This window comes from Haemaphysalis longicornis, unplaced genomic scaffold (genome assembly GCF_048455015.1).
Source record: "Haemaphysalis longicornis isolate Haplotype H1 unplaced genomic scaffold, Haemaphysalis longicornis Haplotype H1 scaffold_1, whole genome shotgun sequence".
NCBI lineage: Eukaryota > Metazoa > Arthropoda > Arachnida > Ixodida > Ixodidae > Haemaphysalis > Haemaphysalis longicornis.
In genome coordinates, this window is record NW_027526203.1 from 96,938,365 (window position 1) to 97,082,543 (window position 144,179).

Consider the following 144,179-nt stretch of genomic DNA (forward strand, 5'->3'; position numbering starts at 1 on the left):
GCCTTGATTTTTCCAATAGTGCGGGCTGTGCCAAGATGTCCAGAAGACGGGTCGTCGTGGCACGCTTCCAAAATTTCGTCACGAAGGTCCGCGGGGATGACGAGAAGGTAATTCGCTCTTGTTCCGGGGCTGAAATTCTTCTTCACGAGGACGGAGTTTCTCAGGCTGAATGCTGGTAAGCTGCGTTTGAAGGTCCTAGGAACGGCAACGTTGCATCCCTCGAGGTACTCGATTATGACGCGTAAGTCGGGGTCGGCACGCTGCTGGGCGGCTAGGTCGCTCTCCGTCACGATCCCGAAGAACGCGCTGTCTTCATCAGCGTCTTGTGGTGGTGGGTCGACGGGGGCGCGGGACAGGCAGTCGGCGTCGGAGTGTTTCCTGCCGGATTTATAAACGACTGTAACGTCGAACTCCTGCAGGCGCAAGCTCCACCGCCCAAGACGGCCGGAGGGGTCCTTCAAATTAGCGAGCCAACACAGCGCATGGTGGTCTGTTACAACCTTGAATGGCCTTCCATACACGTATGGGCGAAATTTTGAAATCGCCCATATAATAGCCAGGCACTCTTTCTCAGAGGCAGAATAGTTTTTCTCCTCCTTCGACAGACCACGGCTGGCATAGGCGATTACCCTTTCGCAGCCGCTTTGCTTTTGGACAAGGACGGCACCCAAGCCTATATCACTGGCGTCCGTGTGCATTTCCGTTTCGGCATTTCCGTTGAAATGAGCGAGCAGGGGCGGACTTTGCAGGCGTTTTTGCAGCTCGCAGAATGCTTTTTCTTGGTCGTTTTCCCAGCTGAAAGGGGTGCTATCTTTCGTCAAGCGCGTGAGTGGCTCTGCAATGCGTGCAAAGTTTGCGACGAAGCGCCGGTAGTATGCGCACAGCCCGAGAAATCTTCGCACGCCCTTCTTGTCTTTCGGCCTTGGGAAGTTCGCAATGGCTGAAGTTTTTGCCGGGTCAGGTAGGACTCCCGCGGCGTTGACGACGTGGCCCAAGAACTTAAGTTCCCCGTATGCGAAACGGCACTTTTCAGGTTTCAGCGTCAACCCCGATGTGCGAATGGCCTCGAGTACAGACTCCAACCTTGCAAGGTGTTCGTCGAAAGTCCGGGCGAATACCACTACGTCGTCGAGGTATACGAGGCAGGTGTGCCACTTAAGGCCAGCTAGCACAGTGTCAATGACTCTTTGAAACGTCGCTGGTGCTGTGCACAGCCCAAACGGCATCACCTTGAACTCGTATAGGCCGTCTGGGGTTATAAATGCAGTCTTCTCTCGGTCTCTCTCGTCCACTTCAATTTGCCAGTAGCCGGTCTTCAGGTCCATCGATGAGAAGTACTTCGCGTGGCAGAGGTGGTCGAGGGCGTCGTCGATTCGGGGGAGGGATTACACATCCTTTTTCGTGATTTTGTTCAGCCGCCAGTAGTCAACGCAAAACCTTAATGTGCCGTCTTTTTTCTTGACGAGTACGACGGGCGCAGCCCAGGGGCTTTTCGATGGCTGTATAATGTCGTCGCTGAGCATGTCGTCGACTTGAGTCCGGATGGCTTCCCGTTCGTGTGAAGAGACGCGGTACGGTGACTGTCGGGTAGGTCGGGCTCCATCTTCGGTTATTATTCGGTGCTTCGCTAGAGGGGTCTGACGTAGTTTTGCGCTGGACGAAAAACATTCGCTATAGCGACGCAGCAAAGCCAATAATCTGTTCCGTTGTTCTTGCGGTAGCGCCGGATTCACGTCGAAGGGCTGCGGGAGCTTGAAGGTTTCTACGGGTGTGCGTTCAAAGTCGGCGACCGCGATCACGTCACTTGCTTCTTGCGCTTCTTCGAGGAATGCAATTGCCGCGCCCTTGTTTAAATGCTGGTACTCCTCGGTGAAATTAGTAACCAGAATGTGGGATTGGTGTTCCTTGAAGCGCGCAATGCCTCTTGCGACCGACACACCACGGTCGAGAAGCACCCTTTGATCAGTGCCTACGATAGCGTCGACGTCAGGAGCAGCATATTCACAGTAGACTGCGACCATCAAGCTTGCGCGGGGTGGCAGGGTGACATGATCATCGGCAATCCTTACAGTCGGGGGCTTTCTCTGGTTGGACTGGCTTGGCGGCTTCGAGATGTCGTAGAGGGCATAAAGGCTTAGTACCCAGCACCTCCACCAGATGTCGCGAAGCCAAGGACGACGCAGTTGTCTTGCAGGAGAAACAAGTTTATTGGAGCGAACTTGTGCTCCCCTAACAACTCAAAAGAATACAGAGGCGGCGAAGCAGCGGTCAACAAAGTAACTTGCGTCAGCGAGCGTCGCAGAATCGAATGCCCCGGCGTCTGCTCTGCAGGCTTTTTATATTTCGGCGCGCGTGGTTCTGGAACCGTCGATTCGCATCGAGAACATTGTACATGCAAGAAGATTATTCCGGGATGTTCACGTTAGATCGGAATGCTCTCCCTATCAGAACAGATAACACATGCGGCACAGAAAGAAAGAATGAAACACGCGCTTCCCTTGGCGCAGAGATAACACAGACCGGCGCAGACGGGCGGTAAAAGCAAAACACAAATAAACAAACCCAATGTATGGTTCGCGGCAATATGGTCGCTCCCCATGGTTTCGTCGAGGCGTTTCTAGATAAGGTGGGGGATGTTGCGTGAGAAGGTGAAGTTAGGGTTTGTATCACGGCTGACGCTGTTGCCAATTCGAATGGGAGTGGTCAAGTAATTCCACAGAGATAGTTGGTGGTGATTCGCGGTTGTGAGCAAATCCTGGCTGTCCCAAAAGTATCCCCATGCGGTGTGGGTGGCGTTGAAGTCCCCCAAAAGTAGGAAAGGGTGCCTCTGAGAGTGACAGGGCGCACGTTGGACGAGGTGGTCGAGCGAAGCGAGTGATTCTCGTGGGGGGCAGTACACGATCAGCACGAATATACTAGGCGTGGTAGGTGAAGTAGGAAGAATTTCGATAAATGTATGGCAAATTTGTGAGTGAATGTCGATAATCTGCGCGTTGAGATGGCGTGCCACCAGGATTGCCGTGCGAGGAGAGGCTGGCGAGACGTATGTTTCGTAGTCTCGTAGTGTGACAGGGGCAGTATGAACTTCTTGGAGGGCAATCACATCTGGATTTTTGTTCTGACTAAGATGTAAAAGGGAGATTCGTTTGCTTTGAAATGAACGACAGCTCCATCGACAAAAGGTTAAGGGACGTTGTATGGCTTGCGGATTATTATTCATGTTGGAGTGCACCAAGAGCTGCTGCAATTTCCGCGTCTCGTTGAGGGTAGGTCTTCTGTTTCTTTGCGTATGGTGCGTGTTTTCGATTTGCGAGTTCCGAGACTAGTTTAGTGAGTTTCACGAGCGCTGAGTTCATTGCCGTGAACTCAGCGCTCGAAATTTGTTGTTCAATTGCATTTCTCGGTCTGGGGAGGGCGTCCTCTATTCGGAGGATGAGGTTGGTCGTGGTGTTTGGGCTTCTGTGATTCGATCCATGAGGGCGGTTGTTTCCGCGGGCGATTGGAAGACTTGGCGTGAGCTGATTTTTTCTATTAGTAGCGCATTCTGAGTTTCTATCGAATTAGGCGTTCGGGTGTTTGACGTTAAAGCTTGTCAACTCGTTCCTTCAAGAGATTGTGTTGTCGTTGAAATTCAGCTTGTGCTTGAGAGAGTGTCAGTTCAGATGGGGAAGAGGGGGGGGGGAAAAAGGAGTGTTGACAGGAGTAGGCAGTAGGGGGAATTCGGTATGCTGAGCAGTGGGAACAGGCACTTGCGACCATCTTACCTGGGTGACGTGGTGTGAAGGCTTGGCTGGTGGAGTGTTGAACTTGTGTGTGGCGAGGCCGGCGGAAGTCTTGGGTTTCGATGTTGCTCGGGGAAGAAAACGCTTGGGACAGTCTTTACCCGCTGTGATGTGTGGAATGGAACACAGCTTGCAGCTGGGTTGCCAGTTGTGGTCGGAGGAGGGGGTCCGGGTGCCGCAAGCGATACACTTCGGCTCGTCCGGCCGCGGGCAATTGTCCTGTCTGTGGCCCAAGTCGCCGAAAATGCGGCAAAGCTGCTCTGCTCGTCGCTAGGGGCGGCACATGGTCAGCAGACAGCCCATCTTGACGTAAAAGTGCACGTGGGGTCCCTGGAACGTCAGAAGGGCGGATGATGTTTGTCCCAGTAGTCTGGCGTGTAGTAGGCTGCGTCCATTGGTTGCCAGGAGGTCGTTTAGGTCTTCGTTGGAAATGCCTCCATCGAGGCCGTGTATTACGCCGCGAACAGTGCCCGGGGGGGGGGGGGGTTCTGGTAGGGCGACAGTTCTATAATGCCGGTCGTGAGGGAAAGTTGATCGCTCAGCATAAGGGCATGGTCTTCATTTGCAGTTGAGGCCACCAGCAGATTTGGTGCGGGTTGTATTTGCAGTGTTATGGACGCGTAGAGCTGTTCTGGAGGAAGCTTGCTTGCTGCAGCGAGTGCGGTCACAATGTCTTTGGTTGAGCAGCGCCCGACAGTGCCTGCGGCGCGGGGACTGTAGACGATGACGTACTCAGATTCTGGGAGGCTTGGGGTGGCGGGCTTGCGAACGCGGGGCTGGCGGAGTGCGGTGTTGGGAATGACTATCCCACCGCTGCCACCACTGTTGGGAATGACCTTCCCAGCGCTGTCTGCAGGGTTGTGACTCGCATCCAGCTCGTCACCGATGTTGGGAATCAGCCATCCCGACGCTGCCTCCGCTGTAGGGACTGGGCCCTGTCACCGCAGCCTCCACTGTTGCGACTGGCCATCCGAGCGCAGTCACGACGTTGCCTTGCTCCGTCCGCTATCCACGCAGTGCAGAGCACAGCGATGAAGTTCTCGGCCCGACGAAAAGTTGAAGTAATAACATTTATATACGGTATGTACAAGGTAAGCAAACGTTACATGACTCGCACAAAGGCGACAGAACCCTTTCACTTTGTGCCTCCGAAAAGTGCCGCCGGAGAGAAGCCGCCGAGGAATGCCGACGATGAGAGCCTCCGGGCTTCTTTTATACCCCGGGAAGTTCGTTGTGGCCCCGAGAAGTTCGAACAGCTCCAATCAGGGCTCTCGCTGCCTGAAGTTTGAATTCCGTCGAATGGTAGCGAAGCGGCGAGTCACCTGCGCCGCCAATGGGGAGAGGGAGGGCGATACCCCCGCCGTCTCCGTGACCTCACCTCCAGGCGTAGCGACATGCCCTTATTTGGTCGTTCTGAGATGCGGGATGCGGCCGCGCCGCAGCGACGAAAGGGAGAGGCGTGACTCAGCCTCGCTGTCGGTGCGTCGCCTGGTGCAACGCATTTGGGCCAGGCGTTCTGGCACAACAGCGGGCGAGATGCCGGCAGCTGCCGCGCACCGGACAGAGGCGACTAGGGTGGCGGCAGGGGTTGTTGGAGAAGCGGCGTTCGGCGCCGTGGGTGGTGGATAGATGAAACAAAGAAAGCTGTGGAAGTGTGGATCTGTGTTTGACAGCAGAAATTCAGGTTTGTCGTAATGGATTACAATGGCGAGCCTCAACCACAAACTCTAATTCCCGGCATTGAACTTCACGAAAACTCACATTGAAAGCTCCTGCTGTCGATATCAAGACCATGAGAGATAGCCGCGTCAGGAGCCACAAACATTGGCTCCTCTCGGCGACCATATTCATTCTCACATTTTGCATTGTTTCGCGCGTCTCACTCTCTGTCTCTAAGTGACGCCATTATGGCGTTAGGTGCTTGCTAAGAGGCAGGCACGTAGCCTGTGGCTAGTTTCGTCATAGCGTGTCTCGAGGAACGGCAGCGGCGATAAAAGAAGGACGTCCGCTCCCCAACATTACAAAAGCGCCTGTGGGGTACACAGTATGCGCGTAGGCCTGTGACCCACACGGTATTTCTTTTCAACGAAGTTTGTAACGAAGCGTGCAAGAAAGAGGACGGATTTTTACATTTCAGGGAACATGAACACCAAACCTATTTTGTTTTATATGATATTCTGAACCAGGCTTCCGATTTTCACGTTGGGCTTGTACGAATAATTTGCCAAAATGCACTTTGCTCCCTACATTCTGCAATGGCAAATCACACAAAGCATTGGTTGCAAATTAAAAAAGTAAAAGCATTGGTTGCAATGCTCAGAAGAGTCACTGTAGGGTGAGTAAGTGTTACAAATCAAGAAGAACAATTAAGGATGTAAACAGAAAAAGATAAATTATGTGCTAAAGATTTGTGACCTATTGAATTGGTTGTTCAGCTTCGCCTTCTATAGCGAGGAAAAAAACATCCTCGAATAACAGTACTCGTGCTTAAAAGTGCACGGAATTGTAGAATCTCTGAAAAACATCTTCAAGTTGGGATTTCACCTATTAAACGTAACTTCTCCAGCTACTGATGTCTATGAAGCTGCTACGGCCAGGCAGATGAATTTCTCCTCGTGATGCATTCGTGAACATCAACAAAGCAAGGTCTGAGCTACCGTACGAGGGATAATTATCTTTTAAAGGATACATATGGTCTTCGGGACTTTTGTCTGCTAGTTTACATGGCTTAAACCGCTACGTGAAACGTCGCATTCGGAGACAATTCAGTGAAACGAAACATACTTGGCGGGAAGTCAGCATTTTCTCAATTCCGTCTACAGGCATATCCAAAGGACATGGCTTCATCATTCAAACATACCATCACCAGAAACCTAAACTCTTGATATGGAGGAGGCTTCTCGATACCCGCCGCGGTGGCTCAGTGGCTAAGGCGTTGCGCTGCTGAGCACGAGGTCGCGGGTTAGATTCCCAGCCACGGCGGCCACTTTTCTGATGGAGGCGAACAGCAAAAATGCCCTTGTGTAAGAGATTTCGGTGCACGTTAAAAATCCCCGGGTGGTCAAAATTAATCCGGAGCCCTCCACTACAGCGCGCCTCATCGCCTGCTTTGCGTCGGCGCCTTAAACCCTACAATCAATCAGGAGGCTTTTCGATGTGGAGGAGGTTGGTGTAATGTTCTATCCTAAGGGGCGTAGACTGATGTTAGAGAAGTGGTGAGGCATTAGTTATTTTTAAATGTATAGTGAGTTAATAAAAATGGTTGATTTTATTCGGAGCAAAACAGCCCAAAAACGGGAACAGAGCCTGTGTTGTGTCTTTTTCTCGCTGCCCGTGTTCGCACTGTTTTTTCTTTCACACGAAAGTGTTTTATGCCAGGGTACACCAAGATCTTACTCACTTAATATCCGTCACGGAAGTGACGTCGCTAGAATAAGTGTCATTGGCGCTACGGCGCCCGGATTCGACCCCATGCCCTCTCGCCGCAATGGGAAGTACGTGGCACCCTACCGACTGCGCTATGAGCACCGACGTGAGCAGCTCTACGAGAACGCCTAATGTCCTTCCTTATGACTCATTCAGATGTTGCTGCCCTCTAGGATGGGCGAAGCGAATTAGCGCATCGTAACGCTAATGAGCGCCAACAGATGGCGTCTCGATGCCAGCGCCTTTAAACAGCGAGAACAGCGAGGGGAGAACAGCGAGGGGAGAACAGCGAGGGGAGAAAAAAAACGGGGGTGGGGGTGATGAGTTTCTAAACAGAAAAGAGAGGGAGATGGGAGGGAGGATGCAAATCTATTAGGTTGGCTGGGAGTAGGGCGACTAGGCGTAATAAAACTGGCAAGTCGGTTGCTGACAACCGACGCCCCGATTCAAAGGGAACGCCACTAATCATCATCATCATCATCATCATCTTTGTGAACGGGGGACGCGCGTGAATTGAGGAACCTTCCGCAATTGTTCCCATGACTGTTATAGGTTTCAAGCTGCTGTTTCTGTGCATGTAATTTTTGGTTTTGCTCTTTCGGAATAAATCGATTATTTTTTTTTCTTGCGTGTCGGCGTCACTTCGTCTGGCGGGGTCAGGCTCGCGAACCCTTCGCACAAGCAGGAGGTTCTTTTGGCATTCAACTGCTCCTGTGAAGGCCCCTTTCACTTTCATGTTTTACCGATTCCTGTGAAAGAGGGATCAACCACATTTTCTAAAGCAGTGGTTAGCCCAAACTCTTACGCTAGCGCGAAACAACACATCCTTGGAAATTTCCTGGAATGAGGCGGATGTGCAGAGTCGTTACACTACATTATGGTTTAGGTGTAAGGGAAGAGAGTTGAATTGGTCGCCTATGGGAGTTTCGTGCCCTCTCAAAATGCAAAAAAGCGTGTGGTCGTGCTGGGCTTTATTTAACAATGGAAATATATTACATAGCTTTTATAGTTGTTTTTTGTCTTTAACGGAAAATGCACCCTCGATGCGCCCTTATCTTAGTTGGTTTTCATTTTTCAAACATTACACTTTTTCAAATTTTCAAATTTTCAAACATTTTAAGGGCTGATGGAAATGTGGCGGTGGTGAAAATGCATCAAAAGCCAGTGCGTATTGAAAATTCTGAACTCAAGGTGGTCAAGGGCTACGCACACACATCCATCCACGATGACCAGGTAGTGGAACGCTTCTATTAAGATGTGGAATCGGCAATGGCTCAAGTAAAAACACAGAATACCGTAGTTATGGGAAACTTCAATGGCAAGGATCAGGCAACAATCAGGCTGGAGACAAGGCAAAGGGGAAATATGGTCTGGGCCCTAGAAATAGCAGGGGGGACCTACTAGTCGAGTTCGCTGAACGGAATAACCTGCGTATTATCAATACCTACTACTGCAGACGGGAGAGCCGGAAGTGGACGTGGAGGAGCCCGAATGGGGAGCATAAGAATGAAATAGACCTCGTGTTATGCGATAACCCTGGCGTCGTGCAGGATGTGGAAGTGCTTGAAAGGGTAAGGTGTAGTGACCACCGTATGGTAAGATCTCGAATTAGGATAGATTTCAGGAGTGACCGTAACAAGCTAGTCCAAAAGAAGCCTATCAATGAGCTAACAGCAAGACGTAAAGTTGAAGAATTCAGGATCGCGCTGCAGAACCGATATTCAGCTCTCACCAACGAAGCAGAGTTTACGGCACAGGAAGCTAGCGAAAATCTTACACGCATTATCACGAAGTGTGCAGTAGAAAAAGGGGGCACGGTGGCTAGACAGGATACTGGTAAACTTTCCCAGGATACGAAAGAGCTAATTAGGAAACGGCAAACCATGGCAATCTCAACCCCAGCTGACAGAATAGAAATAGCGGAGCTTTCGAAGTTAATGAATAAGCGTAAGACAGCTGACATACGGAAGTATAATATGGGGAGGATCGAATGCGCTGTAAAGAACGGAGTATGCTGAAAGCAGTGAAGAGGCGTCTTGGCGTGGGGAAAAATGACATGTATGCACTTAAAAAATTACACCATCTTCCTGTGGGGAACCCTGATGAGGATGCGAAGCATCGTGGCGGTTCCGTGTGGTTCCATTGTGTTGCCGTTATGTTGAGTGATCTGGTTTTTACTAGCGCCAGAGGGAATTCCGCGTCCGGGTCCACACCGGTGGCAAAGGCACGCAAGTGCTGTTGTAATACGGTGAGTATGCGGTGGTTCTCGAGGCGCCGAAACTCGTGCATCATGTTCTTGTCGATGTTTTGTCTGTGGTAGAATCGGTAGTCTCCGTGAGCTTTGGTGAGGTAAAGGTTGTTGACATTGGTGCACCGGCTACGAGCAATGTACACGCCCTCCTCTTCGCAGCTTTGTCTTCTCGTTCTTCTTCTTCTTCGGCGGTTCCCTTACGGGAAGATGACGACGGTGGTTGAACGCGAACCTATCTCGTGATGGATTCTTTGGTTGGCCAATCCCTAGGGGCATCCTGCCACAATCAGCATCAGAGGCGCTGCGGACGGGGCTGGTTGAGCTGCAAGGTGCGTGGCGCTTCCCGCCACAGCTTCCCCACGGGAAATTCAGCATCCCCCTCTAAAGTTTTCAGTTCGTCGTTTCCGTTGACGTTCAGCTTCGCGTGCCTTCGTTGTATCAGTAGCTTCTTGACGTAGTTTGAATGAGTCAAGGACATAAGGCGCGTTCGTAGCACTTGCTCCTGTCCCGGATATGTAGAGTAGTGGTAAGAGCACCGCGTACCACCCGTTGCGGCCAGAGAGTCGTGGGATCGAAACCGGGCGCCGCTAACTATTTCTTTTTTTTATAGTGTAGTATCGCGGAGCTGTGGGTGTAAGGAGGAGAGTTGCGCATGCGCAGTGATCGTGTGGACGGCGCCGCCATCAACGACGGAGGACCAGGCGAGCCTAAGAAATGCTCCGCATTTAAAACAAGCAAGGCGATGTCATCAGAAATAGGGATAAAATAGTCACAGTAGCCGAGGAGTTGTATAGGCAGCTGTACAGTAGCCGGGATATCCAGGATAAATCCGAACGAGAATGTAGCTCAGAGGAGATAGGCATCCCACGAGTAACGGCAGAAGTAAGGAAGGCTTTGAAAGAAATGAAAGTGGGCAAAGCACCTGGTGAGGATCAGAAACAGCGGACCTCTTGAAGGATGGCGTAGAACTTGTACTTGAAAAACTGGGAAACCTGTATACGGAATGCCTAATGACAGCAAGTGTACCGGAATTGTCGGAGAACATGAACATCATCCTAATCCATAAGAAAGGTTACATGAAGGACTTGAAAAGTTACAGGCCGATCAGCTTACTGTCAGTCGTCTACAAGGTACTTACCAAGGTAATCGCTAACAGAATTTCTGCAACATTAGATTTTAGTCAACCTAAAGAACAAGCAGGGTTCCGTAAAGGTAATTCAACAATGGACCATATCACACGATCAATCAAGTGATAGAGAAGTGCGCTGAGTATACTGAACCCCTATATATAGCCTTCATAGATTATGAGAAAGCTTTTGACTCGGTCGAAACCCTAGCAGTCATTCAGGCATTACGGAACCAGGGGGTAGATGAGCATTATGTAACAATACTAGAGGATATCTACAATGGGTCCACAGCTACCATCATCCTCTATAAGGAGAGCAGTAAAATACCTATAAAGAAGGGCGTCAGACGAGGAGACACTATCTCCCCAATGTTATTCACAGCATGTTTACAAGAAGTATTTAGAACATTGAATTTCGAACAGGTAGGAGTAAGGCTTAATGGAGGATACCTCAGTAAACTCAAATTTGCTGATGATGTTGCCTTGTTAAGTAACTCAGGGGAGGAATTGCAAAGCATGCTTACCGCACTGGACAGAGTAGATCCGAGGGCCTGAAAATTAATATGCAGATCAATGATCAATAACCTCGGTACACCACAGCGGTTTGACATAGGTGGCGAGGCTTCTGGAAGTAGTAAGCGAATATATCTTCTTAGGCCAAGTTGTGACCCCGGATCCCACCTTGAGGCAGAGATAATTCGAAGGTTAAGAATGGGGTGGAGTGCATTCGGCAGGCATTCTCAGATAATGAATGGCAGCCTACCATTTTCCCTTAAGAAGAAAGTGTAAGACAGCTCCATCTTACCGGTACACACCTACGGGGCAGAAACTTGGAGGCTCACTAAGAGGGTTCAAGTTAAAATAAGAACGATTCAGCGGGCAATGGAGCGGAACATGATAGGTGTAACATTAAGGGACAAGAAGATTGCGGAGTGGGTCAGGGAACAAACGCGTGTTACGGACATATTAGTAGAATATAAGAACACGAAATGGACGTGGGCAGGGCATGTAATGCGAAGGCAAGATAACCTTTAGTCATTGAGGGTAACAGAGTGGACCCGTAGAGAAGACAAGCGTTGCAGGGGGCGGCAGAAAGTTAGATGGGCAGATGAGATCAAGAAGTTTGCGGGGATTAATTGGTCGCAGTTAGCACAGGACCGGGGTAATTGGAGAATAATGGGAGAAGCCTTTGCCCTGCAGTGGGCGTAGATAGGGTGGTAATGATGATGATGATGATGATGATGATTGAAAATTAAAGAGCCAATAAATCCTCGGGAGTTCCGGTGAATATTTATTTCGTTTCCTGGGTGTTTGTCGCGGGCAGGCTTTTGCGCGGGAACGACAACCATTTTGCGTTTCATGGAGCAGCCGTTCTTTGTGCAGGTTGAGCGTTCTAGCAGCAGGGAGCGCAGCTCGTCCCGGAAAGCCGTGCGCTTCTGCTCGGGAATCTAGGCACCGAATTTGAAGCTGGGCACGTTGTAATCTGTGAGCTGAACCAAACGTTTCGGCATTTTTGTTTTTGTATCCCGTGCTGTATTACAAACTACAGGATCGCCGCCTCCATATCCCTATTAATTTGGGTAAGTGCCTTTTGGGTAGGTCTTTATACTTTTCCCCATCTCTCTCCCTTCACTCTCTCTCTCTCAGCACTACTTGGGGTGAAGTGCACCCACAACCCCACATATACATATATATATATATATATATATATATATATATATATATATATATATATATATATATATATATATATATATATATATATATATATATATATATATATATATATATATATATATATTGTAACGGTCAACCAATTCTACAACATTGGCTTGGCCAAGTGGATTGGATTAGCTGAAGAGGACAAAGAGGATGCGGGAGCTGGGCTCTCTTGACTAGAGGAAGAAGAAGCCGGACCGCTGCTCGCGTCGTGCTCAACGGTGCTCGACTGTCCCCTGCCTTCGGAGCCTGCGCTCTTGCCTTAATAAATCCCTCCCGGACGTAACAGTTTGGTGGAGGTGCTGGGTACGTAGCGACGACGGAACTCCCAGACTTGCGCCGAAGCCGACGCGTTGCGGGCCTACCACCAGCGCCAGATACCATGCCACCGGCTGCGGACAGCCGTCTTCCCAACTCTCCGCCAATGGCCAGCTGGTATCCGCCACGAGAACCACGAAAATTCTGTGGGTACGCCGAGGAAGACGTTGAGGAATGGCTCACCCATTACAGGCGGGTGAGCCGATACAATCGCTGGGATACACCTGCTCAGCTCGCTAACGTCGTGTTTTCCCTGGATGAAACAGCGCTCACTTGGTTCGAGAACAACGAAAGCAAGTTCACAACTTGGGACCGCTTCGTCGAAGAAATCACCGGACGCTTCGGCGACCCCGCCGCAAAAAAGAAAAAGGCCGAACAGACGCTGCTTCAGCGGGCACAAATTCCTGGAGAGACTTGTACCACCTACATCGAGGAAATATTGAAGCTCTGCCGAGTGGTCAACCCGCAAATGTCGGAGGAAGACAAGGTAGGCCACCTCTTGAAAGGAATCGCAGAAGACGTCTATCATTTTCTGATCGGAAGAGAGAAACTGGAGTCAGCAGCGGACGTCATTCAGCAATGCCGCACATTCGAGGCATTGAAGCTGCGTCGCATTACGCCAAAATTTGGTCGCTTAACTAACGTGACTACCGTCGCCAGTGTTGACGACTGCCCACCGTCTGACTTGGCCGACACCATTCGCCACATCATGCGCGAAGAACTGTTGCGACATCAAGAATATCGGGAAAGTTCCGACCGCGGCCGTAAGCGCGAAGACTCGTTGGCAGAACAGGTGCAAACGAACGCTCTTCAGCCCTACAGCGCTGTTCTCAACGACCAAAACTTTGCCTCCCGGATTGATAGTCCTAGGCGGGGTGGTAGCCGCGAGTCCGCGGGATGTAGTCCTCCGGAGAACTTCCTTCGCCGTTCCCAACGCCACCATTATGACCCACGTTTCTGCGGCACAAATGATGAATACCTCACTGACCGCATCCGCGAGGGTCCCGTTTGCTACTTCTGTGGCATTACCGGCCACATCTCCCGCTACTGCCGCCGCCGACGCCAGGCGACAAGGTACGAACCACCACGCACGTTCTACCGCTCGGAGGCTGACGATTCACACTACAATGGTCACTGGCCGAGAGGTTCTATTCCTAGAGGACAGCCGCCCGCACGTCGTCATTCGCCCGCTTCGGACCGGAGTGTTACACCTCCCACATTCCGCCAGCGACGTTCGCCTTCGCCTCGGCGCAGGTCACCGCCGCCGGAAAACTAGATGGCGCGACCAATGGAGGTGAGGTCGCTAAGGAAACTGCGTCTAACATTCCTCTCGCCGGACTGCCTTCAACGGATTTACCTTCGCCTGTCCTCATGCTAAAAAACAAAGTTGAAATTGTGGTTGATAATGTTCGAACAATGGCCTTAGTAGATACGGGAGCAACAGTGTCTGTGATGAGCGTTGATTTCAAAAACAGGCTTGGACGTAAGGTGATGTTTACGTGGGACAAGGTGGTTACATTTCGTGGTGTGGGTGGTGAGTGGCTGCACCCTCTTGGAGTATGTTCAGTGAATATCTCCTTCGGCGGCCACTTATTCAGAGCAGAGTTTACTGTGCTCCCGCGGACTACACATGATGTCATCTTGGGGATCGACTTTTTGAAGCAGTGTGGTGCTACGGTTGACTGTAGAAGTGGAGAAATTTTTATAGACGGCACTGCCTTATCTGCGCTTGTTGAAAACCCTGCTGGCCACAAGACCGCTGCGTTGGACACATTTTGCGTGTTGGAGGACACCATCATGCCAGCACGATGTGCCCTATTTGTCCCAGTATGGTCCTCCGGAGCCCCAAATCGTGAAATTGACGCTTTAGTGGAGCCCACTTCCGAGAATTGTGCCAAGAAAAACATCGTCGTTCCTCGCGCGGTTGTTACCGTTGTCCATGGTCACTCTACGTTGTGGACTGTCAACTACTCCAGTGAGTCCGTCGTGTTGCCAAGAGGTCTCAAACTTGCCCACGAGATTCCGTATGCGCCCCCTTTAATAGCAGTTCTGAAAGACGAGTTGAACGCATCCGTTAATACTTGCCCAGTGGACCCCTCCAAGTTCCTACACATGATTAGCGAGTCACTTCAACCAGATGAACGCCGTTCTCTAGCCGATCTTCTGTCCAAGCATGCAAGTGTTTTCGACTTCTGTCACAACCAACGGCATTTTCCAATTCCGCCAAATCGCACTCAGCATTCAATCCATACTGGGGGAGCAAGACCGATTCGTCAGAAGCCTTACCGTGTTTCCGCGCCAGAGCGACGCCTAATCAACGACCAAGTCCAGGAAATGCTAAGGAATGGCGTAATTCGAGAATCATGCAGTCCTTGGGCAGCACCTGTCATTCTCGTCAAGAAGAAGGACGGCTCATGGAGATTTTGCGTCGACTATCGACACCTCAATGCTGTAACTAAGAAAGATGTCTACCCGTTACCCCGAATCGACGACGCCATTGATTGCCTTCATTCAGCTTCCTATTTTTCCTCCGTTGACTTGAGATCAGGATATTGGCAAATTCCCATGGACCCCAGTGATAAGGAAAAAACTGCTTTCGTAACGCCTGACGGATTGTTTCAATTCAATGTAATGCCCTTTGGACTTTGCAATGCTCCGGCCACCTTCGAGCGTTTTATGGACAGCGTTTTGCGCGGCCTCAAGTGGGAAATCTGCATGTGCTACCTCGACGATGTTGTAATTTTTGGTCGAACGTTCAGTGAGCACAACAGTCGCTTGGTTACTGTCTTGGACTGCTTGGAAAAGGCTGGTTTAGTCCTAAATTCGAAGAAGTGCCGATTTGGAGATCGCCAAACGCTTGTGCTGGGCCTCTTGGTCGATAAGGACGGTGTCAGACCAGACCCACGCAAAATCCAAGCAGTCAGTGATTTCAAAGAGCCGCATTCTGTCAAGGAGCTACGAAGTTTTCTTGGCCTGTGCTCCTATTTTCGCCGGTTCATACCTCGATTTGCAGACACAGCCTATCCCTTGACATCACTCCTGTAGAAAAATGTTCCATTCACGTGGACTTCTGAATGTGACGCCGCGTTTCGCCAGCTCAAGCTCCTTTTGACGTCGGGGCCCATACTTCAACACTTTGACCCCTCGGCTCCTACAGAGGTTCATACCGACGCCAGCGGTATAGGAATAGGGGCCGTGCTAATTCAACGCCATGGTCCTAATGAACATGTTATTGCCTACGCCAGTCGGGCACTGAGTAAGTCAGAAAGGAACTACACGGTTACAGAACAGGAGTGTCTCGCTGTCGTCTTCGCCACACAGAGATTCCGCTCCTACCTCTATGGACACCCGTTTACCGTCGTAACTGATCACCATTCGCTATGCTGGCTCGTCAACCTTAGGGATCCTTGCGGCCGCCTTGCACGCTGGGCCCTGCGTCTGCAAGAGTATACCTTCACGGTGTCGTACAAGAGCGGCCGCAAGCATGCGGACGCGGACTGCCTTTCTCGCCTGCCACTGGAAACCACGAGCTGTGATGACGGTTTCGACGACTGTCTTGCTTCTTTGTCAACACCATTCCCCGATATCTCCACTTTCAAGATAGAACAGCGCCGGGACAAGAGTCTGCAGCCCTTCTTCAATTGCGCCCGTGCCGACAAGCGTGGTACCCGCTTCTGCGTTCGCGACGGCCTACTATACAAAAAGAACTACTCTGCAATTGGTTCCAGCCTTTTGCTTGTGGTACCGCAAAGCCTGCGCAACAGCATTCTAAATTTCATGCACGACAATCTTACATCTGGACATATGGGATTCGCCCGTACACTTCACCGCGCCAAACAACGTTTTTACTGGCCAAATATGCGCAAAACCACAGAAAAGTATGTTGCCACTTGTATACAATGCCAGCGGCACAAGCTACCTACTGCCGCTCCGGCAGGAAGGCTTCACCCTCTGAATCCACCCACTGCCCCTTTCGAAAAGGTCGGCATCGATTTACTGGGCCCATTTCCGCGATCATCGAAGGGTAATCGTTGGATTATCGTGTGTGTGGACTACCTTTCACGTTACTCTGAGACCGCCGCGCTACCATCTGCTACTGCTGCGGAAGTGTCTCTGTTCCTGCTCCGCAATATACTTCTTCGTCATGGACCTCCCCGCGTCATCATAAGTGACCGTGGCCGTCAGTTTACAGCGGACGTCGTTGAAGAGCTCCTTCGCGTCTCTCAAGTTGAGTTCCGGCACTCTACCCCATACCATCCTCAAACGAATGGTCTCACCGAGCGAACGAATCGAACACTGTCCAATATGCTAGCAATGTACGTAGCCTCATACCACAAAAACTGGGACGACATCTTGCCTTTTCTTACGTATGCCTACAACACCGCCAAGCATGAAACCACCGGATACAGCCCTTTCTTTCTTCTCTATTCACGCCAGCCTCGCTGCTGCCTGGACACCATCTTCCCTTTTGCTGAACACGACGAGCCTTCAGTGGCTAAGACGCTTTCCCTTGCCGAAGAGGCCCGTAGGCTTGCGCGCCTACGCACGTTAGCCTCCCAAGACCGCTATAAACAGCGATATGACCGTCGTCACAGGGACCTCTCTTACGCCCCAGGTGATCTAGTCTGGCTCTGGACCCCACAGCGCCGACGCGGCCTCTGCGAAAAACTTCTCGCCCATTACACTGGTCCCTTTCTTGTTGTGAAACGTATTGGCGAAGTTAATTACGTGCTGTCACGCCTAACCACCACTGGTCGACCGTCGAAGACGACCCAAGTTGTACATGTGGCGCGTCTTAAACGCTACAACTCCCGTTCCACACTGTGACTCGCCCGAAGGGCTTCGTCTGCGACGGGGGAAGTGTAACGGTCAACCAATTCTACAACATTGGCTTGGCCAAGTGGATTGGATTAGCTGAAGAGGACAAAGAGGATGCGGGAGCTGGGCTCTCTTGACTAGAGGAAGAAGAAGCCGGACCGCTGCTCGCGTCGTGCTCAACGGTGCTCGACTGTCCCCTGCCTTCGGAGCCTGCGCTCTTGCCTTAATAAATCCCTCCCGGACGTAACAATATATATATATATATATATATATATATATATATATATATATATATATAGTATAAGTAAAGAGTCGGATACACAGCAAGAACAATAACAAACAATGTTTACTTACGTAGCGGCAACGGGACTTGCCTTCATCAGAGTAAAGTTACATGATTATTCTGTCGCAAACATTTTGAACACATTTCTTATATAGGTTTGCATAAAACTGTGAGAAAGAGCGGAAAATGTTTCTGAATATATATATATATATATATATATATATATATATATATATATATATATATATATATATATATATATATGTGGCGGCCGCTGGGAAAGAAGACGTTCTACGTCTCCCGCGGTAGTCGAGGGGCGGCGCTAGTTGACCGGCCTCAGAGCTCTTATAAAATATAAACCCCCGCTTTAAAGTCGAGAGAGAAGCCGCTGTGGGGATAGCGTAATGGCGAACGCACCGCACCGGTTATGCGGAGATGTGGGTTCGAGTCCCGCTCCCGGAAAAACGGCGGATTTTTTCTCGACTTATATTTTCGCTTATTTATCAATGAATCAAAGAAACGTGACAAGCACACGTCATTCGGCCCTATTAAATATTTCGAAAAAAGCCGAATAGCACTTGCAATGACGACTGCAACCTTGATATGTGTATATATATATATATATATATATATATATATATATATAATATATATATATATATATATATATATATATATATATATATATATATATATATATATATATACAGGGTGTCCCAGCTATCATGCACCAAGATTTAAAAAAAGAGTAATGGTGTAACTCGAACAAAACCTAGTGCATAATGTTTGCAGTACTGTGGAGAAGCGGGCAGCATTCTTTTTGTTAATGAGACTTAACTAATTAATTGTAATTAATTATCTAACTCGAGAAGTACTGCCTTAATCACGAAAGTGTCAATGAGGCACTTGTAGGTACCCACGAGGGCCATGGAACTGCGGTATTTTCAGCCACGAACTAATTGCGTACTCATTTATTCTGACTGATAAAGAAAACCCGCGAAATATGAAAAATACCACGTGACGGCGCCTTCGCGCGCTTTAGCGCGCCTCGTAAAGCAATGCCCTCAAACAGGCTGCCTCTGAATTAGTCAGAATGAAATAAACAAAAGAAAGAAAGAAGAAATCGCGACCGAGTTTCTGCCTTATCTGCACAGGCACCCCGCGAATCTTGCTGTTGCTGCTCCTTCCATGTATGCCTTTATCAAGATGATGCGCTGTCTCTTGGGGCGGGTGACAGGCGAAGCAGTTGCTTTTAATCAGCTTATTTGGGGGCGCTGCTTTATAATACGCGCGGAAGCGCCGTCGCGTGGTATTTTTCATATTTCGCGGGTTTTCTTTATCAGTCAGAATAAAAAAGTACGCAATTAGTTCGACGCTGAAAATACCGCAGATAGATTCCCTTCGTGGGTACCTACAAGTGCCTCATTGACACTTCAGTGATTAGGACTGTAATTCTCGAGTTAGATAATTAATTACAATTAATTAGTCACATATCATTAACGAAAAAATTACTGTCCGCTTCTCCACAGTACTGCAAACATTGCGCACTAGGTTTTCTTCGAGTAACGCCATTGCTCTTTTTTAAAATCTTGGTGCATGATAGCTGGGACACCCTGTATATATATATATGTATATAAAATCTGGAAAGATAAAAGCACGAGGTCGCGGGTTCGATTCCCGGCCCCGCCGGCCGCTTTTCGGATGGAGGCGAAAAGCAAAAACGCCCGTGTGTACGAGATTTCGGCGCACGATAAACATCCCCAGGTGGTCAAAATTAATCCGGAGCCCTCCATTACGGCGCGCCTCATCGCCTGCGTTGCGTCGGCGCGTTAAACCCCAGAATCAATCAATGGAAAGATAAAAACTCACACAGAGCGCGAAAACATAAGGTTAGTAGAGACAGAGACACACGAGAAAGACGTAGAAAATAGAAATAAGTTTACTGACGTTTCAGGAAGACGACTTCCTTTCTTCAGAGTACAGAATAAGTTCGTTTCAGAGTTATATATATACAGAAAATGTAGCAAGGGTGAGGGCAAGGTAAGAGAAGGGAGAGTTTGTACAATTGGATCATGGTTGGGGGGTAGCAAAAGAATGAAGAGAGAGCGGAAAGAAAAATTATAAAAGTATAATAAGAACACACAGTCACGCGGTACGCACATGGGAAAGAAAGAGAGAAGAACCAAACAGAAAAAATTAACAAGGTAATTCCCCCCTCCCCCGTGGCAACAGGGGTGAAAGAGGGGTCAAAACAAGATGTGCGCATGCACGTGTTTGACAAGGGCAAAAAAATTAGTAACGCGAAACGAAGAAGGTCCAAAGAAGATATGCCCATGCACACAAAGGGCGAACATCTGCCCATAAACACCCGTTCTAAGAATCAGGGTAAGGTCATTGAAACATGAGACACTTGGCTTTTGCTGGTGGGAGGCAAGGGTCGCGCCCAAAAGCAGTAGGACAGGCAGTTTCGACAGGAAATGAGTGTACATTTGTATACAAAGAGCGGGACAAAAAAGAAAAAAAAAGGACAAGGTCAAACAAGTCATGAAAAGAAAGAAAACAGGCAGGTGCACGCGTATGACGCGGCAGCAGGTAGTATGCATCTCGCCGGCGCATGATACCAGTTCAGGGAATGCCGAGGCGGTCAGCAACGAATATTAGAAAACCACAATACAAAGAAAGTGGACTGGAAAGCAATCACACACCCTCGCGTACACAAATTGATTACAAGGTGAGAATATCAAAGCTAACAATGGTACTGCAGCCTTCTACCCAGGTCACTATTGCCAGACGTGTTTGTAAGATTTCGTTTAGTGAAGCCATTGCGCTAAAAAACGCGGTGCTAGCACGAAACTATACCCATCTACGGGAGCTCGCCAACTGATAGGAGAATATCATAGAGGGAAAAAAATGAACAGGCGTAACACTCGCCTGAGAAATGCAGCTGAAATTTTAATCGGAGGAAAGACACGTTAATTTCCCATAACTTTCATTGATGCCAAACGACGCTGACTTAAACTTATAGATGAGGTAGGACTCGCAAACCTCGCGATCGTGATGCGTTTTAAAACTAGATTCAAGAATTGTGGCCTTCAGTTGTTCAAAAGAATGACCAGGAGTGTTAACATGCTTTGATAGAGGCAATGAAGGGCAGGTTTTTGCATGAGAACGGTGATTGTTAAACCTCAAACGAAAGGGTGTTTCAGTCTGGCCAATGTATTGTTTGCCGCAGAGGGTGCATTCCAGCAGGTATACGACGTTGGCGGAATCACAGTTAAAGTTCCCTTTTACATTAACATAATAGTTTGAAGCTGTGCTGGCGGCGCGCTGTGTGGTGGTCATTTGTGGGCATACCTTACACCATGGTTTGTTACACGGCATGCAACCAGTAGTCTGTGGTCGGCTGATGCTGGATTTAGTGAGAACGTCGCCCAAATGTTTGCTGCGTCTATAAACAACGCGTGGCGGCTCGGGAAATATTATCTTTAGGCGTTCACTTTGAGCAAGGATATTGTGATGTTTCGGAGAAGAGGCCGAACTTTCGGAGAAGAGGCCGAATGGGTCAAAACGAGGTTTGTTTGTTGAATGGGTTTTGGAACTTTTTTGCGGAGAATGTCGGTGCGGTTCAACTGGTTAGCTCGTGTAATCGCGTCAACGATCACCTGCTCTGGGTATTTTTTATTCAAGAGCGCGGTTTTAAGCTCTCTGCAGTTGGAATCGAAATCCGCCTGGCTTGTGCAGATTCGCCTAAAACGGTGAGATTGGCTATAAGGTATTGCAGTCTTGCAGAGCCTGACATGGCTTCTGTGAAAGTGCAAATACTGGCGCGTGTCCGTAGGTTTCCTATAGAGATTAGTCTGAAGCCTGCCCTGAGAAACTGTGACAGTAACATCCAGGAAATTTATGCTGTGCGTAGAGTATAGGAATCAGAGAGGGGGGTAGTAGGAAGCGCAAGGTTAAAAGCCTCAATAAACGCAAGAAGTTCCATTTCACCGTGCTGCCATATCATCAATATATATTCTATATACCTTTTGTAGTACAGTGGCTTCAAATTTTGGGTTTCGAGGAAGTTTGTCTCTAGACATCACATAAAGATTTTCGCGTAGTTGGGCCCGATTTTGGTGCCCATTGACGTTCCGCTGACTTGCACGTAATTGACACCATCAAACTCAAAATTCTTAAGTTCAAGGATAAGGTGAAGGAAAGTTTCAAGGGTGAGAGACGCGATAGGTTTGTCACCCGCCGACCGCTCATACGCACATGATACAACGGTGAAAAGAACGTATGACTCGGCACACTCTAAGTTAGTTAAGCGGGCCATTGCCAGTCTCTGCCTAGAATCGGCTTTGAAGAAATCGCGCGCACACATGATGCAGTCGAGTTTTGAACACCAGGTGAAGCGACGTTTGTCGGCTGGCTTCCCTCTGTCGGTCATGAATGCGGTGGCCGAAACCCTCCTTCAAAAAGTGAAGGGCAGTGGGCCAAGGACGAAAGCGCAGCTAAGAAACGACAAGCGGCCTGAAGTGGTTGCGTACCTACAAAAGGTGTCGCATCGCCTAAAAAAGGTCGCGACGAGCTACGGCGTCCGTGTCGTTTTTTCTGCTCCGAGTAATCTCGGCCAACTTTGCTCTCGCATTGATACTTCTAGCAAAAAGAGAGCCTGCGAAAAACGACATGAGAAGCCGTTCGTTGATTGCGCTGTAGGGGTGGTTTACGAAATACCCCTCACCTGTGGAAAGTCCTACATTGGCCAAACTGGGAGATGTTTGCACGACCGCCTATGGGAGAATGCGCAAAATAATTAACATCTAATATTGCCGCACATTTAACAGTGCGTTGTGATTCCTGCACAAAGTGTGAGCCACGATTTTCTGAGACAAAGATACTGGGAAAGAGCAGACGAGCAGATATCAGAAGGCCCGAGAATTGCACGAGGCGCATCGTATCGGATTGAAGGGAAGTGACTGCGTCAGTGACAATTCGGTGGTATTGTTGAAAGCCGAGGGGCGGTTTTTAGATACATTCTTGCGTTGACGCTGTGGGCATCTCTATTGCGCATGTCGGGATGTGTGTATATATATGCGTTGCGGTCGTTGCTATTAAACTGTTGGAAGTGTAGCGCCTCTCAGTGTCTTCTTTCTTGTGTGTTGTGTATTTGCGCCACTAAGTATTGCCGCAAACCATGTATGGATTTGTGTATTCATTGTTTGTTTTTACTGCCGGGCCACGCGCGGCTGTGTTATCTCCGTTCCTAGCAAAGCGCGTCTTCCATTTTAAGTGCGAATGCACTTTATAAGCGACCCCGAACCTTCCGCCGTCCGCATAGCAACAGCTGCGGGTGCGCGCGCTTTTCGTCTTCCTTAGCAACGGGGGGAGATGGGCGCGCGCTGCCTGGCCGCTGACATGGCACATACCCACGTGGGAGATTGGCCAGGAATAAGTGCGAATGCACTTCTTAACTCTTTCGGGACCGCTCCTATAGGCCATCGGTCACATATGATCGATGGTTTCGCGAGCGTGCAGAATAAAAATTTTCGCTCGATGGAACACCTAACGACATCTAGGAGATAGTTTGAAAACTAGAGTTTTCTCTTTTGTGAAGTTTCTTTTTTTATCGCCAGGCGGCAACGCATCAGATATTTTATTCTGACGGGCGGTGGTTCGGAATGTAAACATACTCACGCGCGAGCGCGATAAGAGATCCGCGTCGTCTCGTCTCGCATATCTTCGCCTTCTACTGTGGATTTTTACGATGAGAGTGGCAGTGAAGAGTCGAAATGCGACTTTAGAAATCGCATTTCAGCTCAAGTGAGGATTCGGGTGTCGATCAGCCTGGAACATGAATCGCGATCAAAGGTGGGTGTTGGTTTCGGTTTCAATTGGCTCTGGAATAGGTATGTGCGCTCGAAATATGTTCTGGCTAGTTTATATCTGTTCGCTAGGGTGTTAACTACCTATTGTGGTGATCTCCTGCCACCAGCGCAGAAACGGATCAAGTTTTCGCCGAGCCGAGAGCCCGGCGTGTACCTGGGCGACGACGTAGCCATGGCCCTAGTGCCAAAGAAATCACACACAAAACAAAAAACCAGTTACAACTAGCCGCATCAAACTTTCGTGATGAATAAACAAAGCATTGTGTTAGATTTTGTATATCCTGAAATAATTTTTTTCTTTTTAATTATTCTTAGATTTACGCTTTTTTCTATCTTTTTCAGTAGTTTTTTTGCGAAGTTCTTACTTTCTGATTTTTTCATGGTGCTATCGTCAGTGTTGAAGTAAAACACGGTATTGTATGTCAAAGAACATATAATTAGCTGCATTTTGGTATATGCTAAAGCAGGATGGTATCTTTGCTTCATGTAATAAAAAAATTTCACCGAGACCTCCCTTTTTCATCACTTTTTCCGGCGGTCCCGAAAGAGTTAAGCGAGCCTGAATCGTCGCGCTCGCATAGCGCCTCCTCTCCCCTCTCGCCTACTCTCCTAAAGCCCCTTTACTACTCTCCAGCTCACAACACCCTCTCTCGGCGCGCCAGCCAGGCCACTACACTATATAAAAAAAAAACAGCATCCGGCGCCAGGTTTCGATCTGCGGACTTTGCGGCCGCAGCGCGACGCTCTACCGAGACTAAGCCACGGACGCTTTTTTTTTTCTTTATTACCGCTTTCAGACATCACAAAAACGTGCTACAGATAACAAACGCTAGCTTTGCCTAAGCCAACGTGTTATGTCTAAAAACGGGGCATAGACAACACTTTCTCTACTTCCTGCAGCCACTCGGGAGTACAAGGTTGACCCTTCCACATTTCTACAATGCGATGAACGCTTTCACAGAAATACTGCCTCGCGGGCCGTCCATCAACGTCCGAGTAACGAGCTGCCAATCAAAACCTCCATATTCCGTGGAGGACCAGCAACATCAATAGGTCGTAAGGCACTCCATTATCGTTCTCAACTGCCAGAAACCGTATACCATGAGGATCCAAGGGGAGTTCCTTTTTCAAAGTTCTCTGAAGTACATCCCACAAAAACACCGCATCCCAACAGTCCAAAAATACATGTTCAACAGTTTCCGGCTTCTTGCATAGCCAGCAGTCTGCTCCCCAGGGCACGAACAAACCGACGTTGATATCAGTGTTAGTAACGCGCCTTATATCTTTAACGCATTCAAACTACGTCGTCAGCGGCGTGCGTTGGCCACTCAGCGGCGTTATAGCGGCTTGATAACTGCGTGGTGTACACGTAATACTACAAACCCGCTAGTTCTGCATTCTCTCACGTGACTGCGCCTCCTCTCCCATCACTCCGGTCGGCGCTTCGCAGCTGCGGTGCGCTGCGGTGCGGTGCGCTCCTCCTCTCGAACATACACGTTAATTCACCAAGATTTCCGCAGAGGGACAAACGAGGCGTGTTAAGCCGAACGTGATCACGAGGGGGTGTTAATGTAACTAACGGGCAAAATGCCACCAAACTTCAACAAACTCCCCCTCATAGCATCACCCCGTGCTTCGCACTTCCTCATACTCCCCTTCGGGGAAATGCGGGGGAATTTTTTTTTTATTTTTATGCCACACGGTCTATCACATTCAGATAAGCACTGTTTCGTCCTAACGTCGCTAGCCCAGAATAATCTTCTGTGATCTACAATGTTCTGGGTGTAAATCGACGGTTCCAGAAACACTCGCGCCGAAAGATAAAAGCCTGCAGAGCACACGCCGCGGCATTCGATTCGACGACACTTGCCTGTGCAAGTCACTTTGTTGACCGCTGCTTCGCCGCCTCTGTATTCTTTTGAGTTGTTAGGGGAGCACAAGTTCGCTTAAATAAACTTGTTTCTCCTTCAAGACAACTGCGTCGTCCTTGGCTCCGTGACATCTGGTGAAGGTGCGGGGTACTAAGCGTTTATGCTCTCTACGACATCTGGAAGCCGCCAAGCCAGTCCAACCAGAGAAAGCCGCCGACTGCAAGGATTGCTACCCGAGTTAGGTCTTCTGCCGGAAGGGCCCAAGAGAAGGAACGCAGCAACCAACATCATGGTGCAAGAAACAACGTCGCCAATCGTCCTGCAGCAGCCCCGGAAACCGCCATCGTTCCGGGGAGCACCCGCTGAAGACCCCGAAGAATGGTAGGAGAAGCTGGAGCGCGTCCGCATCTTCAACAGGTGGGACGACGAAGAAACTTTCCCGCATGTCTTCTTTTACTTAGAAGATGCTGCTCCAACTTGGTTCGAGAACCATGAGAGCTCTGACCAACTGGACTCAATTCAAAAGGGAGTTTCTTAAGACCTTCACTACCGTGGTGAGAAAAGAGCGAGCTGCGCTTTTGCTTGAAACTCGAACGCAGCACCCCAACGAAGGTGTCGTGATCTTCGTTGAGGAGATGAAGCGACTTTTTCGCCATGCGGACCCCGAAATGACCGACGAAAAGAAGCTCAGGTTTATAATGCGAGGAGTGAAGCACGAGCTTTTTGCTTTCTAGTCCGTAACCCTCCGAAGACGGTGGCTGAATTCTCGTCTGAGGCGCCCGCGATGGAGAAGACGCTAGAAATTCGAACGAGGCACTACGACCGCCATGTGAACGCACTGTTCTCGGAGCCATCGGTGCCGGAACTGTAAGCTTCGATACATTGCGCGAGACCATCCGAGCAGTGGTCAAGGAGGAGCTTCGGAAGCTTTTTCCAACGACGCCGACACCTCAAGTGGCTTCCCTAACTGACTTCATCCGAGAAGAGGTTGAACAGTCACTGGGGACTTCTACGCCTTCTGAAGCACCTTGTCAGAATCCAAGCGATGACCTACTCCGCAGCTCTTCGTCAACCCCGCCCTGCTCCAACCCGTCGTCAAGAGGTCGAGCCATACCGCCGTCCAATGCTGCCCGCCCGACGCCATGTAGACCAATACCAGACGCCAAGGAAGACCGACGTGTGGCGAACGCCCGATAATCGCCCGCTGTGCTACCACAGCGGAGAGGCCGACCACAACTACCATCGCTGTCTGTACAAGAGGCTCGGTTTGCGAGGGTTCTCCGTCGACGCCCCACGCCCCCGATACGGCCAGGACCCTGCTGAGATCGCAGAATACCTCTCCAACACCAACCGAGGACCAGCCCGCTTCAACCGTTCACCATCACCCTACCCGTATCAGTAACCGAACCACCACAGCACTGCTGACGTCTCACGTGGAAGGTCCCCCAGCCCACGCGGGGGAAACTAAAAGCAGCAACTTCTGGAGGTAAAGTTGCACGACCGCGAAAAAATGAAAACCCTCCAACGACGCAGCGACTCGCTGAATACCATGATTCACGACACGCCCACCGCCCGACAACCGAATCTAACCCTGACGTGACTCCAGAGCACGACACGGCGCGACGCGTACCCGACATGACCGAAACTGCCGCTGAGAACACGACGAAGACTACGGCGCGTAGTCCCACGTCAACACGTACAAGCCGAGATACGACGTCCCGATGCACCCGAAACTCGAGGAAAGCGCCGTCCGACGTTCAGCTGTCCATCGACGGCTTTGATGTAGTCGCTCTCATAGACACGGGAGCCGACTACACAGTAAGGAGTGGCCAATTTGCGTCTAAGCTGAAGAAAGTCATGACCATATGGGACGGTCTGGGCATTCGCACAGCAGGAGGCCACCTCGTGACGCCAAGTGGAACGTGCACATCGCGCGTCACCATTGACGGCACAACGTACTCTGCGGCGTTCGTCATTTTGCCTAACTGCTCCCGCGACGTAATTCTCGGAATGGACTTTTTGACGGACAACTGCGCAATAATTGATCTACAGACCAAGTCGATAACTTTTGCATCGGATCACTCCACGACGCCGCAGCAGAACCACGAACACCGTGCTACTGTAAGGATCGCCGACGATCACGTCACCCTGCCACCCGGCGCAAGCTTGATGATCACCGTCTACAGTGAAGGTGCTGCTCCTGAAGTCGATGGAGAGCGATCAAAGGTTGCTTCTCGACCGCGGTGTGTCTGTCGCAAGAGGCATGCGCGGTTTAAGCAACGCAAATCCCACGTTTTGGTCACCAATTTCCCCGAGGAGTACCAGCATTTAAACAAGGACGCTTCAATTGCGTTCCTCCAAGAAACACATGAAGCTACGGACGTGATCGCAGTCGCTGACTTTGCACGCGCACCCGAAGATACCTTCCAGCTTCCGCACCCCTTCGACGTGAATCCGGCGCTGTCGCAAGGAGAAAGGAACAAGTTATTGGCTTTGCTGCGTCGCTACAGCGAGTGCTTTAAATTTCGTCGAACTCAAAGTTACGTCAGACACCTCTGGCGAAGCACGGGATAATAACCGAAGATGGAGCCAGACCTACCCGACAGTCACCATACCGCATCTCTTCACACGAGCTGGAAGCCATCCGTGCTTAAGTCGACGACATGCTCAGCGAATACATTATACAGCCATCGAAAAGTCCGGGGGCTGCGCCGGTCGTACTCGTGAAGAAAATAGACGGCACTTTAAGGTTCTGCGTTGACTACCGGCGACTGAACAAAATCACCAAAGAGGACGTGTACCCCCTGCCACGAATCGACGACGCCCTCGACCACCTCTGCCATGCGAAGTAATTCTCTTCGATGGATCTGAAGACCGCCTCTGGCAAATTGAAGTAGACGAGAGAAACCGAGGAAGACTGCATTTATAACCCCCGACGGTCTATATGAGTTCAAGGTGAGGCCGTTTGGGCTGTGCACGGCGCCAGCAACGTTTCAAAGAGTCATGGACACTGTGCTAGCCGGCCTGAAGTGGCACACCTGTCTCGTATACCTCGACGACGTTGTGGTATTCGCCCGAAATTTCGACGAACACCTTGCAAGATGGGAGTCTGTACTCGAGGCTATTCGCACGTCGGGGTTAACGCTAAAGCCTGAAAAGTGCCGCTTCGCTTACAAGGAGCTCAAGTTTTTGGGACACGTCGTCAACGCCGCGGGAGTCCTGACTGACCCGGCGAAATCATCAGACATAGCGAGCTTACCAAGACCGAAAGACAAAAAGGGCATGCGAAGATTTCTCGGACTGTGCACATACTACCGGCGCTTCGTCTCAAACTTCGCACGCATTGCAGAGCCACTCACGCGCCTGACAAAAGATAGCACCCCTTTCGCATGGGAAAACGCCCAAGAAAAAGCATTTTGCGTGCTGCAAAAACGCCCGCAAAACCCGCCCGTGCTCGCTCATTTCGACGAAAACGTCGAAGCGGAAATGCATGCCGACGCCAGAGAAATAGGCTTGGGTGCCGTTCTCATCCGAAAGCAAAGCGGTTGCGAAAAAGCAATCGCCTTTGCCAGCCGTGGTCTGTCGAAGGAGGAGAAAAATTACTCAGCCTCTGAAAAAGACTGCCTCGCAATTATATGGGCTATTTCAAAATTTCGCCGATACGTGTATGATAGAGCATTCAAGGTTGTGACAGACCACCATGCGCTGTGTTGGCTCGCCAATTTGAAGGACCCCTCTGGCCGTCTTGGGCAGTGGATCTTGCGCCTGCAAGAGTTCGACGTTACAATCGTCTACAAATCCGGCAGGAAAGACTCCGACGCCGACTGCCTGTCCCGCACCCCCGTCGACCCACCACCACAAGATTCCGATGAAGACAGCGCGTTCTTCGGAATCGTTACGAAGAGCGACCTAGCCGCCCAAAAGCGTGCCGACCCCGACTTGCGCGTTATGATCGACTACCTCGAAGGACGCAATGTCGCCGTGCCTAGGGCGTTCAAGTGCAACTTACGAGCATTCAGCCTCAAAAACGCCGTCCTCGTTAAGTATAATTTCGGCCCCGGAACAAGAACGAATTATCTACTTGTCATCCCCGCAGAGTTCCGTGAAGAAATTTTGAAAGCGTGCCACGACGACCCGTCTTCCGGACATCTCGGCACAGCTCGCACTATTGCAAAAATCAATGCGAAGTACTTCTGGCCCCGTCTTACATCCGAAGTCACCCACTACGTTCGGAGCTGCCGTGACTGCCAACGACGAAAAACGCCGCCGACAAGACCCGCCGGGCTTCTGCAACCGATCGCCGTCCCGTCGAGGCCCTTTCAACAGATTGGAATGGACCTTCTAGGCCCGTTCCCTACGTCACAATCACAGAACAAGTGGATTGTTGTAGCGACAGACTACATGACGCGCTACGCAGAGACCGCCGCTCTTTCGACGGGGACTGCACAAGAAGTCGCAAAGTTCTTCATGAGCCAAGTGGTGCTGCGACATGGAGCCCCTGAGGTCCTAATCACGGACCGCGGAACGTCTTCATTGCGGAACTTATGCAAGGAATCTTACGCTACCGCAACACGGATCACCGAGGAACGCCGGCGTACAACCCTCAAACGAACGGACTAACGGAACGACTGAACAAGACGATCGCGGATATGTTGTCAATGTACATCGACGTCGAACATAAGACTTGGGACGAAGTGCTCCCGCGTGTCAGGTTTGCGTACAACACGGCTATCCAGGAAACTACGCAAATGACGCCGTTCGAGCTTGTATACGGAAGACTGCCGACTACGATGCTTGACGCCATGCTTCCGCACGTAGAAGACGACGACCTCAACGCCGACGTCCAAGGATACATTCAGCGTGCGGTGGAGGCCCGCCAGCTCGCTCGAGTTCGTACAACGAACCAGCAGCTGGTGGATGCCGGGCGCTACAACCTCCGATGCCGAGACGTTGAGTACCATCCAGGGGACCGTGTTTGGGTTTGGACTCCCATCCGACGACGCGGACTCAGTGAGAAGCTTATGCGACGGTATTTCGGACCCTACCAGATTCTACGACGTGTCGGCCAACTTACCTACGAGGTGAATCCCGATGGTGATTCCGGAACATCACGACGACGCACGCGGCCCGAAGTCGTCCACGTGGTTCGCTTGAAACCTTACTGTGCAAGATGACAGACTTTTTTTAAATGCAGAGCGTTTCTTTAACTCACGATGTCACCCGTTCTAGTTGTCCATCGTAGTCCGCACCCCTCCCCCTACACTATATAACAAAAAACAATACTTACCGGCGCCTGGTTTCGATCCCACGACCCTGCAGGCGGAACGCAAGGTACATGGTGCTCTACCCACTGCGCCACAAAGCCGACACAGAATGGAGGGCTACGAACGCGCCTTGTATCCTTGACTCATTCAAACTACGTCAAGAAGCTGCTGATACAACGCATTCACTACCTGTGGGCGGAACGCGGGGTACATGGTGCTCTTCCCACTGCGCCACAATAATCATACCCACCTGCTAATAAATGATGTCACGTGACCACGTAATTACGTCTCCTCATTTAATTACAATACAACAACGAACAGCAACAAAAACAACATTAACGTAACGCAAACTACTTAACGTCGTGCGCCCCCGGAAATGCAAAGAATTTGATCGTGCCCCTCGCGAGGGGGATGTTTAGTTTCCTGCCGCAGCAAGAACCAGGCGGCCTCCTGCGCAGTTTGTGGCGCATACCCACTTGGGGGATTGGCCAGGATCGTTTCACTTACTACATGCCGGTTACGGCAGGGTTTGACTTTTCTTTTTGTTTGTTCGGACTGTCTTTTATTTTAGTATCGGGTCGATGCACTCTTATAGGGGGGGTAATGCCGCGAACCATGTATGGGTTTGTTTATTATTGTTTGTTTTTACTGCCGGCCAAGCCCGGCTGTGTTATCTGCGTTCCTAGCAAAGCACGTCTTCCATTCTTTATTTTTATGCCTTACGGGCTATCACATTCAGATAATTAGACTGTTTCGCCCTAACTTCGCTAGCCCAGAATAATCTTCTGTGATCTACAATTTTCTGGATGTGAATCGACGGTTCCAGAAACACTCGCGCCGAGAGATAAAAGCCTGCAGAGCAAACGGCGCTGCATTCGATTCGACGACACTCGCTTGTGCAAGTCACTTTGTTGACCGCTGTTTCGCCGCCACTGTATTCTTTTGAGTTTTAGGGGAGCACAAGTTCGCTCCAATAAACTTGTTTCTCCTTCAAGAAGACTGCGTCGTCCTTGGCTTCGTGACAGTATGTTTGTAGACCTCAACCAACCCGCCCAGCAACACGTTCTCTTGGAGCAAATCGACATTTAGAAGAGTTTCGTTATAGGCCAGCACGTCGGAAAAGGGAAAGGATGTCCGAAAGGTGAGATAGGTGAGTTTCGAAAACACAATCACGTCATCCAAGTAACACAAGCACGTCGACCATTTGAATCCGCGAAGTAGAGAATCCATCATTCTTTCGAAGGCATGACCTAGAATAGGTAAAGACCATCGGGCGTAAAAAATGCGTTCTTTTACCAGTCCATCTCGTCGACACAGATCTGCCGATACCCCGAGCGGAGGTCAATGAAGGAAACGAGGTTAGCACCGTCAGGGAGAGGGGGGCGAGAGAACAAGGGAACATCGGTGACGGCTTCAGGGCGCAGACGGATGAACTCAGCCGAACATAACGACGGGGTAACTGAGGCGTCTGGAGCATCGGGGTAAATCGTTACCTCGAGGCGTAGTAAATGCGTCGCGCAATCTATTAGTGGAGAATGTTCCGATAAAAAGTCAAGGCCCAGAATCAAATCATGCGTGCACGTCTCTAAAACAGAGAAAAAGACTGTCGTTTTGTGGCCCGCAATAGTTACACGGGCCGTGCACATTCCGGTAACGGGCGGTGTCCCTCCATCAGCGAAACGAACATGCGACATGGTTGGCGTCAAAACTTTACGAAGGTGATGACGAAGGGGAGAACTCATGGAGATATGTGCGCCCGTTTGTATAAGAGCGGTAATAATCGGAACGCCGTCTACTTCAACGTCGCTTAAACTGTCTCTAGTCGGCAACGTCAAAACAGGATTTTCGGGCTGGGGTCGGAATGCATCGTCACCTCTGGGCGCTGCATCTGTCAGTTTTCCGGTGAGGAGCGTCGAGGGGGCGCCCACAGTGAAACGTGTCGGCGCTGCGCTGAACGTGACTGGCGGCGCAGCGGCGTGGGCCAGCGTCCAATTCGGGAGGCAGAGCTAGCGGCATTAGGGATGGATTCTGGCGACGTGCGAGGGGAAAAACGGCGGGGCACGTCAGTCGAGTAACCGTCTGCCGAGAAGTCGCTCCTTGAAACTCTTAGCCAATGGTTTTGACAGTACCGAGCAACATGGCCAACACGGCGACAGGTGAAACAGATGGGCTTATCGTCGGCGGTTCTCCAGTCAGCGGGATTTCGGTAGCGTGGAGGGCCGGACACATAGAGAGGTCCAAGTGGGAGGAGGAGGACTCAGTGAGAATACTTGCTGGAGACCCATGTTAATTTCGTCTCGAACGACAGCTTGAATCAGCGGAATGGCGGGAACAGGGCTGTCGACTGCATGGGGCAGAGTAACGGCAGGAGCAATGGCTTCCAGTTCGCGGCGCACTATCCTTTGGACGGTGTGTTCGAGGGAGTCGGGGTGAGAAGTCGCGAACGAAAACGGCTGGGGGGGGTGGTCGGAATGGTGTGGGGCAACCGCTGGAACTGCTGCGTGAACCGGCGGTTCTTCGCTTGCTCGAACAGTCGGCACTCGTTTAAGATGGCATCGACTGTAGTGCAGCCCTTACATACAAGCAAGCGAAAAGCCTCGTCAGTTATTCCCTTAAGCACATGCGACACCTTCTCTTGCTCAGTCATCCTCTCGTCGACCTTAAGGCAGAGAGCCAGGACGTCGTGAATATAGGAAACGGACGGTTCGGTCGATGTCTGGGCACAGGATTCAAGTTCCGTTTAGTGCGTAGCTGATGTTAGATGGAATTGCTGAAAAATTTCATAAGTTCGGCTTTGCAGAAGTCCACACTGGTGAGCCTGGCTTCATTGGTTTCATACCACGTGAGTGCCGCACCTCTCAAGCAGAAAAGCAGATAGGCCAGCATGAACGTAGGGTCCCAACGGTTGTGGGCGCTGACCCGCTCGTAGCGCTTTATCCAATCGTCGATGTCAACATCGTCAGTGCCAGTGAAGAAAGCGGGCTCTCGGGGCAGCGAAACGATGACCTGTGGACACGACGACTCGCTCGGCGGAGCCATGCTGGCAGCAGGAATATGACGGCCGCTTCGGAGATGCGTGATGAAGGATCACGACGCTTTTAGTATCGGATAGCTTAAATTACAACATTATGGATTCCGGGGGCTTTCCTTTACTCTTTTGCAATCGTATTTAAGTAGCCGGCAATAGGTCGTAGCAATACAGGAACACAACTCTTCTTCAGAAGAAGTAAGGGCTGGAGTTCCGCAAGGCAGTCTTCTAGGGCCAATCCTGTTCAATATTTATATCAATGATATCGTAGAAATTACTGGTATTGCACATTTTAATATTTACGCAGATGATACCAGCTTTTTCTTTCAATCGTGTGATACTACTCAGCTTTTGCATTTACAAATATAACCCTCCAAAACCTACACAAATGCTCTAAAGCGAACTCGTTAGAAATAAATACTAAGAAAACTAAAGCAGTGTTATTTCCACCAGCTCAAAGATCTGTTGACAGAAACCTCAGTTTGTATATCGGATCTGAAAAGGTTTGTATAGTTAGTGAAATAAAAACATTAGGCATTGTTTTTAATGAAGATTTAAAATGGAATGCCCATGTCGATCACGTCTGCACTAATTTATCTCGAGCGTGTGGGGTGCTTTGTAGGTTACGGCATGTGGTTCCATCAAATATTAAACTTATTATTTATCATGCTATATTCACAGCTTACATCAATTACTGCTGCCTCGTATGGTTGACCACTTCCGCAAAAAATATTAATAAGCTGCATTTATTTCAGAAAAACGCCATTCGATATATCGCAACTGTACCGTATGACTCTTACACCACCGAACTATTTCTTCAGTATAATCTGCTTCCTGTCCAATGTATCTACAACTTTAATCTTCTTACAAAGTATAAAAATAGCTTGCAACACAACGGTGCAGCTTATCTAAGTCTATGTAGTTTAAGAAAACCGTTGGACGTACCGTACGAAATAAGGGGAAGGAGTACATGGTTCGTGCCGTTTTCAAGAACGAATTATGGCAATGATAGGTTGCAATCGCAAACTGCCCGCCTTTTAAATAAGCTAGCCGAGAGTGGCATAGCTATAAATACAATTTCTAAGCGAGACTTAGGGAAACGTTTACTGCTGAACATACAACATTTTAACTGACAATCTATAAAACGTTGTCTCTCGTGGCAACCTTGGTTTAGCCAAAATTACTTGTAATATTTTTCAAACGTTTTATTGGCATTGGCTTCATTCCCTGCACACTTTAGCATCTAAAAAGTACCGTACACTGATTTTTGCCAATATTGTGTGTATTTATTTATGTGGATACTTCTGTAGCGCAGATTTTGATGAGTGTATGCATACCTGTATATAACATGACTTTTTCTTCAAGTTTTGTCTTTAGCTTTTTTTATGTCTACACAGGTTCCGTACATATCCAATATTTCTCTTTTTATGTACCTGTGTGCCCTGTTTTGTTTTGTAACCTTTAAATGTATGTATGCACCTATGAGTGTCTATATGCGTGTATGTATCTCATTTAATACGTATATTTTACAAACTGTGAGCTATAGTGCGTTTAATTGCTTTCTTTTATGTTTGTATGTAATATCGACATGTTAAGGCGAGATTTATTTTCTTATGACTATTTCCTGTGCGTATGCTTTCAACTTCTGTTTCTGCTCTGCCACGCCAACCGTAAGGGGCTAACACCTCCTCAAGCTGCAGTTTTGCAGCTTTTTGTGTTTGTCCTCGCATTTCTCTGTACGAAATGCTCAATAAAGTTGAAGTTGAAGGAGAGGGAGGGGATGTCTGGCAACCTCCGCCAAGATGTTACGGAGACGTGAAGGAAGACATGTAGCCAAGCGGTACAAGGAGTATCCAGACAGTGTATTTGCAACCCCGAGAGCACCGCGCAGGCAAGGCGCAAGATCCTATTCTACTTCTACGTCTAGCTCGATTTCTGAGTCCGAGTGCCCTACCGCCATGTTCTATCGGCTAGTACCTGACCCATGTCCCAATGTGGTACATAGGCTATTCACGAACTCTTCCACTGCTTAGCCTCTTCAGTTAAGACACTGTAGAAATATTTATGGGTGTGTTCTTTTTCTTGGCCGCATGGTGTCATCACTCGTTTGCCCCACACACTTTGCAGTGGTGACAGAGCCACGAAATGTTCGAGAAGTACATTGAAGATTGTGCAATTAAGCGCTATATACGGTTTTTTTTTCTTGCTTTGAGACTTCTTCGTTCGTTTTTGTTCATAATCTATACCTACCGTAGTTTTTTAGACAGTGGCGATAATCTTCTGCTAGCTTTTTTAGTTAGGTGACACAATGACGGCGCCGGAAATAATCACTATGGGAGAGCTGCTTGGTGTGACGGCATCAGTTGTGGGCACGGCTGGCGACGGTCTGCCGGGCAATCTACCAGCGACAGAGCGTAGAACCAACTTCACTGCGCAGGCATGGCGACTGCTGAATTACCGTAACTTTCATTTTGAGTCGGCCGTATGATCATTGTCCTTCTTACAATAGAGTTTCTTACAATATACACTAGAGAGGAATCTGGTGCTAGCGTCTATGCAGCTCACATCAAGGCCGCCTGTGTCGTCATGGACCGCCATTATATTATGCCCTCGCCTGAGTTTCATCATTGCCTTGGATTGAAACGTTTTAGTGACCACAAAGTTAAACAAAGTGGCACAAAAACGTGAGTGAGTTATGTAAAAACGTGAGTTATGTAAGTGGAAAACAAAACAACTGGCTGTTTTAAAACTAAGGTGAAAGGAAGTAAAGCGTAGTTTTGCCGGAACGGTTGCGCCTGCTATTCCGCAGGCCAAGGCTGTGGTTACGAACAACATTTGGAAGGGGGGGGGACTCATTAGAAACTCTGATTTTCTTAATTTTACCATTATTTCAAATAATTAGTTGTTTGAAGAGTTTGGAAAGTTTTTTGAGCGTGCCTATGAAAACGTTGCCTTCGTGGTGAACCGGTGCACCGACCGCCAGCTAGTGTAACAAGAAAAAAACAAAACGTGGGGTTAAACAGTCAAGTCAAGTCAAGTGTAGTCAAGTCAAGTTTATTCGACATCGAAATACAGATATTACTACGGACCACAAACTCAGATGTCAGGAGCGCGGACAAAAAGCCAACAGAAGCGGCTTGACGGGGTCCGTGCACGGCAAGTCGTGGACGATGGCAAGATAGGACGCATACAAGCGCCCTTATATGTCGTATCTTGTCTTCGTCGAAGTACGTTTTGTTTCATCTTTTCGTCGGCTACAAATTTCGCGGCGGCATATTAACCCCTCAGTCATGCGTCCTTCGACTGCGGCATGAGCAACGTCAGGTGCGATCACGCGCTGCCTGCTGTTTTACCGAACACGGCTACCACACAACAGGGAGGATTTCGGGTTCCTTATAGCTCGTAAACGTGTTAATGCATAGTGAAGAAAGCAAATCCCAAAAACTGCTTAAGAATCCAATTTTCATGCCAAGCCCAAGCCAAAAAGGGGGTCTTCCCATGAACCCCCGCGACGACATGGCTTACTAGGCGCCGTTTCCTGTCTAGTGTATTTACTAAGAAACTCTATGCTTCTTACCACATAGCACTTAGTGCTGAGTGTATTCCTGACTTTGGCTAGCCTGCTGATCTTCCTGCTTCAGTCGTAGCTTCCGGTTGGCATCGATAACGTATCCCCGCGGACGTTTGATGACCGCGGCTGATAGCGGTCGGCTAAGAGCCACAGGAAAATCGAAAAATCAGACTACTAACTCTCGCGTTAATAACGAGAGATTGTGTGTTTGCGTTGGGAAGAGAGATGTAGACCATCAACGACATTAAATGGGGTTCCTTCATGAAAAGAACCGTCACGACGAAGTACGCCATTCTCTAGAGTACGGGTGGCTCTAGAAAATACTGCTGTGAAAGGTAAAGCAAACAAACTCGTTTCTCACTAGCCTGTAATTCGCAGTCCCCACTGTCTTTCTCATTGTAGGCTTTATTGAAAGAGCTTGCAACTATCAACCATCATTATAAATAGAAATGGAGTGCCCTTCCACTCCATGAAGAAGGATGACCAGCGAAGGAGTGCACAAAACAAAACAGCTTTCTTGGTGATTTGCGATTGAGCATACTTTCTACATGATTAGCCGAAACGTGGCAGGAATATAGCTTTATTGCAGCGGACAAACACGGGGCTGCCCGTTTTCCTCCGGTGGCGTAAGCATCTGGCGTCCTGTGTAACGCTCGACCACAGACGACAGCAGTTAACATGTTTCCACGGGCGCTTCCACGGGTGCTATTCGTGAGGGGGGCAGAGATATAGGCGGAATGCATGACAGAGCCTCTGGCCCCTACAGGTTAGCGTAGAAGGTAATGCAGAAAATGTGTTCTGAAGCACGCAACAAACCACACGCGATACACAGTGCTTCAAATAGAACATTCAAACATTTAACATTCGGTTGAGTAGAACTCAAACGATACTTAGAAAAACAAAACAAAAATACAAAAAACAACACCAACAACAAAAACTCGGAACGATTCCAGGTCATGCACAAACACAAAGAGTACATTCCCAGTACATAACAAAAGGCACGCGTTACATAGCATTTTAAATAAAATAAAGCTACTCGATCCATACATTCAAAATTTGCAAAACATGTCACACAATGCGCAAATTTGTTTAACTACACAAGGCACATTTCAAGCATATGAATTTCCACAGTTCTATGCCGGTGAATACGCGCCACCATTTTCAAGCATAAACCTTCTGAATGCACCTTTGAAGCTATAAAAGAACTGATTAAAACCAATGCATATATCACCCCTGTTCAACATGCTAAGGGTCTGAAAGTGTAACGTGTGCCTACCGTAATTTGTTCGTGTTGCAGGCAGCCTGTGCTTAGGACGTCTTATATTGTACGCCCTAGAGCCGTCGTCCAGTGGTTTGTTATCAATTCCAGAATTTTGGATCCACTGCAAAAGTTTAAAGTAGTATATTTGGTCCGCCTTTAGCATATTATATTTAATGAAAAGAGGCTGCGTTCGAAGTTCGCGTTTATCCCCCCGATAGTTCTCGAATATGCGTAATACTTTTTTCTGCAAAATGATTAGTTACCGTTAAATTAGTTACCGTTAAACATCAGTTTAGTTACCATTAAACATCAGTTCTATCTCGTTTACTTATTGGTTTGAAGACTGTATACTTAGTTTTATTTGTATTTAAGCTTTACCGATTTTGGTTTAACCATTGAGACACTTTCAACAGGTAAGCATTCACATATTCTTCCAGGATTTTCTTTGTTGCCGCCGTAAAAAAATATTGGTGTCGTCGGCGTACATAATAATTCTGGGGATCCTGGTATTTCAGTGATGTCATTTACATAGGCAAGAAAGAATAGTGGACCCGAAATTGACCCCCGGGGAACCCCTTGCTGAACTATAAGCTTTTTGGAAATTAATATTTTGTTTATTGTAACATATTGGTATCGGTTTGTGAGATACGGTTTAATTAGTTTTAGAGCTACACCTCGTATACCGTATGACTCAAGCTTCTTGAGTAAAATGTCATGCTGTACTGTATTGAACGCTTTTTTCAAATCTAGGAATAATCCGATGGTGTGTAATTTGTTTTCACTGTTGTGAATTATTTTATCATTTATGTTAATTAAGGCCAGTTCCGCAGAATACTTTTTGGAAGCCATATTGTGACGATGTTATTAATTGATGCTTTTGAAAAAAATTCGTATATCTCTCGTTTATAACCCGCTCTACTATTTTCGAATATACTGGAGGTACCGAAATAGGTCTACAGTTATTGATGTCGGTTTCCCAACGTCCTTTATAAACGCGAGTAGATCGGGCTAGTTTTAATTTGTCAGGAAATTCACCAGATTCTAGTACCTTGTTTATTATATCCGATAAAATGGGCCTATGTCTGCTACATGTCTTACAGGCAAAACCTTAATTTCGTCGTAACCAGCGGCTCCATGGTTGTCTAAGCTTTTGAATATTTGTTCAATTTCATGCGGGGTTGTTGAAAAAAGCATTATGTATTCGGATGGGTTTCCAACTCCTGTTATACTGAGCGTATTGGAATTGGTCCCGGCATATACACCAACATTTACAAGATGTCTGTTAACTTCACCTGCACGTTCTTCTCCGTCAATTATGTCAACATCATCAACATCGTCAACATCGGGCCGTGAGACGTCCAGCACAAGGGGCACGCCATCGGTGAGCGCGTGAACCCTGGCTGTGCGTGCGCTCCCCGCCCTCCTCCGCCCCCGACCCCGCACGCGCACGCAAAAGGGGCTTCCGTTCATGTTCGCGTGCTCAGTCTGAAATAACGTCGCTGCGGAAGGCCTTTCAAGTGCTCGTGTCTGGGAGGGAAAATGACCGGACTCCAGAAGAACTCAAACAACAAGAAACACAAGCTGTAGAGACGAAAAATTTCCGTTCTACGCAGTTTTGCTGACGGACATACGCGGAAACCGAGACATTGACAGCTTAGGTGAAAACAAAAGTAGGGGCAATTCCACTCAGTGAAGGTGGACCACCAGCGAAATGTTTTAGTACATGAAAGAGAGGTGATAATTTTGTTCAAAGGAAAGGGAAAGTAGTCCCGAATACATACATGGAGACATTGATTTTTGCGGGAAGAATGGTGTCAGTTCATAACTAATCTGCTCTAAATGGATATCCTAATAATGAGCCGTTTTCAGCTGACGTCGAAGTCATGTTTTTCTGTTTCTTAAATACTCCATTTGTGAAAGAGATGTATCAAACCTTAAAACAAGCCGATGTCAGGGTCGACGACAAATGGGGGCTATTAATCACTATTCTACTCAAAATGCACATCCAAATAATGATAAGCATAAGCTTGAGGTCGACATCATGGTGACCGCGTACTAAAGTCACACAAAACGGGACTTCTGTTTTCAGACGCCTCAGACTACAGTACGAAAGTGAAGCCTCGCATTTCTCTCTCTTTTTTGTGTTCAAAAACAAAAAAATCCATTGAACTCTAGCCAGGTATGCTATGCTGCGCATAAAATGAAAGTACGCTAAGCTATTATTGTACGGTTCGCGCGTTGAGGCCTCAGGGAAGCACTGGATGCAGCTGTGCTGTGGCCGAGGCAACTGCGCATAACTGTAGTTTCCGGCATTTATATCGGTTCGCAGCAGTTTCAAATAAAACACGATGTAGAAGTAGCCTGCCTTTTGCGCTTGTGTGACTCAGGGTAAGTAGCAGTATGGGATGGCTGTGTGTATCTGATGTTACAGTACAGAAAAATCTCCCACCTCCCCTCTGTGTAGATGCGACGCATAGGGGGTTCACGTTGCAGCGTTGGACCGCGGAGGAACGGCGCTGGAACGATGGAGCGGAGCTGCGCTGGCACCGCTGGCACCGGAGCGGCGCTGGCACCGGAGAGGAGAGGAGAGGGGGTGAGCGGCGGAGAGCGCAGCCCACGCGGCGAGGAGAATGGGGGAGGGGCGGACGCCGACGACGACGCCGGATGCAGGGACAAGGCGAGTGAATGAGATGCCTTCGCATCTAAAAAATCTGAGAGCGGGAACTCCTGGGCGCGGGGCAGGCGAAGTCTAGACCACGCCGGCTTCGCGCCCTTGGGTTAATGGGTACATTTTACTAGCGCAATAGACGGACCACACGAGTAAGAAAAAAACAGGACGAACGCTAGACGTCAACTTATTTTATTGCAAAATGCACATACACACCATGACATGGGCGCATGCGCCAAAAAAATGGGGAGAGAGAGAAAGAAAGGGACACCTATTAATCAACACGTGGGCGTGTAATTCTTTGCTGCAGGAACCTCACATCTTTAGTGGACAATGCCACAGAAGGGGTGCCGATACACCCGTCATCTTCTTGATATATACAATATGCCTCGTAGATTTCACGTTCTGGTTGGGAGCGTGACCTGCGCAAGACCTGTGTGTTAAAGCAAAGCTTTTTACCTCTACCCCCCAAGGGTTCTTTCTCGTCCGTTGGTGTCAACAGAAAACTCCCGTGAACAAATAAAAGAAGTTACTGGCACCGCTAGGAATCGAACCTGGAACTAATACAGTAACGGAGCGTGAGCCCGTTGTCTTACCGACTGAGCTACGAGCCTACGCGCAAACGGGAAAAAGCGGCGGTGCACTCACCAAGCACATGTGCAGTTTTATCCCCTGCATTCTCGCTGGATGCCACGTGATAGCGTCACGCGACCACTAGCGCCTCTGTGCGCTCCGCCCGCGGCACGTGCAGTGGCTGTGTCCGCACCATGAGCATGCCTGTGACTTACAAATGTTAAAGAATGCTCACCCCAACGCATGCAATCTCACTTCTAGTACGCCTGTATGCTAAAGCCGGTGGCCTCCAGTGTTCACCTGAAAAATCACAGCTCTTTGTCGCCCGCCCTAACGCCAAACTACACATCAATGAAGACACTCAAGTACTCCCAAGCCCCATAATAAAAATCCTGGGCCTACATCCCCAGTCCAACACCAAGAGTGACGATCCTTCCAGCGCCTCAAACACAGCATCAATCAAATCATACATATAATCAGGCGAGTTCCCACCAAGAAGACAATACCGTTCGATTAATTCAAGCTTTTGTCCTCTAGAGAATCACTTACCTCACCCCCTATCTTCTTTGCCGCAAGGAGGACATAAAGATGCTTGATATAGTGATTATAAATGCGGTTGAGCGGGCCATTAGTCTTTCCATGAGTGCGCCCACGAAGAGGGCTCCTAGGATGGGGCTGCACTACACCGTGGAAAAGCTGATAGAAGGCCACGTTTCTAACCAGAAGCTCAACACCCTCACTGGGGATCATGCAGTTGTCTACACAGACGCCTCCGAAGATCTAGGACAGCAGTACGTCATCATCGCGGCTACCTCCAGAACCAACCTCCGTGCGTGTGCCTCACTCAAGACCCAAGACATGACGGCAGCAGAAGAGGCAACCATCGCCTTGGCTCTCACTCAACCAGGGGTTTGGAAGGTGGTCACCGATCCCCAACAAGCCTACCGGAATTACCAGTCGGGTTGGGTCTCGCTGAGCTGGACTGCGTGTGCTAAAAAACCACTCCCCCAACGGTTCCATTCAGCTCATTTGGACACCCGCTCACACTTTCATGGAGGGCAACGAATACGCCCACCAAGAAGCGTGCGCTTTTATCCCCGAGGCCAGGGAACCGGGCGAGGACAGACACCCGCTTGTCATGTTCAGGGACATAACCCAGCATTATCGTCTTCAGAGACGCACCCTATCTCACCTTACCCCGACCTTTCCAGAGAACAACAAACTATGCTACGGCTCATCCAATACGGCTCCTTCCCACACCCGACGCGTGTTCACTTAATGCACCCAAATCGCTAAGGCGCTGAATGTAAATTTTGTTCAAAAGTAGGAACACTCCGCCAATCTGGGTGTGCAACTTTAGCCCTGAGCACCCTCCTCTCTTTCCTTCAACTACCCAACAAGAGCAATGGGGGATGCTGCTGTCCAGACCCCGCTGCCTACCCAGCTTCAGCTGGTGGACAGAGCACAGGCGGCGGGGACTGCATATGGGCTACAGTGAAGAAGAAACCACTCCTCTGGGCCGTACTCTGGGCAGTTCAGAAATCTCAATAGGAGTATTTCCTCCTCCACCATCTCCTCCTCCTTATCATCTTCATACCCTTCGACCGTCGCGGCTGCTGATCTCGTTCGTCGCCTCCGTCCGCGACGGCAGAGACGGAGAAGTCAGATCGTCTAACACCGGGTTTAAGCTTTAATTTAAAAAAAACGTCTTTATACTCATGTGATATACCAATTAAACTCAACCAACCACCGTTCATGCATCATGTGAGGGATTTAACCTTATCGGGAATATCGCTTTGAAGTAATAAAGGACGCTGTTAAGTACAATTCACTTCTCTCTGATTTCGTTATTTGGAGATCGACGTGAGTGAATTTAAAGGACGTCGTATGGGTAATCGTTGGGGATGCCGTTTACAGCTTTGCTTTCCAACCACATTCACAGTGTGGATTGGTGCGAATTTTTTGTTCGCGGGAGTTTTCTGTTGACACCAACGGTCGCGACAGGACCCTTGGGGTGTAGAGGTAAAAAGCTTTGCTTTGAAATTGTCAACTGACACCCCTCCAGAATTGTGGAAGGCCTGTATTCTGGAATAAGTTCCTTTATTACACGAGCTTAATTCATTTTACGGGAAACTAGGCGTTGCTAAGTTTGTTCAGATATTTATCCGTGGCTCCTCCCTTGCATGGGATTTTTTACAGCCTTTTCTGGAAGCTTTCATTGAAGATGGTGTGACGGTCGTGTGTGTGCCCGGACTACTCCGAACCAGATGGAAGACCTTTGGCCGCAGGAAGTTTTTCCGTGGGAACGCGTGGCCGCTTCGCTAAGGACACATGGTTCCTCTTTTCCTCGGGGCGAGCCAGGCTTCTCTCCGCTCGACGCGTCCTTGGCGTGTGGGCAGACAGCCACGTCGTCCACCGCCGCTTGAAGGTGGTGCCTCTCTGATGCCGCTCAACACAGCCGTGTCTTTCAGTATGCAGACGATACGTTATTAGTTTCGCGTAACGTTGATTATGATCAGGCGGTAGATGCGTTGAGGAGTGATGCTGATAATGTAATGAAGTGGTTTTGCAGCAACTTGATTTCTGTCAACACTGCTAAAACAAAACTAGTATGCTTCCACAATCCTTTAAAACGTATTCCTGTTTTCCGTCCATTTTACCTCCATTCTCCTCGATGTTGTAGTAATTGTTCCTGCCTTCCGATAGAGTACCAGACAAATGTTAAATATTTACGTATTCTTTTTGACTCGAATATGTCCTGGAACAGTCATATGGCCTACATTTGTGGGCACCTCCGTAAAATTTCTTGCTTGCTTTATTCACTTAAGTTTCTATGTCCGATCACTGTTAGAAGGTTAATTGCGCATGCCCTAGCTTACAGTGTACTCCGTTACGGCATTTGTTGTTTTTATTTTTGTACTGCTTTCTGGCGTAAGAAAATTAATGCTATGTTGGAAAGAATTCTTCGCTCAGTTATGTATGGTATGTCACGGGATGAAAACCTGAGCGTCTTTGCCTGTTTGAGAATGCACTCCTTTGACTCATTGTTTAAGGAGACTGTTGTTTTGAAATATCTGTACACAAAAGAATTCTGTCACACATACACTCCTGCTCGTGACTTGCGCCCACGTGATCGTTTTGTTATTCCACGTGTTCGCACTTATTTCGGGGAACATGCTCGTTCCTTCTATGTCCCGCGCACTATGAACGAGTTGCCTGATGTCTTTTTTTCTGACATTACCCGCAAACAAATCAAGTCGCAGCTTCTACAAATGCTCAACTAATTTTTTTTTGTATGTTAATACTATTCCTAGATGCTCCCCAGCTGCCGGGCGCTGCCCTACAAGCCCATGTTGTGGCTTAGGCAGGCCTGTATTGTACATTGTATATGAATAATAAAGTTTATTATTATTATTATTAAGCCGGCCCTTTTTCCCGCCGTTGCTCGGACGTAGGAGCTGGAAGAGATAAAAAGGAGCGAACGGGGGGGATTGAGGTTAGACTTGGGGCGACCGTCTTGTCATTCGGACGCAGCCGTAGGAGCAATCCGAAAGCGCATCCCTCCCAGGAGCCCACTCTCTGCCAGCGTTTCCTGCCCCGGTCTACACCTCGAGCCCGCCGAGCTACCGGTCCTGCCCAGCCTCCCCTTCCTGACCGCGGCCTACAGCTCGAGCTCGCCGAACTACTGGTCCGGTACTGCCTCCCATTCCTGCCCTCGGGTTCACCGTTTCGAGCCACCGGCCCCGCATTGCCTCCATCTCCTGGCCCCGAGACTCATTTGGCCCGTCGGCGACCCGTCGACGAATGACCCCCCACAACCAGAACGATTCCGCCCAACCTGGTGAGGAAGCCGGCACCAAAAACGCCCGTGTACGGCATTTCGGCGCACTCTGAAGATGCCCAGGTGGTCAAAAGTTATCCCGAGGCCTCCACAACGGCGCTCATCATGGTCTGCGTTGCGTCGGCGCGTTAAACCCTACAATAAATCATTCAAAGACCTTGCAGCTCATTAAAATACGTTTCAATGAAACAAAGCCCTTTGGCGGCCGTTTCTGGGCTCAGCAGCGTCACCGTCCTAACTGAGTGAATGATGACAAGACGACGGGTGGAAGAAATGCTGTGCCCGAGGTCTCGGGTTCGATTCCCGCCAGCGGTAGCCGTTTTCCTGATGGAAGAAACATCCCCCTCGCGAGGGGCACGATCAAATGCAGAGCATTTCCGGGGCGCACGACGTTAAGTAGTTTGCGTTACGTTAATATTGTTGCACTTGTGGCAACTGCTGACGAGAGAGCGCTGCGATGAGTGCGTTCCAGCCTCGCCGACACCGCCTTTATCACGCCACGATCGCGCCACGCGCGCGCGATGCTGACGTCACGATCACGCCACAGATGTTGTTGATCCCTAGACGCGCGCGCCCCCACCTGTTGGGCGCGAACCGACCGCGGAGAGAGCGCGCGATGCGAGCGGACAGTAGGCGAGGAGGAGCGGGGCTGACGAGATAGCGCGGCGATAAGCGCGTTCCAGCCTCGCCGACAACCGCCTTTATCACGCCACGATCGCGCCGACAGGGCGCACCTGCGAGCGATGCGGACAACTACGGACGCCAAGAACGGGTGACATCATGAGTTAAAGAAATGCTCTGCATTTAAAACGTGCACCAGACATAAACCAGAAGATTTCATAATACAGTCAACAAGTAAATCTAGAGGACGCAGTTTAGTTCCCATATACTGCATCTCTTGATACACCAGTTTGGTGCTTTCATTGATTGATATCTTCTGGTGCATACACTTCCACATAAATTGACAAAAACACCCCTGATTACCCAGCTGACTTTTCGATAGCTTTGATTCCTTCTTCGCGCCTAAGCTTTAACCTACCTATATGTCAATTTTAACACGATAGGTGTCATGCGTTCAGTGTATGTTTGAAAACCTACCCCATACAATGCACTGCAAGCGCATTTGGTAATGTGCTTTTTTGTTTCATTTTCAGTCATGGATAGAGCAATTTATACTTTTGTTTCATTTTCAGTCATGGATACAACAATTTATACCTTCTATGCATCGCTTGAAAAGATTAGTCTGATGACCCGGGAGTGTGCTCACACAAATCGCGGCCCCATCAGTTTATCTACGTACACATTTATCTGAAAATGGTATCGTGGTTCTGAGGGCTGCTATAAAAAGGGGACATGATAGTTTACCATCCAAAGAATTTCGTGCAGCTCGGCGAGAAGTAGCTATTGCGCGCACCCATTTGTTGATGAGGTAGCAGCCAACGGCCTTCTCGATGGGCTCGTAGATGGGAATTTCTATCGCGAAGCAGTGTATGTCCCCCCAATGGTTTTTGTTCAGGGGGAGCCGCTTTACTCAGCGCCGCTCCGGGCCTCCTCGCCACCGCCGGCCCCTCTTTTACAATTGTTATTCCCCTCGGCACCACCAATGCCTCTTTCACCAGATGAGCAGTCGGCGGATGACGGCCGAAGAACATGTAGCCGCTGCGGTTGCATCCTTAAATTTCCCCTCGCCGAGAAGCTGCGAATTCCTCGCGGTTGAAATGCGAGTAGCCCGCTTGAAACGGCGGCGCGAGCCCATAATTCTTCGTCTTGAAAGGCTTTTTGAGCGACATTTTCGCCGGGGTATGTCACTCGCTTTGCAAGAATATATGCGCCCATCAGCGGTTGCCGGTTTTTCGTGCATTGGTTGCGGGTAGAAGGAGGGGGCGTGCACGCACAGCTGGGCTCCATGCCGCTCCCTATAACATGCCTGATGGGCTGCTTGGAGATTTAAAGGAGCCATGAAGAGAAAATGCAAGTTGGTTTTATTCGAAAGATTTCGTGTTTTATAGTGCCCCCAGCGCTTGTCCGTATACAAACGGTGCTTTATTCACTGAGAAATTAAACAATTTAGGTTAAAATTTTGATTTTCCCGCTCAATCGTGCGTTTTCGTGGTCCCAAGTGACATCACAGGAACCGACCGCTCTGCAGCCTAGAGTACCTTCATTCACGCATCCGCCGTACAGGGTAGAGACACGTAACGCTGGCGCCGCCATGTTCGGTTGCTCGCTCGCCGCCGAAGCAAGTCATTGTGTCAAAACCGCGCTAAAATTATCGCCGCAACGCGGTTTACTGAAGAAGTTTGAATCATATTGTCTGTTTCGCGTTCCTAGGTCTCGTGGGAAACGAAAAGAATAACGCGTTGAGCCCGTTGGCCCAATTGCGGCGGCACGGGACCGTTCAAAGGTTGTCTCCACCCTGTACAGCGGTGTTGGTTTGTTCCCGCGTTTCTTTACGTTCCGTAACCTAGATGGCGCCACCATACCGTGGCAAGCGTTTCTTTTGTTTTTGCCCGCATTTAAACCTGGCTTGTTTTTGTTCTGGGAGAAAATATTCGTTCCCTGAAACAGTGCTCGCTCGACAAATGGGGTCACGTAAGACACCGTTGCTTGCGTCAATCGGCCAGTGTCGTCTGAGACAACCCCAAGCCCCGTAGTGCTGTGCAGCGAAACCAAGCATGCTGTGCGCAGTACGAACAGCAGAACGCATCAGTACTTCTATGTTTACATGTGCTTTCGTAACTTCCACTGTTTGTCCCATCATTCTTATTGCTTTGTAAAGAATGTGCCCTAAATTTAAGCGCAAATCGCTCGTTCTTCTAGTTTGTAAGCTCTACCTAATTTGCGTCTGCTTCTGCCAGCCTCCGCCAATCGCAGAGCTTAGCTCATGTGACATCACAGGTTCTGTTGCGGGAAATGAGCTGGTGGGTCGCATGACCATTCCCGTTTTTCCTAATTATGCAGCTTATTTGAGCGAAGTTTACGTTAAAGGTGGTGTCAGTATGATTCTAACGAGACAATCTTTTGAATGAACCAAACTTGTGTTTTCTCTTCATGGCTCCTTTAAACGTGAAAACCTCATGGCTCACTGCGCCCTGTCAGCTGCCCTCCGTAACCGAGCTGCTTGGGTCTGGATTGGTGTATTACGCAGACAGTAAGATTCCTACGACGGGGGAGGGCAACGGAAGGTCACATGTTTGTCCGCTAGAATAAAGGTCGAGGCCTTCCAGATTTTAACTCGCTATGGGGCGGATGACGCAGAGCAGAAGTTGAAGTAGCGTCGGCCGAACAGAAGCTTGAAAGGACATCAAAACAAGGGAAAACCGCTGCCGCTACCGTTCCCGCCTCAAGAACAGCTACTTGCCCGCTTTGAATCCCGACGCGCGCCAATGTTGCTTGTTCAGCTTAAAAGGGCTGGAAGAGCGGCATTTTCGACGGCGTCTTTCATTTCTAAGCACACGCATACATCCGGTTGCGGTTTATGCCATATGAGTTGGGAGTGCAGGAAGGGGGTGGGGGGGAGGGGGCGTCTACACGCAGCAATAGGTTTCACGCCCTTTCTCACAACCTGTCCGTTGAGCTGGCGGGGGGCTTAAACGGGGATGTCAAACGGCCCAATGCGAACTGCCGGTGTCCTCAGTGCTCGAGTGAATTGGGTTGGCATGTTACACAGACAGTAAGATGCCTGCGACGCCGGAGGGAAGCAGGCAGCTCCATGTTTGGCCGCTAGAATAAAACTCGAGTCCTCCGAAGTTTCATTAGGCTAATTGGATGGGATGTATGCTGAATCGCAAATTACAAAGAAACGTCTGTTTAGATCACTACGTGGACGCGCCCAGCTTCGCTAGTCATCCGTCTTCAGGGAGTGACAGGGCACTAATATTTCATTTACCCAAAAATCACGCGTTTCTCGGTCCTCTCGGCTTTCCTTCGGCAGCCAAGAACGCCTTGTTTCCAGAGAAATAAACAATTAAAGCTGGTCTGTCGGTTTCCTTTAGTTTATTCGGGGCGTGTAAGATCAGGTCACAAAGTGCGCAGGGCAAGCCTGGGCTCAAACTTTGTCGCTTGTCTCCATTTTGCCGAAAGCCTGTTCTTATTGGCTTTGACCTTCGTCGGAAAGATGGCACCTCAAAAACAAACGTACGGCGGTGCCCAGACAAGGTTGGCCTGCCCCGCCCTCCCCCAACCCCTTCCCTTACGCCGCCTCTGGGGAAATGCGATGATGAACCACTGGAGCCTTAGAGATTACGTAGAAAATGCACAAAAAATGGGCCAGCAGCAAAGTTTCTTGTCCCCGTCTCCTAGCAGCGTAGACGATCGCGTTGTTAATAATGACTGAGTTTAGCCGCTGGCTGTTGTATATGAACACGTATATGCGCGAGTAATAAGTACGTACGGCACCTACGCTCTCGTGTCCACCCACATGCAACTTTTGTTTGCGCATGTATAGCGAAGCGAAAGATTTCACTTACAACGAAACTAACAAAAGCCCTTCCTCCCGCCCAGCAATGTTTTCTACCTGAGGCTTGTCTCTTTCAAAAAGGACAACCTCCTGAAAAGTTTCCGCATTCATTTATTTTGCGTTGACATTTCCCTGCCTTAGCGTTTCTCTCCCGAAAATGCTTCGAAAGCTCAGCTAATGTCATTCCACTGTGAATCCGCGATTCGGGATTTCAGGAATTGTATCTCGGGAAAGTTTATGAAGCGTCATTACCTGTTCTAACACTTTTGGCATATTCTTTGCTAATAGGAGGGGTATATGTGTACTCACGGCCCTATAATCGTCCAACATTGGCTGCCTTGCTTTCACACTTACGGGTCGCTTTAACGGGCGTAACATTACCATGCTCAGTAATACAGCCAGTATTCCAGTGCTTTTCGTCTTTTATTATGGAAGTTTCACTTTTGCTGTCCCATTTGTTTTGCCCAGTTTGTGGAGGCAGAATACGGGACAAGGCATGACCTAGTGAGCCCTACGATAAAATCCTTTCCGGCCGGATTATATTCCAGTTGTGGCGCCCTGCAGACCCCAGGGGGCTACTCAGGGAAAGCCCAGAGCCATCTGCGGGATATGGCGATTGTCATCATCGTCATCATCGCAGTGATTGGCTGGTCCAACAGGACAGGCAACCTGTCGGCTCAGTCCAGCAGCTTGATGAGGAGCAGGATCAACTTTAGCCGGCTGATGGGCGCGAACTGGCCATCGACATTGAATTCGGTGGCCTGGTTTGCCAGCGCGGGCACCGTGGGGAAGGAGCGTTCGAAGGCCTCGAGCTCGGGCATCGCCTCGTCCTGGTTTCGCGGAAAGGCCACGGCGATCGTGTTCGTCGTGGGGCCGAAGGAGCGGCTCAGATTGAGCATGAAGGGCTGCAGCCTGGTGCTCGTCATGTTGGACAGGATGGCAGCTGACGTCACCTGCAGAAGCGAAATTGGGGGCTTTGTTCTCACCAATCTCACACAGTCAGGGCTGCTTCTCGCGCTGTATTTAAGACAAGCAGGCCAGCTAAATGCGGTGTGGCGTTTACATAGTTCACCCGACAAAACAAACAAAAAACCACACAGGAAGCTCTCGTGTTGTGGGCTAAAACATGGCACACGAGTTCTGAAGTTGAATGGGAGGAGTTACGTGTACGGTGTAAGGGAGAAATAGGCGACAAAAAGCAGAAATAAATTTAATGAGAAGGACGTCATGCTACACCGAAATACAAGATTAAGAAATTGTAACGTACTGTCCTCCCTACCGACAAATTGTTCACAGGAAGTGACAAAGGAAGTGACTGAGTGTTGGAAAATTCCGTTCATGAAATACCTCGCTTGTACAGCATAAGAGTACGGCTGCGGAGCTGGATATAAGAACACTAGTTCCATGACCGGCACTTTAGTATTGTAAACTGCGCGTGCGAGGTGCTATAAACAAACTGCAAGTGCGAAGGTAGCAGAAAACGAAGCAAAATAGTCTGAGGTGGTGGACGCTGTACTAGCGTCGCGGTATGAAGGGCGCCTAGCCTGGCTTTGCGCCCCCGCTATATTCTCTTACAATACTAAATACATAGCATCTATTTCTGTTATTAAAAAACACGGGTTGAATGACATGAACAAGAGGTCATTACGGCAACCAGAAGGAAGGGCGTTGGAGGATATCCGGCAAGCTTGTTTTGAGATAGGAACCATTAACTGACAAGCTGTCATTAAGTGGAGCAGCAAAAATGTATGGGTGCAATGGCGACGCCTCCGAGAGACAGTGAATAAAATAGGTCACGGCTCTACGAAATGAAATGGAAAGAGCCTTTAAAATCTATGAGCCAAGCCGAGGTTTGCAGAATGTGCTAGTAATCAAGGGATACCTAAATGGATTAACGTATACAGCACAAAGCCCCCAGAGAGCTCACAGCTAAGCAGTGGTTCTAAAACAAGCACATTTTGTACACGAGACTCCACTCAGGAGCGCAAGACCAAGTGTAGGCGCTGCGATGAACATAGGTAGTGTTCACGCGTCAGAATTATGGTTGAAAAAGAATTAAATGTTCTCAACAGACAATGATAAAAACCGTCGCTAAACAATTATTTCTATCCTACCTTAATAAGCGTCATTTGGTAGCCGGACTCATTCCCTGCTGCAGGACTGTTTGTTTTCATGTTGGCGCCAAGAGACATCTCATGGCAATGTGCCGAACTCTTGGCTGAAGAGAAGGACAACCCAGCCAAGCGTTCATAAGCCTAACCAAGAAAAAACGACCTCTGTCTTTTGTGTACAATCTTGATGGTTTTAATATTAGTAAAGTTTACAACGTAAAATATTTGGCATCACATTCTCGCAAGACTTAAAATGGGAACAGCACATTAACAATACATGCGCCAAGGCATTTAAACAACTAGGATTTCTGCGTAGAAAATTGAGCAAAGCACCTTCAGCAGTTAAACTAACCACCTACAAAACCTTGGTCAGGCCTATCCTAGAATATGTAAGTATAGTGTGGGACTCTCACCAAAACTACCTTCGCCACAAAATTGAAAGACTGCAGAACAGAAAATACTCTTGGCGCGACAGTGCAACGGACATGCGTAATCAAGCGCACCTAGCAACTCTATCTTGCCGGCGTCATGTTGCTTCCATTAAGTTTTTTTATCTCCTTTTTCACGGTCACCTTAAAATCCGTAAAGTCGACTATATTCATCCGTCTGGCCGCCGTTCTAGTAGGAAGAACCACGATAAATACATACGTCCCTTCAGTGCTCATAGCAATGTGTTGAAATATTCCTTTTTCCCTCGCGCTGTGAACTCTTGGAAAGCGCTACCAAGTGAAGCTGTTAATATTACAAATATTGGTCAATTTTGTTCATTTGTGGAGCAGGTAACAGAGCTTGTATAGTTACTTTTTGTTGTTGTTCTTGTTGTTGTGATAGCGAAAAACGTGTTTTGCAGTGGCGTATTGTACTTTTTTGTAGGTATATTGTTTTTCATGCGTAGCACGCGGTTTCTAGTATTTTTTATGAAGACACCGTGGAGACACCGTGAGGGTTTTATAAAGACACCGTGTAATAAATAGCATAAAAAAATTAAAACGTGACAGTTAGCCTATTTCTATCCCCAGGCTTGATAACGCCCTAGATGGGGCACACCGCAGAGGCGCTGCTTCGTACGACACGGTCCGAATTCTTAATGCAAGTGCACTCAAACATGCAGAATTAACCAATGTTAGCACGCCTTGTGGTTCGTGTAATGCAAATTTTATATGGCAGACACATCTTGGTGACCTTCAGCCTGTTTTTGTGCGAAACCATTTTCTGGTTGGCGAAAATGGCCCTGCAGGCTTGTTGGTGTCGCATGCACCCCTTCGTGCAAATTTAGACAAATTGGGAGGGGGTGAAAAGGAGAGAGAAGACAAACACACAAATCTTGTGCGTGTAGAAGTCCCTCTTTCCTCATCGTCGCCTTCTATGTTCAAATGTCAAGGTTTTCTGGTGTCACTTGTTTGTATTTAAATCCAAACGATGATTTTAGGAGTGCGCGTGAAGAGACAAAAAATGCGTCCTGTTCTCTGTGTGCGGCAAATACACCGGAAGCACTAAATCGCGCTTGGCCGCTATGATGAATGTATAGCCATGAAGGATTTCAGTCAACTGGTTTTGAATGGTTTTAGTCATCGTGTAAAATCACGTTCACTTGTCCTCACCTCCCATTCTCAAAGGGCGTCCGCGTACAATTGCGCAATAAAGTCGGGACATTCTTTCGTTCCCCTCGCTTTAAGACTCCAATCTCGGTCTCTAGAACCCCGCATAACCACGGGAAAGCTGTAACCCTGCAACACTTTCCGCTGACCGTCCGGATTGCCTTTAGCGGTGCACTCCATTGCAAAATAATTATCATCACGCCAAAAACTTTCGAAATCACTTCAGTTTTGTTAGAGTTCGACGAGAGAAACCATCGCTTTGGCCCAATTACGTGCCCTTCCTTCTATGCTCAATCTTTCCGTAACCAGGCGAAGCCTTCCCCCTATCGCAAGGGGCCGAGACTGCATCTCCGCCCGCAGTACCTTCCGCTTTTCAGAGGACTGTGCATGTTCCTTTGTTCACCTAAACGCATGCTCATCTAATACCCGTGACGGCACGCGGAGGAAAAAATTGAGGGCCTTCAGACAGGCTCGTATCGGTTCATGACTTTCACAGTGGTAATTTTTTCCGAATCCTCAATCTTTCTTCAGTCTTTCACTGCAATATTTGGCAGTTTGCCGTAGCAGGTAGACGGGTAATATTTGGAAGAGACGTTCCAGGCAGTGTGGTCCAAACATGGTGCGAATTGCTTCGTAGCGTTTAAAGAGAGCTGCTGGGGACCCTTATGTGTGTTGTATCGGTAGATTGACTGAATCAATATTTTAAAGCAGCGTTCGTTTCGTACGCCTTTGGGGGGTAGCCTCACGCTTTGTGATACATTGGAGTGAAGCGTGTGAATGCGGAAACGAGTCCCAAGTATGGCTGCGCCCCAGATTCACTGAAAAAAATCTTCATAGCGTTGGGGTAATTAAGTAACATATTGCGTTGCATTTTTTCAGCAGAGTTCATAGAACGTTCTGTAATAATAGTATTCAAACTTCTCTGCGTCGAGTTCTGTACCTGTGAATGCCAGTGCCCTGATCTGACACGCTCGTAAAGATCAAAGGGCCGTAGAAAAAGCCCAGGAAGTAAACTGGTTGTGGTCAACCCTAAGACTCACTTCGTTTTAAGGACCGATAAATAGAGGCGCCAGGTTAAATGCCCCAAGGTGGTCTCGATTATGCTGTCTTTCTAATGCGTAAATCCTTCGTAAATTCGTAGATGCGTAAATCCCACAAAATAGGATTTTTTAAACCAAATACATGCTCCTTCAGAGCGCATCCTGTTGGCGCGATGCAACAATACATGCTTTGTGTACTTAGATGGACCTTTCATTTAATTTCCTTCATTTATTTTACCCTCACGGCCAGGGGCTTTACAGAGGGGAGTGGGTAAAAACAACCAAAGATACAACAAAAGCAGCACGAGTGATGATATAAATTATTAGATAGTTTCGGCAAAAACAGTGTCAACTAAGTCCCTTCGGAATTGTAGAGGCCTTGTGATGGCAGCTGTTGGCCCGGGGAGGTGGTTCCAGTCCTGGATGTCCTGGGTATAAATCACTGCGATCACGTCTTAGTGTGACAATGCATTACTCCTATTTTATGTTGATGATCAATGCGTGAAGAGACATAGTACGGTGAAGGAATGAAGGATGTGCGGAGAACCGGAGTTTGGTAAAAAATCTTGTGGCAGAAACAAAGACGGAAGTACCGGCGATGAGTTGGTAAACAAAGTGAATTTTTCGTGGAAGTGACACTCGATGTACGACTATAATTGCGGTAGGTGAAACGGGCGGCATTATTTTGAACACGTTCAAGAGAGTTATTCAGATTTTCACAGCCGGGGTCCCAAATTGGAGAAGCATATTCAGGTATTGGGCGGAATAATGTTTGGCACAGCAGTGTTTTTAGGGCACCAGGGGCAGTAGAAACGTTGCGGCGGAGGTAGCCTAGCGTTCGGTTGGCATTGTTAATTATGTTATCAATGTGAACCGACCAGGTAAGATCTGAGGATATGTGTACCTGTAAATAACGGTAAGATGTTACCAACTCGAGGATAGAACTATTACGGTGATAGGAAGGCAGAGCAGAAGGTAAAGTCTTGAAACCTGTAAAACTTTGCACTTGTTAGTGTTGAGTTCCATCTTCCTAGTGTTGCACCAGGACGTGATTGCGTTAATATCTGTTTGCAAAACTTTAATCAATAAAAGTTGAATGGAAGTTGAATAAGGAATGAATCAATATTTTTACAGAGGCTGTGAATGGTAGGCTGGCGGAAGTTTTCCTGTCGTAATTGATAGTGTCATCATCGTCCCAGACTCTTTACGCTTTGTGGCGAAGGCAACTTTCTGTGCGGCCGCCACAAGGCAACCCGGCTTGCTCGCGCTCTCGGGCGAGATCTCCGCCAACTTTTTCTAGCAGGCATCAGGAGAACCATATTGAAATCAATTCATGCCGAGACGGAGCGTGATCGCGGAAGCAGCGAAGGAGGAGCGGGGAGAAGTGGGCGCGACACGTCACAAGCGCGTCATGTAACTTGCCATCGCTCATTGGCCCTTGCGCTCTGCGGCACCACAGAAATTGGGTTCGGATCCATTCGCTTTGCGGCAAGCTAAACGCAAAGTCCTCGGCATAAACAGGTTTTCACCATCTGCGATGCCGGCAAACGGCCTACGATGCGACACGGCACCGCTAGTGTGTTCTTGTCTTTAATGTTTCAAGCTAATCTAGGTACTTCAGGAAAACATACTGCAATTTGCCGCTAACATGACTCCACCATTGTTCCGAGCTTTGTACTCACCAGTGGAGTCGTAAGCGCTGCGTTCTTGTAGTCTGCTCACATTGAATGGGCTTTCACAGTAAAGGTGGTTAAAGAAAACAGCTGTAATTTTTATTCAACCAGACATTTTCTGAAAAGAAAATATATGGCGTTTGACTGCCCATGTGACCATGAAACTTTAAACAATTTATCTGAGCCGCTGTTTGAATTCAACATCAGTCCTAATTTTTACACGAATAAAACGAAGCCGCGCTCCTAAGCAATTCCAGTAGCAACACATAGCTATCTAAAAACCGAGAGCACCACGTCCTGTTTGCTGGGGTGAAACTGCAGCCATTGGATGTTTTATTCAGCTAGTTAATTCACAAGTACGCTAAATTGCAAATTAGAAACCATACTACTTTTTGAATTACAGCGCAAACATGTCAAAAGACGATAGCAAGAGGACACATGAAGCGATTCGTGTGTCCTCCTGCTGTCGTCCTTTGTCTCCTAGTTTGCGCTGTGGTTCAACATGCATCACCAACTCTCCCAAGTTTTCACGTGGATAATCCTACCTTGTCGCACGCCTTGGGACCGTGCCCAATTTGAAGTGCACTCGTAGTGTGTATTCCAATTTGAAGTGCACACTGCATCGTTTCGCAGAAACACTTCCATTCATATTTCAGCAGCTTTGCAGTCCAATTATTTAGGCTAATATCAATGTCAGCCACTTTTTTGGCTATCGCTTCTAAAAAAAACTAGCTTCATTCTTCGCACGTGTTGGGTTATTCACTTGACAACTTATTCTACAAAATCGGCGTGTTTAAGGTGTGCATTTAACTTCCCGCAATGACATTAAAAACGTAGTCTGAGAGAAAACCTGCGGTGAACGAACAGGACCACTTGTGCTCACATGCACCTGTATGGTTCTCCCGGTGTCATTCTCGGTGAAGAACGACGTCACGGCGTTTCCTTCCAGGGTGGACTCGGTCACGTGCAGTGCCTGGAACACGAGCACGCCGGGCAGCACATTTTGAAACACAGCGCCTCCGTCACTTCCCAGCACGCCGGACGGGATTCGACGTCGTGGGGCCACGGCTTGAACCAGGGACGCCAGCGCAAGTGGGTGTGCCTGGAGATTAGGCTGCGGGATAGGGATTGGACCCGAAGGCACGGGCAGCCCATCGCCAACGCGTTGCTCCGGTCGAGGGCCGGATGGCAGGCTGAGCCGGTTGCGCGAGGACGTGACACTGTAGTTCGAATGATTACGGGCATCATTCAAATACCGCCGAAAAAGGGGTCCAACTACGAATGAGTAATGACGCCTGAAATAATTTTTATTTTAATAATCTAGGAAATTCCTGGGAGGGGAAGAATGAAATGGCCAAATTAGAGAAGTTACAAGAATGGAATTTAAACCTCCACAATGCAGTAGAAATGGAATGGTTTACCAGCCAGGTGGCCCACTGCCATTAGGCGTTCGTTTTCGCATCACGCCAGAGTTGGAGCAGACTGTGCTCTGGCGTCACCTGCCCTGCCTTAGGGTGCCTATATTACGAAATGTTCCGTAGAACAGAACCCGGCGAAATTTCTGCGACGCATGGTGTTTTGCTGTATCAAAAACTCGAGTTTAGCGAGTTGTTGGTTAGCCTAAGGTGAGCCTAAAAGCCTGTCAAGCAACGCCTGATAAATTGCACATCCAGCGGCGTACACACGTAGTCATCATTTTTTTCTTGATGCAAGGGTACAATGCAATGGCTAGATCTACCTTTATTCAGCTAGTACCATGAAGCCGTATTGCTGTCGATGACGTATGCTCGACTCACGTTCCGAATGCCCTTGGTTCTATCTTTATACAGCCCAATCTCTCGTAAGTTTGTAAGTTCAATTGCACTACTTTGCTTAGTTTGTGCTGTCCGCCATCTCAGGAGCCTCTTTTTCCGGCTGTTTTCCTGCTCAATAAGCGATGTGTGACTTTATAGCTATAATCCTTCAGTGAGAGAACAGGAGAGCTTGATTGCCTGCAGCAATGCCGAATGTAGGTGTTAGCATTGCCGACAGTCTCAGTGGAGAGCAGTTCTCTTGCAGGCATACTGACTGGCACTGAAAGGCCGCCATGTTTTCGTATATCCTAGTATTTGCAACTAAGGCAATGCTGGAACGTATACGCAGGGCCCGGATGGAGGCATTAGTTTTCCCTGCAGCTGCTTAATAATCGAGTTGTGTTCGTGTGTGGGCGACTTGAATGAGGATAGCACAGCAACAGCAACACTTCAGGAACTGCACCCCTGCCCAATTAAAAAAGGCAATGTTCAGAATCACCAGAGAAACTGAGCTTGCCTAGCGAGAATTAACCTGGGACAATCGTAGGAGTCTCATTGTGCTTCTTCGGAACCTACATGCCCAGAAATCACAACGCCCTAAACTTCAGAAAAACCAACAAGGCTTTCGTCCCTCGCCTATCACTCACCACGAAATATATTCTAGAGGTATATGCACACTGTCAGTGAGCGTAAAAATTGCATTTTCGGCGGCTTGTTTTATTGGGAGAGCAAAACTTGACTCGAATATTTTTTTTGCGAACAGGTTGCGTTCGTAAAGCGAAATATCTAATACATATGTAACTCAATAGTGTCTGTTAAAATATCAAGCCAACAGCATTTAGTTCAGTTCTTTGTTCCGAAATGACGGCTGAGCGCTGCAATCCACTCAGTTTCTACATATGCACATTTCTGTTCTTTCGACTTTTATTACGAGTGGTTTTTCTTGTTGTATGGATCTAGGTAAATTCATGACAACGATTTTAGATGGTGAAAATAAACAATGAGGAATGAATTTATTCTTGCAGCAGGCGCAAATGACGGGCTACTATTACTGAAAGCAATCTCATCGAGGAACGTAGTTGGAATATTATAAACGCCTCCATTATCCACATCGCTCTTCGCTACACGAACTGCGAGTTGTGTTCGCTTTCTTGACGGCTAAAACAACGTTTACCATATTAGGCTTCTACAATTCTCTCTAAGATGTTCTCAATTAAAAAACGTAGAGGAAGCTGCTGAAGATAAATTCGCTTCTCTTGGATTACTGTGTCTGTAATGGGAACAATGCAATCACCGTCATCAAGCCTGATGATGTCCACAGGAGAACGAAGGTCTCCCTCATCACCTTCCTGCCACTGCTTCTTGTGTCATTCAAGCCCATTCTTTTATCCTGAAATTTTTACCTCATCCCTCCCCGAGTTTTCTCTCTCCGCCTAGGTATCGGGCCGTATTTTTTTACGTGATCTTTCACAAGGTGCTCCACCTGTGGTTGATTGTTTACAACCCCTGTGTGGTCCAACCCCATTTTCTGGCCATGTTAGATAGGGCGTCTCACACTACGATTTCCTCTACACGAGTTCGCTCCCTAAGCAGTGACTCATGCTCTTATCCTTGAGGACTACACATCTCAAGAGATCCCCGTACCTTTTTCCGATGGAGAGGCAGTAATTGCATTCAAGGCACTTAGTAACACTCCAAGTTTCGGCGTCAGAAGTGAGAACAAGAAGTATGGATGCCCGCTCGTAGCAGTGACTCCCTAGTCAAACTCTAAAAAAGTTCGTGCTTTCTTGCCACTGGCAACTTGCGATTTCCTGCAAAGTGCAAGTGATGCGAGCATCTACACTCTACCCAATACGGAGGGAATAATTCACTGTAACTAGAAGCGTGGCAGGAGCACTGGCTTTTTCATCAGTGCGGTGGAATTTAAAGGTAGCTTGTAATTACAGTAGATGTTAAAATAGAAAGACACTTGAAGTGAACTACTCCTTACCAAATTATAGAGAAATTGAAATCTGCTTGATTGCTAAAGAAAGATGTTAGCTGCAGCAACGCTTGCACAGTAGTTCCTAGCGTACAAGTCTGCACAGAGGTAAGCTACTGTTCATGCTTGTGAGCATTTGCCGGATTCGCCTCTTCATGTTACTATTCTGAGACATTATTCCTTGTAATCTAAATCGGTACTGATAAGTGGTTGGGGCTAGACTAACCTACACAATAAACTTTTTTACACCCTTTTACCATAAAGGACGTAGCAAAAGTGGAAAAAGGGTGTTGGGAGGCGTTTACACCCTTTTTCTTGAACCTCAAACCCCTTTTCCTAGCTCTACACCTTTTTTGTGTGAAAAAAAAGGGTGTTGATCCACTTCAACACCCTTGCTTTTTCTTAGGGTGTTGAAAGGGTGTGGAAAAGGTGTTCAGCTGTTTATTGAATAAGGCCTTGCTTGAATGCATAATAGCACTGTAAAGAAGACATCCTCTTATATGCTCCTCTACTCGCAGGAAATTTTCAAATGCAAAAAAAAATAATTGCTCGTATGCATTGATCGCTCGTTTCCATATGCGCTGCACGTCCCAAGTTTCACGCTGCATGTTTCACGTCCTAAGTATCGCTTGGGACGTGAAACACCAATTTGAACCTTCAAAATTAAAAAGACTATAGTCGTTTGGCGAAACGGGTGTTTACTGACTGCAGCACGCTTGGCTTTCTGTAGGTTGTTGAAACGGTGTGACATAGGTGTTCAGTTGCAAAAAAAAAAAAACAGCGGAGCTGGGGGTCGACGTAGTTTCTTCCGGTGTTGCTGTTTTTTATGTTTGCTAAGCTTCGCAATCTTCTTGCTAAGCTAGCATTACCGCACAAGGGTTAGGCCTAGTGTAACCAGATTTTACAACGCTGTTCCGGTGTGTCCCCCCCCCCTCCCCACTGCCAGGGAATCCAAGGGGGAAACAAGCCAGGTCGGTCACCAGCTCGGTCACCAGCTACACTGTTTCTCCAGCCTTGCACCACCATTGCCAGCTGCGCCATTTTTTGCCTTTTACAATCCAAAAAAAAGACTAGTACCTCTGAAATCGTATAGTAACAGGTACGCATACGCATACGCCCCTTGTGCTAACAATCTAACAAGCTCGAAAGCCGACTTCACCGTTATAATACGCTATCTTTGGTGGTGCACACTTTAAAGGTGCCGCAGCTCTTTTTCTTTGTATTTTTTTGCTAACGCCACGGAAACTAGCTGAAGCTAACAGAGCTTCACTGGTAATAAATTATGCCCATTCATATTGCTTTAAACATTGTGAGGTACAAAACACCCCCGATTATAGAAAACGTTCAGTCGACCCGTGTAAACAGCTAGAAAAGGCCTTCAAAGTTGGAGGTCTCTTCACCTTTTTTTTAGTTGGCGGTCTTTTCTTGCACCCTTCTTCTTACACCCTTTTTCTTTACTCCCCTTTTCTTAGTTTTGAGCACCCTTATTTGTAGCTTTACACCTTTCTGGGACAAAGGCTGTTGAAATAATCAACACCCTTTTTGAAGGTGGTTAAGGTGGCGCGGAAGATTTGTTCGGTATTTAATAAAATTCTGTAAGTAGCATTTAGAACACACAACCTACCTTGTGATTAAAAAATTTGCGCCAATCCACCCTGTGAATGTAGTTGGTAAGAAAAGCCGTAAACGGCACCCACAACGATTACCCATGCGACGTCCCTTAAATTCAGTCACGTCGCTCTGCAAATACTGAAACTAGAGAGAAGTTACATGCACTTAACCACACCATTTATTACTTCAAAGAGATATTCTTGGTTAGTTTAAGTGAATGATACTGCAGAACGGTGGTTGGTTGAGTTGTATTTGTGTAGCACATGAGTGGAAACTTTTTTATAAAATTAAAGGAAAGTCGAACCCGGTGATAGACGATCTCACTTCTCCATCTCTGCCGCAGCGGACAGAGCGACGAGATTGGTGGCCGAGATGGTGTAGGAGGACGAGAAGACGAAGGAGCAGGAGCAGATGGGAGAGCAGGAGGATCTGGAGGAGGGGGAGGAGGAGGAAGACGTACTTTTATTCAGATTTCTGAACGGCCCAGAGTGCGGCCCAGGGGAGTGGTTCTTCACTTGAGCCCATATGCAGTCCGTGCTGCCTGTGCTCTGTCCACCAACTGAAGCTGGGTGGACAGGCAGAGGCTGGACAGCAGCATCTCCAATTTCTCTGGTTGGGTAATTGACGGAAAGTGAGAAGGGTGCTCAAGGCTGAAGTCACACACCCCGAATATGTGGCGGAGTGTTCCTACTTCTGAGCAATATTTACATTCAGCGTCGTAGCAATTCGGGTGCATTAAGTGAAGGCGCATCGGGTGTGGGAAGGAGCTGGATTGTATGTGCCGTAGGGTAGTTTGTTGTTCTCTGGAAAGGTCAAGGCGAAGGTAGTGTCTGTCTCTGAAGGCGATAATGCTAGGTTATGTCCCTGAACGAGCCAACGGGTGACTGTCCTCGTGCAGCTCAATAGCACGAAGGGTAAAAGCGAAGGCTTGTTGGTGGGCGTATTTATTGCCCTCCATGAAAGCGTGAGCGCATGTCCACATTAACTGAATGGAACGGTTTAGGCAGTGGTTTTTCAGCACATGCAGTGCACGTCGGGACACCCAACCCGACTGGTAATTCCGTTAGGCTTGTTGGGAATCGGTTACTACCTTCCGAACGAATGGTTGCTGCCATCATGACTTGGGTCTTGAGTGAGGCACACGCAAGGAGGTTGGTTCTGTAGGTAACCACTATGATGGCGCACTACTGCCCTCGAAGTTGGGAGGCGTCAATGTAGATAACTGCATGATGCTCACAGAGGGTGGTGTTGAGAACTTGAGCACGTGCCGGTCGGCGATCCTCGTCGTGTGAGGGGTTCATATTTCTAAGAAAGGGGAGCATCTTTAGTTCTTGTCGCCAAGAGTGCGGGAGTACATCAAGCGGAGTGACAGTCTGTGCTGCCCAGCCAATCTGGTGAAGGATGTGTAGATCCACCGCAGTTCTGCTAATCCTGAGCTTCTGGTTAGAAAGATGGCCCTCTATCAGCTATTCCACAGTGTTGTGGAGCCCCGTGGTAAGCAGCGTCTCTGTAGGCGCACTCAGGGGAAGACCAACGGCCTGCTCAACCGACTTCCTAATTATTATATAAAGCCTCTTTATGTCCTCCTTGCCGAGAAGAAGACAGGGGGTTGACGTCAGTGATTCTCGAGAGGACAAAAGCTTGAATTATTCAACAGGTATCGGATTACCTGAGGCCTCGAGTCTTGGTGCAACTCGCCTGATCACGGCTAAAGCCTGTGTCATCCAGTGTCCACGTAAAAAATCGCAGCTCCTTGAAGTCAGTCCTCACTCCAAACGGCACATCAAGGAACACATTCGAGTACGCCTTGATGGCCAGTGCATCACTCCAAGCCCCAGCAACAAGATACCGGGCCAACATCTCCTGGCCAACACCAAGACGGACGCATCGTTGCAGCGCCTCAAACACAGCATCAATCAAATCATACACATGATCAGGCGAGTTGCCACCAAGAAGCGAGGCCTCAAGGAATCCCATACATTTGCATTAATTCAAGCTTTTGTTCTCTCGAGAATCACTTACGTCAAGCCCCTGTCTTCTTCTCGGCAAGGAGGACATAAAGAGGCTTTGTATAATGATTAGACAGGCGGTTGAGCAGGCCATTGATCTTCCCCTGCGTGCGTCAACAGAGAGGCGCCTTCCCCGGCGCTCCACAACACGGTGGAAGAGCTGATAGATGCCACCTTCCTAACCGGAAGCTCCGAATGAGCATAACTGCGGTTGGTCGCCGCATCCTTCAGCAGATTGGCTGGGCAGCACAGAATGTCCCTCCGCTTGATGTACTCCCGCACTCTTGGCGACCAGAAGTAAAGATGCACCTTCTTAGAAATATGAACCCTTCACAAGACGAGGGTCACCGACAGGCACGGGCTCAAGGTTTCAACACCACCCTCTGTGGAGATCATGCAGTTATCTACACTGACGCCTCCCAACATCCAGGGCAGTAGTACGCCATCATCGTGGCTACCTCCAGAACTAACCTCTTTGCGTGTGCCTCACTCGAGGTCCAAGACATGGTGGCGGCAGAAGCGGCAGCCATAGGCTTGGCTCTCAATCAACCACGGGTTCGGAAGGTAGTAACTGATTCCCAACAAGCCTACCGGAATTACCAGTGGGGTTGAGTGTCCCGACGTGCACAGCGTGTGCTAAAATACCGCTCCTTAAATGGTTCCATTCAGCTTATCTGGACACACCCCCACGCCTCAATGGAGGGCAATGAATACGCCCACCAACAAGCCTGCGCTTTTACCCCCCGTGCTATGGAGTTGCACGAGGACAATCACCCGCTTGTCTCGTACAAACCCTATTATCACTTCACACTGAACTTTAAACAGAACAAATACCCTACGGCTCATACCATCCGACGCGTCTTCACTCAATGCACCCCAATTGCTACGACGTTGAATGTAAATTTTGCTCAGAAGTAGAAACATTCTGCCACATAATTGAGGTGTGCAACTTCATCACTGAGTACCCACCTCTCTTTCCGTTAACTACCCAACAACAGCAATGGAAGATGTTGCTGTCCAGCTCTATCTGACTACCCAGCTTCAGTTGGTGGACAGAGCAGACGCGGGCCGGAATGCATGTGGGCTCTAGTGAATAACGAACCACTCCCCTGGGCCGCACTCTGGGCCGTTCAGAGATCTGAATACAAGTACTTCTTCCTCCTACAGCTTCTCCTCCTGCTGCTCTTCCTGTTCCTCCTCCTGTTCCTCCATCTGCTCCTCCTCCTTCTTCTCGTCCTCCTCCATCTCGGCCGCCGATCTGGTCGCCTACATCCGCGGCGGCAGAGATGGAGAAGTGATATCGTCTAACACCGGGTTCGACTTTCGTTTAATTTTATAAAAAAAGTTTCCACTCATGTGCTACAGAAATACAACTCAACCAACCACCGTTCATGCATCATCATTCACTTAACCTTACCAAGAATATCTCTTTGAAGTAATAAATGGTGTGGTTAAGTGCATGTAACTTCTCTCTAGTTTCACTATTTGCAGGGCGACGTGACTGAATTTAAGGGACGTCGCATGGGTAATCGTTGGGGGTGTCGTTTACGGCTTTCCTTTCCAACCACATTCACAGGGTGGATTGGCGCGAATTTTTTGTGGGTTGCGTGTAAGTCTAGGGGCCCTGTTGTCACGCGCAAGGTGACAACAGGGCAGCTAGACGTGCCGTGGGCGGAGCGAACAGCGGCACGTGAGGTCGCGTGACGCTATCACGTGGCATTAGGCGAGAACGCAGGAGGTAAACCCATAGATGTGCTTGGTGAGTCCACCACCTGTCTTAATTAACCGTCTCAGTGTGGGCTCGTAGCTAAATCGGTAATACCACGGCCTCTCGAGCTGTTGCGCTATTAGTTCCAGGTTTGATTCCTGGCGGTACCAGTAAGTTCTTTTATTTGTTCGCGGGAGTTTTCTGTTGACAAAAGAACCTTTCGGGGGTAGAGGTGTAAAGCTTTGCTTTAAAAAAATTTTCAAACCCGCGTTTTCTTAAATGTATCCGCGTGTTCTCAAATCCGTGTATATTCTCAAATTAAAATCCATACTTCGGAAATTAGTGCTAAAATATCTGTTTTTTGCGACAAGCCAACGGACTCGATCGTGGGGCTTTCCTCTGCTGGATATAAAAGTAAGAACACCACACATATTACTGAGTAAGTATGCACACCCTGTGCCGCTTGCATCCCGTTGCTTTTCTTGCTCTATTCATTTGTGTTCCAACTGTAACGTGTGCGTATTGACTTTTTGCGTTGAATGCTGCGCGCTCCGCCGATTCACATTGCCACTGCGCATGTCATCACCTTAAAAAACGGTGTGAGGATGTTCATCACCCTTTTTTTAGGGTTTTGAGCATCCTCAACACCCTTTCTTTATCCGTACACTTTTTTTTTGCCCAAACACCTTTTAAGGGTGTTAGCCATGGGACCAGATTTTTACACCCTTTTAGGCCAAAAAGGATGTAAAAAAGTTTTTGTGCACCGCTTGAGGTATTTTGTTAGCTGCATGGCAGTACTGGTTAGCCACTTTCAATAAATTTAGCCACTTATCAAAGGGCGAGCTTTTTTGCCCTGATAAAATAAAACTCACACGGGAGCCCGGACATCCTGGGGTTTTTGGCTGTCCTGGCCTTGGGTGACTGGGCCTGACGCAATCGCTCCAGTGTCGATTTCGAAGAGGAACTCCCCGAAAATTCCCTCGTGCGGGGAGTCGTCGCTGTCGTCGATGGGCCTGATTAGCTCCAGCTTGAAGTACACAATCACCGAATCTGGTGGCAGCAACTGACGCAGGGTCTCCACCGCTGCAAGGAGAGTCACAAGTGGGTTAAGCAATTGCTCGTCTTCATTCGTGGATTGTGATCGCGACAATAATACAGCACAGCTTTCACGCTAAATATGTACTTCTAAATATGAAGCCACTTAGGAAAGTTTGGGCAAAGAAACCAAGCGCAAAAAAAAAGAGAGAAAAAGAAAACAGTAAGACAACCACTACGTTGATGCCTATCTGTCGGCCCCGTCATTGTGTGTGGTCGCCCCGCCTGGTGATTAGTTTTATTTTTCTCACTTTTTTATCACTGTGACGGATCAATCTGGCTATTTTGCTTTGTATGCGTTTGCCCCTTTCCTGGGCTGCGACTCCCGTAGAAATGAAAATACGTTTTATGTTAAGCGATCTCCCCGTACTAGGGTGGGACGGATGGTGTGGAATGGGTAAGTAGGGCTAAGGAAGAACTACCGTATTTACCCGCGTAATGATCGCACCCCTGAAGTTTGTCGTCGAAATACGACTTTTTTTATTTCCAGCGCACTGATCGCATCCCGAGCTTGCCGCAGCAATGTGTCGCATGCTGTGTCAAGTCTAGCTGATGATGGTCGTGCTTAGCTATGTTTTCTCCTCTTTCAAAGTGGACATGGCTACGTTATTGCCGCAGACTTTCCAATATTAGCGATATCGGATAGCGTGAGTTCATTATTGGTGCAGAAGAAACTCTCACTAAATGCACATAATGTACTCACAAGATAATAAAAAAAAACGCGCTCAGCTTGCTGCGTTTGCAACCTTGTCTGTAGTTTTGAGGTCCCGCACTGGGACAGCAGCAGCCACTCACTGGTCGAGCTATTCTTCCCTCGCAGCCAACACGTTCCGGCGCGCACCGTAATTCATGAAAACACTGCATTTTGCGTCACTTTTCAACGCGGCTGGGGGTGGTACATGGGGTATTTATTATGTTTTTATTTATCATGCTTAATATGTTCAGGAATGCTATTGTACAAATTCCGACCTGCACCTGGCTTGCGTTTTCCGCGCTGAAACTTTTTCGCGAAAAATTTACCTCAGGTAATGATCGCACCCCTAAATTTGCATCATATTTTTGGAAAAAAAGTGCGATCATTACGCCAGTAAGTACGGTATTAAACCTCCTCCCCCCACAAAAAAATACTGCCCGTGCGCAATAGAATGGTGGCATTTTCATGCGCGGTGTCACGTGGCGATTACGCGAATTATACGGTAGTGTCTGTCCTGACGGAGACATTCCAATTGTGTCAGAGATCTCGGTCAAAACCAAAGTATGGGTACTAGAGCTACAAATAGCAAGATGGCGTAGACATAGCCGCATCCCCTTTCCATCCCCCCTTGTAAACGCTCCAGGTCGGATGACCGCTGCATAGTCGTGCTTCCATGCCCAGAAGCCTTGTTTCTGTGCCTTATGTTTGCTATTATGTGGTGACGTTGAGGTACACCCGGGGCCCAATGATGAAATACTGCGATTAGTGAAGGAAACTAATGAGCGCTGCATTTGAATTCAGACTAACCAAACCAACTTGTCTAAGGCAGTCGACGAAGTTAAAGCCGCTCTTGATTCGGTCGCGGCTTCTGTTTCTGCCATCAGTACCCGCCTCGAAGCCGTTGAGAAACGGGCTACTACTCTTGAAGGTTGTCAGCGTGACATGGCTTCTTTAGGCCAAACTGATTGTCTCCTTAATGAAATAATCACTCTACGAGCAAGGCTTGACGACGCCGAGGACCGCTCGCGGCGCAACAATCTTCTGCTTTTCGGTTTCGCAGACAGCCCGAAGGAAAGTTGGCAAGAATGAGAACAGCGGATTGTGTCGTTTGCCTCTCAAAAACTAAACTTAGAAATCGCCGCAGAAAATATTGAGCGCGCTCAAAGGATAGGTCTATATGCTCGAAATAAGCAGAGGCCTATTGTGGTAAAATTTGCTTCTTACAAAACAAAATAGTTGGTGCAGTCAACGCAATCGTTGCTGGACGATACCGAATTTTACATCAGAGATGACCTTTCACTTGCAACACGAACTGCCCGCAAGAAATTGCTTGAGTACGGGAAAGGTCTTAATACTTCTTACAAACTGCGCCAGAATAGGCTCTCTGTTGGTGATAAGAACTACGTGTACAACGCTAGCGCTGACTGTGTGCATGAAAGTAAGGCGAGAACCTCTGCCTCGGCACCTGCTGTATCATCCCCACTTGACGCGTTCAGGACGGGTGTGTGGACAGCCGAGCGGCAGCTAGGGGTGCGCGAGGGGTAGTGGTCCTCAACACGAGAATAAAGCGTCCGTCCTCTACATAAACATTCGTAGCCTGTACAGTAAAAAGGAAAGCCTTAGCTCTTTAATAAATGACTCCGAGGCTGATATTGTTGCACTTACCGAGACATGGCTGTCAAGTAAAATAGCATCGACTGAGCTATTTCAGTGCAACAAAAAGTACGTGGTGTATAGACGTGACCGTGGTTGTAAAATCGGTGGTGGTGTTTTAATTGCTGTTAGTGACCATTTGGAGTCTTTTCTAATCATGCTTCATTCTAATCTAGAGATTCTTTGGTGTTGCATAACTTACAATTTCAAAAAATTCATATTTGGCGTTTGTTATCAGTCCCTCTCTAGTGCTGGTGGTTTTTACGAGAATCTTCACGATTGCTTGAACCAGATTGCAGTGCGTTATCCGGGTGTGCCACTTTTCCTTGTCGGTGAGTTTAATTTTTCAACAATTAAATGGGCGTATGCGTGTCCTTTTGCCAATCCTGCGTCTGCCGAGGCTGCGAGTTTTCTTAACGTCTGTTCCGAATTTAGTTTATCACAGCTAGTCTGTCAACCAACACGTGTCACGCCTACAACATCTTCTTTGCTTGACTTAATTCTGACGTCATCCCCTGGCATCACTTCTCCCATTACGCACGTGCCTGGGTTAAGTGACCACGACGTGCTTCATTTTACTTTTTCCCTTCCCCCCAGTAGAAAACCTAAGCGGCTAAAACTAATCAGAGATTATAACAGAGCTAACTTCGAGGCTATAAACTCTGAACTTTGCGCCTTTATGGATACTTTGCTGCCATGTGGCATTGAACAAAGCAATGAAGACTTATGGTCCTCTTACAGATGTAAGGTTTTAGACCTAATTAATAAATACATACCTTTGAGGAATGTGTAGAGCAACTCTAATGCTGCCTGGTATACGCGCTATCTTAAAAGACTATCCAATAAGAAAGCGAAGCTCTTCCGTGCTGCTAAAAAATAGTCAAGTTCGGCGAGGTGGGCTGCCTCTAAGCTAGCAGCAGCATCCTACGCGAAAGCATTGAAAACGGCTAAGAGTAATTTTAAATGCAGAGCATTTCTTTAACTCACAATGTTATGCGTCCGTAACTCGGCGTCCGCACCACGGCAGCTGCGCCCTCTCCCCCACTCCTCCTCGCCCTCAACACGCTCGCAACAACAGATGCAGCGCGCGCTCCGGCGTTGCAAGCACCGTAGCAACAGCAGGTGCGGGCGCGTTGTGGCGTGACGGTGGCGTGATAGCGCGCTCTCTCTCCGCCTCCTCTCCCTCTACTGCGTTCGTTGGGAATATAAACCCGGGTGTCGGCGCGTCAGCCGCACTCCAGTTCTGCTTCGCGTTCTTCTCGGCGGGGTTGTCGCAGTTGCTAAGCGATGGAAGCAAGACCTTCAACTAGTACCGCGACGCAATCCAACTTCCGCGTCGCGGCACCAGTTCAAGACATCGTGTCATCGTCATCTTCATCTTCGGGATCAACGGCATCAACGGCATCGTCAGCGGAAGACAAGGCGGCGAGGCGGCGGGCTGCGACGCCGAGCGCAAGCGGCGTAAGCGCGCTGCCGAGCGCAAGCGGCGTAAGCGCGCTGCCGACGCCGACCTACGACCTTGTCCTACAACCTACGACCAACAACAACAACAACCCTACCACCACCATTACAACACCCATTGCCACCGCCACGCGCGTAACGCCGCTAATGCTCTGCATTTACTCGTGCCCCTCCCGCGGGGGCATGTCGGGTTTTTTTTCCACTGTACCCTACCCTCCTTACTAAAAACTAACCCTAAGCGTTTTTGGAGCACTATGAAGCCGAATCAGGACTGTAACGTTTGTCTGGTAGACATGTCGGGAGAACCAGTTGCGAACCATTTGTGTGCATCTGTACTTAGTACTTACTGATAGTTTTGCGAATTCTTTTTCTGACCCCTTCATCAGTGATTTCCCCCCTATTAGGAGTCTAATTTTTTCCCCATGGACCCATTAACTCTTGATCCTGCTGGTATTGCAGCCATAATATCTAAATTAAAAAGGTCGCCATCCTGTGGTACTGATGACATAACCTCTAAATTTCTTCAGAATACTAAAGAGTACAGCTCAATTATATTGTATTTCATTTATACCAAATCTATTGACGAGAGTTACTTGCCCAGGGAGTCGAAGACCGGCAGGGTGGTTCCACTCTACAAGTCAGGTGACGCGCATAACCCCTCAAACTACCGTCCCATATCCATTACTTCCATTCCTTGTAAAATCCTCGAACACATAATATTCACTCATTTGGTTAACATTCTTGAGTCCAATCAGTTTTTTTCATAATTCCCAACATGGTTTCAGAAAAAAAACTTTTCTTGTGAAACTCAACTTATTACGTTTACCAATGACTCGCATGCATTTCTTGACTCCTCTTTTGTAACTGACTGTGTCTTTCTGGATTTTTCCAAAGCGTTTGATAAAGTTAATCATCAACTTCTCCTATTGAAATTACGTAATTTGAAAATTGTTCCCCAAGTCTTACAATAGATAGAAGTATTTCTTTCTAACGGAACTCAGTTTGTGTCTACTAATCAAACTACCTCCACTAAGGTACCTGTGCGCTCAGGTGTACCTCAGGGCTCTGTGCTAGGACCCTTACTTTTTTTTATATACATAACGACCTGCCTTTGCCTTTTTGCTGATGACTGTGTGCTTTATCGTAACATTACTAGTTACTCTGACGTTGAATATCTACAATCTGACCTTAATTATATTTATACTTGGTGCAAACTTTGGCATATGGAGCTTAACATAACTAAATGTAAAGTGATGAGGATATGCCGTAATCAATTAACGTGTCCTGGTTATTTTTAACGTAATCAATTAACGTGTCCGTAGTCGAATATTACCTTGGTGTGCACATAACTAACACCCTCTCCTGGTGTCGACATATTGATTTTATAACATCTAAGGCTAACGCATGCTTGGATACTTAAAGCGAAATTTTTCCTTAGCCCCTTCTTCTCTCAAAAACCAGTTATATGTTACTTATGTGCGCTACATACTAGAGTATGCTTCGTCAACGTGGGATCCTGGATATACTAATCTAACTAACCAACTTGAAGCTGTAAAAAACCGTTCTGTAAGATTCATACTTTCTAACTATCATCCTACGGCCAGTGTAACTACTATGAAATCCAGTCTGAACTTAACTCCTCTCGCTACACGTAGAAAACTGCCCCGTCTGTGCCTATTCCAGAAAGTGTATCATAATAACCATGTGCTCAAATCACGCTGGATACAACCCGCACGTTTCATATCTGAAAGACTTGACCATCGTCACAAAGTTCATATCCCGCACCAAAACACTGTCATCTACTCTCATTCGTTTTTGCCGAAAACGTGCCGTGCGTGGAACCACCTGCCTGCTTCATTAGCTTGCATTACTAACCCTAACCATTTCCGGAAAGCATTGTCAAGTTCAAATTTGCTGTGAATTTTTTTCCCAATACTTTCTAGTATGGAGTGCTTTTTTGTTTTTCGGTGTTTATTGTTTCTTTTTTTCTCTTTTTCTTCTTAGTGTATTCTGTGCTTGTGTCGATCCGCCGTTACTGTGTTCTTTTACGGAGAATGATGTGCGCTTACCATTTCTTTTTATTTTTGCTCCGAGTGTGATTTCGTTTATGGCTGCGGTTATTCCATTTGCTTTACCAGCTTCTTAAACATTGTTTTATATTTTTGTGTGTACAATCCTTAAACTTTTGTCGCGTGCTTTTGACGTCTTTTTTTTTTGCTTCTATGTAAGCCCCTCCCCTCTACAATGCTTGTATGCCCTGAGAGTAAAATAAATAAATAAATAAATAAATGAAATGCCAAAGCACTGTCACATCCAGTGTTGGAGTGTAACAGCTCGTTATCGTTATCAGATAAAGAGGCTGGTTGTTTCTAAAAGTACCGACATTGAAACGTGTCATCAGCTGCGATTATAATTGATATTTGTTATTGGTCTTATGAACAGCCGCATGCCCGCATTTGGTTTTCCTTCGCAGCCTGTTCTATTGAACTGTTGCTAATCTCAGCGTGTGTATTGTGCACGGAGTAGTGTTGTGTTACGCTCTCCTTTGCGTGTACGTCTTTGCGTGTACTCTGCCCTGCGTCAATTACGTTACCCTCCTCACCGCTGTCTTCCCTCCCCTCCACCTATGGTGATTTTGATTGATTGTGGATTTTAACGCGCCGACGCAGTGCAGTCGGTGAGGAGCGCCGTAGTGGAGGGCTCCGGATTAATTTTGAGCACCTGGGGATCTTTAACGGGCGCCGAAATCTCGTACACACGGGCGTTTTTGCTTCTCGCCTCCATGAGAAAATGGCAGCCACGGCCGGGAAACGAGCCCGCGTCCTCGTGCTCAGCCGCACAACTCCATCTATGGTGGGTCACCGGTGATAATCTAGTAGAGGCATGAGGGCGGCTCAGGGTTTACACGCTCGTAAGCGCTGGAATGCGTGACTCATATGTGATGCATCCACAAGAAACCTGTGACCCACGCATTACTTGGTGCCCATCCGAGCCCGAGTGCCTACCCCGATAGTCGGGAATACGTTATTCTACGGACTCACCACTAGTAACCCGCGCCGACGCAACCCGCACCAGTACCCCGAGCCGTCCCACGAATTCTTAGTGACACACGGACACAGGAGTCTCTCTTATGACCCGCCCTAGTCACATGTCGGTAACCTGTGAGTCAACTACCCGTAACCCATTCACCCACAATTAAGAGTGACTCACTAGTGGTTTTACAGCGAAGCTCTTAATATAACACAAAATACATACATTGAACCGCGGAGCACAAGCATACTACAGGGATTATCGTAATGTTCGGTATATGGTGGGTACAAGATAACTTCTGCTTTGGTATACCTTTTACAAAATACACCTGTTCTTATTTATTGCAAGCCACTGGGAGCTTGCTTTCACTTAACTCTGGCGACAAGATGATCACTGTGGAATCGCGGGGCATAGATACGGCAGAATGCAAATTGTTTTCAGTTGTTAAGTCGCCATGCGATCATGTGCTGGTCTTCTGCGTTTCCATTTCTGTGTGTGTGTGGGAACACGTCCGAACACCCTGCATATTTGTGTGGCTGAAATCTATTGGAACATTTTTGTGCATCAAAAATGAAGTTGTGCGTCAAGAATGAACTGCATCAAAAGCGGCCACTTTTCTGATGGAGGCGCAAAGCGAAAACGCCCGTGTGTTCGAGATCTCGGCGCACGTAAAAGATCCCCAGGTGGTCAGAATTATTCCGGTGCCCTCCTCTACGGCGCGCCTCATCGCCAGTATAGCGTCGGCGCGTTAGACCTCATAATTCATAAATCAAAATTCGTTTCCATTTCACCGACCTCCAACCAGTCGATAAAAAAGGGTGCAAAATGTTTCAATTTTTTATTTCAATTTTTCATATCGGTGAGGCATTTTTTCAGGCAGACATTTTTCAATGTCTCACTGAGGGCATCCGTGTGCGCCACAAAACGCACTGCAGAAAAGCCTACTTTCTCTGACGATGACGATGATCGTGGGTGAAGGGAAAGAAAAAAGACCTCTTTCCGTGGTCGGAATTGGACCTGGGTCCCCCGCGTCATAAAGCCAACGTCTGTCTGACTGGCCAACTCTGACACTTGTTTTCTTCATTACCACTGTTCGACGTAGAACAACTCACGCAAAGGGCGTAACGGTACCATTAACGAAACGTGGTACAAAACATGTACAATACATGACGCGGCCAGCCGTCACTCAGGCTTGGCTTAGTCATTTGTTCATTACTGGATGCCACCAATGGTTGTACCGTCATGGACAATTCACATACGAATCGCCGAGCGCACGGCCGAAGATACCGGTGCCGTCACCCGGCAGCGGCCGTAGAAAACGCACGGACATGCGCAGTTGGAAGGCCGGGAGTGAGGGTGCGTGCCCCATAGAGTTTCTTAGTAAGTAGGAAACTGAGCCCTGTAAGCCATGTCGTCGCAGGGGTTTATAGGAAGACTCCCCTTTTTGGCTTGGGCTTGGCATGACAGTGGGATTCTTAAGCGGTTTTGGGGATTTGCTTTCTTCACTGTGCGTTAGCACGTTTACGAGCTACAAGGAAGCCGAAATCCTCCCGTTTCTGTGGTAGCCGTGTTCTGTGAAACAGCAGACAATTCGTGATCGCACCTGACGTTGCTGATGCCGCAGTCGAAGGACGTATGAGTGAGCGGGTAATATGCCGCCGCGAAATTTGTAGCCGACGAAAAGAAGAAACAAAAAATGACACCGCCTGCCCGCGAGGGAACCCTGAGTTGATGCGAAGCATCTCGGAGATTCCAAAACGTTCACGAGATTGGGTATCCAAATAACGGAAAATGACGGAACTCCGGAAGGCGCAGCGTGACTCAACCGAAGCAGCACCTGAGGGAGCGGCGCGCGGACCGGGTTTATTATAAAGAGCAGATGGAGTGGAGAGGAGGATACGAGAGAGGCGATGCGCATGCGCGCTTATCGCGCAGCTGCGGCGATGTGTTGCGCGCGCGCTATCGCACAGCTGGCGTGGAGAGGGGGGAGAAGAGGAGCAGCGCGTGCGCTATCGCACAGCTGGCGTGGAGAGGGGGAGAAGAGGAGCAGCGCGCGCGCTATCGCACAGCTGGCGTGGAGAGGGGGAGAAGAGGAGCAGCGCGCGCGCTATCGCACAGCTGGCGTGGGGAGAGGGCTAGAGGTGCGGACGGACGACGGACGGACGACGGACGACAGAGCCTAGAGCAAGAGATTCTTTGCATCTAAAACATCCTTCGACGAAGACAAGATACGGCAGATACGGGCCCTTGTATGCGTCCTGTCTTGTCATCGTCTACGACTGCTTAACGCCACGTTTTCATTTTTCTTGTTAAACTAGCTGGCGGTCGCGGCGCACCGGTTCACCAGGAAGGCAACGTTTTTAAAGGGAAGGCTCGAAAAACTTTCGAAACTCTTCAAACAAGTGAATATTTGAAAAAAATGGTAAAATTAATGAAATCACAGTCTCTAATGAGTTACCCCCCAAATATTAACATTGTTCGTAACTACAACCTTGGCCTGCGGAATACCAGACACAACCGTTCCGGCAAAAATACGCCTGACTTCTTTTTTACTTAGTTTTAAAACAGCCTGTATTTATTTTCCACTTACATAATTGCACACTATTCTTCGCATTTTTTGTGGCACTTTGTTTAAATTTGCGGTCACTAAAACGTTTCAATCCAAGCCAATGATGAAACTAAGGCAACCGGGATATATAATTGCGGCCCATGACGACACAGATGACCTTGAAGTGAGCCGCATAGACGCTAGCGCCAGATTCCTCTCTAGCGTATACTGTAAGAAACTCTATGGCGTGCCCCAGTGCGATATGTCGCCCTGTCCTCGCTCGCATGCTTGCATTGTCGCCATGCCGCAAGAGCGCTGCAAGCACTGGAAGTACTACCGCCGCTGTGGTGTTGGTCGCGTTGAGAGCAATGCGGTGCGCAATTGCCTGCAGTTGTGGCCAGTGCTTGCGTGGGAAACGTGTGCACGCTCTCGTAAGGCATACCGGTGACCTCATCATGCTTTCTTGAAGAAAACCAGCGCACAGAAATGGAGAAAAAAAATAAATGCATGCCGCCTAACTTTTGATGGCACTTGAATGTTTTACGTTCGTGGTGCAGTGACTCGGGAATTGAACAATGAGCTGGCCGCCAAGAATGCGCCTTTGTTTAACGGAGTAATGGCTCATTCATTTCCCGGGTTCGGTGCTTGTAGCAAACAATAGGTATACCACCACAATTCGTCTTCAATTTTATACATTAACTGCAAGCATTGTGTGGGCTGGGAAAATTACTGGCAGCTGAATTCTAACAATAAGACAAATTAAGGAGATAGGCAGGTCTAACCATTCTAAGGCCAGTTGGCATTGACAATCATTTTGCCTGCCCGATATTTTCTTTTTTGGCAGGCACCTCAGTGCTTGTAGAAATATGCGGAGCGGGCAGCACTGATCATGGTTCGGGCGTGACCCAGGGGTTCATAGTTTTTTGCTCAAGTTACTGCTCCCCATACACAAAGCTATGTCGGCAATGTGACGCCGGCACACACGGGGAGCAGGCGCTCGTGTGAACTTAGCACACAGTGGCCGCAGATACTATCTCGCGCCGCATTGCTAACAATGGCTTTCAGCGCTCTTGCGGCATGGCGACAAGGGAACCATGCGAGCGAGGAGAGGGCAACATATCGCAGTGGGAGACGCAGCCTCGCTTCCGACATCTCAACTGCGCATGTCCGTGCATTTTTCACGGCCGCTGCCAGGGGATGGCACCGGTATCTTCGGGCGTGCGCTCCGCGGTTCGTATTTGAATTGTCGATGACTGTACACCACTCATACCTTTTCCCTATTTTTCCGCTTCTTTTGGCCTTACACAACACAACGGCAACCATTCAGGTTGTCATTTTTACAACCCTGCGAACGTTTATTGGCCAGTTGTTCCATTCCAACACGGCCGAAGCAGCTTTTATTCGAGAGGGGTGCAAGGACGTGCAAAATTAAACAGATAAGTTATGCAGCCCTCTGTAAAACGACGATGATGCTTGGACGCGATGGTTTCTTCGTCCGAAATGAAATTGCGATGGGTGAAAATCAAAGCCGCTGCGTTTGAAAGTCCACGCATCGTGGCACGAGTCAAAGCCAAAACCGTTATCAAGTCGAAGTCCAAACTGAGACGAGAACGAAGAAATGCCTCACGAGAAAGCTTTGTGTTCAACCATCGTGGTCGTTACGCGGAGACAAGGGCATAATTTCCCCCCCGGCACGAAACAAGTAGGATATACGTACTTATACGTACGTATACGTTTGTGAATAGGGAGCACATACTTCGCCAAAAATTAAATGAACCTTGCTACCAAAACTACGTCCAAAGCGAGTCTGTGCTTTAAGCTGGGGTCTATCGCAGTGATCGGGACTGCACTTTTGAACTCTGGGAATAATCAACTCCCACCAGCCAACTTGCTACTGTGCTGCTCGAAATCGTGTATTTCAGTTCTCCTATTGACTGAACTAAGCATATACTAATTTACACCAATGCAGGAAACTCTCTTTGTATACTAATTGTTACCAATCTAACAACGACTACATTACTTACATTTTTCCCTAACAGTAGCCGCAAGCTAAGCCTTTTTTACGCCGAGAGGCCGAATGTATTGTCTGTGAAGTTACGGATTTCTCGTTCACAGACAATACACGTGATTCTAGGATTTATTTTTGAAGAAAGTAAGTTAGACCCGATGGGATGCGGAGAGCTGCCTACACAAAAATAAAACAGATTTGTCGTCTCCAATCGAAGAACAGTATGTGTGCAGTGCGGCCAGACCAGAAAAGAGTTTCCTCTAGTTGTGTCCACACCGCTCATGTCATTTTCGTGTTCCGCACAATCACAGAAAGTAATATCGCCTAAAATCCCTGTGTAATTCCTTAACAGAAAGCAAACAAGTTATTTCTTCTCCAGTTTTTAGGAGTCATTTTATTTTTTTAATAGAAATTTGCCAAAACCTCCCCTCCAGATGCCTTTTGCTCACCCAGGGAAAATGCGATCTTGAGGATCCCTCGAAATGGAACATTTCCTCGAAATACCGGCATTACCACGTTTAGGAAATACCTCAATAGAACGAGTGGATGTGTTGCCGTATCCTCCACTCAACCAAGTGGAGAAAAAACATTGAGTAGAGGAGGGATTCAGAATATGGGGGTTAGTCTAGCAAAGGGATACACATTCCCAAAGTATTGCACGTACACCCACTCGTGTATTCGACAACGATTTATAAACTTGGGCATGCTTGGGCATGCAGTAAGCCATAATGAATCAATCACTTTAGGCGGTATTTCTAGGAGCCTTCGCAGCCAGAAATCGGTGTCCATACATTGACCCCAGTGTGCGTTTTCTCAAGCCCACCAAAGTGGTAACATACCACGGACTAGCACATATAGACTATGAGGTGTTACAGAACGCCTGATTAGCAGGAATGTGTGTTGCATTCGCAAGATTCGGGGCTTTCACAACAAGCTTACACAAAAAAATCTGCCGCTTCAGCAACAAGAAGCACCGGAAGATACATGCTTAACTCCGTGTCAAGGTACTAACAAAGCCTCAACAAGACCCCCGCGCACAGACTGCTGGCTTAGCGCAGTTTTGTGCGGAGGGAACTGAGATTTTAGTTTGTTTGTAAAACCGTTCACTGGCATTCTAGGCCGCAGAACCTCACCTTGACAGCCGCAAATTTTCACAGATACCTACAACACAGATACCTACAACAGATACCTACAACATGATACCTACAACATGCGGAATAGGTCCACCACCTGGCTCACGTCGACCCCAAAGATCATGAGCAACAGTTACCCCCTTCGACAACGAATCGCCGAGTACTGCATGAGGATCGTGTGTAGGTGGGAACCCCAATGAAGAATAACGCAGCCCAACCTGGAAATGCGTGCGTCGTTATTTTAGACTGCATCAAATTTTACTGCATGTTGCTGAACTTAATTGTGAGATTTTCGTCCAAGCTGACTACACCCCCTAAAACTGGCATTAAGCCCAGGCTGTTCCGGGCATTCCGTGCAAACATGCCATTTTATCTCCTGTTTTGTTTTAACAGAACTTTGCATTTTCCTATAACATGGATTACGTTAGGAGAACTACTGCTGCGAAGCATGTTATTCTTAAATTTGCTTAGGTTGTGTCCAGAGCCAGGACGCGCGCGGCTCAAAGTCCGGGTTGTTGTTGGCGGCGTCAAGTACGCCTATCTTGCAATATTTTTACTGCTAGCCAGGATGGTTTCGGTTTGATAAACAATAACCTTGATCATGATGTACATTTTTATAGGCAGGACTGCGTATTACACAAATAGCGGTCGAAAGAATTCCGTCAGTTCGATTCCCCGACAGTCAACTTCATACGTCAATATACTTGTGTGTCAGTGTGTGGTGTGTGTGCGCACGTGCAGGTGCGTGCGTACGTGGGAGTTTGTGCGTGGGGAGAGAGATTGAGAGCGAAAATAACAAAGTCATAGAAGTATCCAATAAATAGCTCGAAACAAAGTAATTATTTGTGGGAGGTGTTAACCAAGCGTTACATTTACGAGCAGCGTTGCCCCGGTATCAAGTTAAGTTTGTTTAGGAACAAAGCAGCGGGGCACGCGCTAGTGGTGCTGCCACGTACCTCTCTTGTCCTCATTGAGATCTGCGTGGTAGGAGACAAAGACGAGCGATGGCCGCATGGTGGCTAGACGCGCCAGGTTTCGGAAGCGAGCGAATTTGGTGCAGAATACACCCACGCAGGTGTGGCTGCCGCCCAGCGACGACGATGGAGGCATCACGTCGGACTCCTGGGAGGACGTACGGCGAGACATGTACGCGTAGCCGAGTGCTGCACTGGTGCGCTGGTCTCTCTCACGGCACTTGATTATAATACAATTTTTATGTTCACGGGGAACATTTTAGTACACATTTAAAATCTATAACCTTTGTCTATTTCCAGTTATAAACGACCACAATGCCATTTCTTCCTGTAGTTTCCATTGAAGCACAAAACCAAAATGCATGCAGTGCAGTTTGCATCACCAGTTTACAAGAATGCAAGAACAATGAACGCACGTGCCCTGTTTTTCTGCGCACTCGGTGCCCGCGCCTTTGTGCCGTCGTTTCAGTATGGGTTCATTTGAGTAGCAAAAGAACCCTCTAAGCATTACCACTACACCATGGAGGACATGTCCACAAAGACGATTACGCATTGTCAACGCGTGGGATTTGCCGGTGAGGCTACGTGAGTTTGAAGCAAGTGATCCTTCCCCGTGTCAAACTGCATGAAGAGCTCAGCCTACGTGCAAAATAACGTGGCTCTTCCAAATGTGGAAAAACTCCTGTGTGACCGTATTTCTACAGGGTGAGTATACGAGCCACCATACGTTTCGCTGTTCATGACGCACTTCAAAAACTTAAAGATGTTTTCCATGTAGTGTTGCATCCCAACTGTGAATGTTCGCGATTGTGAGCATATGCAGGGTGTACCGATCATTTTCTATGCATTCAGTTCTTCGAGGCTTTCAAATAGGCAAACAGACGAGAGTTTGCAACATCCGCACAGAAAGGCGTCTTTTGAACTGCAATTGCACGGAGGTGTGGCGTTTAAGGTTGTCGCTTTGACACTGTAATGAGCGGTCCTCATGGCACTATAGTCAGCGGTCCGCATTCCCCGCCAAATAGGACATACGTTTGATACAGCAAATATTGCACTTAATTGTCGCCAAGGAATTTCACTCCGTTTGATATACAATGCAATAGAGTCTAAAGTAGTTTGTAGCCCTCTGTGGGTGGGGGGAGGAAGGGGGGGCTTCTCGACGCAAAGCTTCTGAGCGACTAAATACGAAATTCAACATATTTTTGTGAAATGCACACCGGTGCCGCAAATAAAAGCATCACAAAGCTTTCAAGCATCTCCCCATAGCGCCATGAACCACGAAGGAGTGAAGGGGTGGAAATGTCCGAAAGAATCAATAATAATTTTTTCAGGAAATAAAACACACGTGATAAATGCATGATACAATAGAGCCTGTATGGCTATAAAAACTCATGGGCTGTAAGGGTATCAAAATTTCTTTGCAACGACGCGTCAGAATTCGTTGCGTAAAAAAAGCGACTGGTTTTTATTTTATTTATTTATTTATATTTTTGTGTACCTACAGTGCCAATATGGTATTATGGTGGGGCGGGATTCAACAGAACGCACACTCAAACTGCGGCACGTTCAGTACGGACAAAGCCGGCAGTTTCACGCATAATAAATACAGAAGAAACTCAGGTTGACAATAGGTTGACAGGACTAAGGTGACATACATACCGATTGACAGGAATAAACGCAGGTTGACAAGTTAAAAAAAGAGACAAACTGGCACCCTCTAGCAGAATCGTCATCGTCATCATAAGCCTGCTCTGGTCCAGCGCAGGACGCAAGCTTCTCCATTTACCTCCAACCGCTCTTCTCCTGCGCTACTCCAGTTCGCAGTGTACCCGCGAAGTTGCGTTTTTCTTCCCGCCATCGTGTTATTGGCCGTCCCTTCGTCTATACCCATCTCTTGGAATACATTTGGCTACCCTAATTGTACAATTGCACACCGGTTGTCGGCTCGTCTCAGCACATGGCCAGCCCAAGTCCATTTGCTACATGCATAGCGAGGGCCTGTGTTCTGGCAGTCTTGGTGCCATAGGGAGCTCAAATGGGTTCAACGCTGGCCGACCACTCTCGACGTGTCGTAGACACTCGAGTCACGGCCAGGGGGTTAAAAAGAAGGTCCCCTTCACCCCGAGTAGTCCGAGTGGCGCTGGCTACCATGCCCAAGTGCAGGAAACAAAAAACTACCTTAACATAAATACCCGAGAAAGTGGTGGGGAAACAGCCCCGCCGGTAGAGTAGTGGTCATTGCACCAGACCAGTATTCTGGAAGTCGTGGGTTCGGATCCCACCCAGCGGGCATTTTTTCACCACTTTCTTTCTGTCTCAAAAAATTCTTCATCTGTTTCTATGACCTACCGCATTCTCCAATTTGCTTTCTGAGGTTTTCTTGACTGCCAACCCTTATTTCCGTCTTCTAGAAGTATTGTGTAGGTTGCCTCTATTGTAGGTTTCCTCTATGGTACTTTTTTACTTACCCATCCATATTGAATTTTCTCCAGTCACAGTAGCGCAAAAATTAAGATAAGCATTTTTAACGTGCTAAAGCTACACTTAGGCGTTGACTCGCACAGTATCTGCATTAACTACGAAATAACGTTTCACGTGCCCTCAAATCTATTGAACAGCGGCTTTTCTGTGCTTTGCCTTCATCACAATAGCTGTCTCCTGGGTACGAAGAAAAACCAGCGACGTCATGTGGACACCGCATAACTTTATGGAATGGTCCTCAGTGTATGGAACAGAGATTATTCAGGAAAAAAATGGGCCTCTTCAATTCCTGTATATTCTGCAATTTTTAAGTGTGCAACCCGTATTGTTACTTCATGTGACCAATTTACAGCATTGTTTGCGGAAGCAAAACCCGCTCGTAACCACGTTCACTTCTCACCGCCCTCCTGCCACAGTGTGACAATCTCTTCAGACCTTACCAGTGCTTAATAAGGGTAGCGTCCAGGGCACGTTGGTACTCCATTGCTAAATAAAATGATTTCGCTAAAAAGGGACACGGACGGAGTGAGGACCGTGTGTATCTGTCCTCACTCCGTCCGTGTCCCTTTTTAGCGCAATAATTTTACTTATCAGTGCAATTCTGCTGGATGGTGGTAACTTCATCGCGCACTTGTATATACCGTATGCTCTGAGCGAAAAAGCAACGTATAGAATAGCTACGGAAGAGGCTAAGTTTTCAATTAGAAAGTGTGTGATAGTATACAAACACCAGGTTCAAACGGTGTAGACACGAAGACCGGTGCCTCTTGTTTTGTAGGCAATATTTGTTGTAACGATTTCTACTGTGCGGAGAAAACAAAAGCGTTCACAAGTTTTTGTACACGATGTAGCAGCAGTGAGAGCTCAGAATGTTTACCCCAGTATCCATTGACTGTTTGGTTATCGGGAAGTTGGAATTCTATGCTGCCATATACCTCCTGTTCGTTGTAAGGAAATCTTGTTTCCTCCATGGGAGATCGCGTGCGGTGTCGACGCACGCAGGATATGAGAAATATTAGCTCTTGAAGCGCGCTTCAAGCCATTGCGCCCAAAATAGATAGTTTTAATGCTAAAGTAAGGAAACGTTCTCAAATCTGTCGTAAGAAAAAATATATTTTTTCTTTATATATATGCGCATGAAACGCTTCGCAAAAGTTTACAGTGGATTGGCATGCTTTACCATAGCGCAATGTTGATTATAGCTTACGGTAAGAATCTATTATACTGCCTTAGACACCGCTTATTTCCTCATTGTGTGGAAATTGTAGTGCCATTTGATGCCGCCAGGGGAATGTGTCGGCAGTCTGCACCTTACAAACGGGAGACTACGCCAATGCCCCACCAATGAAACACCCCCTGCGCAATAAGAGAACTTCACAAGCGTACTACCGTCATCATATATCCTGGAGCGCTATTGTCTAGACTAGAGTTTTGTAAGCCGCTTTGTAATGCTGATTTTTCCGCTTTTGTCAGAATTTGGCTGCTAGAATCAGTTTGGAGTGATGACTGTACAAGTAGTCTAGATCCGTGTATATGTATGAGATGTTCATAATGTAAACAAACAGTCACAGTGGAACGTAACTCTGAAATGTTGTGAGATGGTCGTTGTAAGGCCCACTGATGAGGTCAGGGGCCAAGCGCCCGGGCGGCGTGTGAGAACCCGCCACTCTCTCTGGTGGCTCTGCATGGTGGACTCTAGGCTGCAGCCATGGCCAATTCGTCACGGCGTGCACGGGAGACGGATTGTCTGGCCGACCGAATGCCACGGGGATGATCCCCCATTGAGAACGCAGACGGCGCCGCCGGGTTCCGGGACCGTCTGCGTGACGCGTGGAGGTGGTGGGATTACCGGCGTCGAAGCGCGCGCCGCGCAAGACACCATTGTAAACGCGCCCTGGCCGGCACAGTGCACTGTCGCCGCCTTTCGCTCTCACCCTGCGGGGTCGCGCGCGCCTGCTCGTCTGCAAGCGTGCCGTTGACCCAAAGATGGCGGCACCTCATTGAATATTCCGTAGCACGCTGAGTGGCAGCTGTCTACGTGAATTTGGACACTCCCTTACGCGTGTACGAACGCTACAGGGGCGTTCCCGAGAGAGTGTGACCTCGAGGTGTTATAAGGCTGAACTTGGCCGTTAGAAATCGTTCTTGTCTGAGCGCCGAGCTGGGCAGTTCCCGGCGGCACAAGGAGTCTTGACCGTTGAAGCTAGGTTGGGATCTGTGAGCCCCCTAGGTTAGAGGTTAAGATCGCATCGGAGGTTTAGGGTACAGCGCCGTACCGGGCAAACGACGGCCGAGACTCTGTCCGTCGTTTCTCGAGCGGTTTGTGTACGCTCTGAGGATAGGAGAGTTAGACGAAGTTGAGGAGCTCGAGTGATTTGTGCGCACTTGGAGCTAGCGTCTAGCTGAAGTTCGACGTTTTTCTTTTCATTACTCATGTACCCAGTTTTCCTACTGTAAATAACTGTATATAAACTCGTCGTTTCACTTAATCAACCCCAACGCCTCGAGTTCGTCAATTCGACCGCCGTCTCCAAGAACTTCAACACCATCGCCCTGCAAGCCTCCTGCCAAATCAACCGGAGCCCGGGTGATTGGGTTCCTGATCGACACCGGACTTCGGGGAAACGAACGACAAACAATGTTTACTGGCGCACCCGACAGGATTTGGCAGAAGAAAACACCAGGCCACAGCCAAGGGTAGCAAGCGGACGCAAGCCCGTCTTCATCGGCACCAGCCGAGCTCCGCGCGGAGTGGAGCGGCAGAGCCAAGCCAGCGCACGGGGCCAACGACGCGGCAGCCGACCACCGGAGGTGCGGGTGAGTGGGATTTCTTGCGCTTCGTTGTGGCGGTGTAGGCTGAGTCTGGGGTTGCATGGTAGTCATGCGGAGCATGCCGGCGAACATGGCGGAAGGAGACGTAAATGGTCAGACACATGAGGCGCCACCTCAGGGAGGAACGGCGGCAGGAGGGGTGGCCCAAGCAGAGTCTGTTACAATAATTCTTAGACGAATGGAGTAGGAGTTTCAAGAGCGGGAGAGAAAAGCAGAGCGCGAGGCGGAGGAGCGAAAGAGAAAAGAAGCGCGCGAAGCGGAGGAGCGAGAGAGAAGAGAGGCGTGAGAATCGAAGGAGCGCATGCAAAAGCTGAAGCTGGAATGTGAAGAGCGGTTGCGAAGGTATGAGTTGGAGCTGGAGCGGAAAAGGCAAGCGCCCTTACGCTCGGCCACCCCCGGGCAGAAACAGTGGGGCACAGACCCAGCGAGTTTTATAGCGACAGTGAAGTCGAACGGCGCTGGCCAATGTTTCCGAGTTGAACTTGGCGATGCCAAAGGAAGTAGCCGTGGCTCCCTACACGAGGCTAGCATTCCCGCCGGTGTCGAACGGGTGGAGACGGACGTTGAGATGAGGAGCGACGAGGTAAGTGCGTCCGGTGATACCGTAGAGCGGTGTAATGAAGTGATGCTCGAACATGCCGAGCAGCCTCGCAGGCAAAGTTTGGGGATGGAGCTGCAGCGCATAAGGCAGAACCCGGCGAGCAGGCCCAGTTATGCTCTGACAGCAAAGTTGAATGAGGGCAGCCCGTTTTTCAACTTGAAGCCGCGCGAGAACCAGATAAGCGGCCGTGGCTGCGCACAGGTGGCGTGCGGCTCAGCCGGGTTTGAAGTTAGAGAAGCTCAGAGTAAAATATGCTTTGAGATGAGGTTGAGGGCAATGGATCAACGAAGGTGGGCAGCTAATGTTTTTAGGTACCTATACTTGAAAAGCGTGGACACGCAGTGGTTAAGAAAGACTAGAAGGCTAACGATGAAATACGGAAAGAACAGTGGGGAATCCAAAACAGCCAAGGTAACCAAAAAAGAGGCAAGGCAGATTGAAACGAATAAATGGAGTGAAAAAATGGAAGCTAAAACGTCATTAGAGATGTACAGGGCTGAGAAGATGAACATCAGAAAGGAAAATTTCTACGATAATTCCCAGGGCAGTGCTTTGCTTTTTGAGGCTAGAGCAGGTTGCCTGCGAACTAAGAGTTTTGTGGGGATGTATTCACAAAATGATGGGGTATGTGTGGTCTGCGGAAAAGAAACAGAAACTATGCGGCACATAGTGTTAGAATGTGAGAGTATCCATCCAAATCTACATGAAGGGAATATTGGGCTTCCGGAAGCCCTAGGATTTAAGGGTATCACAGAGGAAGTTAACTTCAAGGCTGTCGAGGGGACGAAAAGAAGATTAGAATGCTGGTGGACGAAAAGCAGAGAGGGGAATATTGCCTAGGACAGTTACCACCTGTAACAGGGAAAAGAAAGTATTTCGGGCCTAATAAGCGTTAGTGCCTGCCCTAAGCAGCGCTAGTATTAAACCAAGAGTGTAAAACATGGTTATATTAGTCCTTTTTGGTAAGATGACATGTCATCACCCCGCTTCAAAGGGGAAACCAATTGGAATCATCATCATCATCAACAGCTGCATGGAAAGGGAAGCGAGCGCACGGAGCGTTCCAGCGAGCGCGTCCGGTATAAGAGCAGAGTCAAGGGGTAGCCCCGTTGTCGCGAGTGTAGAGCCGCCAACTGCTGTTGCACCGGACACTGCGCTAATGCATGCTGAATTTGCTGGCACGGGCTGTACCCAACTTCTAATCGGTGGACCGGAGGAGACTGGAGTCGCGCAGGAAAGTCTTGGGGCCCGCCGCGCTCCAAATTACGCTCGAAAGTTGCACGAGAAAGCGAACTCCGTGTCGGGAGTTCAGGAGCTCGCCCAGAAGAGAAAGGAGATAGAAGACGAGAAAGCATGTGACGAGACGGAGCGAAAAAGAGACGGAGTTGACGATCAGGCTGAGGAAAAGCAGGAGTTAAAAGCGGATAAGGGAGCTGAGAAGGTAGACTGGGTTGAACATGTAGAAAATGGAAGAGGAAGTGAGAGAGAACGCGAGAAGAGGGAGGATGAGGAGCTCAGAACGTTTGAAGAGGGTAGGAACGATACGGAGATATCGCGTGGGTTAGGTAGTCTTGATGGTGGCAGTGTGCCCAAGGAGGCTGACGGAAAACACCAAAACGCATGCGTGGAGACTGCGAAAGCAAGAATGAGAGCTCCAGAGGAGGTTACGAAGGAGAGGGAAAAACTATGTGAGGAGGCAGCTACAGTTGAAACAGAGGAACGAGACGCAATCGGCGATCTCCCGAAACCGGTGTCTGAGATAAGGCTTCGTAGCTTTAGTGTTGGTTGCGGCCATTACCGAGATTTAGTCTGGAACCGCGCTGGACGGGTTGACGCGCTAAGTTCTGCGACCTGGCAGTGTTTCGCAGGCCCTAGTTCTGAGTTGTGCCAGGATGAGTGCGTGCTGGGACAGCCGAGAAACTGTCTTTGTAAGGCCGCTGCTCAGAATGCACCTAGCGTGCACGAGCGGTTTTTGGTAATGACAGGTGCTTGGGAGGTTGTTGTTGTGGGGCGTCTGTGCGTAAGGGACAGAATGATCCCGAGAAGGTCGTCGCGTTCGCGGGCCGCCATTCCGCTCCAGCATCAGCCCTTCGCTCACGCTGCCAGCGCGCAGCATTGCCTTACGTTGGGGCATTGGAGAGGCATGGCCTCTTGGCCTATGGGACAGGAAGCGAAGTCGCATTTTGCGATATCACTCCGTCTTCCCCGAAGTTGTGTTCGCCTCATGGGGCTAAACTGTCGAGACTTGCGTTGACATTGCTACGCTACACGGTCTGGATCATCTGCAGAGGGGGCTGGAAGTACGCGAATGCACTCCCCTGCTTTCAGATTGTTGCTTGGGGAGGCCACTATTGAATTGCCTCCCAGCCTTAACGCCACCACGACGGACGTGAACGTTCCCGTTCACGACGTCTTTTTTCGTTGGTGGTGTGTGTGTGTGTGTGCCGTGGTTGTGCGAGACTAGATGCCTTGGGTGCTCGATCCGTGCCCGAATTGATCGATCCGCGCACCGAACCGAACTTTCTGTGCACCGCAAGTGAGCGAAAGCACAGCCGAACATTCTTGAAGGAACGTTATCAGGCTACGCCGTAAAGGAGGACATTTGCGCGCGTGCGCATAGTGACAATGCACACTTTCTTAACATTTCATTTTTGCTGACTGCAAAATTGCCCGTGTTCTTTGCCAGTCTTTATTCCTTTTGTTCTTGTTGTCGAGTGCCGGAATGTGTGTGCGTGTTTGCAGGTTGAGCTGTCTCGTTCTTCGTGGCGTTTACGCGCCCCGGAGACACTACCCAATTTCTTTTTACTCGCACTTAGTGTTTTTAGCTTTTTAAATGCAGAGCATTTCTTTAACTCACGATGTCACCCGTTCTAGTTGTAGTCCGCACCCCTCCCCCTACACTATAAAAAAAATAATACTTACCGGTGCTTGGTTTCGATCCCACGACCCTGCGGGCGGAACGCAGGGTACATGGTGCTCTACCCACTGCGCCACAAAGCCTACACAGAATGGAGGGCTACGAACGCGCCTTATATCCTTGACTCATTCAAACTACGTCAAGAAGCTGCTGATACAACGCATTCACTACCTGTGGGCGGAACGCGAGGTACATGGTGCTCTTCCCACTGCGCCACAAAACCGACACAGAATGAAAGGCTACGAACGCGCCTTATATCCTTGACTCATTCAAACTACGTCAAGAAGCTGCTGATACAACGCGTTCACTACCCAAACACTAAACGTTAACGGAATACACCCACCCCCTATGCGACGCATTTACTCGAGTCCCCCTCGCGGGGAGATGGGCCCTTTTTTCATATTCCGCCAGGAGGCGGCGGTTTTCTGCAGTAGATGTATAATATCATTTGCTATCGAAAAACCAAGCATCCATGAATTTTTTAATAAAGGAACACTGTAAATATCCCTTGTGTACTAATTGCCTGTCTTATATTTGCGTAATGTGTTGTTCTTGTTCAACAAAGTTGACAAGTATGAACGTATAAACCGGGCTTAGACGTTTACATGTGGCTGTGAGTATATAAGACTATTGCGCAATATCAATTTTACTTTGGCCGGGTGGCTGAATCGAGTCACAGACAGACAGACAGACAGACATGCAGACAGACAGACATACAGACAGGCCAAAATTTCTGGGTTTAAGTAGCCCAAGAAAGACTACCGTCTCTAAAAAACCCTGTACAACCGGTTCCATTCAGCTCCTCTAGACGCCTCCTCACGCTTCCATGGAGGGCGACGAATACGCCCAACAACACGACAGCGGTTTTACTCCACCGCCCCCCCCCCCCCTATGCCATGGAGCTGCGCGAGGACAGTCACCCGCGTGTCACGCCTTCAGAGACAGACCCTACCTTCACCGTTACATGAACGTTCCACGGAACAACTACCCTACGGCTCATACCATCAGACGCGTCTTCACTCAATGCACCCGAATCGCTACGACGCTGAATGTAAATTTTGCTCAGAAGTAGAAACACTCAGCCACGTAATCGAAGTGCCCGACTTCATTCCTGAGCACCCTCCTCTCTTTCCGTCAACTACCCAACAACAGCAATGGGAGATGTTGCTGTCCCGCTGTCTCTGCCTACCCAGGTTCAGCTGGTGGACAGAGCACAGAGGGCGCGGGATGCGTATGGGCTCCATTGAAAAAGGAGCCACTCCCCTGGCCCGCCCTCTGGGCTGTTTGGAAATTTGAATAAAAGTACTTTCTCCTTCTCCATCTTCTCCTCCTCCATATCGCGCCTAAATCGTCGACTTTGTCTGCGGCGGCAGAGACGGAGAAGGGAGGTCGTCTAACACCGGGTTGGAGCTTCCTTTAATTTTATAAGAAAAAGAGTTTCAACTCATGTGCATCACAAATACAACTCAACCAACCACCGTTCTGCATCACGCATTGATTTAAACTTAGCTAAGAATATTCCTTTGAAGTAGCAAAGAGCATGGTTAAGTGCATTTCACTTGCCTCTGGTTTCACTAATTGTAGAGCCACGTGAGTGAATTTAAGTGATGTCGCATGGGTAATCGTTGTGCGTGCCGCTTACAGCTTTGCTTTCCAAGCAACATCACAGGGTGCATTGGCGCGCATTTTTTGTCGAGTATATTTAATTTATCCCTAATGGAAGCGCATCACATAAAACCCCCTACACGAAGCGGGTTTGCTTATAGCGCCCTAAAACTTTTAAAATCGTAGTTTTTATATCTACCAGCCATACGTGGCCCGTCGAAAGGAATGCTGGCAACCATGACTGTGCGGTCTGCGGAAAAATAATTTCAACGGGACGTTAGATTAAAAAAGAACTTGTCCCCGGCTAAAATAGTAATAATGCGCAACCTTTCCTATTCTTTAACCCGGGTTTTTAAATCACGCGTTGAGACTAGTTGATTTTTTGGCCCACGTAAGGTAGTGTGGCGTTTCGACACTACATGGCGCCACTTCGCAACGTGTAGTGCTAAATTAAAATTAGTTACGCCGGTTTATTGGGAAATTCGTCGTGGTTACTCCATAATATAAAACCCTGGCTTTCATATTAGCTACTCGACATGCACTACACAATAATCGGTTGTCTGTCCCTTTAAGAATTGCGCGTTGTCGTAACCGCCCTTCCAGTCTTGAAAGTGTAAGTCGCGTGTATATCTGCGAACAATACTACCGTTTCGACGCCGCCGCTTAAAACAATATATAAAGGAGCTACTTTAAATAAAATATTACAAAAACCTTTCCATGAAAAAAAACTGGCGAAGCTTGCGCTAAGGCGCGCGAGGCTTGAACCGTAGCAAAGCTGCAGGACTTCTGTCCATGTGAGTAGTGGACCATGTGAGCACATCACCACGCATTTGTACAAGTTCGACATTGTTTATTTAGATGCTCCATCGTCACTTTGCTCTGTGCTAGAAACAGTCATCGTCATATGCGTCGATACAGTCGCGTTCCCCTTGCCAGGCGTTACAGTCGCGGTAGCGCTAGATGACACCTGGGGCGCAGCGGCGGTGGGTACGGGCACGAAACCCTGCGGGGCGTTCCGTGGAGCAGGTGTTGCGCCAGCTTTGGTGTTGTTCGTTGCTAGGCGACGCGAGGGGCTCCTCGGAGTTTTCGCCAGTTTTTTTTCTTTTCTAAAGCCACTGCGCGAGCCGGGGACGCTCGGCAGTTGCCGCAAGCCTTGCGTTCCCGAGCGCTCGGCATTTCCCTGCCATTTTTGAAAGCGTTACCCGCAACACGTTACGGCCTGATACAACAGCTCTGCCGTTAAGCCGCAAGTATGAAACAAAGGATGCTTAAAGCGCGTTAAAAATACTGTAATCTCAGCGTGAAAACGACATTTTTTGTTGCGGTGGTAGTGAGGGAGCACTATACATGATCAGTACAGTTTTAATCTACAAAAAAGTGGATGGACATGTAATATTCCCATCCCTAGAATAAACACTCACGGAGTGTGAAGCAAAATTATTACGGTCTCTTGAGGCCAATAGTCGTTGCAAGTTTCGGTTGAAGGTGAAAAAAACCGGGCCAACTACCGTGAAACCTGGGGGGAGGAGGGGGAGGGGTAAAGCATGCAGTGTATCAGTGTATTCAAAGAGTGTAAGTAGCTCTCTTGCCTTACGGCACGCGCTGATATACGCGACCCTCCATTTACGAAGACGGAGGAGAAGTGAAATTCGAAAGAAAAACACTGCAAATTTTAAAGTGAAAGCGAGTACCGAGCGAAATAGAAGCAAGCAAGCAAGCGCAAACGAAAAACGAGTGTACCGGTACGCGTTTTTGCCCACGTTTTAGAGCGAGGCGTTGGAAAACGAGTGTCTCGGTGCGTTCTTTTAGTACGCATAATGTTCGAGTGTGAGGCTTTTCAAAAGGAGTGTGTCAGCGTTTTAGTACCGGGACCACACGAGAATGCAACGACGAACGACGACGGCGACATAAGACGCCGACAGCCAGAGCCCCTAAGGTGCTTCGCCTCTGAAACAAAAGTGCGTGTTTCTGATTTCTTGCCAGATTGAAAAACCGATGTCCACTAAGTTAATCTGTAGGTATCCCCTTTTGACGGGCTTCGTAGCGCAGGCGTTGCATCGGGTCGCAAAGCCAAAGAACTTGCATTTTTCACGTTATCGTCGTCCCATTACAATTTCCAGAATAAACGGTTCGTTTAGAACGACACTGACCTTGTTCTGTTGAGTGGTGATCAGTAAAAGATTACTGTGACTACTATGGACGGCAATGTCTAGGCAGTGTTAGTTGTGTACTACAGAACATAGACGCTGCAGGCAAAAGCAAACCACAATGGATGACGAAAAGGGCCAATTTCTCACCGGTGCGCAGCAGACGGACACCGACACCAGCTTCTTGCGTAGCAGTGAGAGGGCGACGTTCTGCCAGAGCCGGTTCACCTCGGCGCAGGTGAACAGGTCATCGGTATCTAGGTGATCCAGCACGCTTTCTACCACGAAGTCCTTGGCGAAGATGTCACTGGCCTTCATGACTGTGTTCGGTTGAGGACCAGCTTCCTCAGACGCCATTGTCGCAGGCTGATTTGCGATCACGGGTCACAAGGACTTCCACGGCCGGCAGCTGGCAGCGCGCGTAGGTGCGTCTCTTTTTTCACTGCCGGTGTGAGAGGCAGCTCCATGCTAAAGGGGATTGGCTGCATCAGTGATTGCATATTCAAGATTGCGTTTTGAAGTTTATCCGGAAGGAGATTTGTGTAGTACTTTTTTTATCTGTTCCTACCCATCCACACCGTGTGTGCCCTGACTAAGTTTTATATAATTTTTTAGCCATTGGATAGTCGAATATAGCTGATACTGACGATGCAACTCGCGTGCAGAGCACAAAACGACCAGTCCTGATATGGCGAACACGAGAGCCTAAAAACCCCGTTTAGGAAAATGCGACACCCGCTTAAAAAATTAAAGCACGACCGAGAAAACAATAAAATTTGTAATTTTCAATTGGATCTTGGAGGATGCTTCTGCCAGCACATTACACTTAGTCGTTCCTCAGTAAGCATCCATATATTACAATGCACGTGAGCTGGATATGTGCAAGAAGCATTTAAGGGATCATACACCTAAACATACGAAGACATGCGCTTAATTTCCATGTATAGACAACACGCGTGGTAACTTCTGGTAGGGGCAACTTGGATTGGAACAGCTATTTTGTAAGACAAAGTACTCTTTCAGTTCACACTGAATTGAAAAAAAGGGGTAAGGATGGAGAAGTAAGCTTTTTGCAATTAAAACAGTTCTGGCGGTAAACACCTGAATAGGAAGTAGTCCAAATCACTGGGATTTGTGCAATTAGCTGATATTTACAAATGTTCTTGGAATACACGGTAGCAGCCGGGCTTTCTCATCCCAGCATTTCGGTGGACTACCACCAGGGGGCTGCTACCAGGTTATAAAAGGCGACGCCATCTTGAATACACTCATTCTTTGAACTCGCTTCAATGAGTGTACATCGTCTCTCCGCCGTGCCCTTCAGGGCCGGCGGGACACTACAATGGCACACCTAACAATAGAACTGCCTGAAATCTAAGCGCTCCTTATCTTTCAAATTATGTGTTAGCAGCCAAAGAGGCCGCAAGTTCTTTTTTCACCACAGTCAGCACCGAGAAGTTCCGATGAGCTCAATAGTGGGCTAGGCCTGCGGCAGGCGGCCGCATCGGTAAAGAAGGCGGCCCGATTCGCGGTCGCGGAATCTTTCCTCCTGCAATGATCATCGAACTGCTTCAGTAAACGCCAGAGGGAAGTCAAACTTCAAGACAGCGACAAGTCGCATCAGGTAGTGTAGTTGCATTGACCAAGCAAAGGTCGATACGCCGTTCAGTAGTTGCCATTCTCCTTCCTCGCCAAGAGGCAACATGGCAGACATCGCGATGAAGCCACGGCCATTTCTGTCGGAACCAAGGATTCCGGCCATGCCATGAAACGAGGGCACAGCTCATTAGAAACGTGTCTCATAGCAGCAGGATGCGAGCGCCAAGTAGCAGCTCTCAATACGTTTGTAGGCGCAGAAGGAACTAGAATCGCTCATATGATCGAATCGACCATGCCGTCGGGTGGATATGTTGCAGCGAATATGGCTACCTCGTCCAAGGACTCGCCGCTCACTTCCACGCTGCGATTTAACAAAGCATCAACCGTATCCAATTTCGAAGCTTACGGTAAAAAATACAAATCGGTGATCGAGTTCGCGCAAAGTTCAATATTTAGGCCGACAGTGCAACTTTGGCTCCGAAGAAGCTTCGTTACTCATGGATGAACTTATTATAGGACTTACGTCAGACCAAAACAGAGAGCGCCCGCTTGCATAAGGCACAGCATTGACGTTAGACAACGCCACATGAATCATTGAAAACATAACCCAAGGCTCGGATCTACTGCAACAATATCAAGCAGCTAAGGGAGTAATAGTTCAAGACACCGATGGGACCCAAAAGCTCGGCCGGTTCGATTTGCACAACGCCAATGTAGATCCACTACCCTCAGAGCCAGCAGCCGAAGCTCACAGCCGACATGTGGGCGTTGTGGCAGGACATGGCCATCCACTGCAACGGTGTCCAGCCCAAGAAAAAAAGACGCGATCGGTGCGGAAACTAGGCCACTTCCGGAATGCCTGCTGTACGCTACGTTCTGCAGGCACGCTTGCCACATCACCTCCCCATCGCGGACAAGTCCACGCTCAACCACGGGTACGACAAATCGATAACCCTACCGCCTACTACGGCGAACCTGTCATCGTCAACCAGCTTGGCCAACAGTCAGTTCCATCATACCTCGAATTCTACGTTGACGTGAAGGTGAATGTAACTTTGTTTTCCCTTCTGGTAGATACAGGATCAGCAGTTTCAATATTGTCCGAAGAAACATTTCAACGGCACCTTGCCGCAGAAATAGTACCTAAAGCTCCACCACGAATCCTCAAAACTATTCCGCTAGTATCATACCAGTATGTTGGTGTATCACAGCAATTGTCCAATTTAAAATATCAAAACATCTCGACAATTTTATGTTGTGCAAATACGCAAATGCCCGTTTGGCATTTATGCTATTTATGCGCTTAGACATCGCCGAAGACGAGCTCCGATGCAGGAAAATAACAGCAGCCGGTCTGAATCATTAGCCAATTGAACACGACCACAACACTGTTAAGCAACAAGGAACATCACTAGTAAAGGACTTCGAAGACAGCAGGCTGCTTACAGAAAACAGACAGTCAGAGGTTGGCCAACTAGGCCAAGTGGCTGAAGCACTCCGCCGTGAACTACAGGCTAGCTTATCCGAGCTAGAAGAAAGCAGAGAGAATCGCAGCAGACTGAAAGTATTCAGCTCCTAAAATGGCAAACAGAAGACCTGCGGGTGAAGCTACAAGTGAGCTCGTCTGAACTTGAGGAGAGCAAATTAGATTAACCTCGGTTTTCTCAAGAGGCTCCATTCTGGAGGTCTCAAACGAATGATCAAGGTGTGCTCGCCGCAGAATTCAATTCCTTGCAGATGACAACAGGCTGCCCGTGAACGAGAGGAAATGCCCAACAAAGCAAGAAGACAGTGATGTCTTTCAACGCTGCACGACCCTACAAAAGGACAGCAAGAGTTCCCACATACGAGAAGGACTATTTATGAAAAAAGGATAAAGAAGTAACTTAATAAAAAACAAAAAAAGGATCCAAAACAGTGAAAATTAAAATGAACTGGGCGTCCCACGGAACCCGAGTGTACGATTGCAGTGAAGTGCGGAGTGCAGAGGCGTGCAGAGGTCAAATAAAGTGAAGTGAAAGTGAGTGTCTCGTAGGGACTTACGAAATTTTTATTTAGAGGCCCAGTGCCCATTGTAAGTGGTAATGAATCACTCCCGACGACAGGACGTACAGACAAGGAACTATAATGGCGCATCGGACTCTGGTACAGCCACCCCACACGGAAGAAGTAGTAACCATGTCTGGTATCATGTATTTTTGTTCAGGCTTAAGATCACATAAGGGGTTGGATCTTTTATCTTCGTTTGGGGTAGCTTGGATGAAAATGTCGCATGTCTGTTGTGTCTTTTGAGTACTTGGATTGAAGTGTTGCGTGCATTTGGTTTTGGGTTTTGCTTTGGAACGATTACACGTGTCAACAGGTATGCATTGTGTGTTTTCATGAGTTCTCATCAACCTGTTCGGTAATGCGGGTGTTGCCCATGCCTGTTACTTTCTGCTCTCCCATTACGGGGAACATTTCGAAGGAGGGAGTACGTAGTATCGGGGTTTTCGGATCCCGGCATTTTTGTGGCCTGCAACCATGTGGCTGTGATCCGGCTATAAGAGGACGCCGTCTTAGGAATAACTCGTTCTTGGATATCCTATCAACCAGTGTACATCTTCTTTCTGCCGTGCTCTTCAGGGCCATCGCCTTCGCGACACTAATGTACACTTGGTATTCCTTGCAAAAACGGGGAGACCACACGTGTTCAGAATATTACCTCAAGCCGCCATTTGCTGCAGAAAGAATAATTATACCAATTGGAAACAGGAAATGTATAATGCAAGTTTAAACCTTCGTGTGTACTCCGTACACTGCTCCGCGTGATTTATTACAATGGCACGCAAATCCTGGTTTATACAGTCACGGGAAGAAGAAGAGGAGAACTATTGGCCCAACCTTCCTTAAAAAGGAGAAGGAGACCCAGCTGGGCGGGCTCCCTCATGGCCGACATCGTGTATATAGTGTAAATACATCGCTCGCATCTTCCATGGGTCATTTCCTGTGTCCTGGTGCCAAGTAACAATACGAACCACAAATTATAGGCCTACAGTGACGATCTAAAGTGACGTTAACACATCCAGTTTCTGACGTCGCTCCTTGTGATGTGCATTCATCTTGGCGTAAAACATCTCATCTCACTTCTGCGTTTCCATAAAAATTGGACACGGATCTGCATTTTTTGCTGCAAATGTGGAAGGACCATAGCCTTCTGCCCCTCTTAACACGTAACCCGCTCTCCTTCCCCCCTCTTCCCCTCACGCCCTTCCACTCCGATCTTTCTCTCATATCATGAATGCAATTGCCACTCGTTCAAATCAATGTTACCGCATTCTCATTGCTGCTGGGCCATTTGTTGGGAAAGCGTTCGTCTTTTTCTTTAGTGCATGATTTTGTCCTGCTTTGAACGCCATGAACTAGAGCTCAATAATTAATTTGTTTTTATTAACAATTTATTTTTAGGTGCCATAAGGGCCCAAGTGGGAATTACACTCGGGGGATTGATATAAAAGCCCTTAAAAATTGTTTCCCGAAAAACATCGAGAGGACAAAAATGACATTCAAATACAACAGCAATACCCAACTATACACGGCAATCCAAAAATACAGCGCTAAATAATGTAATCACAAAAATGAATATAGAATAATAAGTAACAAGCGACATGGTGTTTGTCAAACAGGAAACGACACTGTAAAACCTAGAAAAAAAAACAAGTCACAGAATATTTCGAGTCATTGAAACGATGGGAAGCGTTGTTTGAAAAGAAGAAACGTCTCACAGTGTTACTAAGCTTTAAGGTAAAAATTCCATTCATTTTCTGCTAATCAAATCGACAACTTCTGATAGTTTTCGTTTGGGCGAAACGTTTGTGAGCGTGGTCGATGCGTGGGGACGTTCAGTGCGCCAGCATGAAAAATTTGCGAACGAACCGCGATTATTATAGCACAGCGCGTACAGAAAAAAAATACACGGAAATTTCCCGCGCATGGTGAGAAGGGGGGCTAAGCTTTAAAGCCGGATACGCTTTGCAATTGCGAGTATGACGAAAGAATGAACCATAGCGGCTTTTTTTGTACTGCTTCGATCTTATTTACCTCGCCTGTCTTCCACACCGTTTTAATTCATTCTTCTGTCTATTTTGCTATCCTAAAAACAAGCCCCGTTTATTCGGAAATAAAGAACGCTGATACTATCGGGAATGTAGTTACATTTTCCCTCAAAACTGCGCGAGGTTTCTTTTTCGCGGAATTGTGTGGGCGTGTGTGAGCCATGCCAGCAGTTTGAGTAGCCTATGTATCCTTCCTGTTCAGAACTTCTTCTCTCGTTGAAGGGCGGCTGATTAGACAGAAAGACAGACAGAATTGAGGGAAAAAGGGCGTGTTGATGCGGAATCATCTTAACGCAGCAGACGAGTCGAAGAGCTCAGAAACACAGGAAGTGGCGCTCGTCTTGGACAGACAGACAGACAGACAGACCACAATTTTTGTTGTTACGTAGCCCAAGAAAGACTGTTGTCTTTATACATTTCTGAGGTCTGGTGACGAAACACCTACATTGAGGAAGCCTGACGAACTGTGGTAGGCGAAAGATCCAGCTTAAGCCCAGGAAACTGGTAATCATTCTTATCTATAACGTGATTTAGGTAACTTGGCAAGACCCCGCGTTATTAATGAGGGATGCACACTTTGCATGACGACGGCGGCGGATTCCGTCCACGTGATGATTCTGCTCCCGCTGCGTGGCTTCTGTTACTCGATTTTTTCTGAGCATCCGCATATATTAGGAGGTGAAGAGAACAAGTGACAATTGAGGCAATATGGTTACAGCAGGGTTGTATCACATACCACACGATATGGTCCTTCCAACACACTCCACCTCCAACTGCTATTCCGAGCTGGACTCAGGATAGGTGGGAAGGCATGCTGCTCAGCTTCAACAGCACTGACCAGATGTCTCTGGTAACGTCTGCGATGGCTTCAACAAAGTGCTAAGGGTACCTCAATTGAGCCAAGCAAACGATCCTGAGACAGCTCGAGCGCCACAGTCCGTTTTTAACGCTTAATGTACGTTTCTCAATTCAAAAGCACAATTGGCCCCATAAAGCTAAAACCCGGCATTAGGAGTAGCAGATGGAGCGCAAAGTCCACGTGGTTTCAAAAAAAAAATGCTCCTACGCCCTTCGTGTAGGTTGTTAACCAGCGCAGCTGTAGCCGCATGCTACGCACGCAACACAATCGCCCTTGCCCGCCGTTGTTACTCCAGCTGTGCTTCACGAAGTAGCTCGCTGCGGGCTCGCTCTGCTGCGAGAGTCTTTTAGGGGCGAAGCCCCTTAGCGGATGCTGCTTTTGGCGTCTCCTGTCGTCGTCATCTCCGTAATCGTCGTCGTATTAGCCGTTTCATGTAGTCACGGTACTAAAATACCTCGAACCTCGTTTCGCCAGAACTGAACGCTTGCTAAAAAAACACCGGGACACTCGTATACACCCTGCGCTAGAACGTAACACATACTGAAAAAGCACTCGTGCACTCGCTTACGCCTCGCGCTGGAGCGCTTCGTAACGCTCTAAAAGAAAACCGGGACACTGGTGCACGTTTCGCGGTGCAACGCTTCGTTCTTAAAAGACAGGAAACTTTTACAGCAAAGCTGTCTACATCTACGCGTCGACGGTTTCATCTACATTGGCACAAACGCCGAGGCGCTAAGAATACACTCATACACTGAATGCTTCGCCCCTCCCCAGGTTTCACGTTGGTGGAGATGGCCCGGGGTTTTTTTTTTCGCTCCCTCCGATGTGCCGCTTCAATTATTAGTGTCGGTAGATGCGAGAGTGTAGCGACGTCATCTATAAACCAAGCCAATACCAGGCCGATGTAACTTTTTGTAGTTTCGGTTCTATTATTGCGCTCCTGGAGACAGTGGCGCTGGGGAAACACTCTTCCTGTCATTTTATTCTTTCCGCTTCTCTCCGGCGCGACAGGGGGCACGCATGCGCGAAAACGGTCACCGCTGCTGCTTCCGCACGGCGAGGCGGCGAGGCCGCCGCGTGTGTCGTGTAGCGGGGGATTTCTCGTGTGTGCTCCCTCGGACATTACGGTGCTGCAAAAGGACATCAAGAACACCAGGATGAATCGTAACTCGAAGCCTCTTTGAGTGCTGCTAACAAAAGGTGAGAACCTCGTTCGTATGCCGTGAAGGTGAGCTGAAAGATAGATAGGACTTGTGTCGTGCGTGTGCTATGCTTGATGACAGACAACCGTGGCTGTGTTTATATTGGCCATCGGTGTTTCTCGCCGCAAGTCGTCGCGTTCGCGCACGTAACGCGAATAAAGTTTTCAAGTGATATTCGATCTGGCGTCTTTAGTGCCCAAGCGGCGTGCCCTGGGCAGCGTAGCTGCGCTGGCTGCCTGCCGGTCGCAGCGGGGATGGCCGGGTGGGGGCAGCGGAGCGGCGGTTGCCAGGTGGAAATGGGTGGGGGGAGGGGAGGGGGCGGAATCCAACCGGCATGAGAAAGGAGAGCATCACTTTTCCCAATCTGCGCCCCCTCGCCTTGTTGCCATGACAATTATAACGCCTTCAAGGCCAAACATGGCGGCGGCGTTGTTACGGCAATAATAACGCAATAATGTTTCCCCAGGCTCACCAAAGGAGAATATGGCGCTAGTACCACAATTAGCCCGGACGCTAGGTTGAAGGCTAAGAGACCGCCTCCTGCCAATACCTCTCTTACTGCTTGTAACTCGTCCCAAACTTGGTGTTCTTTCACGCATGTGCATGGGGTTGCGACGGAGCAGTCTGAGATCACGGAACCGCCGGATTTTCCCGGTGGTTCTGGGAAACTTCGTGTCCCCGGGAGTTCCCGGTGCGGAGGAAGCTACCTTTTATATTTACCGCAATATTTGCGTGGGTAGGAGCACGCAAAAAGGCAACATTTACAACGAAGTTTTTAACACAGGTTTCTGCTCTAAGAAAGGCGTAAGAAATGTAGCCTGATTTTTTTCTCAGCTGGACAACGAACGTAACAGAAACAGGAAGCGACTCCAGCTCTTGCAGTCGCGGAAGAGGAAGCACGCACGGCAAAATTTGTGAGCCCTGATTTAATTATCGCACGCCCCCTCAAGGGGATCGGCCAGTGACGACGACCATTGCCGCGAGAAGGTTGACTCTGCCCCACCCCCGCTCGCCAGTGGTCTTCCTTCTTATTCAACAGGACCGCCGCCAATTACCAATTGGACAGTTCGTGAAAATAACCAACCAACCAATATTCACATATATCCACAGAGTGGGAATGGCCAGTGACGACGAAGGTGGACTTCGAATTCCCCTACTCGCCTTGATAGAGACCTAAACATATCCACTCGAAGGGCCTATTCGCAGCGTTCACTTCCACATTAGTGCTTTCGCATTCACAGCTCGTACCAAATGCTTAGGTGCCAGGCTTCGATCCTTTCCCTTCTCAGGTTGTTCATATGCCTCGAAAATATACGCGTATCATGAAGAGAGAGAGAGAGAATAAGCTTTTTATTAGCAGAAAAATATGAGGAATGGTGTCTTTATTTCAGGACCCCATTCATGGTGCCAGCTGCAACGGCCCTTTCAACCAACCGAAGCTGGTCTTCTGGACTAGAACTGGACAGTACGCTCTCCCAATGCTCATAACTTGAACGAGGAATTCATGAAGGACTTGTCTGCGCGCAATGAGGAGGCTTGGCTGTGGGTCGCACAGTGTAGAGCGATGTACGATTGCCGATTGCTTTGAACTGACCTATGGTGTTCCATAAGGGGAACATTACGTACTTACAAAGTTGTCTATGTACGCGTGGCGTCATGAATAGGTATGTCATCATCACGTTTTCGTTTTTTTTGCGCTGTATCGACGAAGATGAACGTTTGGATTTGTTTACATGTAATCTTGAAGGTTAGTTTCAAACATTCAATAGGAGAAATAAACCTATCTCTACTTTCAAATAACCCGTCAGTAGGCTTCATTGCAACGCACGTGAATTATTATTACTGCAATAAAAGGGCAAAGTACGCCAGTGGTGCGGGTGTGCTTAATATGGTGGATTACAGAAAAATATGGTCTGAGCTGTGAAATTAGTGACCGCCGGAATATCGTTGCAGACGCTCTTTCCAGGGTCCAGAAGTTTTTGAAGCTTCTTCCGAAGACGATTGGATAGAACTATCAGCTCCCTTGGACGTAATGACTATTGAAATACAGGTGCGCCGTTGCGATGCTGAGGAGAGATACAGCATACTCGTCTTGGAACGGAAATTTCAACGGAAATATATAGTAATAAGTTATTTAGGCCATGAAATTGTGGCCGTCTTGGTGGTCTGTTTGCTATATTTACATTCTTTCCATCGCCCAATCAAGCCATCATATGTTTACGTCATCAGTTTGACGTTGCGCTGTTTTAAACAAACATTCAAACCAGCTGGCGAAGCTATACGTTGATGAAAAAAACGTCTAAGCAGGAACATATTGCCAGTTAATGACTCATTCAATAAAAATTAAGAATACGGCGATGAATATTGTCGCGAACCATGAATGAGTTTGTTTATTTATTGTTTGTTTTTCCTGCGCTCGTCTCTGTTATCTGTATCCCAAGCGAAGCGTGTCTTCCATTCTTTATTTTTATGCTGCATGGGCTATCTCATTCAGATAAGTCGACTGTTTCGTCACTAGCCGTCTTAACGTCACTAGCCCAGAATAATCTTCTCTGATCTACAATGTTCTGGATTTAAATCGATGGTTCCAGAAACACCAGCGCCAAAAGCTAAAAGCCTGCAGAGCAGTCGCCGCGGCATTCGAATCGTCGACGCTCGCCTTCGCACGTGACCTTGTTGACTGTTGCTTTGCCGCCTGCGTTCTTTGAGTTGTTAGGGGAGCACAAGTTCGCTCCAATAAACTTGCTTTTATTGAAGACAACTGCGTCGTCTTCGGCCACGTGACATCTGGTGAGGTGCGGGAAAATGCACCCTACGCCCTCGTCAAGCCGACAAGCAAGTCCCGCTGATACCAACCGCCGACAGCAAGTTTTTCAGCCAGAGTTTGGACTGCTTCCGGATAAAGTGAAGAAAGAAGACGTCGTGAGCACCACCATGATCAACACAGGCACCATGACCAGCACTACCAATCCCCCCCTCGTTCTTCAACAGCCCCGGGAACCACCATCGTTCCGCGGATCTCCCGGAGAAGACCTGGAGGACTGGTTGGAGAAAGTGGAGCGCGTCCGCATCTTTAAGAGGTGGGATGACGAAGAAACTTTCCGCCATGTTTTCTTCTATTTAAAGATACAGCCCGAACGTGGTTTGAAAATTATGAAAGCTCCCTAAACGACTGGACTTTCTTTAAGAGGGAGTTCCTCAAAACATTCGCCACCGTCGTGCGGAAAGAACGAGCCGCCCTTTTGTTGGAAACGCGCAAGCAACACCCCAACGATGAGGTCGTGATCTTCGTTGAGGAGATGAGGCAACTATTTCGCCACGCGGTTCCCCAAATGACGGAAGAAAAGAAGTTACGGTTCTTGATCCGCGGCGTGAAGAAGGAACAGCCCACTTCAACCGTACCCCGTCGCCCTACCCGCACCAGTCGCCGAACCGCCGCAGCACTGCTGACTTCTCACGTGGAAGGTCCCCCAGACCACGCGGGGGGGGGGAAACTAAAAGCAGCAACGTCTGGAGGTAAAGTTGCGCGACCGCGGGAAAATGAAAACCCTCTAACGACGCAGCGACTCGCCCAAGACTATGATTCACGACATGCCCTCAGCCCGACGACCCGACTGAACCCTGACGAGACTCCCGAACACGACGACAGCTACACGGCGCGACGCGTACCCGACATGACCGAACCTGCCGCTGAGAATACGACGAAGACGACGACGCGTAGAGCCCGACCGTCAAGACGTACAAGCAGAGATGCCACGCCACGACGTACCCGGAACTCGAGGAAGGCGGCCGCCGACGTTCAGCCGTCCATCGTCGGCTTTGATGTAGTCGCCCTCATACACACGGGAGCCGACTACTCAGTAATGAGCGGACCATTTGCGTCTAAGCTGAAGAAAGCTTTGACCAGATGGGGCGGTCCGCACATACGCACAGCAGGAGGCCACCTCGTGACGCCAAGCGGAAAGTGCACATCGCGCGTCACCATAGACGGCACAATGTACCCTGCGGCGTTCGTCATTTTGCCTAACTGCTCCCGTGACGTAAATTCATGGAATGGACATTTTGACGGAAAACGGTGCAATAATTGATCTACAGGCCAAGTCTATAACATTTTCCCGCGATCACTGCATGACGCCTGAACCGAACCTCGAAAACCATGCTGCTGTAAGGATCGCCGACGATCATGTCACCCTGCCACCCCGTGCAAGCTTGATGATCAGCGTCTACTGTGAAGATGCGGTTCCTGGTGTCGACGCTATTGTAGAAAGCGACCAAAGGTTTCTTCTCGGACGCGGTGTCTCTGTCGCAAGACGCATTGCGGGATTTAAGCAACGCCAATCCCACGTTTTGGTCACTAATTTCACCGACGAGTACCAGCGTTTAAACAATTTCATGTGAAAGGTACGGGTGAGTGCGGGACGGACTGCAGGACCAGGATATTTGTGCACGAGTTCTACGAAAGCCAAACTTTCTTGGGGGTGTGCCTTACTGCCGATTTTAGCTAGCCGTCAGCGAGACCCTAGCGCGATGCTTGTGTTCGCCGCAAGCTTTCGCATATCAGCTTACGCGACATCTCACCCCGCGCTCCCCCTTCTCCCCTAGGACCTTTTGCAATACTATCCCTTCTGTCTAGACACTCAGACGCCTTTGCCCTAAGCAGCGTCGACGAAGGCCTAAATTATTGGTTCAGGAATTCAGCCGAAACAGGAGAGCCTATGTAATAGGAAGTTAGGAACTGCGGCCACGGCTGCGCCTCCTGGCTCCGACGCCGCGATTCGCGGACGAAGTTTCCAGACGAAATTTCTAAGAACTAGAAGGTCGGTGCTATCACCTTCCCCACTACACACTAAAAAATTTTACGCCCAAAAGGGTGCTTCAGCTTGTCGCCGCTAGAGCACCCTAAAAACTGAAAATTTTGCACCCTTTAGGGTGCTTGGATTCTGTCGCCGCAGGAGCACACTTTGTGAAGCACCCCAGAAGACAGGTGCCAGACAGGTGCCAGACAGAAGACAGGTGCCAGAAGACAGAAGACAGGTACAGGTACCCTTTTCGACCTAAAAGTATCCTAGGGTGCTACATAGCACCCCAATCTGTAGGAGCATCTTCTGCAAAAGCACCCACCTAAAGGTGTACAAAAAGGGTGCGTCATCCTCGGTCCACAAATGGTGCAGCAGGTGTGAGACCACATATTGCACAATATGACACACGATTATGGTATGCAACATTCGTGCTTTCCAAGCTCGGTTCTGTGAGACATTCTACTGAAGCTCAACGTCAGCTGATAATATCCTTGAACTTGTGTCATCGATTGTTAAAACATATATTTAAAGAGTCAGGAGCCACATCTCAGTACAGAGTTATAACTTTAGAGGTAGTTGATTATCCAAAACTTCGTAAAAAACCAATTATATGTTCACTTTGCCGAACTGCAGTACACATCCTTCGAGCTTCACTGCACAGCATGACCATGCTATGCAGTGAAAGCAATTAGGTGTGCAACACTTCAACCACACAAAACTTCCTTGAACCTTAAAACCCTTGGCTTCTCAGTATTGCATAAAACTTCAAATCACGGTAGCTACTTGCAATGTTTAGTGCCTTATTCTTGAGCTGAGCAGGAAGGTTCAATATGAAGGAAGACCAAATGCAAAATGTATTGTTTCCTCCGTACTGCGGCTCATAATATAGTTCCCTCCTTACTGCGGCTTATAATCTACTTATAAAAGTTGGATACCCAAGCCATTTATTTTCGTTTGCATTATTCTTTTTGCTTTACGAAAAAATATTCACATGGTACAGCACGTGCAAGGTTTGGTGGTATATGGAGTTTTATAACCATACATTTAGACTAAATGACACCACATAGCAATAACAAGAACTGCAAACATCACAGAACAATGCATACAAGTTCCGTGGTGAAGCCCATGGTTGAAATGTAATGTCATGGTTCAAAAAACATTATTTTATCATGAGGCTAGCTTGTACATGGTGCCTTGCATTATGTCCCTGCCGGCAGATGTGGGGTCATTTGTCACTGTTGCAAATGAAAAGCCAACAGCGGGGCCCATTAGTTTTGGCTAGTATTACGAGGTGCCTCACGGCAAGCATTCTACGTCGATAGACTTTTGTAGAGTTGACTAGAACTTAAATCAGCAAAAGATTCTCTACAAAACATTCAGTCTATCCGCAACTTTAGGGTTTGCTAATTTCCATATTTGGGTTTCTTCTGCCTTTCTTAACAACATTTTTCTTTTGATAAGAAGGTGCATAACCAAAAGCAAAAAGCTTTTCTGTAAACCTTTGGTAGCTATATAATTGTTACAAAATATTTTACTCTAAATATAGCAGCTTAAACTGAGAATATTTGCATTTAAAAACATTAAAATAAGTTTAAATTGATCATACATTTTTAGCTGTTTTTACGCAAAACTGTACATGGGATATGAAGTGGACCACAGGGTGGGCTCTGGATTAGCTTTAGCAAATTTGGGACAATTAAGGTGCACTGAAATCTCTACACATGCGCTTTTTCACTTTCTGTATCCACCAGGAAAATGGCTGCCAATTTAGACAGTGATTCTTAATAGTAGTTGACGTGCATTTTAAAATATTCTCAAACATTATAGCCACAAAATTAATTTTTACAAGTTGTAGACATTGCGCGTTACACCAGACATTGGGCTACACTGTCAAGAGCTTTGACATCTACAATTACCTCTACAAAGCAAGCTTATGCTGGTAGAATGTTTCATACCATAATTACTGTGTGTTCAGAGCTCACGTGTGAAGTATGGATACTGCTGCTTCAGCAAGAACCGAGGATGAGCACCCTTCCTGGTTCTGAAAAAAAAAATAACAGAGGAAATTCCTTAAGCAGGATTCTGAAACAGGGTTCAAAGAAACAAGAATGAACAAGAAATTCTTTCAAAACATGTAAAGCAATGCAAACAAATATTTATTTCAACTTCATTTCTACAAAAGACCACCTCATGAAGACTGGTGATGGGGTATTGGCTCAAAAATAGAGCAGAGAGCACTTATATAAATGCTACAGGAAGCCTTCGCAGCCAAAAATTGTTTGAGCACCTGAACTAATCACTGTTCAACAAACTCATAAAAAATTTTTGAATGCATAAAAAACCAGTTGTAAACACAGGAAACAGTTAAAACAGAATGACGGCACAAGTTTGTCCCGTCGTTCTCTTAAAAAAAGTATAAAGTAGGTGACAAAATTAAAACGACAGCAAATTGGTTGGCTTTTAATTTTAAATGACAATATCAAAAATAATGGCATGAATGAAAGTGAGCAGCACGCAAAGTACCATGTTGCTAGCCCGACATTCCACTTTGAAGCAAAATGTCCGCTTTCAACACTCCATAGGCTAAACATGCAATGAGGCATTCCTTTAGGCACACAAAATATACCATAATTGTTAAAAAAGCTACGAATTAGTTGAAAAAACCTGACCACAACAAATTGGAATTGGTGACTAGATACAGTTTCAGAAATACACAGCGACATCATATAAAAATATATGGTTCCCATACAAAGATTGATCATAACAAAAATTCAGGACTACATTTATCAGACTGGCATCAATGTGCAAAGCAGCCTAATGAAGGAAGACGTTCTTCACTAAAAACATGTTAATATTGAGAGCTCATGTACTTCCCTGCAAGTTGGGTGTGTAAACCCACTGACAGCTTAACCCGCCTGAATCATCACTTTATAGACATTGAGGAATTATACGAATTGGTTTATTGTAGCGAGCTGTCTAGTTTATTTCCCTATTTTTCTTGGCATTTCGTGTCTAATTCTAAATTTGGTGACTAGATAGCTTTTACTATGGCCATGCACTGGTGACAACGAATATTTGATTTTACTTTAAAAAAATTTCAGTTTTGTTTTATTGCTCACCAGCCAACGATCTGAAAATCAGAGGTGCTTAAAACGTATGTTGGCATTTCCTTCCTGCACTGTAGTACAACTAATCATGACTTTTACCATAATTTGTTCACAAATCGTAATATTTGGAAAGTATTCAGCCGAATGAAAATGTCATTTCAGAAGCATGCACAATCAACAAGGCCTCAATGACTCTCACGACGCGGTTCACTTGTTTCTGTCACAAATAACCCGAGTGCAGACACATTGTAACATGCCCTCTTGGGTGACGAATATTTAAAAAGCCTTACGAGTAAATTAGCTGCTGAGCACATGAAATTGTGGCATTAAAACAAAAGATCCCTCTGCGGCATCTTTCACTTGGAGGAGCGCTTGACCACAAACTTTGAGAAGGTGGAAAATGTTCCATGATCCGCTCCAGCCAGCAGAAACGATGCAGGCAACAAGTTGGTAGGCGGACCGTTGGCATCCTGCGATTGTGAAGATATTTCTGTTTCGTAGATGCTCTTCTTTTTGTACCACTGTTTATTTCACCTTTAACAAGCAGCTGAACTCCTTAACGTTTGCATAATAAAATGCTGCAATGTGGAACAATTAGCAGGGTTACCTCAATTTTGGTTTTCTACGAATTAACACAATGTAAGTAATCTGCACACAACTACAATCAAAGTACAATTTTCACCTACTTCACTGCTAACATCAGCGTTTGACTGCTCAAGCACAAATACAGGTTAGACATGTGAGCAATCTGCTAAACTTATCCCACAAACTGAACAATCAGGCATCAGAAATCGGCAAGGAAGGAGGTGTAACCTTTAAATGGCCCTTTTTTCGTTCAAAACATAAACAACACCTAGAAGCTTGAAGCATGAGAGGGGGTCTTTCACGCTGACAATGTCAGAACATAGCTTGCTAGTGGGCACGTGAATGATGTGCACAATGTGTTTCTTGAAAATGCGTGCAAAAGCTTGATTGATGTGTAGGACGAGAATTGCAGTCCGTTTTGACACAGGCCTTGTAGACGCTTCTGCCTGCTAATGTCAATGCGGATTCCTGCTAGTCGCCCTCTTCGCTTCTTTCTGAATATAATGCTTTAGGCAGCCACAAGGACTGCATCAAAACGTGCAGCAATTACCTACGTCCCACACATCGGTGAAACTCTCGCACACATTTTCAAGAAACGCAGTGCATACATCGTGCATGTGCCCACTAGCAAGCTATGTTCTGACATTGTCAGCGTGAAAGACCCCCTTTCACGCTCCAAGCTTCCGGGTATTGGTTATTAGATTCCATGCGCTGAATGCAAATCAGTGTACATTGGCGAAACGGGCAATCTGCACAGAAGATTAATGCAGCACTGGAACGAAGTGAACAAGGGCCATGCAAAAACAAGTCCACTGGCAGAGCACCGTGAGAGGACGGGACACGTGGTCGACTGGAACAAGACAAAATTACTGACAACTGAGTGCAATCTATCTTCTCGATTACTGTTCGAGTCCCTCATCGTTCAGACGACGCCCAACATTATCAACATAATGGATGGCAATCTGCACCATATCTATGCAAACTCATTGCGCCGCGTAATGCCCAATATTAGCTTCGTTTTCCACGACACATGCCCACCATGAACAAGCAACAAACCGTTAAATGGCTTTCTTGACTTGGTCAGTGACCTACGTTTCATCACTGCAATAATGCTTTTACCTGCCTACACGGCATTCCGTCAAACACTGGACTACACCACATGAGCCATTGCCGTTCTTAACCTGCACCAGAGTATATAACCTTTCACTACTGCTATGAGATAGACCCATAAACGCACTTCAATATGGCCTTTATATTTAGCTCTTGGAAACATTATGTATAATTTTACCTTTAAGTTGCACCTGCTACAGCAGCTGGTAATTTACCAAAAACATGAAAAAAAAACGGTGGTTTAACACGCCAAAGCTACACTTGGGATATGGGGAGCACTGTAGGGGAAGGCTTCGCATTAATTTTGACCACCTGGGTATTTTTGTGCGCATCGAAATATCAAAACACGGGCGTCTTTACGTGTTGCCTCCATCTGAAAAACGGCCACACCAAGCGGTATCTAACCGACATTCGCCTCCACAGCACACCACCCTAGCCACTGCAGTGGGTTAAACATATGAAATAAGCGAGTTTTGGAGTGCAAATGAAAATATTAATCACACGTCTTATTTTCCCAATCGATGTACCTTTTGAAATCCACCATGCAATCCCCCCTCCCCTACCGGCCTACCAAAACACCTTTGTCTCAAGAGGTAATCAGGCTGCTGTTAATGAAGTAAGTATTTACAATTCGAGACTTGCCACCATTAAAGTCGTGCACTTTGTTTTAGAGATAAGCGACATTACCCATTTGCAGCACCAGGAGTTAATTGTGTTAAGATCAGATTGAAAGCATTGATGGTAGTAGTTGAAAGAAATTGTGTGATAAATTACAACATCATCTGCAAATAGACCTACATGGGAGGATATGCAACATGGAAGATAGACCAAGCAACCTGCCTGGGGGGACAACAAAGTGGCACGAGCAAAAGAAGTATATAGTTATTAGAAGTAAACTGCACTTGAGAAGAATGAAAATCTTTCGCTCAAGTGAGGACATTAGGGTGAAGTTTGAGAAGTAGTCTGTGGTGTGCAATGCGATTGAATGCTTTAGAAAAATCGAGAAAAACTACCGCAGTTTGTAAGCCTGCGTCAATGGATCAATGTAGATCGTGAACAAATCCTGAAAGTTGTGTTTCTCAAGTAACCCTTGTGAAAACCGTGGTGATACTCGAATGTGATATTGTGATTTTATAAATAATGAGCGACCTAAGAGTGGATGAAATGTTTCCCGACCTTGCATATGGTGCTTGTTAGGGAAATTTAATGGTGAAGTACCGTCTCCTGATTTAAAGATTGGTGCTACCTCGACTATCTTCCAACCATTGAGAATAGTGCCTGTCATGAGAGACTGCGAAAAAAGCGCTGACGGAATTCTACAAGCTGCGGGACGTACTTTTCGGTGTAGTATGATTAATACCAGTATGATCTGAAGTAGACCAGTTTATATTGCAAGTTTAAAACCATATCGAAAGATCCTAAATGTTTGCTTGGCTTGATTACATACGAATACTTGCTTCAAAGTCAGTTCAATTTCTCTTCTTGCCCTTTAGTCGTCGGCCCCAGATTCTCTTCAATATCTCTGCTAAGCAATGACACGCTCCATACGCACAACACTGCAACATGAAAATGTTTCAAATAATCAGAGGACACAGCACTGCTAGCAGGTATACATCATGGCAGGTTCCACAACATGCAATAACTAATCTGAAAGTACATAATCGGTGGGTGCACCGATATGGCAGCAGTGCCTGGACCGATGTGTCGAGCAAATGCGCTGACTTCTGAACGGGTGGTCCAAGCGGCCAGATGATGGATGAATGACCATTCCTGGCGGCAAAGCGTACGGAGCACCAATGAAAGGCCAGGCAGTACTTGGGTACAGCAGGTGCAGTGTCGGTTGGCCAAGGGAGGCCCTGGCAAAGCCTTTGAAACTGGACTGGAAGGCAGCTGACCCAGGACAGCCAGCAGCAGCACCTGCAGGTGCATATCTGTGAGTGTGCTGACACTTGTTGAAATACAAGAAGAGCACACACAAAGCACGAATGCTTACATCAAGTAGATTTTTAATCGTTTAAAGACAGTAACCTCCAAGGCACTAAAAAGAACATTCCCGGAACACCCCAAGTGAAATTTAGGTCACAGTAAGAATGCATTTATTAGACCCGCAGGTACTGTGAGTGGGGTATGCATGATATATGCAAAGCTAGCTACTGAGCTAATTTGCATGGAACGCATGCTAGCAGCTCATCTGTATCCCTTGCTTTCAATCAGAACTGGTGTGTGATAGTTGCGGCTCCTCCATTTCAATGTCTGACTTGTATCTGCACGTTCAATTCTCCAATATAAATCGAGTTGAGTGAGTGCCTACAGCTTTCTTGTTATGGCCTGCGGTTTTGCGAAAATGAGAACTTGCGAATTGGCTCAATTTTCGGCACTAATTTAAACAATACATATGCCTCTGATATCAAGCCCCAGACTTCCCGAGAGCTACTCTGACGGAATCGGCAGGCGCCTCGTAGGCGTTGTGAAATCTCCCCCACTACCCCGAGACTATGCTAACTCCCTGCGAGGCCACATGCGCGCATTTCACCTTCAATTTGCACGTATGTGAATTCTATACCTCTATGAACCCTCAGACGGGCGTCGTCATATTCGTGCCGGACTCGTGAAGCTCGGCAACGTAAATTACCGTACTCGCTCGCTGGCGCGCGGCCCGAACTCTCTCACCGTTTCCTGCCCTAGCATACTATTTTCTCCCCCTTGCACTTTGTAAATTCTGATCTGTTTAACTACACCTCGTGCGCCCTCATCTCTTGCCTGCTTTTCTTCCAGCACAACTCCGTCAGCACCCGGTCGACGCGTACGCTGTCGGGGCGCGTTGGCGAGCGAGTTAGGCAATTTCACGACGCTGTTGTCGAGCTTCACGAGAACAGCACACATATCGCGGCCCGAAGACCGCGAGGCGTACGGTCGCCGGTCTCGCGAGCGCAATAGCTGCGAAGCGCACTGCACGGAATTCGTGTAAAGAGGGGGGGGGGGGGGAGAGATTTCACAACACCTACGAGACGCCAGCCATGGAATCAAGTGTACGCTTTTTCACATGCACTTCCAGGGAACCTCCTGTTCATGTTATTTCTTGGTATACCGCGGGTATTCACGAGGGAAGACTAATCACAGCGTTGTGCCACTCACGCGAAATTGCGACTGCGATCTGCAACCGCAAAGGCACTGTTTGAGAGATACATAAACAAACGCCCCGGTGTTAAAGAGCCTTGCGTGATGTGAAATTATTAGCAGCCGTGTACCACAGCGCGAGCATCGTAGCCAAGGTCTAGCTTCAGCGTAAATTGATGCTGACTTCTGCGGAAACGGTGGACTGGGCGCCAAACAAGTATACTAACTCACGTAGGCTCTCAGAGCAAACGAGATGGGGGTCTAGCGAATTACAGACCCATAAACACCTTAAAGGGTGTTAAAAAGTTTAGTGTGTACCTACAAGTTCAAAAAAAAAATACACGTGGACATTCATTTTTAGCACCCGTGACGAATTTTCGCAATTCGACCTATTACGAGTCAAACCGTCCTGCCTACTTCGCGGAGACCCAAATGACTTCCAAAAAAACACGTGGACATTTATTTTGAGCACTTGCGACGAATTTGCGTAATTCGGCGTATTACGAAGCCACCTATGACGAAAGGCCTTTCGATGAACCAGCCGTTTACCCTTCGATCGGCCCCTTCGTCGGTTTCTTCCACTCCTCTCTCAGGCCGTCAGTGACCGCTCTCCCCAGGTGTCCGCCGGGGGCATGAGGCTGTCACAAAAAGGGTTTTTCTTATCGAAGGGGGTGGCGGGGGTTTGAGCGGCGTCCAAGACGGTACCAAGATGCCCTCTGCAGGGTGAGTCATTGGCGCTTCCTGTCGCCTCTCCGCGCAGGCTCCCGAAATTGCCGTTGCTGACCCGGTGACGCCGTGCCTGTGGGGCGCACAGGACGGTTTTCGGCAGGGTGAAAGACCGGTGCCGCGTCGCCGATCCTTCGAAGTTCAATGCACACACGCGCACACACCTACACTGGCCCTGTACACCGCCGACACGGAAGAAGTGTTCAATGTGGCCGGTGTGCACTTGGAAGCGCACAATGCGACAAGGTGGAATTCCCAGCTGCGAATGACGAGGAAGCTCGTCAGCACTCTTTCTAGTCATCCAGGTTTGACAGAAACTCGGCACGCGTGCAAAAAAGCTAAGCTGTCTAAATATGAATTAAGACTGGCCACCGACTTGATCAAGCTTCTCTCCCCCGTAGAGGAGGCCACGGAGTTACTCCAGAAAAGGCACGAGACGGCCGGGCTTTTGCTTCCCGTGTTGCAAAACATCGAAGTTTCCCTTGCGGAAATTCTAAGCAAAGGAACACTTCTCTGCAAAGAGGCGGCTAAAGGCCTACAGCTTAGCCTCGAGAAGCGGTTCGGAAGCACGTGGACTGACTCAGTTTTTTGGATGGGGGCTCTCCTAGACCCACGGTTTAAGACTTCTTGGTGTTCAGCTGCGACAGCCGGGAAGATGCCTTCTGCTGTTCTGGGGAGGGGGCCTCTCTTGTTAGGGCAGGATAGCGCCAGCACCGTCTCGAATGTAGACTGTGGAGCGGGGCCAAGCCGTCTGATGTTTAGCAACATCAGGCAGAATGAAAATACCCGCTTAGATAGCATGCCTGGAACCCTTGCGGGGAAAGTCTCTCTGTACCTCTCAGAGGGAACTTCTGCAGACACGGTTAAGCCCCTGACCTACTGGAAAGCGAACGCTAGCCGTTTTCCCTGGCTTTCCAGACTGGCAAGGGCAGTTTTTACTGTTGATGCGACGTCAGCTGACGTGGAACGCGTGTTTTCCACGGCATCGCTCATCATGACAGCGAAGAGAAACCGGCTCTCAAACAGGTCTTTCGAGCAACTCATGTTTGTGAAGCGCAACTCATAGGCACAACGCAACTGTTTTTTTGTTACTTTTTTGTTTTTATAACTGCCGTTCAAGCAGCCATTTTGTGTTTTTATGTTTTGTTTGATGAATGATGTTTGATGTTTTGTTTGATGTTTTGATGTTTGATGTTTCGCTTGACGAACTTTGTGTTTTTGATGAATGAAACTAAAATAAAGCTTTTTGTGCACCTTGCACTGCAGCTTGCGACATTTATTGAAGCATATCAAAATCCCGACGACACCTAAGCACTTTTTCTGGCGTATCAATTTCCACAGCATTAGACTGGCCAATAGCCGAACGTGTACTTCTAGTAATATCGTTTTCATTTTTCTTTGCATCTTTTCTTTAGATTGATCGCCCAGACAAGAGGGCCCTTCGAGAAACGTACATTGCTACTCCACTGCATGCAACTCCTCAAATTAGTTATACAGGCCTCAGTACAAGTTTTTGCTGAGCCGAAGGCCGCAACGCATTCTATAAGTCCTCCTTTAGTTAGCTAGAGCCAAACGTTGTATGGTGTGAAAGTGCGAAGTATCTGATATATTGTAAAACAAAAAACAAGACGCAAATTAGTACACAAACAAATGCACTATCCCAGTATACGCTAACGGGAGAAGAAAATTATCCCTGCGCTTTGGTTCCCACCGAGACACCTATACAAAGGTCGCATCTCGCAAATACTCCATGCGTAGCCTGAACTTTCGCGCGTGCGCAGTGGCGTAACTACGCTTTTCGGCAAGGGAGACGTTGCATACCTGCGCACACGCCAACAGAGAGTTCTCACCCCATACGCGCTTGCACGGCGCGCTTGACATGCGTGAGTGCTGACGACCTGTACGGCTCCTGATCCGTATTCGGTGCAAAGGCAGGACAAGCTGCTCAAGCGGTGACCTGTTCCAGCTAATACCACCAGATCCGGAGTTTCTGTTCCCCGTTAACGAAATTATACTTCTAACCATACTCACGACCTCTGCATACGAGTGTAAACTGCTTAAAAGGAATATAATGTCTTCTTCACCCATATTTTTGTCAGCACAAAATAGAACATGCCATCACGTTAGTATTAACCCATTCATGCTTAAACAATAGGAAAACATCAGAACTCGTAAAAACATGCTGGCCATGCAAATACTGCAATAACTACCGGGAGAACTGCCCCTGTGGGAATTAGTAGGGTGATTGCACCGCACGATATATGCCAAAAAGCCACTAACTCTTGACGTTTGTGACGTGTTTTGCGTATTTTAGCAGTTCTGAACGCTTGTAATAACATGAGCTTAATAGTGGGTTCCTTGGTAACTTCATAATAACCCGATAAAACTACTGACGCGCCTTTCCTACGTTGAGGAATTAGAGGAATGGAATTGAACTGCCCGTCAATTCCCGGAGTTGGAATGGGAGAAGTTTTGGCATTCCGAGGAATTGAAAGGAATGCAATTTAGGCAAATTGTCATTCCCCGGAATGGAATTGGAATGGAATGGGGACGCCCATTCCGCAACACTGACCTCATTTGGTTTTGCCGCAAATTCACTCGCTATAGAAATTTCTCTGCCCCCACCAACGATCCCGCGATAGCCATAGACCCTCACTCCGTGGACACTCCCATCCTTCACAAAATTGCTGTATTCGCAGTCACAAGCGGTCTAGCACGAGCAGTATAGAACGGCCAGTCTGCTCCTCTTCCTTACCCATTCCTTTAATCCTATTCCCCCAACAGGCCTAGGGCCAGCCTTGCCCCAAATGAAGGTTTCTCTCTCTCACTCTTGAGGAGACATCTTTCTTTTATTATTTACTTTTATCGGGCCTGTTTTTGACACCGTCTTTTACCGCATTTATATTAAAACCAATATCTCGTCTATTTTTGAATAAAAGAACGCTGCTGCGGCCAGTTATGCACTAATGTTTTGCCTCAATTATGCCTAATGCTTTTTTTAAAGACGATAGTCTTTCTTGGGCTACTTAAACGCGATTGATTGATTGATATATCTTTATTTGGCGAGCATGAAGCGCAGATGTTATGGCGACCACCCGGTGGACGGCACCGATTCAGCAACCGGTCCAAAAGTTATAATTATTATTAAACAAGACGTTTATATACACAAAACTGTTCCAAACTTCTAAAACTGCCAAGATTTGTCATACATGTCCCAATAATATGGCGCAAGGAAACCCCAGGTACATATGAGGCAAAATGGATGCACATAACCGAGATTATGCGCGTTCTTTTAAATAAGAATAGACCTGGCCTTGGTTTTCACGATATCAAATATAAAAAAGAGGCGTTAAAAACAATGTTTTGACCAAAAAATACAAAAAGAAGCTGGCGCCCGAGCCTCGAGCTCGGGCGCGACCCCTAACCGAACAGTAGCAAAGGTTCCAACAGATGGCGTGCGAGCGTTGCGGCGCGGGAAAACGGGATTTAATTTAGCTAACCTCCATCGCGTCAGACGCGCGAGGAGTGAGAGGGGGGTAGGAGGGGGGGAAAGGAGAATGTATGAAATGGCAGGGGCTGCAGAAGACTATCGCCTTTCGACGACATTTGCAGTGAAGCGAGCAGATACGCGGCCAAGTTTTTCTTGTGAACACTACTGACACGTAGGAATATATGCACGCCGCCAGGTTCAGTAGCTTGGGACGGTTTTGCCTATATATACTCCTTGTTCCAGCATTCTTTCATGTTTGGCCCGGCGGCTGAATGGAGGGACAGACGGACAGATAGACAGACAGAACAGAAAAAAGTACGATTGAGAGTGCACGGTCGGCAACTGGACACTAATGCTTTCTCATTCAGTGTATCATAAAAAAAGTGTTTAGGTGTCCTCGGAATTTACACCTAGGATAGAGAGCTGCAATTATTGTGTGTGGCACCGAAGGGTGCACAGAAAAGGCACAGTTCAGAAGCTTGGTGCGCAAGCTTAGCAATAGACGTCTTTTTTTGGAAGTGCCTACGTTTGAGCAAGTTTTATTTGTTACAAGTCTTAATAAAAACCACTTGATGCACCGGAACCGTTTCTTCAGCTCATTTACACAAAGTTTCATTAACGACAGCATAAAGCTTTAAGAGCTGCATAATTTGTCCCTTTATTCAGGATACCTTACAGGCCCATGGAAGGGCATAGCGTAAGGGGGAGCACATAATTTGTAAAGGGGAACTACCGACAGAGAAACAAAAAAATGCCACAAGGCAAGAAAATAAACTCAAGTAAGAAGTCAAAACACAGCAAATACAATGTTTGAAGAAGGAAAAACACAAGTCAAGAATGTGAACTGAAGTTAACAAAAATGGTATTATAGCTACTGCACGTAGGTATGTATACAATCAAAGGTACAGGAATTCATGAAAGACACAGCCAACATGCGCATTTCGGAGATAATGAATATCGCTAAAAGCCAGAAACATAAAATAAAAGGTATACAAAAATTGTACAGTGAAAACATTACGGTGCGTAATGATCAGATAAATGGCGTCGAAAGGTTTCGTGGCATGAAACAGATGCGATAACGTCGGGGAGATCGTTCCAAAGGCGTATTGCACGTGGGAGGGCAGATGAATTAAAGGCATGCGTGGCACCATAAATGCGTGAGAAGCTGAACTGGTTGTGCAGTCTACGTGACATGGTAATTGGGTGGTGAAGATTAAACTCAGATGATCAGACGTCAGTGTAACATTATATCGTAACATCGTTAAATATCTCTTTTTCCTCAGATGCAAGGCGCCACACAAGGCAGCAAGAAGCTGCTCTTTTTGCGGCTCTTTGAACCCTCGCCCGCGCACCTAGAAAAAAATAAGATACAAAATAATTGGTATTGCCTAAAGGAGTTATTAAATAAAGCTATAAAAAAATCTCAAATTCTGGCCGAAAACTTTCAAAGCATAAATACAAACGATGCAATCAGTGCGTAGACAGTCATCCAGAACCTAATAACCACGCAAATAATAAGTTGCCGAAAGTTTCACACAAATAAGCACACAAATCCGTTCGCAGAAAAGTTGGCGTACGAAAATGTCGGTGCACCGAAATGCTTGCACCGTAACATCCCGCATTGAAATTTCCCATTACATCGAAATGTCCTAGACCCGTCTAAAATGGGCCGTTCATAGGCGTCTAAACAGTAGTAACTTGGAATTCCAAACATCAATTCTCAACATTGGGGTTAATTTCAGGTGCAGCACTACCATTGCGTTCGTATAATTCACGACACTTTAACTGTAACAGTGTGCTGTAAATGTATAATTGCTTCCATTTCGGTTAAGCGCCATTGACATTTTCACGTATATGCAGGCTTCTTACGGCGTCGTTTAAACTTTTTATAACCGTTTTTAACGCATATCAGTTTTTAACTGGTGATGTTCCGATGGGAGCGTCTTGGAAGCAGTGGAGCGCGGCCACAATTTTAATATTTACAATTAACAAAATATCAAAAAAATTCTCTAGAGCGCACACAAGAATGAGAAAATTCGCAAAGCTTAAAGGCAACAAATATTGAACAAAAAGCTGCAGGAAAAAACTGCGAAACTACGCCAATATACTGGGATTTTCTCACAAGGATGAAAAACAATTAATTAAACTGGAACACATCTATAATTAATATATTCCCTCTCGTAAAAAGCGTTTAAATAGCATTGGGATGAATGGTAAATAAATTGAATAAAATAACAATTGAAACGAAAGAAAACAACGAACCTTGGTGATTCTATAAACCGGAATTCGAGAAAACAAGTTTTGATAAAACGGACGCCACTTCGATGTAATAGCGTTAAAAAAAACGGCGTTCGTTCAGCTCTTGGCAACCCCCCTTGCGCCATAATTTCAGTCTCAGAAACTTGAAGAAGGTGTTTTATTTTTATTTATTTACTATTTATTTCATACTTCCAGCCTGACTGCCAGGCCTTAGGCATGTATGGGACTAGATAGATACAGTAACAAAGATGGCATAATTAACTGTATACATAAGAAAAACAATACTGAAAAAGAAGAGAAAACGCTAAACAGATTACAAATACATTCATACTACGACGAAAGCAAGTCTGTTTGCTGAAACGTTGGCAACGATCGTGCTTTTACCTTGTTGAAAGTTTTCTTGTCTTGTGTTCTCTACCATCTTCAAAAGTTCAACTGCTCCCATGCCGCTTTGAATAGGAAATAAGCATATGACGGGGATTAGCCTCTCTACGGGCTAACTGGTCCTAACAACATGTGCATTTTGTTGCCGCCAACCAAGTCCCCACTTTCGCCCACTATATATATATATATATTTATTTATTTATTTCACAATACTGCAGGCCAATGTGCTGGCCCAAGCAGGAGTGGATACATCAAAACATAATTGTAGAAAACAACAGACAACAATACAAAAGACACAAAAGTTTAAGAAAGAAGGTGACGCGCAAGGTCACCAAGAAACCTATTAGAATGAAAGATGTCACACGGCAAACAATTCCAGTCATCGACAGTTCTAGGAAAAAAACTATATTTAAAAGCATTTGATCGGGCAAAAATTGGGGTTAGAGCATGTTCATGACCATGACGAGTATGTCGTACTGATAGCGGTTTAACACAGTCAGGGAGATCAATTTTTACAATACCACACAAACAATTGTAAAGAAAGGAAAGACGACTGAACTTTCTCCGAGCTTCTAAAGTAGAAATGTCGTTTAATTGCATTAAGGTGGTCGGGGAATCAAACCTACGATATTTGCCAAAAATAAACCTTACAGCCTTTCTGTTAATACGTTCCAAATTCATAATATCTTTCTTGGTATGCGGATCCCAGATAATGGAAGCATACTCAAGCTTAGAACGAACACAGGCATTATAGGCTAGAATTTTAGTACGCGAGGGTGCAGATGCTAGTTTTCTTTTTAGAAACCATAGCTTACGTAATGCAGAAGTGGTAATGTCAGTTATGTGGGTCGACCAAGTTAATTTGCTTGTGAGAGTGACCCCCAAGTACTTATATTTGTCAACATTATTTATGTTTGTGCCTCTTAGAGTATAGTGGAATTGACTAGGACTTAGCTTCCTGGTGATGCGCAGAAGAACAGTTTTTTTAGTGTTTAACTGCAAGCCCCCGTTCTGACACCAGTTATCGATAGCGATAAGTGCATCTTGTAAAGCCACATGATCACACGGTGAGGAAATTTGCTTAAAAATGACGCAATCATCCGCGAACAAACGCACAGACACATTTTCAGGAATAACAGAAACTAAATCATTAACATAAATTAAAAACAAAAGTGGCCCTAGCACACTTCCCTGTGGGACTCCAGAGGACACACGAAGAACAGTCGATGAAAAATTATCAATCACTACATACTGACGTCTATCTTGAAGATAAGCCTGAATCCACTGAACAATTTTTGCAGGTAATCCTATACGCTGTAATTTGTGTAACAACTTCCCGTGTGGCACTTTATCAAAGCCTTTACAAAGATCTAAAAACAGTACATCAGTTTGCCCAGAAACAGCCAGCACACGTGAAAATTCATGGACAGTTGTAACTAACTGGGTAACAGTAGATAACCCCCTTCTGAAGCCATGCTGATGCTTTGATAGTACATTGTGTTCACTGAGAAATTCATAGACGTAATTAGCAATAACGTGCTCAAGAAGCTTGCAACAACTGCTTGTAATAGAAATGGGGCGGTAATTCTCAAACGATAAAGGGTCACCTTTTTTATCAATTGGTTTCACACGTGCTATACCCCAATCAGCCGGTATCTCCCCCGTAGCAATTGAAAGATTAAAAAGTCCAGTTAGGAATTCCGATAAGTATTCAGCGTAGCGGTTAAAAAAAGCATTAGGAATGCCGTCAGGCCCCGGAGGTTTTTTGGGATCAAGTTGTAATAGCATGTGCAATACGCCTTGATTGATTGTGGGGTTTAACGCGCCGACGCAACGCAGGCGATAAGGCGCGCCGTAGTGGAGGGCTCCGGATTAATTTTGACCACCTGGGGATCTTTATCGTGCGCCGAAATCTCGTACACACGGGCGTTTTTGCTTTTCGCCTCCATCAGAAAAGCGGCCGCCGCGGCCGGGAATCGAACCCGCGACCTCGTGCTCAGCAGCGCAAGTGCAATACGCCTTCTTGCGTCAGTAATAGGTCATTTTCTGAGTCAACGAATGAATTCTCAAGTTCATAATCATCGGTTTGAGAAAAAACGCTCTGGAAGTATGCATTAAAATGTTCAGCAATAGTAGGAGCGTCCGTTATTATTACACCATTAACCTTCATTTTACTAATCCCTGTCTTAGACTCGCTTAAATACCTCCAAAATTTTTGAGGGCTATTCTGAAGAAATTCAGTCAGCGTATTACTATAAAAAGTGTTTCTTGCTTGTGCCAAGCTTGTTTGTAGTTTGTCTTTCAGTACGTTAAGCTGGGGTGTCATTGATACATGCTTCTTGCGAAGCCTTTTAATTTTACGCTTCATGTGGATTATTTCCCGGCTAATCCAAGGGTTTGCACGATGCTTGTAAGTTTTTTGACACGGTACAAAATTTTCAACACAATGACGTATGGTTCTAACAAACGATTGCCAAGAGGTCTCAACATTGTGTAACAAGGATCCGATATGCGTTTCAAGGTAGTCAATTATAGCTACATCATTCGCCCTAGTAAATTCCTTTATAAGTGTGGCAGTCTGAGTATTTTTAGCACGATGTAAAGCCTTATTCCAAGTAAAAGAAATCAGTTTATGATCAGAAATGCCCGGATCGATTGCAACATAGCCATCAGAAAATATTTCACTTAGACGGAGTAAATCCAAAATCGACCCGCCTCGAGTACAGACATCCACCGCTTGCTTGAGGTTGAGCAAAAACATGATTTCAAGAATTGAGTCACCCGAAGGAGAGCAGCCATAGCTTAAATTATCCCAAACAATAGATGGCAAGTTAAAATCACCTGTTAGCAAGACGTGTTTCCCACATAAACCTAGAAGTCGATCATATAATTTGGTCAAAAACATATCATCTGCATTGGGTGTACGGTAAAGAGCACAAAGAAAGAAGGTAACATGGTCAAGCGATATTTTCAAAAATATGCTTTCATGATCAGCAATTTGATCGGCGAGACAGGCGTCAACGGAATCTTTTACAATAACCGCCACGCCCCCACCACGAGAGCCTCTATCCCGCCTAAAAACTTGATATCCAGGCGGCACAATTTCGTTGTCACTTATCAGACCATGTAGCCAGGTCTCAGTAATGACGCAAATATGTGGGTCATATAAAAGAAGAAGATTTTCAAGCTTATCGATTTTGTTAGCTAGGCTGCTAGCATTAAAAGATATCAAGCGAAGCTGGAACGTTGGGAATTGCTATGCCTTAGCGGGGTGCTTTTTAACCTTTGACAGCCATTGACGGGAATTTGAAGAGTCGTTCCAACTGAAAAGGTCGGTACCAATACGGAGCCTATCTTCAACAAGAAATACGTCTTTACCGGCATCTTTATCTGACTTAGCTGACTGCCAAAGCAATTTACGTTTCCGACGCGTTTCCGCACAGTAGTCATTTTCAATACTAATCTTGGAGCCCTTAAGTTTTGAAACGTTTTTCCAGATAGCCTGTTTTTCCCTGTAGTCTTGGAAATATAGAATTATCGGCCTGTTATCTTTATTGCGTCCAAGCCTCTGAATACGAGCGACAGAGGAGCAGTTCACACCTAACTTATTCCCAAACAATTCATCAATAACCTTACGTCGCAGATCGGATTCAGTTTCATCCTGAGATTCAGCAATACCAAAAACTATCAAATTCGATCTGCGGGTGTAGTTTTCTAGGTCAATGAACTTCGCGCTCTGGGTTTGAACGGCCTCTTGAACAGTTTCAACGGTAGTGGTTAGTTTTCCATGGGTTTCGTTGACATTAGCTTCAAGGGCATTTAGGCGCACACCAAAACTCTCGATCGTTTTTTCAGTACCTTCAAGACGAGTTTTTAAATCAGCTATCTCTGCCTTGATTTCACTCTGTCCATCCAGGATTGCCTGAAACATTTGTTCAACAGTAGGACCAGGATTTGATTGCACGTCCCCACAAAGAATAATTTTGCATGAACAGTAGCACTCATACACAATAAGAAAGCAGGTGTGTGGGCACGGCAGAATAACAAGAAATCTATTGTCACTACGTATTGAACATTCATATCTAACCTGTACGATGAAGAAACGAAAGGCTGTGAGCCACATGTTCCCAGTGCTTTCGCCGCGCCCACTGTCGATGCTGAGGAATGGTCCAGCTCTTATAGCGTTGGTTGCGACTGACGTAGCACATCCGGACCGGAAATACAGCAGCGCCTCTTCGATGACGGTGACGTCGAAGTCATGTTGCTGTCTTGAGTTGTCTTGATAAAATGGCTCGGCGGTGGGAATCGATGATAAGGCCCCAGCAGCAGAATTCAGCAACGCCTGTACGATGAAGAAACGAAAGGCTGTGAGCCACATGTTCCCAGTGCTTTCGCCGCGCCCACTGTCGATGCTGAGGAATGGTCCAGCTCTTATAGCGTTAGTTGCGACTGACGTAGCACATCCGGACCGGAAATGCAGCAGCGCCTCTTCGATGACGGTGACGTCGAAGTCATGTTGCTGTCTTGAGTTGTTTTGATAAAACGGCTCGGCGGTGGGAATCGATGATAAGGCCCCAGCAGCAGAATTCAGCAACGCCTGTACGATGAAGAAACGAAAGGCTGTGAGCCACAGTTGAACTTTTGAAGATGGTGGAGAACACAAGAAAAGGAAACTTTGAACAAGGTAAAAGCACGATTGTTGCCAACGTTTCAGCAGAAAGACTTGCCCTGACGAAAGCAAGTCTCTTTGCTGAAAATTTGGCAACAATCGTGCTTTTACCCTGTTCAAAGTTTTCTTTTCATATATATATATATATTGAGAGGCAATGCTAGGAGACTTGGAGGACGACGTTTATTCGACGAGCGGTACCCTGGCCAGAACAGGATCAACCACGATGGAGATGATCGCGCGTCCGAGAAAGACGACGAGCGATGAGATGATGTTGGACGCACCCAATGCAGCGACGACGACGAAACAAGAAGGCGGTATTGGCCAGTCATAATACTGAGCTATGGCCTGATGACGGGACGTTTAAGATTCGCGCTTACAATATTATCCCCCCTCCGCGGAAGCGGCCATCCTGGCCGTCACAGTCAGGTAGAGGAAGCCCGTCGAATAAAAGGCTTGATTCGGGAAACATGAACGATCTCAGTTCCACGGCACCGGCGGTCACTGACACCGGAAGTAGGGGTTACGCGGTAGTTAACTGGTGAGGTCTGCGCGAGGATTGTGTAGGGGCCAATGAATCGGGGAAGGAACTTCTCGCATAACCCAGGGGCACGAAGAGGGGTGCACAGTAGGACTTCTTCCCCAGGTTGGTAGGAGACAGAACGATGGCTCTCATCGTAGCGGGACTTGCGGCTGTTTTGGCAGGCTGCTGTGTTCATACGGGCAAGGCTGCGGCAGTGCGCAAGTCGGAAAACAAACTGGTCGGGCAGGCTTGCAGTAGAAGATCCGGGTGCAGAAAGGAACGATGTGTCAAGTACCGAAGAAGGGGAACGGCCGTAGACAAGGAAGAAAGGAGAGAATCCTGTGGTTTGTTGTACAGCGGTGTTGTAGGCGTAGGTGACAAAAGGTAAGATGGTGTCCCAGTTGGTGTGGTCCGGTCGAATGTAAAAGGAAATCATGTCGGAAAGAGTACGGTGGAAGCGCTCAGTGATGCCATTTGTCTGCGGGTGGTAACTGGACGTAGTCTTGTGAACGGTTTCAGCGGCACGAAGAACTTCGGAAAGAAGAGTAGAAAGAAACGTTCTTCCGCAGTCACTAAGCAGAACGCGAGGTGGACCATGGCGCAGGAAGATTGCTTGCAAGAATTCCGCAACCTCTGAAGCGCAACCCGTGCGAATAGCCGCTGTTTCGGCATAGCGGGTCAGGTGGTCAACCGCGGTGACAACCCACCGATTACCGGCTGGGGTGGCTGGAAGGGGTCCGTACAGATCGATCCCTACAACTTCGAATGGAGTCGAAGGACAGGGAAGGGGTTGTAGCGTCCCAGCTGGACTCGAGGTGGGTTGTTTACGGCGTTGACACGGTTCACAGGATGAAACGTATTTGGCAACACTTGTTGAAAGCCCAGGCCAAAAGAAGCGGCAAGATGACCAGCGGTAGCATCGTCGTGAAAAGTTCGTAATATCTCTTGCCGAAGGGAACGCGGAACCACAGGGACCCATTTGTCGCCAGTAGGATGATAGTTGACGTGGTAAAGGCAGCCGCCATTCATGAGTTTAAATTTGTTCAGTTGTCGACGTGAACGGCTGTTGAGAGGTTGGGTTGAACCGTCGATAAATTTGCGGCAGTACGTGTCAGCTCGTTGTAAGGAGAGAAGATTAGAAGGTAACGCCGAGCTGACGGGCTCGGTGGAGGCAATAGTAATAGCTGGCTCTGACGAAAGTGGCGCTTGACAACTTTCCTCTGTTGACAACAGCGGACAGCGTGAAAGTGCATCGGCATCGGAGTGCTTTTTGCCGGATTTGTACACCACGTCAAAATCGTACTCTTGCAGCTTAAGTATCCAGCGGCCAAGGCGTCCGGTTACATTCTTGAGAGAGGATAGCCAGCAGAGTGCATGGTGATCCGTTACAACGGTGAAGTGACGACCATACAAGTATGGTCGAAACTTTTGAACGGACCAACCTACAGCCAGGCACTCCTGCTCGGTTATTGCGTAGTTCCTCTCGGCTGGCGTCAACGTCCGGCTGGCGTAGGCAACCACCTGCTCCAAAGATGTTGCATTGCGTTGCAGGAGCACAGCACCAATACCATGTCCACTGGCGTCGGTGTGGAGTATCGTCGGAGCGTTGTCATTAAAATGGCTAAGTACGGGTACAGAAGTAAGAGCCTTTTTGAGCTCTAGGAACGCTGATTCACATTCGTTAGACCAGGTAAACGGTGTGCCAGTAGCTAAGAGCTTGTTTAAGGGTGAAGCTATTGCAGAAAAGTTCCGAATGAATCGACGGAAGTATGAAGCCAATCCAAGAAAACTTCGGAGTTCTTTCTGACGAAGGGGTCGCGGAAAATTTAATACGGCTCTCGTTTTATCCGGATCGGGGCGAATGCCATCTTTGCTCACAACGTGCCCCAATACTTTGATGGATGTGGTTGCAAAGTGGCATTTTTTGCATTGAGTTGGAGACCGGCCTCGCTCAGGCAAGTTAATACTTGGTCCAGGCGTTGAAGGTGCTCGGCAAATGAGGACGAAAAGATAACAATGTCGTCCAGGTAACAGAGACACGTGTTCCATTTAAAGCCACGAAGGACATTGTCTATCATTCTTTCAAATGTAGCGGGAGCATTGCAAAGCCCGAATGGCATTACATTAAATTCGTAGAGGCCATCGGGTGTTGCGAAAGCTGTCTTCTCTTTGTCAGCTTCGTGCATGGGGATCTGCCAGTATCCCGATCGAAGATCGAGACTAGGAAAGAATTCGGCCCCTTGCAAGGTGTCGAGCGCCTCGTCGATGCGCGGCATCGGATAAACATCCTTGCGAGTGATCTTGTTGGGGGCCCTGTAATCCACACAAAACCTCACGGAACCGTCTTTCTTCTGAACTAGCACCACAGGTGATGACCAGGAGCTAGCGGAGGGACGAATAATATTTCTCTTCAACATGTCGTCCACGTTTTCTTGAATAATTTTACGTTCTTTAGGGGAAACGCGGTACGGGCGCCGACGGACGACACAGGAACCATCCGTTTCGATGCGATGAGTGGCCAGAGAAGTCTGCCCCAGAACAGAAGAGTTCGTGTCAAATAAAGCTTTGTGCTTTTCCAGTAGGGTCAATAGGGTGTTCGTTTGCTCAGTTGAAAGGTCGGGATTGATATTCGCCCCAATAGGGACAGCCGGTGGTTTAAGATCAGCAGAATTATCCTCTGTTGCAAAAGACTCAAGAGCACAAACGTCTATGGCATCATCGGGGGAGCACAGAAGCAATAGCGGCGTGTTGGGGTACCAAGAGGGTCTCCGACGTAAAATTGATAGCGGCGAGATAGGCAGATCCACGAGAAAAACGGACAAGGCACGGCAGTATTAACAGTCCTTTAACAAAGAATTTTCCCGTTGGTGTAACCAACACGTCGCCGTCAACAATTTGGTCTGACGACACAGAAAGAACAGCTTCTTGGCCAGGGAAAAGTGTACAGTCAGAGGTCGTCACCAAACGTAGATCTGACGCGCTATCGACACTTGCGAGCTCTGTTGTTGCGATATCAATCATTGGCTGACCACAGGAGATGATAGCAGATGCCGAACGTAAAAAGTCCCAACCCAGAATTACTTGATAGACGCACGAAGAGAGGACTGCAAACTGAACGTGGTGACGATTGTCATTGATGAGTATGCGCGCAGTACAATATCCTGAAGGCCGAATCATATCCCCGTTCGCACTACGCAGAGCTGGGCCCGAATAAGGAGTCCTCACCTTTTTTAGTCGAGAGCACAAACGTTCATGAATGATAGATATGCTGGCACCCATGTCTACCAATGCGTCAACAGGAATTCCCTCAACAATGACAGTCAAAGTGTTCCATGGCCGGTCCGGGGGTCTTACATTTTCCCTTTGTGTTGCAGTTTCGCCCCCTAAAACTGCAGGACCTAGTTTTCCGGAGCGTGGCTGGTATCACGCAAGACTGGTCGCAGAGACGACACAGCCCGACGGTGTGGTGATGGTGACCGGCGTCGTTCGTTTCGGGAGTTGCGAGGAAAGTCAGCGGGGCCAGGTGGAGAGGGAGAACGACGTGGCGGCGACGTATACCGCTGTTGGCGGAAGCCGTAGCTAAAACGCATGTTATCGCGCTCGTAGGTGTCGTAGCCACGTCGCTCGTCCTGTTGACGCCGGCGGCAAAACCGGGAGATGTGGCCACGTATACCGCAGTAATAACACACCGGTCGGCCCACAGCTATGTCTTGTCGGGGTGGTCGCCATGCTTGGTAGGGAGAACGGGGACCCAGAGCCGAAGGAATGGCCGCCACATAGTTGGTCGCAGGTTGAGCCAGGATCGGGGTCAGCGGCATGGATGGTCGCCGAGCAACCTCTGTGTAAGATGGAACCGCCAGAGGAGTCGGAGGGTCGGGAGGAGTGAGGCCTGGCATAGCGGCAAGTTCGTCTTTAACAATTTCCCGTAGGCCGGTTGCAGAAGGCTGAACATAGGCACCAGGAGCACAAGGAGAATGGTAATCACGGAACTCTTCACGGATGATAGTCCGTATCAGCGCCCGCAGGTTGTCATCTCTGCGGTACTGCGGCGTGATGACCTCCAGCTGCAGACGGATAGACTGCAGTTCGTCCAGCCTTCGGCAGGTCGTGGTTACATCAGCGACAGTCGGCGGGTTTTGAAGAGCGAGAGCCGTGAACGCAAATTGATTGATGCCCTTCATGATGTGACGAACGCGGTCTCCCTCCGACATGTCGCTGTTAACGCGGCGGCACAACGCAAGAACATCCTGAATGTACGAGGTGTAAGTCTGGTGAGCCTGCTGGACACGGCTTTCCAGCTTCTTTGCGGCTTCAGAGCGAGCAGCGGAAGAGCCGAAAATCTGGCGCAGTTGCGTCGTGAAGTCCGGCCAGTCACTGATACGGCGCTCATTGTTCAAAAACCATGTCTTGGCTGCTTTGTCCAGGGACCACGAGACGTTTTGAAGCTTCGCGTGGTCGTCCCACCTGTTAAAAGCGCTGACGCGTGCGAAGGTATCAAGCCACTCCTCGACGTCCTCACCCGGAAGGCCATTGAACATCGGCGGATCCCGCTGGTGGCTGGTTACGAAGTAAGGTGGGAAGGCGGCTGAACCCGCACCGCCGGTTCGGCTGCCGGTTCCGCTGGAAGGTTCCGCTGTCATAGGCATGGTGTCTTGCGGTAAGCGACGACCCGAACGGAGCTCCAGGGGTGCACTCAGAGATGGAGGGCAAGGGATCAAACCGCACGCTCCACCACTTGAGAGGCAATGCTAGGAGACTTGGAGGACGACGTTTATTCGACGAGCGGTACCCTGGCCAGAACAGGATCAACCACGATGGCGGTGATCGCGCGTCCGAGAAAGACGACGAGCGATGAGATGATGATGGACGCACCCAATGCAGCGACGACGACGAAACACGAAGGCGGTATTGGCCAGTCATAATACTGAGCTATGGCCTGATGACGGGACGTTTAAGATTCGCGCTTACAATATATATATATTGTAAAGGCGGGAAGCTTCGCGAAAGAAAAGCTGCAAGTGCAGTCAGCGGCCGATCCACCATCAGAGCGACGAGGACGGCGGCCGACTGGAAGCGAAGGAAGAAGCGCGCAGCTCGTTCGGCCAGAGAATAAACATGGAAGTTTGAGAAACGGACGTCAGTTAATTACAAGTGGCGCAGCCGACACCCCTTCAAGCCCTGAGGCGACCAAGCCTCCGGACCTGCTCTCCCTCGCGGCGATTCAGCCGCAGGGACGGCCCTCAGCAGCGGCCAAGGCCTGGTACGCCTTCCAGCCCTGCTGCCCGAGTTCATCGGTGGGGCCACGGTCCCAGCACGAGCGCTGAACGCTAGGACAGACCAGCACCCAGGCGAGCCAGCCTTGGGCGCGACATTCCCAAGCGGCCGACGTCTACTTGACTCGCCGCTGCGTCCGCCGTTCACGCCGTCATTTCTGCGTTCTTTGAAATCTTCTCCGTGAGGGACCAACCGCTCGCAATGACGACCACTGCTGCGAACGCCAGCCATCCTCTTTGGACTGCCCAGGCAATCACAGAGATGTGTCAGCAGGTTCGCAACGCCATTAGCAGCCCATTTCCATTGCCCGCCAACACGGTCGTCCCGGTCTTCCGAGGTTTCCAGGACGATGTTGTGTCTTGGGTAAAGCTAATCGACGCCCTTGCCACCCACCACGCCTGGCCCGGCCACAGCAAGCGGTTACTTGCACAAGAACGCCTACGTGATGCAGCCCGATCGTGGAACCTGTGCGAAGGTCACTCGCATTCGACCTGGACAAGCTGGAGTGGGTCATTAATTGCGGCATTTGGTGACTTGACGGGAACTTACGGTGACCGCTTCATGCAGATGTGTGACCGACGCCAGAGCCCTGGCGAAAACGTCGTCACCTACGTCTACGAAAAGCTCTACCTGCTGAAATGCTGCAACCTTGACTGGCCGTCTCCTGTCGCGAGAAAGTATGTCGTCGATGGCCTGGGTGACTCCTTCCATGCTGCAATCTTGGCGGCGCAGTCACCACATTTAGGCCTGCATGACTTCATTCGCCTCGCTGCAGAATTGGAGCACCGTGCAACCCGGCAGGCACAGGAGTCTCACCTACAGACATCGGTGCAGACCCGGGCAGAGTCCCGTGGCCGTCGTCCTGAATCGAGCCATGTTTTCTTGAAAGAGGAGGAGGCAGCCAGCAAGATGACTCCCATTATCACTGATGACGGAGCCCCGCGTCCTCAGTATCCACACCAAGCCCAGAACCAACCGATGGCTTCCTCTGTGCTAGTGCAGTCCTCCATTGAAGATCAGCCACCGTCGACTCGTAAAGGGTCGGAAAGGCTGTCGCCGACGGAGTGCCGGCCACCACCGTTACTCATCTCCCTCCTGTAAGGCCAACAAGCACCGATGGAGGCAAACGAGCTGGAAACACCGAAAAGCTTGGCCAACCAAGACATCCATTGGGGATATCGCGAAGACCCCTGTGCGCAGCTCAACCGCAACAAAGAAACGCGGAGGACTAGCGGCTCCGAGTTTTTTCAGTCGGCCTCCAAAGGTGCACCGGAACACTACCCGGAAGTGTTGTCGCTCAAGTCCATCACTCCGAGTAAAAACGAGAGCGAGATCCACACCCCGAGCCGCCCATGGGCTAACGTCTCTGATATCTTCGGCAAAGAAGAAGCAATCGGTTCAGAGCCGCTCGATGGGACCGAACCTGAAGATATGACGGCGGAAGACAATGACGGGGTTGTGTCAAGCTTCCCAACGGATAGCGCAAAGCGTGCGGCAAACGAGATCCCACCTGTCTTAGACGAGCATGGCCCAGTGACATTGGTCGAAGCAGTCGACAAACTTGGAGATCACAAGGACGCAGAAGAAAACTTCGAATCACTTAGGCAAGAAAAATCCGACCAAGAAAACAGCGGCAGGACCAGCCTAACGGACACCTACTGCAAGGACCGTATGACGCACCCCTTCAACGTACAAGACATTGTTCCGGAAGTCATCGTGGATTCCCCGTCAACGGAAGAAATCTTAGCCCCGCTACAAACCGGAAAGGAAGACCTGAAACGAGCCGTGAGAACCATTCACTGGCAGGAAACATACAACAGGCTTTTCATCTGTTCGTGGGTTTACCATCAGACCAGAGCTAGCGGACCACACAAACAGGTTGTTGGTGCGCCTCTTTGCAGTGTGGCCGAATGAACGGGAAGCTTCGCGAAAGAAAAGCTGCAAGCGCAGTCAGCGGCCAATCCACCATCAGAGCGACGAGGACGGCGGCCAGGACCAGCGCTCAGCTCGTTCGGCCAGAGAATAAACATGGAAGCTTGAGAAACGGACGTCAGTTCATTACAATATATATATATATAGGAAATGAGGGGCTCGTCGGAATAACACAGAAATAAGGGTTGGCAGTCAAGAAAACCTCGGAAAGCAAAGGGGAGGTTGTAGTAGGTCATTGAAACAGATAAAGAATTTGGAAAGAAAGAAAGAAAGCGAAGAAAAAATTCCCGCCAGGTGGGATCCGAACCCACGACCTCCAGAATACCGGTCTGGTGCGACCTCCAGATTACCAGACCGATATTCTGGAGGTCGTGGGTTCGGATCCCACCTGGCGGGCATTTTTTCTTCGCTTTCTTTCTTTCCAAATTCTTTATCTGTTTCAATGACCTACGACAACTTCCCCTTTGCTTTCCGAGGTTTTCTTGACTGCCAACCCTTATTTCTATATATATATATATATATATATATATATATATATATATATATATATATATATATATATATATATATATATATATATATATATATATATATATATATATATATATATATATATATATATATATATATATATATATATATGGGAAGGAGGGGGTGGGACCACGCTATGCTAATATTTTCATGTGTTCTCTCGAAACAGCATACCTGGATAAATGCGCTCTTAAGCCCTTCTATTACAAACGCTTCATTGACGACGTTTTTCTAATTTGGCAACATGGCGAACATGAACTTCTCTGCTTCATTTCTGGTTTTAACAACTGTCACCCCCGTATCTCCTTTTCGCACCAGTACTCGGCTGAGATAATCAACTTTCTTGACGTCACAGTGACAGTTAAGGATGCAAAACTTACAACAAATCTTTATAGAAAGCCCACAGACCGCCATCAGTACCTCCACTTCGAAAGCAGTCATGTAAAACATAATAAAACAGTATACATTACAGCCAAGCGGTTCGTTTTAAAAGGATATGCTTGCAAGAATCCGACTTCAATCAAAACTGCGCAGTACTACGTATCGCCCTGACTAGACAAAAATACCTACGCAGATTATTCACGGTGCAGTGACACGAGCAAGCTTGCTTGATCGCAACGCACTTTTACTCCCGACGACACAGCCTCGCACTTAGCAAACCACTAATCTGGTACTCAGTTATTCATCCTGAGCCCCTAAATTAACATCAATTCTGAAGAACCATCATCACATACTTATGCAAAGCCAGAGGCTCCAATGCATTTTTCAAGATCCGCCTCACGTAGTCTATCGACGATCAGCGAACCTACGCGATTCACTAACTTCGTCTAAGAGTTGCGCTGCTGAGCACAAGGTCGCGGGTTCGATTCCCGGCCGCGGCGGCCGCTTTTCTGATGGAGGCGAAAAGCAAAAACGCCCGTGTGTACGAGATTTCGGCGCACGATAAAGATCCCCAGGTGGTCAAAATTAATCCGGAACCCTCCACTACGGCGCGCCTCATCGCCTGGGTTGCGTCGGCGCGTTAAACCCTACAATCAATCAACTTCGTCTAAGATCACTCACCCATCTTGCATTGGCTGCCAACCCTGCCAAAAACCGCGATGTCAAATTTGTCCCCAAATGACGACAACTGCCAAAGCCAGCAGTACAGCTTCCAATTTCACACTAAACATAAAAGGTAATTTCACTTGCGAAACCGAAAACGTGATTTATCTGCTCGAGTGTACCGAATGCCGGCTTCAGTACATTGGCCAGACCAGCAAGTCTTTTCGGCTTCGTTTTAATAATCACAAGTCGCATATTACGTCCCTCCCGAACCTGCCGTTGTCCCAACATGTCAACGTAGTTGGTCATTCATTTAACAAAAGAAACGCAACAACCCTTGAAACCGGTTTCCGCTCACATCATGATAGAGACATTCACAAATTCAAATCTATGAAATCGGGTTTAAATGAAACCGTTCGCGTGCTGGCTTTCTTGTCGCACTGATCGCGTCTGTGTAACCGTTTTACGCTGTTTACGTAGATATATTTGTGTTTGCATTGGCCCGCGTGTATGTGGGCGCGCGCGTGCCCCAAATGAGCATTTTTTACCATTTTTTCCATCTTAGCTTCGGCATTAGTCTCACAAGTGATGCTATCTATACTGCATTCCTTACGACCGGCTGACTGTTCAGGTGTTACTGTTTTATCTTTTTCTCTTTTTTGCCGCTCTGCATTGTATATATTTTATGCTGACTCCGCTTTCAGTAGAACGTTTGTTTTGCATCCACTGGCCTTTTCCCACACCCATTTCCGGTTACTCTATCTACATTTTTTGTACACCTGTCATTGTTTCTTGCCAGTGTAAGTGACCTGGCACTTAGAAATCCTGTTTGCCTTGATCTGAAATCAAATGTTAATCAAACGTTCATCAACTGTTGTCGTCCTGCCCAACGCAGCACGTGTCACCATGTTTACCGTGATTGGCGTTTGCTGCTTTATAAGCCAGTTTACTTGCCATCTGTTTTTTATTCTGACGAAGGCTTGCCCCAAGCGGAAACGTTAATACATGTTCACTCGTTACCCTTTAGTCTTCTCTTTTACTGTACATTTCTACCGGCCCCGTCGTACTTTATTCATAGAGAGAGAGAGAGGAAAGGAAGGCTGTAGCGACAAAAACGGCCGCAGCTTGCTCTAGTGGTGCAAGGCTGGAGAAACAGCAGAGCCGCCCTACAGCGCCTCCCAGTACTGACAGTGGATCTCGGGAGAGAGGCAGCAGCCGGACCCCAGCCATGCAAAGCCGATTTAGACGGCCATGTAAAGCAAACAGCATTAAAGTATGTCCAGCGTTTTATTCAGTAGCAATCGTCGTCATCCCTTTCGTCGTCACGTTCGACGGCCCAGCCGCATAGAATGAATCCTCGTGTAGCGCGTCCTCGCCTCGGCAAACCTCCGCTGTTTCGTCAGCTGGTCCAGTGGCCGCCTCCACGTGTGGATTGCAAAGGTGATAGTGTTGGCATCAGAATATATAACCCATACCCATTAAGGGTGATTCGCCAGAAAAGGAGCCCTCACAGAGAAAGAGAAAAGGAGAAATAACTTTATTAGGAGGAGCTGGTCATCATAGCCGTCGAGCAAGAGCCCTTGGGCACTAGAAGCATCCTCGGCCGTGTGGATGGCCCAGACTTATCTGCTGGGTCGGAGAGAAACCACATGCTCGGGAGTTAAATTAATATAAATATAGAATGATTGTGAAGAAATGGCTCGGCAGATTCTTCGTCATCGTCTTCGGTGCGGCGGACCCGTGGCGCGCCGGTCGCTACACGACGACGAGAACGGCGATGAAGGCGGTAGCTCCTCATGAGACGTCAGCCCACGCGCAAGCCTGGACGACGCCGGGCGACAGCCGCGAGGCACGCGCTCACGTCCGATCGGGGTTTTCTGTCTCTGCCAGACGGGTTTTGTCGGCCTAAACAGCTTGGCTGTTCAAAAATGTTGGCGGGGTTGAACGTAGTTAAACCAAGTTTGTCCAATTTCGCGCTGAGAGCGGGCAGTGAACTCGTACATAATCTCACCAGAAGACAAAGAACAGACGCCTCCCATTGTACCTTCATACCAAACTGTTCTTTTAATGCATTTTGTATTCTCACTGACAAGCATTCTATCGCCAGCAACGCTGCATTTTTGCAGTCTGTTCTGGCTCGTAGTTAAAATGCCACACATGCCTTCTCTCAACCTGGGCATGGGTGGTGGACAAAGCTGATTGCGCCTTTCAGACAGCCCTCTCACGCAACAGTTTCTCTCCCACTTCAAGCTCAGTAGAAAATTCATCCAACTTGATCAAAATAACTCATGATCCCTCACGTGCCCCAGCGTCTTTTCGCTTCACCTACCAAAGGACGATTTCGCTGCTGTCGCCTATTTTCTAGAGCCGTTTAAGATCTTTGAGTGGCATCATTTATTGGCCAGTCCTGTATAGTCCGCGGGGATCCCAGGGTCTCTTATTTATGCATGAAAAAGCCGAGTGCTGGATCGCCGCCCTGGCAGTCAGCGGGTTTCCCGGGAATTACAAAACAAAGGACCAGTGCTTTGTCGAAGCATTTGATGAAACACCGAAATTCAGCGCTGCATGCCACCAAAAAAACTCAGAGGGGAGCAAATGAAAGCACCGCCGCATCCCGGCGTTCAGCCGCCATCATCTTCGCGTTGCACTTTATTGCCATACAATGCCGTACATTTGAAGCTGCTATTAGTCTGACTGAGCCACTTCGTGCTCCGTACTGGTTGCTTCTGAGATCCCGTTCGAGTGTGACAAACATCGAAACTTCTTTGTAGCCTTGTAATAAATGAGTTTCGCTGCGCGATATATAGAGTCAGCTTTTCCAAAAACAAACAATGTTTTAAATAGAATATTTCCAGGTTTTGAGATTTCAAAAACAATTACATTTTTTTAATCGTTGACAAACGGTATGACCATTACATATTTTTTTTTTAGTTCTGTACAAAACTTTTACCGAACAGCCAAAGGGTATGATTAATGCGAAGCATCGTCTTCCCGACAGTAAGCGGACAGTGTAGCTGAAATATATTCACGACTCGTTTTCCGAAGATTTCTGCTACTTCAGAGCTTTCCCTGTCACGGGATTTTCTGATGAAGTACAGGCGGTCAATCCGAGAGCGTTGTTCTAACGAGACACTAGCAGCGGAGCGTTTGAACTTGCACAAGTGTAACAACATGGCTTTCTTTATTACGGTCGGCAGAACGTTACCGACCGCGGAAAACCGAGGAGTATGTTCAGTTATCACCCCCGGCGGTTATCACCCCCGGCGGGACAAGATAACGCCGCCACTTATAAGTCAGATTTCGTGTTCGATTAGCGAGATGAACTATAGTATTCAGAATGTGGAGGAAATCTACGACCGGTATTACCAGCTTCTCTGCGATTGTGATTCCTTGGACGGCGTTCGGTGAGAAAATAAATCCCAAAGAACTGGCACAGTTAGGTGACACCTACAAAGCCGACTAAACGAACGTCTACTGCAGAGATCTAAAACGTTTTTCTCCGCAAACTCCGGTTGAGGAGTTCCATTCAACACTTCCGGAAAACTAATGGCGCCCTCAAACTTCGCTCACGTGTGCGAAGTTTGAGAGCGAGAGTTTTACAGAAACAACTGGTTATACATGTACAGGTGCTGTCATGAGTAATTGGAACCAGGATTTGTGAATTCGTTTTATTTTCCGCCGATTCGATTGCAGCTTTTTGCCGTCATCCCACCTTGCTACACTAGAATGACAACCACTGTCCGAGCGCCGTGAATGCGGATGTCTAACTTTAACATATTCTGACGAATACTCCGCGCAACTCATTACAGAACAGCTATTACTAGAAATAGCCACAAACTCAACCTTGCAACTATTCTCCCACGAACTAATCTATTTAAGTACAGCTTCTTTCCGCGAACAATGGAAAAATGGAATCTACCAGCAGGTGAAATTAGGTCATTGCCTTTTGAAAAATTTTTGCAGAATTTAAATTGATTGTGTTATGTCAGTTTTGCCTAATTTCAATGTCTTGCTCTACTTATTATCTATTATGTCTAAACTTTATTTATAAGTGAATTTAAATGTGTTGTGTTTTATATGTGTTATTGTGCGCAGAAAAGTGTTGTGCATTCGATGTACCAACCCACTCCTGCGATAGCGCGATTGGGCTGCAGTATGTATAAATAAATAAATAAATAAATAAATATCACGAGATGCTTGTCTTACTGGCTTCATGAGAGATATTACCGGAATACAGGAAGCCTTTTCTATTAGGGACGAATCTTTTAATAAATGCGCATCAATGCAGCCAGACACTTTACGGAAGAAATTCCTGTACATTTACGAGACCTTCATTGTTCCAATTACATTGGACGGCACCTGTACGGCGCGTGACTGCAGAGAATCCCGAATCAATAACCATTCTTAATAGAGCTAGAATACAACACACAATATATTGTCAAGAGTTCAGGGACATGAGAGTTTGTCAACTCTGCTCAACCATCTCACTAATCAACTTTTTCTGACGCACTTTCACACTTCCTCTCCGACCGAAGTTCACACAGACGCGAATGGCCACGGTATAGCTACTGTACCGGTTCAAAAGCGCGCCAGTCTCGAACGAGTGATAGCCTATGTCGTATGCCTTTTGTTACCTTCCGGGACGAACTATTCAATCACCGAACGCGATTGCCTGGCTCTTGTATGGGCCGTGAACAACTTCCGCCCATATTAATATGGAAGGCCTTTTTCCGCGGTAACTGACCACCATTTCCTAAGCTGGCTTGCTTCCTTGAAAGATGCCAGAGGTCGTCTTGGTCGCTGGGCTTTACGCCTTCAGGAGTTTGACTACTCAGTGGCTTACAAGTCTGGCAGGCTCTACAGCGACGCCGATTGCCCGTCCCGTCAACCGGTTGACCAACCTGATACAGCTGGCAACTATTTTGAATCCTGCGTCCTTGCACTCCCTGATTTTCTCAACATCACCGACCACCAGCGCCGTGACCAATCATTGCAGTCGATCATTGCACGTGTCACCACCATGCCGTCAGACCCTGCATTGAACGCGTTTTTGCTCTGCGGAACAGTCGCGCAGATGGCCCTGACGAGCTTCCCGTTCTTCCTGACCACCTGACATCCTCCAAAAGCTGCACGACGAGCCGACGATCGGACACCTTGGCGTCGCTCGAACTTCGGCCGTGTACGCAAGCGCTTTTATTGGCACGGACTCTACCGATCGGTCTGCCGCTACGTAACGGCTTGTCACCTGCGTCAGCACTGGAAAACCCTTCCTTGTGCCCAGCTATACTGCTCCAACCGATAGAGCTTCCTTCCGTACCCTTTTTCGTGTTGGCTAGGACCTGCTCGGCACTTTTCCTGTCTCTCGTTCGGGAAATCGCTGGTTCGTTGTCGCGACCGATTATGCGACCTGCCACGCTATAAACGCGTGCGCTCACCACCAGTTGTGCCACGCACGCTGCTCATTTATTGCTTCACAACGTCATCTTACAACACGGTGCTCCCCGTCAGCTCCTTACCGACCGCGGCCGGTACTCACTCTCTCGGATTGTCGACGACCTCCTTCGCTTTTGCCACATGAAGCATAAGCTAACCCCCGCTACTATCCCCAGGCTAATCCCTTGACAAAAAGACTGAACAAGACCATCACCGACCTGCTCGCGATGTACGTTTCTGCCGACCATCTGGATTGGGACGTCACTTTGCCGTATGTTACGTTCGTATATAACTCATTCCGCCATGGCACCGCCGGATATTCTCCATTCTTTCTTCTCTATGATTGTCGATTCGATTCGATGGTGGTTTATTTAACACAAAGAACCAACATACAATGGGTATATACAGGAGGAGGTCCCGAAGTCAAAGACTGCAGGGGGACCTCCTGTGAACCCACTCTTGTGAACCCACTCTTCCATTGGATACCCTACTTCCTGATGCGACACCTCTAGTTACATAATATGCGCGCGAAGCTGTGGCTTACGCTGTTGTGGCCCGCCAGGTTGCCCGTGCCAAGCTCTCGGCTTCCCAGTACTATAAAAAATACCGCTATGACGAGCAACATCGCACCGGCCACTTTACGCCCGGCTGCTTGGTTCTCGTCAGCATGCCTTGCCGCCGCATTGGGCTCTCCTAGAAACTGCTGCTTCGTTTCAGACGCCCCTGTCGGATCAAGGATATGGTCACACCTGCGACCTACGAAATTGTTCCCGTCACTCCCTCCTCACCGTCACTGGACGCAGCAGCTCAACTCGTCCACGTCGGCAGCCTCAAGCCGTATTACTCAACGGCCCCACCTGTTCCCTGAGCCTCATTGTAAATGCGCACCGAGACGGCGCATACCCCGCCGTATGGGGTCATGTCACGAAACTCTTGACACTTCTCACGACTATCCACTGGATCACCCGGTGGTCACTCCATCGTACACTCCCTCGGTGGGTACGTGCAGCATCAGTGGGTGGCACAAGGCCAGCCGAAGCGAAGAGGAAGAGGTCGCCCAAAGGTAGACTGGCACGAGCTGCACTGGATTCTTCGGCTTTAGACTATTTCTATTCAACTGTAATTATTTGAGAATAGATTGCTTTTGTACATAGAGGGGAGCATCTACCTCGTAACAATAGCAATAAAAACCGCGACACATTTATTGTTATAGCCACCCAACCTTAAACGTCCTTCCATCTTGAAAAGAATGACTAAGATAACAGTCCCACTGGATCTATTTTTACATCAACCATAAATTCAGAGCACGGTAGGCGGTTCAGCCTGGTCCGCTGTCTTTTGTGGAAACGTATGCCTCACTCATCGAAGGTATCACCATCATCATAAACACGAAAACGATCCCTGCCGGTGTCTCTTTTGTCGTATTCTTGAACTCAAGGCAGTGGCCAAGAAATTAGATCTTACACTCTAAATTTTTAACGCTTAGCAAGCGTGAGTGTCGGCGATTTTTTACACGCTTGTTCCAAGCATGATGTACTTTCACGCTCGAAAATCACGCTTCCTAAGCGTGACTCGCGGGATGTGTAGCGCTTACGAAGCGTGAGTAAAATGTATTTTTTGCACGCTTGTTTTAGGAGTGGTGAAGTACCACGCTTAGCGCTCACGCCTGCAACCCGTGACTGGCGACCTTGTTAACGCTTAGTGAAGGGGAAAAGAGTATTTGTACTTACCCGATGCGGCATTCTCCAGCTGTGTATAATACGCGTCTCTGACCTCCAGGAATCGTTTAAATAAAAACTGAAAGAAGATAATAGTCGCTGGGCCGTATTTATGGTCTGCGTAGCTTGGAGCGCCCTCTAAACCCATAAATACGGCAGAGCAAACGTTGTCTTCTTTTCGCTTTCTTGTTAAGATTTCTGATGGCCAGAGAGGCGTAATATACACAGCTGGAGAATGCCGCATCAGGTAAGTACAAATCCGTTTTCACCTTCACTAAGCGATAAAAAGGTCGCCAGTCACGGATCGAGAATACTTGCATTGCGATTGCTACGTTAATTCTTCGTTATACACGACCCCCAACCTAGTAGTGTTAGCAGAATAAGTGGGTTAAGGATTGCCTCTGAATTTCGGTTGATAAACCTAAGCGCCGTTGAAAGCAGTGTAAGGCAAACGTTCATAAAGCATCTTGAACAAGTGTAACGAGCTAATCTCATACAGTTAAGCTTTTTTTCTTGTGATTCTTTCAGCGTCATTATCTCTACGTCATCATCATCATCATCATCATTACCAGCCTATCTACGCCCACTGCAGGGCAAAGCCCTCTCACATTATTCTCCAATTACCTCGGTCCTGTGCCAACTGTGACCAATTTATCCCCGCAAACTTCTTGATCTCATCTGCCCATCTAACTTTCTGCCGCCCCCTGCAGCGCTTGCCTTCTCTAGGGATCCACTCTGTTACCCTTAATGACCAGCGGTTATCTTGCCTTCGCATTACATGCCCTGCCCACGTCCATTTGTTCTTCTTAATTTCTACTAATATGTCTTTAACACCAGTTTGCTCCCTGACCCACTCCGCTCTTTTCTTGTCCCTTAATGTTACACCTATCATTTTCCGCTCCATTGCCCGCTGAGTCGTTCTCAATTTTAGTTGAACTCTCTTAGTGAGCCTCCAGGTTTCTGCCCCGTAGGTGAGTACCGGTAAGATGCAGCTGTCATACACTTTCTTCTTCAGCGACAATGGTAGGCTACTATTCATTATCTGAGAATGTCTGCCATATGCACCCCACCCCATTCTGATCCTTCTAATTATCTCTGCGTCATGGTTGGGATCTGGGGTCACAACTTGGCCTAAGTAGATATATTCGCTTACCACTTCCACTGCCTCGCCACCTATCTCAAACTGCTGTGCTGTCCCGAGGTTATTGATCATTACTTTAGTTTTCTGCATATTAATTTTCAGGCCCACTGTTCTACTCTGTTCGTCCAGTTCGGAAAGCATGCTTTGCAATTCGTCCCCCGAGTTACTTAGCAAGGCAACGTCATCAGCAAATCTTAGGTTACTGAGGTATTCTCCATTAACCCTTACTCCCACCTGTTCCCAATCCAAAGTTCTGAATACTTCTTGTAAGCATGCTGTGAATAACAGTGGAGAGATTGTGTCTCCTTGTCTGACACCCTTCCTTATAGGTATTTTACTGCTCTCCCTATGGAGGATGATGGTAGCTGTAGACCCATTGTAGATATCCTCTAGTATTCTTACATAATGCTCATCTACCCCCTGGTTCCGTAATGCCTGAATGACTGCTAGGGTTTCGACCGAGTCAAATGCTTTCTCATAATCTATGAAGGCTATATATAGGGGTTCAGTATACTCAGCGCACTTCTCTATCACCTGATTGATCGTGTGAATATGGTCCATTGTTGAATAAACTTTACGGAACCCTGCTTGTTCTTTAGGTTGACTGAAATCTAAGGTTGCAGAGATTCGGTTAGCGATTACCTTGGTAAATGCCTTGTAGACGACTGACAGTGAGCTGATAGGCCTGTAATTTTTCAAGTCATTCATGTCGCCTTTCTTATGGATTAGGATGATGTTCGCGTTCTTCCAAGATTCCGGTACCATTGCGGTCATTAGGCATTGCGTATACAGGTTTGCGAGCTTTTCAAGTACAATTTCTCCGCCGTCCTTTAAGAGGTCTGCTGTTATCTGATCCTCACCAGGTGCTTTGCCCCCTTTCATTTCTTTCAAGGCCTTCCTTACTTCTTCGGTCGTTACTAGTGGGATGTCTATCTCCTCTGAACTACTGTCTCGTTCGGCATTATCCTGTATGTCCCGGCTACTGTACAGATCCCCATAGAACTCCTCGGCCACTGTGACTATTTTATCCCTATTTGTGATGACGTTGCCTTGCTTATCCTTAAGTGCATACATCTGATTTTTCCCCACGCCAAGACGTCTCTTCACTGCTTTCAGGCTACCTCCGTTCTTTACAGCGTATTCGATCCTCTCCATATTATACTTCCGTATTTCAGCTGTCTTACGCTTATTGATTAACTTCGAGAGCTCGGCTAGTTCTATTCTGTCAGCTGCGGTAGAGATTCTCATGGTTTGCCGTTTCCTGATTAGATCTTTCGTCTCCTGTGAAGGTTTACCAGTATCCTGTCTAGCCATAGTGCCCCCGACGTCTACTGCACACTCCGTGATAATGCGTGTAAGATTGTAACTGGCTTCCTGTGTCGTAAGCTCGGCCTCCTCGTTAAGGGCGGAATATCGGTTCTGCAGCGCGATCCTGAATTCTTCTACTTTGCGTCTCACTGTTAGCTCATTTATCGGCTTCTTTCGTACTAGCTTGTTGCGGTCCCTCCTCAAATCTAGCCTAATTCGAGATCTTACCATACGGTGGTCACTACACCTTGCCCTTCCGAGCACTTCCACATCCTGCACGACGCCAGGGTTATCGCATAATATGAGGTCTATTTCATTTTTGTGCTCCCCATTCGGGCTCCTCCAGGTCCACTTCCTACTCTCCCGTTTACAGAAGAAGGTATTCATTATGCGTAGGTTATTCCGTTCTACAAACTCAACTAGTACAGCCCAGACCATAG

The 144,179-nt window shown here is 47.8% G+C and overlaps 1 protein-coding gene across 1 annotated transcript; it reads right to left on the bottom strand.

Moving 5' to 3' along the window:
- Window positions 1-50,241: 50,241 nt before the first annotated feature.
- On the bottom strand, window positions 50,242-93,192 carry LOC144142716 (uncharacterized). Its single transcript, XM_077674422.1, has 7 exons — window positions 92,986-93,192; window positions 80,235-80,400; window positions 66,529-66,739; window positions 65,114-65,206; window positions 62,264-62,368; window positions 57,444-57,774; window positions 50,242-51,085 (listed from the first exon to the last, which is right to left on the bottom strand). Exons 1-7 carry the CDS (start codon window positions 93,190-93,192, stop codon window positions 50,810-50,812), a joined length of 1,389 nt encoding a protein of 462 aa, XP_077530548.1. The 3' UTR covers window positions 50,242-50,809.
- Window positions 93,193-144,179: the final 50,987 nt, after the last annotated feature.

Bases quoted from the DNA above. Each gene is read 5' to 3' on its own strand.
- LOC144142716 (XM_077674422.1), bottom strand. From the start codon at position 93,192: ATGGCGTCTGAGGAAGCTGGTCCTCAACCGAACACAGTCATGAAGGCC. The intron at 80,401-92,985 runs GTGAGAAATTGG...ACGTCCTCCCAG, and splicing joins TGTCCGTCTGCTGCGCACCG to GAGTCCGACGTGATGCCTCC. The intron at 65,207-66,528 runs GTGAGTTTTATT...GTAGGCGACCAG, and splicing joins CAGGATGTCCGGGCTCCCGT to ATCGGCGGCCGAGATGGAGG.